Here is a 128,827-nt window from a genome sequence, read left to right as displayed (position 1 = left end):
GATATCCCTTGCTCTTGGATAAGCAGAACCACTATAGTGAAAATGGCCATAGTTTATTTTTTTATTATTTTATTTTGAAAAGAATAAAGCCAAATGAGAAAGGAAAGAAAATGGGGTCATTCAAAACAAAAGGATGGGCATAGCACAAGATTAAGACCACAATAAAAGGTTATTTACAATGGTTACTATGATGTCTCTTGTTATCTTCAATAGAATTGTCTATATCATCAGGCATAGTATAATTGAACAAAGTGGTACATAACAATATTAATAAAAACAAAACATTGGAGACATTATAGGACTTCAAAAACAGGTAATAGTCAAACCAGAATGGATATCCTAGTGAATCTTGTCATCTTCAGAGTAGTTGCCTATACTATCAGACTTGATACTATCAAATATAACAGATTCAAATAAAATCAGTCAAAACAACACAGCAATCTAACAAACCAGATTCAAATAAGATCATGTGTTTCTTTATGTTAGTGGATGGCCATCTGTGTTAGAGATTATAGCCAACCTTTTCTGCCTCATCTCTGCTATGCTATTTTTCTGCCATTGATTGTCTACTTTTCTCCTTCATTCCACTGTCTGCCCCGAGGCCTCTCTGCCACTGTTCCTGAAACCTTGGTGGATTTTTTTCTCTTTCTCTAGAATGTCCTTCAGTATTTTTTGTAGGGTTGGATTGGTGGTCACAAACTTCCCCAGTTCCTCTTTGTCATAGAAGCATCTTGTTTCTCCATTAATTTTTTGAGATAGTTTTTCAGGGTACAGCAATCTGGATTGGAGGTTATTTTCTTTTAGGGCTTGAAATACTTCACTCCAAGCTCTTCTTGATTTGATGGTTTGTGTTGAGAAGTCTGTTGTGATTTTGATGGGTTTTCCTTTATAGGTGATCTGTTTCTTTTCTCTGACAGCTTTTAATATTCTGTTCTTGTGATGAATTTCTGGGATCTTGATTATTATATTTCTGGGTGTAGATCTGTTTTGGTTGCAGCTGGCTGATGTTTTATATGCCTTCTACATCTGAATATCATTTCCTTTTCCTATGCTTGGGAAGTTTTCCTTAATTATTTCTGTGAATAGCCTTTGTATTTCATTTGTGTTTACCCCTGCTTCTTTACTCATACTTTGTGTTCTTAAGTTATAGATCCTCTTGTCATCTCTAGCCTTTGTATTGTTACTTCCTGGTTCCTTGTTATTTTTAAGGGATCTTTCTTTTCACGATCACACATTGCAAACCTACCTTCAAGTTTTGATAGTCTATCTTTATCTTTAGTTTCTTACAAGCTTTCAATGGAGTTTTTCATTTCCTGGTAATCTCTTTGAATCTGTTTCATGTATTCTACATTTTTAAAATATTCCTGATTGAAGGTTTCCCTTCTTTTTCTGTGTTCCTCCATTCTTCCATCTGTGTCTTCTTGAGAGGTGCTTCACAATTCTTTTATTAATCTTCTTATATCTTGCTTTACTGGTATTAGTATTTCTGTTTTGAGCTCTATAATGTCACAAAGATAATTCTTTATGTCAGCTGATGCTATTTCCGATATTGCATATTTGCTTTCCTTGATCTCTTCTGTATTTACTTCTCCTGGACCCATATTCCCTGGGTTGGTGGCAGGAGACTTTTTCTTGTTTCTTTCTCTTGTCATGTTTCTGGTTTCTTCCAGGCAGGTATTATAGTGAAGGTCCCAGGCCCTTTCTTTATTGGTTCTTTATCCTGAAGCATGATGGCTAAGGATTGCTGCCCTCTCCAGTTTGCTGTTGATCATTGAGGTGCAAGAAGGGGCAGTGCAGGCTGGCCCCTCCCCTCTGAGTGAGTCACCCACAGGGGCCTTTAGCACATTAATGTGTGCTATGTGGATGGAACTGGTTCAGGACAGTTTTGGGGGCAGTTTCATCCCTGGCTACTGGGTCCCATCCAAGGATGTGACCCAGCCCAAGCAGATCCCACCAATCTGCTCTGTGCCAGGGGGAGCCACTGAAGCCACTGTGTTTCCAGGTTTAGGCCTGTCCGGCCCAACTCCAATATGTCATCCAGCCAGTCACCCACTCCCACGGGAGGACCAAATTCCGAGCACTCACCATGGGCTAGGTAAAGATATCCACACCAGCTCCATTCTCCATTGAAACTTGTCCTCCTGCCAAAGACCTCAGGCTCACCAATCCCTGATTTCAGCATGACCACAAATCCTTTGACTCCAGGGCGCACTAGCACAGCATGGGACCAGCTCTGGAGAAAACATGTCTAGCTCCAGCCTTCCATTCACGTTTTTCTTTTCTTTTTTCTTTTTTCTTCGTTTATTCCTGGGTTGTGAGAATCCCTCTCCTTTCATCTGGTCTTCTCCATGGTGTTAAATTCTAACGTCTGAGCTGTTTCTCTCAGAGAGGCTCTTTACCTTGCTACTTATCAATCTGCCATCTTCCCAGATGATCAAAATGTCCATACTTTCAAAACTGTCATACAGGTTAATGCAATTCTGATCAAACTTTGAATGGCATATCTCACAGAATTAGAGAACATAATCACAAAATTCACCTGGAAACAGAAGAGACTAAGAGTAATAAAAGCAATTGCTGTAGTAAAGGTTTGCAAAGAACAGGACACATAATTTTAGAATTATTTTATAATAGTCATCCAAAGTGTGAGGCACAAGAAAGTGCCCAAAATCTGGCTACACACTTACCCAAAAATCCAGCTGAGACCTGGATCCCATGGCAATGTCCTGCATGAATCCAACTGAAGACCTAGAGCCCATGAGAGTGCCTCCCACAAGTCTAAGTGGAGGCCTAGAGTCCACAACAATGACTCATACAAGTCTGTTTCACAGATCTGTGCTGGAAAGGCCCAAAGATCATTGGTGGCAACTTTAAAGCCTATGTCAATAGGATGAAGAATCTGTGCCAGTAGGCTGAATGATCTGCATTGGAGCCAGTAAGCAATGCTCAAAATGAGGATGAGAGCTCCCCAGAAAAGTACCACAGCCATCCTCAGCAATAAGAAAGACCCAAACTCCTCTGATAGCTGAGTTCATGTCAGGAATCCAGCATAATAAGCTTCTCCCAAAGATTGAACAGCACCATGTTTCTCTCTGGGGCCGGGAAGTGATACTCAAAGTAAGAACCAGAGCTCCTTCAAAGTGAACTACAGATGTTCTAAGAGACAACAAAGTCCCGAGCTCCTCTGATGATCAGGACAGCCAAGTTCACATACGAAAAGGAGCCCAACAAGGTCCTCCAGAAGAACTAATGGCTACAGGGGAAACAATGACACACTTCTCCCTCTCCAGGTCTCCTTTTTATGTTGTTGGCAACATCCATCATGTGGGCCTTCCACACTCAGTAGCATGCTGATTCAGTTCAGCTGGGTGTTACAGGTTGATCACTAGTTGTCAATCCATTACAGCAATTCTGGGTAACAAAGGCAAGGCAGGGGGCAACACAATCCCCAAACTGATATTATACTGTGAGGCTACTATATAAAAACAACATAGTACTGTCAGAAAAACAGACCCAAAAATCAGTGAAACAGAGTCAAAGATCCAGAAACAACTCTGGACATACTCAGCCACTTTATCTTTGACAAAGGTGCCAAGCACATTCACTGGAAGAAAGATAAACTTTTTTTAATAAGCGGTACTAGAAAGCAAGATAGCCTTTATTTTAATAAATTGTCCTGGAAAAATTGACTCTATGCATGTCAAAAATCAAAATAGGATCCATAGCTATCAAAATGGATCATAAATCTAAATATTAAAATGGAAATATTAAACCTTCTGGAGGACAGAATAGGTAAAAGTCTTGAAGATATGGAGAAGACTTTATGAATAAAACCCTGTTCACACAGAAAATGTCACAAACAATCAACAACTGGAATCTCATCTTATTAAAAAAACCTTTCTCACAGCAGAAGAAACCATGGAGTGAAGAGAAAACCCACAATTTAGGGAAAAAAAAATTTCCAGCTGTTCCTCAGACAAAGGATTACTACCAAGAACACATAAAGAACTAAAAAAAATCAATCTTTCCAGATTTAAAGACCCAGTCCAAAAATGGGCATCTGAGATGAATACACACTTCTGAGATGAAGAAGTACAAAGAGCAAATAAATATATGAAAAAATGTTCAACAGCACTGGTCATTTGAGAGATGCAAATTAAAACAACACTAAGATTCCATCTCACCCTGGAAAGAGAGACTGTTATCAAGAAATCAACTAATAACCAATGCTGGAGAGGCTCTGGGGATAAAGCAAATTTTTCCACTCTTGATGGGAGTGTAGATTGGTGTGACTATTCTGGAAATCAATGTGGAGATTCCTCAACAACTAGGATTAGAGGTCCAATTATTCCCCTTCTGGGCATTTTTGCAGAGGAATTGAAAACAGCATAGCACAGTAATATATGTACACCCATGTTTATAGCAGCACAGTTTTTAATAGCTAGATCTTGGAAACAACCCAAATACCCATCAATTGAGGAGTGGATAAAAAAGATGTGGTATTTTTAATATTTTTTTGTCTTTTTCCTTTTTTTTTTATCAGTACCAGGGATCAAACTCATGACTGCCTGCTTGCAAGGCAGGTGCTTATGCCGCTGAGCTAAATCCCCAGCCCCAGATGTGGTATTTTTATACAATGGAGTACTACTCATTTATAAAGAAGGATAAACTGGAGACTTTTGTAGGTAAAAGAATGTAACCTGGGACCATATTCATAACTGAAATAAGTCAGACTCACATGTGTAAACACTGAATTATCTCCTTAGTGTGAGAAACTGAAAGAGTAAATACGTAAATGCACAATAGATACTATGAAATGGGAAGAAACTGTTCAAAAGCTAAGGGGAACTGGGATGGGGCCAAGGAGAAAAGAAGGAAGGGAGGTAGCAGGGGAGAACAAAAAGTCAAGAAGAAGCTTAGACCTCCTGTGGGTTGGCACATGCTTGAGATGACTGGGGGAGAGCCAGATACCAGTCCTCTCGTGTGAGTCTGTGCCATGTGTGGACTGCTGAGAGGGAGAATAAGAAGTCAACAAGAAGCTAAGACCTCCTGTGAGTTGGCCCTATGTGCAGATTGCCTGGGGGGAGCCAGATGCCAGTGTGCAGGCAGGGAAGTAAGATGAGCCAAGATTCCTCCTCTACCCTCCTGTAAACAACTTGCTGATCTGGAGAAACACAGGCTGTGATGATAGCTAATGAGGCAAAATACAACTTAAATGCTCGTTGTGTTTAGTGCTTCACTGATTTTGCAGACCTAAAGCTGGTATCTGATCATCTATTCAGAGGGTAACAATATGCAATATAGCATATATGTGGGATCTCCTTCTGAAGGTAGTGGCCACTGTTAATTTCCTGTTATCTTATTTTAAAATCCTGTATCATTTTCAAAACATACAGGATTTTGTTTGGTTGAGTTTTATTCTGTTTGATTTTGTTGTACCTGATGGCATGGGCAGCTATTTTGAAGATAACAATATATATTATGATAGTCATTTTAGATTTACTATTATCTTGTTTTGAAGTCCTGTATTACATGCATTTTTTTGTTGGTTCTATGTTGTTTCTATTTTGTTTGATTTTACTATGTATGGAGGCAGCTATTTTGAACACAAGAGGCATTACGGTAACCATTGTTGATTTCCTATTATGTTTTGAAATCCTCTGTCACTTATACTGTCTTGTTTTCATTGGCTTTATTCTGTTTTATTTTGCTTGATTTTATTCTAAAATAAAATTTAAAACATTTTAAAAGGCAAAGATATACATGATAGTTACACTACTAATTTTTCTTAATTCATTGAAAAGAGTTTTGTGCTATATTGTGTGGATAATTAAATGCCTATATCTTGTACTCTGAGTGACTAATTTAAAGATAACAATACACAACGTATTGTTCATTGTTACTCTCCTAATACCTTGTTTTGAAATTTTGTATCTTTAAAATTTTAAAAACTAAAGTTATAAAAAATGTTTTTATATTTAATCATATATTTCAGTGTGTTTTATTCTTTTGTTTAGATCCAGATTTCCAAGTGGTTTCATTTTCCTTTTGCTGAAGGCCTTGATTTTCCTTTAGTAATTTTTAAAAAATGCTTTAACATTTTTTGTATTATGTATCTGCTAGTGATGAATTTATCTGCTGGTGATGAATTTCTCGAGCTTTCTGTGTCTGAAAAATTCTTTATTTCACCTTTATGTTTGAATACAGATTCTCAGTTGAGAATTTTTCTTTCAGCATTTTATATTAAAGATGTCATTCCAATTTTTTCTGCCTACATAATTTCTGGTGGGAAGTTGAATATATGATTGTAGGTGATGGTGTGAATACCTGGAGAAGTGGTAAACATTATTATTAATGTGTCTGTGATGGTGTTTCCAAGGGGAGATTGGCTTGGAATTCCATGTACTGAATGGGGAAGATCTGTCATTGCCATGAGTGAGGCCAATCAGCTAAGGCCTCTGATTCTCTCTTCCTGGAGGTAGGACACAGCTCTCTTGCCCTAGGACATTACAATTTCAAGCCATCTGGCCTTTGGACTCTGGGATCTGCTTCCTGTTCTGAAGCAAATTCCAAGTATTGGCCTCAGGCAAGAGTTATGCCATTGGCTTCCCTGGTTCTGAGGCATTCAAGAGTTGGATTGAGCCATGCTACTAGCATCCCAGGAACTCTAGCTTGAAAACAGCATCTTGTGATATTCTCAGTCCTATAAACACCGACAGCTTTCCTAATAAACTACCTTTTATCTGTGCATCTATACCTACTTACCATCTATCTTTTAACATGTATCATTTATCTCCTATTAGTTCTGCCTCTCTCAAGAAGCCTAAAGCACAAATTTTCCTGTACTTCTGCCTCTTATCTAGTATCTGTCTTGTTTACTTTTCTTATTGCTAAGACAAAATACTAGACACTCAAAGTTAAGGGAGGAAAGGTTTATTTTGCTTTACAGTGGTAGAGGTTTTAGTCCACAGTCAGCTGGTTCCAAGGTAGGGTGGAATGGCAGGGAGCACAACAGAGGAGAAACAGTTCATGGAGGGCAGAAGGCAGCAAAGAAAGCAAGAAACCTTAGCAGCTTTTTTTCCCTGCCCTCTTTGTACTCTGTCTAGGCTACTGGGATTAGGGCTGTGCCAAACCAATCAGTGGACTGATTTAGTAGTCACCCACCCTAATCTTGAAATCCTAGTATTGCACTATGAATCAGTCACACTCTCTAGATTCAGCTACCTCTGAAAAAACTCCACCTATGACTGCATGAAGTTTGAGGGAACATCTAGACCCAAGCCATAACAGTACCTCTATACATGTGTTCATTTTTCCTCAGCTTTTAAACTTCTCTTTTTGTTTTTCAAATTTAGGATCCTTGAGAATTTTTGGTTTGGTTGTTTTTGAGACAGGGCCTTGCTATGTAGTTCAAATTGGCCTTGATCTCACTATGTAGTGCAGGCTGACCTCAAACTTGTGCTCATCTTCTTGCTTCAGCTTCGTGAGGGCTGGGATTATAGGTGTGCATGTGGCTCTCAAATACATTTTCTGCCCCCCCGCCCCGTTTTTCTCCTCTCTTTTTGGCACAATCACACAGCTGGAACATGTAATAATGACTCCCTCAAGATGTCTATAACTAAACCCTCAGAACTTGATGGTATGTTATGTAACAAGGCAAAAGAGGCCTTAAAACAGGAAGATTATGGTGGCGCAGTGGGCCTAGAGATGGTGGGTAGGGTAGCAGAATGCTTTAAAAACATGGAAGGTCTACAGTTCTTAGCAGGAGGGAAAGCAAGAAGTTGTCAGAAAAGCTTCAGGTTATTTAGTGACAGCTGTTCCAGATGTTAGAGGGCCTGTTAAAATTGGATATAGAAAGAACACTGATCAGGCAGTGTAGCAGACTGCGGCCCTTCCAGGGGGAGAACCAGCAGCAGCTCCTGAGACCCACACCATGTTGGAATTTAGGACGCTGTGAAACCAAACAACCAGCCTGCCTCCCTGCTAAGCAATAGTGAACCTACTGATGCACGGCCTAGAGTCAAATATCCCACTTCCCCCATCCTCCTTAGTCGCCCTCCCCACCTCCCGCCCCATTAGCAAATGGGAACCAGAAATCTGAGCATCTCCTGGGAGGTTGACCATAGCAAATAAGGGGGACTTCCTTCTACCATCTCTTTGAAGGCAAATATTTTTATTACGGTTTTGCTCTTTTCTGATTAATGGTACTGCTCTATTCAATATTCTGTTTTGATAAGTTCTATAGTGTTCTATATTTCATCTCAATTTGATATACGTGGTTGAAAGAACAACTATTATAAAGATAACAAAATATACTGTGATACCTATTACTGTTATCCCAGTAACCTGCTGTGAAGTTCTCTTACCAATTTCACTGTTCTTAATTGGCTTTATTCGTTCTTGTTCTGTTGTATACTTTCAAAATAAAATTAAAAAAAAAAAGAAAGAACACTGATCCATAGTCAGAAAGTTACTGCAGCTTTAACAGGAAGCCATTCTTGTTCATTACTGTCAAACAGTTTGCAAAAAGTACAGCTATTGATTAATGCAATGTGGTATCAAATACATGTGTATCCCTGAGGTCTTCTCTCTTTTTTTCTTTTTGTTTTCATGACATCAATATTTTGCCCATAAACTGTGGTAATGGTACCAAGAATAAACAGGAAATCAGGGACGATGGCACACACCTTAATCCTAGCACGCAGGAAGCTGAGAGAGAAGAATCATGAGTTTGAGGTCAGCTTGGATTAATTAGTAAGAACTTCTCTTAGGAAAAAAACAGAACAAATTTAGGACGTTTTCACTAAAACACACAGATGCACACAAAGATTATTCAAGAATATCTGGGTGGGATCACAAGGATCCTTTAAAATAGAAGAGGAAACAAAAGATAGATCAGAGTGATGCAAGCAGAGGACTACATTGTTAGTAACAAGGACTAACCTTGGTTTTGAAGATGAAGACACCACAACCTGAGGAATGCAGGCAGCCTCCAGAAGCTCGAGCAAGCAAGGAAATGGATCTTTCCCTTGTGCCTCAAGAAATAAATGCAGCCCTCTTGACACTAGTGACACCTAGTTGGATCCCACCCCCCGCCCCGTATCACGGATCGAACTCACGACCATGCGCTTGCAAGGCAGGCGCTTTTGCCGCTGAGCTAAATCCCCAGCCCCCCAGTTGGATTTTTTACTTATAGAACCAAAAAAGAATAAATTTCTGTTGTTTCAAGCCACTATGTTTGTTTTAACTTTTGATAGCCTCAGTAAACTAATACACAATATTTCATGCATTTCTCTGTGATTTGGGATAAGGTATACTGCCTCAAATTCACTGTTCACTGCCTTTGTATTTTGTAGTGGCTAATTTGCTGTTAATCCCATCTGGTGTATTTTTCTTTTCAGATTTTTAAAAAAATCTAAATGTCACTTGGTAGTAATCTATCTTCACACCTGTTTTCATTATGTTTGGGTTTTCATTTATATTCTTGAGCAAAAAAAAAATTTTTTTTTTTTTTTTACTTTGAGACAGGATCTCACTAAGTCTGCAAGTTGTCCAGGATGGGCTCAGGTTTAAAATCCTCTTCCCTCAGCCTCCTGAGTGCTGGGTGGTATTATAGGCATGCTTCACCAAAACAGGTTTTTGTTTTTTAAGTAAATTTACATTACTAGCTGTTTTAGAATCTTTGTCTACCAGGTCCTTTTGGTCTGTCATTTCTGCATCTGTTTCTGTTGATGGCTCATTCTCTTAGTTATGGATTATCTTTTCTTGCTTGGAATTATTGATTAGATTCTAAACACTGCATTTTATGTTGAGTATTTGATTTGGTTATAATCCTTGATAAGACATTGGATTTTATTCTGGTGTATAATTATGATACTTACAGGCCAGGTGAATTCTTTTAATGCTTGTGTCACATGAGGTTAGATCCAAAGAAGGCTTTTCTTGAAGGCTAATTTTTTTTTGTTTGAGACAAGGCTCACTATATCGTTCAGGCTGGTCTTGTACTCACTACATAGCCCAAACTGGCCTTGTACTAGCAGTGACTTCCTGCCTCAGTCTCCCGAGTGCCAGGATTATAGGCATCCTCCACCACTTCCGGCTTCTAAGGCAAATTTAAGTCATGACCCTTCTACAGCTGTGTATTACAACACTGCTTCTTTCTGGTTGATGACAAATCACACTATTTCCAGATTTGTGTGAACTCTGGAAACTGTTAGGTTTACTTACATTCAACTAATGTTCCCTCACTTTTGAAGAGTTTCACTCCATGCATGTACAGATTAGGTTGCAACCAAAGACTCAAGGGAGTCTTTACAAACGTGCAGATCCTTTTTCCTCCTTCTTGCCTTCCTGTCTTACACCTGACACTTCCTGACCTCTGCTTTCATCTCAGCTGAGCAAGGTCTCCAGCCTTGATTTGGGGTACCTGTCTGTATGCTGCAGCCTAGGAAATGCTTGCAGCAGTAAACTGCAACCCAGTCAAGGCCAGCTCGTCATCCCTCTTTCTCTGAGGGACTACTACTGCCTTCTAGCCAATGTCTGAAACAGTGTTTCAGATAGTTTGTCTAGTTTTCTAGTTTGCAGTAGAAGACAGTTCCAACAGCCATTACTCTTTTGTGAATGAAATAAAAATGTAAAGGTTAAGATAATTGCAGAAATGCCTAAAATGGAAAGGGACAGGATAAGCAATTATATGAATCAATGATTTTAAATAGTTTCAATAATGATAATAACATTACTGTATGTGTTAAGTTTCTGTTGCTGGGGCCAAATATCTAAGGCAAACAACTTAAAAGGAGAAACATTTATTTTGGGTCATGATTTTACTTTATTTTTAATTAATTATTAATTTGGATACCAGGAATCAAACTCATGCCCCCATGCTTATCAGGCAAGTGCTTGAGCTGTTAAGTTAAATCCCCGGCCCTTGGCCCATGATTTTAAAAGTTACAGTCAGCAGTGACTTGGCTCTGTTCTTTCTGGGCTTTGTTCTTACCTTTGAGGTAAGGCAGAACACCTTGGCACAAAGTGGAAAAGAGAGTGAGAGAGAGAGCGAGAGCGAGCGAGAGATTAATGTTAGTTGTTCAGGTACGAGGTAACCCCTTAAGCACACACCCCGACTCACCTTTTCCAACCAGGCCCCACTTCTAAAGTTTCTGCCACCTCTTCGTAATGCACCAGCTTGGGACCAAGCCTCCAATATAGTTCCTTTGTGTGTGTGTGGGACATTAGATCCACACTATAGCAGGATTATGAGACAGCATTCTATTTTACATATGATATCATATTTAATTCACATAAGATTGGGTAATGCTATTTTCTCCATTTAATAGAAAAGAAATCTACAGATTCATCCCAGGAATGCAGGGATAATTCAATATAGGTAAATCAATCATTGAACACAGCACATAAACAGAAGGACAAAAAGCACATGATCCTCTTAACCAACCCAAAAAAAAGTCCATGTCAAAAGTTAACATCCATTCACGATTTTAAAAAAACCTGAAGAAAGTAAGTATAGGGCTTTATCTCAATCTGATAATAGCCATTAATAACACATTGACCAACATCATATTTAATGGAGGAAAAACTGAAACCTTTCCCTCTAAAATCAGGAATAAGATAAACGTGTCCACTGTCACCACTCCTGTTCACAACAGTTCCTAAAACATCATCTAGAGCAGCCAGGCAAAATAAAGTGATACAAGGGGTATGTATAGGAAAGGAAGAAGTCCAATTATTATTTGTAGGTTATATGATCTCCTACATAGGACTCCACAAAAGACTCGTGAAATTAATAATCAAATTTGAGAGCCAGGTATGGTAGCACATGCCTGTAATCTCAGCACTCAGAAGGTTGAGGCAGAGGATCATCACTAGTCCAGTGTTAGCATAGACTACATGGTGAGTTCAAAGCCAGGCTGAACTACATAACAAAATCGTTTCTCAAAAAACCAACAAAACTAAACTTGGTAGTATAACAGAATACAAAATCAAAACATAAAAAAATCAATAGTATTCCTGTATTTCAGAACAATTTATAGCAAAAGAAATTATTGTTTAAAAAGTATCAAGAAAAATTAAATAAATACTTAGGAATTAACCTAACCAAGGAAATGAAAGACCTCTACAATGAAAACTACAGTGCTCTGAAAAATGAGATGCAGGAGGAAATCAGAAAATGGAAAGATAGCCCCTTTTCTTGGATAGGCAGAACCAATATAGTTAAAATAGCTATATTTCTAAAACTGATACACAAAGTTAATGCAATCCCAATAAAAATACCAACAACATTCCTCACAGAACTAGAGAAAACAATCCTGAAATTCATATGGAACCAGAAGAAACCTAGAACAACAAAAGCAATCCTGAATAATAAATGCTAAGGGGGAGGTACCAAAACTCCAGACTTCAAGTTATACTACAAATCTACGTTGCTAAAAGCAGATCGGTAATGCCAAAACCCCAGACATCTGGACCAATGGAACAGAACAGAGGAGACAGAAACAACTGAAGGCACATTCAGCCACCTGATCTTTGTCAAGACCAAAAACATGCATTAGAAAAAAGCCTTCTTAACAAATGATACTGGAAAAATCGGTTATCCACACACAGAAGATGGAATTTAGACCCATATCTCTCATTAAAATCAAAATGGATGAAAGAGCTAAATGTCAAAACCATCTGCTGAAAGCTAAAGGAAGTGAAACTTGTTTCTGCTTGCATCCAGATGTCCCCTCAAAGCCTCAAGCACTCATAAGTGGTTTTTTTGGAACTGACTGAATCTAGGGTATATGATACTGGGATTAAGGATGGGGGTTCAGTGGATAGAATAAAAAGGAAAGGCAGGCTGAATGCTTGCTGCCTTTGCCACGAACCATTTCTCCTCCGTGATGCCCCTGGAGCCAGCCCATTATGGATTAAAACCTCTGCAAACTGTAAGCTAAAGTAAACCTTTCCTCCTTTAAATTTTATTGGGTATTTTGTCCAAGAAATGAGAAAAGTAACTAAGACAACTCTTAAAGACATAGGTACGGGCAAGGGACTTTCTGCACCAGAAAAAAAAAACATTGCAGCTCAACAAATGTGATTGTATAAAATTAAAAACTTCTGCAGAGCAAAACAAACAACCAAGTTGTTGCAATCAAGGGTATCAATACAGGACACATAATTTATAGAATTATTTTACAGTAGTCACTCAAAGAGTCAGATACAAAAGAGTGCAGGAAATCTGTCCATACACTAAAGACCTAAAGAATTCAGCTGAGAGCCTAGATTGTATTGCAATGACTTGCATGACTCCAACTGAAGACCTAGAGCTCCTGACAACGTCCTCCACAAGTCTAACTGGAGGCCCAGAGCCCACAACAATTTCTCCTGTGAGCCTGTTTCATGGATCTGCACTGGGAAGGCCAAAAGGTCAGTGTTGGAAGCCAGAAAGTCTGTGCCAGCAGGATGAATGATCTGTGCCAGTAAGCTGAAGGATCTGTACTGGAGCCAAGAAGCAACGCTCAAAATGAGGACCAGGGCTCCCCAGAAATGTATCACAGCCATCCCAAGTCAAGGAAGCCTGGAGCTCCTCCAAAGATAACAACAGAGTTCATATCAGGAAGCCTGCCTGACAAGCTCCTCCAGGGGATTGAACAGCACACACTTTCCCCTCTGGAGCCAGGAAGCAATGCTCAAAGGACGGACCAAAGCACCCCAAAGTGAACCACAGCCATTCTCAGTGACAAGGTGCCTGGCTTCTCTGCTGAGCTCCTCTGAAGCCATGTATATTGCAGCTAATAAGAGGCGAGAGGAAGTAACCTAAATGAAAATTCACAGGGCACTGCCAGAGAAGCTTGTTAAATATCGAATCAGTTCTCCTAAGCTCCAAGATAAGTAGGAAGTGAAGATGTCAGAACAGAAAGTTCAAAATAAATACTACCCGCTGGACTTCGATCCCTCAAAGATCCCCAAGCTCAAGCTGCCCAAGGACCAGCAGTACGAGGCGCAGCTGATGGTCTCATTCAAGGAGACAGTGCAGGTGTACCTGGGCCTGCCTATCTTCCGCTTCTGCATCAAGTGCATGGGCTGCCTGGCGGAGATCACATTCCAGACCGATCCTGACAACAGACTACACCTCGGAGCTTCGTGGCACGCGGAACTTACAGTCCCAAAAGCTCCTAGAGGAGAAGCGGGTGCAAAATGAGCAGGAGGACAAAGAGTTGAACAACCCCATCAAGGTGCCGGAGAACTGCTCGAAGAACTCGAACCTGCTGGAGGTGCTGGAGAACCCGCAAGAGTTCAAGGGCCTGAACCAGCAGAGGCCACGCTGCGGCAGCACCTGCTGTCCTGCAGAGGAGACACAAGCAGCAGCGGCAGCAGGAGGAGGATGAGTGAGCAAGCGTCCGCGGAGCTCCTGGAGGGGGCTCAGAAGGGAAGGCTCCTGGAGGACTCGGACTCAGGCTCGGACTTGCCGGATGAGGCTGTACGTGGCCTGCGGCTCCGGCCCACCGCCATCCTGCATGAGATCCCAAAGGCCAAGAGGAGGGCGGAGGGTGTGGGCAGCAGGTTGCAGTTCTCTGGCTTGGTGGTGGTGAAGAAGAAAAAGAAAGAAGCCGAGCATGCTGGCACCCAGGGGAGCCAGGCTCCTCATCTCAGGAGCCCGGAGAGCAGAGAGGCTGCTGACCCGGCCCCACAGCCATCCTCGGGTGGCACCACGCTGATTATCTTGAACCTGGTGTTTCAAGTTCACCACCAGTTGTCAGTCCACCGTGCAAGCGAAAAAATGAGAATAAAAAATTAGACCACCCTCCAAAGACCCAATGAAAACAAAGAAAACCGAAATGAATACTCACTTCTCAGAAGTACAAAGGACCAATAAATCCATGAAAAACGTCAACATCTCTGACCGTTGGAGAAATGCAAATTGAAACAAGCTGAAATTCTATCTTACCCCAGAAAAAATGGCTATCATCAAAATATCAATAATAAATGCTGGTGCGGCTGTAGGGGAAAAGGAACCCTTCTACATTGTCAGTGTAAAAATTAGTACAGATTACTCTAAAATTATTTCATTTTACCCAGTTATTTACTTTCTAGGTATCTTCCCACAAGAGTTAAAGACCTCGTATTACAGTGGTACCGCATACCCATGTTTACAGAAGCACAATTCATGGCAGTGAAATCTTGGAAACATCCTATATGTCCAATAACAGATTAAAAAAAATAACATAGTATTCATATGCAGTGGAGCACTCTTTGCCATTATGGATAAATTTTAGTTATTTATAGGAAAATGGATGCATCTTGAGACCACAATGTTAAGTGAAATTAGCCAGATACACAAGTTGAAATATTGCATGCTTTCTCTTATACGAGAAAACAAAATACAAATAAAAGGCAAAATAAAAGATAGCTGATTGAAAGGAAGGAGACAGATCTTTTGCAAATGGGAAGAGAGCCAAAAGAGATGGATGTAGAGGGGAAAGGGATAAAAAAAGAACTGAGATGTGGTGTGTGCCTGTATACCAACTCCCCTCAAAGAAAATGGTCCTTTTATGTAGTACAAATATGTATTAATAAAAAACAAAAACTGAAAGAAAAAATAAGCTGAGCAGGTAAAAAGTAAAATAGCAAGCTACAGTACAGTGAGGTAAAACAACTTGCCTCAGGAGATAGCAAAGCAGAATTCAAAACAAAATGTGCCTCAACACTAGTCTATATGACCTTAAAATATGGTTCTTATTTTTATAATGTATGAATACTTAAAACAAGCCAGGATTAGAAAGTATTAAGTCTCATTTCTTTAAGCAACACACCAGAACTTCCTATCTTCAGGTATTATTATTAAAAAGTTACCTTGAAAGAGCACAACTTTAATAATGTTCATAGAATGTTTAGAGCTACAAAATGAACTGGTGAGTCACAAATTCAAAGTGTTGTTATTGTGTCACTTTTAACCCAAAATAATAGCCCACTTACCAACCTACCATATTTATCAGTCTTAGATCTGATCAATTTTGTCTGCTGGCAAAAAATCAAATTTATCTTCTCAAGAAGCTGCTTCCATTTCATCATGCATCTTAAAAAAGAAAAAAAAAAGGCTCCCCAATACTGCAGATAACTAAAACAGTTGTTTAAATCACATTCTGAAGATAGCAACATTTTTTGTTTTGTGTTTTAAATATTTTGTTTACATTTTGTAATCTGAACTACTTTGAAGATAACTGCAAGAGTTTTGGCCCAGACAGGACACTGTAGCCAGTAAAACCTTAGTCGGGGAACCAAGGAGCTCCTGTCTCCCCGACCCCTAGGAATTTACCTGTGACTCCATCTTCCCGGCCCCTAGGAATTTACCTCTGACGCCAAACAAAGACCAATGGGCTACCCGTGCATCCCTGATGCCCCTAGGTTCCACCCCAAACCCAGGCTACTTATATAACCCCCCATGCCACGCGTTCCCCAGAGAGAAAGCCGGACTCCAGTGGTCGGGGTGTTTTGGTTTTCTCTCTCTGTGTTCTCAGAATAAAGACCTCTTTTGTTTTATACTTCTCATCTTTTGGATATAATCTTATCAATAACAATACACAATATCTTAACCAGTGTCGATCAATTATTTTGTTTTGAAATTCTGTACTTTTTTCATTTTAAAATTAAAAAAAATTAATTTTTATTTACTTATTTTTCAGTTTGGGGGACTGGACCCAGGGCCTTTGCAATGAGCTATATCCCCAGCCCTTTGTAATTTTTTATTTTGAGAAGAAATTAAGTAACTGAACTCTAATTCAAGATACTTCCAAGCCCTGACTGTCCCTCTCTTCAGGGCACAGCCAGCAACAATGCCTCAAAGTAGTGAAGGCAGCTGGAGACCCCAGCAAACCTGGCATGGCTGAGGCAATCATGTGGTCCTGAGGAAGAAACAGGGTAGAAAATACCTGCGGCACCTACTTCCTTCCTTCTGGAAACTCAAACATTTTCATTTTAGAAAAAAATGGGCAATTCTATGTTAAATATAACTGCCTATAAAATTCTAAATTGCTTCAGTCTAACAGCCACCTTTCCTTTCCTCTTACAAATCATCTCCAAATTATATCCAAAATTGAGTAAAAAAAAATTTCAATAAAGGTTTTAGTTTTCACATTTCTTGAAATGTGTGAAAATCACATTTCTAAACTGAAGCAAGAAACAATATCTTGAAGCCACATTTAGGGAGAAGCAAGGTTTCCCTCTCCACCCAGTACTAAGGATTGAACTCAGGGTCTTCATCGAATCCCATCTGCCCACCACTCCCTTTTTCTTTTATTCTTTTTTACTTTGAGACAGGACCATGCTAAATTGCCACGTCTAGGATTGAACTCAGAATCCTCTGGCCTCAGCCTCTTAGAGTGATTAGATTATGGGTGTGTCCCACATCAGATGTAGAGGAGGCAGGTTAGATTGGGCCATCAGAGACACTATCTGTACCTTTCCAAAGTAGGCACCAGATGTGGCCACAGTGGTTCTTAGATCAAGCAGAAGGGTAGCACAGTGAAATTAATCTGATATGGAAGGCTGGAGGCAATTTGTTTTACTTAACACCATGAGTTCTCAAGTATAAAAATGTACTTTGACAATGTTAAAATAATAAATTACCCTACTTACACATTATCAACTGAAAACCAGTAGTGGTATTTTTGCATAAACACTGTCATACTGCCTTGAATACCCTTTACCCTGCCACTCCCTTTCTAGCCTGGAAAGGGGCACTTCCTCACAGCAGCTTTCCTGCCCGATGCCTAGTAGTCAGCATGCAGTTCTGTACTGAGTGCTATTTGGTGAGTGTGATAACTTAAGTTGTTTTTGAATTTTCTTTTTCAGTTTTGCAACTTAGCAGGATACTATCCTAGTCTTCTCTGACATAAAGATGTTGTTTTTTGCAGTACTGGGGGTTGAACACAGGCCTTTACACTGAGCTACATTCCCAGCCTCTGTCCCTCCCTCCTTCCTTTTTTCCCCTTTCTGTCCTCTTCCTCTTTTTCTTTCTAGACAGTCTTGCCAAGTCACTACGTTTGCCAGGTTGGCCTCAAACTTGTGGTCCTCTTGCCTCATCTTTTATGATGATCCATAGTGACAGCCAAGGTCATTCCAGATTTTATAAAGAGGTAAACAAATGACCATTCTGTGTTTTAAAAATATATGCCCATATTACTAGAAGTGAAAAGTGCTATAGAAATCTAAAAGAATAAAGACAAGTTTTAAAACAATGCAAAGAAACTTGCTCTTTAGGTCTTTTTTCCTTTAAAACTTTTGGTTTTCACATCTATGTGAAATGAGGTAAAATTTAAAGCTCTAATTTAAGAATCTTCATGTTAGTTTTTTACACTAATGTTTTTAATATTTCAACTGAAAACTGATGACTGGTACTGGGGGCTGAACCCAGGACATTTACTGTTTATATCCCCTACCCCTTTTAAAAGTTTTTGAGACAGAATCTCCCTAAATTGCACAGGCTGAGCTCAAACTTGTGATCTTCCTGCCTTGTCACCCAGGTATTGGGATTATAGGTGTGCATTTTTACATTTCTCTTACATTTTTCATACCAAAATAAATCTGCCTTGGGTTGTACTCCTAGAAGTAGAATGATCATGTCAAAGGTAAGACTCTCTGTTCCACACTGTTAATATCTACTGCAAAAAAACCTTTGGTAGATGGCCCCATTTCACTCCCATTAGCAATATAATGAGGCCTATCTCACAAATCTGGTTTTACTACATGAAAACTATTAATCCATGATTAATCAGATATACTGCTATACTGAATTATTATCATTTTTATGGCTTGTCAACTAACTAGACTGTGGTGTTCCAAGAAGCTGAGTTGTCTATGCATTCACTCATTTATTCTGAAGTTTATTAAATGCCTGCTATGTTTTGTTCCTGGAGAGCTAGCTTTAAGGGAACATATACATTTTAGTGGAGACAAAAAATAAACAAAAGTAAAATTATGAGCACCAGATACTAAGTACTATGGTCCCAAGTGAAGCAGGGAAAGGATTATGGAGGTGGTGATGAACTTTGCTGTTTCTTATGGGTGAAGAGGAAAGGCCTCGCTGGCGACACTGGCCCAGGTACTTAAAGAAGCACACTGTGCAGTTAGCTAAGGGAAGAACACTTCAGGAGGTGCAAAGATGATGGTTCAGAGCTTGCTTGGGATGCCTGAGGAAGCAGGAAGGAGGCCAGGCAGGCCAGACCACAGAAGGAAGTAGAAAACGGTGAGGACTCCTGAGCCTTGTGAGCTTTGCTGGTACTTTGTTTTTCCAAGTTGAGAAGCTATAGAAGCATGTAAGGAATGCCATGATTGGACACGTTTTCGAAAGACCATGATCTTCTGTGTTTAAAACAGTGTAGTTAGATTATGGCGGAAAGTAGCCAAAAGAGTATTTTGATAATTCAGGAAAAAATTATGAATGATACAAAGAAAATAGAAATGAGAAATGGTTTCTGAATGTACTCTGGAGGTAGAGCTAGTGAATTTTGCTAAGGTGTTAAATGTCTACTGTATGAGAAACAGAGCAGCCAAGCATGAAGCCAAGATTTTGGGAAAGGAAAGTATGAAAATGCCATGTACTAAGAAGGAAAACACTACAAAAGGAGGTGAGGACAATGGGAGTTCTGCTTTTGGATATGTTGAGTTTGACATAGAAATCATTTGCCAAATTGTAGTAATGTTCAGATCGCACTGTACCTGGGTTAGTTTTCTACTTCATGTGCCTTTCAGGAATCTAGGCTAAAAAAACCCTGCCCCTGTTGCTTCCTTAGAATAGCTTGTAAGTACTGCTTAAATACACAGCCAGGCATCGTGGTACATATCCTTAATTCCAGTAATCTGGAAAGCTGAAATAGGAGGATCAGAAGTACAAGTCCCGTAAGGAAAACTCAGCAATGTAGCAAGACCCTGCCTCAAAACACAAAAGGGCTAGGGATGTAGCTCGGGGCAAAGGCCCTAGTTTCAAGCCCCAGTACTAATAAACAAACCAACAAATCTCAGAAGTGACAGGCAGGGCCTCAACTTCCATCATCCTCAGTGTTCCACTCACTACCTCACTCCTATCCCATCCACAGTTAAATTCTGGTTCAAATGCCTTGCTGAGTGACAGTCACACTATATTTGCGCCTACCCAGGTGAGTGACTGCAGACAAAAACTACTATACCTCAGTTTTATCACACAAAAATGTGAAGATCAGCACCTACTTTCTTGCCTCTTTGTGGGGATGAAATATGTTAATACATATAAAACAGTACCTATACAAAGAACTCAAATTATCCTGTTGAAACCTATTATGATACATACAGTATGTTTCTACTTTAAAACTTCTATAAGCCCTAAAAGACACATACATGATTTTGTATTTGGCTATATAAAATGCAAACTAGGATGTTTCTATTTCTATAGTTTCTGAATTTGGAGAGGAAACTATACTATCCCAAAATACCAAATTATTTTGAATAATTATTTTGGTTTAGTTTATCATTAAAACAAAGTAGCCTTTGGTGTTTTTATCTAAATACACTATAAAGACACATATCAAGAGTAGCTCTGTGGACTCTGTGGCAGACCATATGCTGAGCATGCATGACAGCTGGAGTTCAATCCCCAGCATACCACAGCACACCTCACATATACCTAATTAAAATATTTAAATATTCTAATCTTGCCAAATTGTACAAAAACATGTATCAATGAAGGGTATACCTTTTTAGATTTGTGTTTGCCAAACACACAATATCCTAGTAGTATATTAATAATTTATAGTTTGGTTTTGTAAAACCAGAGAGAAAACCTTACGAACAAGCATAGTAAATGAGTAACAAATTCTGTTAAAAAAAAAGGCATATTTTTAAAAGTAAAATATATTAAGTTTTGTTGTTAGCACATGAGACAAAGGAAGCAGATTATATGGTGATGAGCCGAAGCACATGCATTCATTAGACAGCATTCATTCTTGGGGAGAAAACCCTAAATTAAGTGAGTTGCTGTTATTTACATATGTTTACTAAGGAAGGGCCTCCTGAAGAATCAGGGTTCTTGCAATCTGCCAGTGCAATCAGGCAGATGAAATATAATGTAACTGAAATAAAAACTTTCTCCACAAGAACAAGTCTAGGGATACAAGGAAAATATGCAAATATAAAGGCTGTCAGACCAATCTTCTATATAAATACCTTCCAAAATTCCATTTCAGAGGCGGGGATAAGGGATTTAGGGAAGACAATCTTTGAATCAAAATTTTACCTTCAATTCTTTGCTTCACTGACTTCTGACAGTTTGGCAAATTGGGAGTCATTACATTTAAAAGAAATACTGCCAAAGCTTGATAAATGCAATCTAAGAGGGTAATATAAATTCCAAATGCCTGGGCAATTTTCTGTAGTTCCCAGCACTGTACTTCCAAAAGTTATCAGATTTAAAATTTAAGCCTTTCTTTACATGATATAATTTTAGCAAAAGCATTACTCAAATTGAGATAATTAAGGTAACACTGTAAATTTTACACCAAAAACTCAAGTCTTATGCATTATTACTCTGGGTGGTTTGAGCTGAGTATGTGTATGTGTTGACGGGAGGGGTACAAGGATTAATTCAGAAAATTTTGAAAAATTTTCAGTCTAGTTATAACTCACACATTCCTATTCAGAAACCTACCTCTTACAATCTGGATGCTGTTGGTCATCAAGATGTCCCATTTAAAAACACTTACCCTCTCACTGCCATAGTATAACGATGTGCCACATTATACTCATGGTTCACTAGCAATCTGCTCTCAACCCAACAGGATTACCACACTTTTGACTGGTCCCCAGATTCTAGATTGGGGAAAGTAGGGGTCATAGACCTTTGCCTGGTCCTCCTTTTTGTTCAACACTACTTTTGTGATTATTCTCCAACAAAAGGTATTTTTCTTCACAATACTGCAATCATAGGCTTGAATACTCAAATACTATGTATCCCACAAAGCAAAACCTAAACTAAGAAACATTAGAAAGAACAAAAACACAAAATGGAAAACTAGATATTATCTAGTTTTAATGAGACCCAAACTCCTTGGTTTAACATTCAAACTTGACTCTAGTTACAAGGGGAAACAAAACACAAATCTATAAAAATGTTCAAATGCCTATGGCCAGGCACATAGTTCAGTAGCATACTGCCTGCTGGGTAAGTCCACTGTCCTGAGATCAATTCCTGGTACCAAAAATGATAATACTAATACTAGTAATACTAATTCTAGGTATGTTGCCCTTTTTTGTGTCACACTTATATAAACAACATTTAAAATATCACTGCAGAAAAGAATTAGAATGAAAAGACAGCAATATAAGTTTTCTATTAAGAATGGTATGAATTTAACCTAAATCAAGTAAGAAAATACAAAGAAATATTAGGAACTGGCTTTTTTTAGGGACTCCTAAAATATACAGCATTTGGAATAACTTTTTTTTTTTGTCTTTTTCCTTTTTATCAGTACCAGGGATCGAACTCAAGACTGCCTGCTTGCAAGGCAGGTGCTTATGCCGCTGAGCTAAATCCCCAGCCCCATTTGGAATAACTTTTAAACACCAACTTTGAGTATCTTTTTAAAAACAAGTAGCTATTCTTGACTTGCTTACAAAAAATCTTTCAGACTATTTTCATCTTCTAGGAGAAAGTTGGGAAAACTTGTAATGCTGACACAGAATAACAAATGGCAGATGGGAAAGGAGAAGGAGAAAGAAGTATGTATGGAGTAAATTATAACATGTAAAAAACAAAGGTTTAAAAAAGATGAGGAACTCACTATATATATATCACATGCTAAGTGCTCTACCACTAAAGTACATCCCCAGTCCAATAGTTTTATATCATAAAAATAAAACCAGAATGTTATTTCATTTAAATGTACAATATGTGAGATGCTCTCTAATAGTTTTTTTAAAAAGTACAATATACATTCTTATAATTTTCCAGCAAATGACATTACTGGATCAAAAATTACCCAGAACAAATCCTTTAATCAAAGATTTATTGTGTTTCCAAAATGACAATCTAATTCATGACAATCTATTATAAAACTTACTTCCACCTCAGTAAGTTTTAAGACACTGACTGCATAAATAGTTAGGTCCATAAATCAAGCACTCACCCAGCAAACAGAACAGCAGCCACACTCTTACACAAACAGTGCGCACTGCTACCTAGACATAAAGCAGAGTTGTGTCCTACAGAAAACTCTTCCTTTTCGCTGAATTTTCAGATACTTCATGAATCATGTTTTTGCATCTTGCTATTCCATAGTCATCAGAAAGTTATTCATTTACATATGTTATAACAATATGTTATGCTAAATGCCCATTTGTAACTGCAAGAAACTCCTAGAAACACTATTGACTATATTATACAAAGTTGTCACACAAGTTTCAGTGTAAGAGATTTACTTTTCCCTCTTAAAGCAAAAAAAATTCCCACAGTTCACATTTACATTAGTGCCTTTTAAATAAATTAAAAATAAAATGCTGTCCTGTCTGTAAAGTTATAAATATTTCTAGTTCATTTTACAGAATATTAAAATGCTTGTAGATGCATTAACTCCCAGGAGACATTATGGCACTAAAGCCAGTTTAAAGAAAGAAGGAAGAAAAAGAGAAAGAAAGAAGGAAGGAAGGAGCAATGAAGGAAGGATGGATGGATGGACAGACAGATGGACGGATGAACCAATGGAAAGGAGGTAAGGAAAAATGAAAAAAAAAGAATCATCATACTGGCCCATGTAAATGTCCAGGATTATTTATCTCCTAATATCAGAAAAACTGAAACAAAGAAAAAGTGAAAGAGAAACAAATTTTAGAAAATAATAACTATGGTCTAAAGAAGAGTTCTGGAAGATCTTCAATTTGAAAACAAAGTTATTTCTGGAATGAACATTTGTGGATGACAAAGTTAAGAGAATGTAACTCTCAATGCTCAGGTTAAAATCACGAAGTATGCAGAATATTTCCAATTATATCAAGAAAGACAAACTTTGAAACAGAGTAACCATTTAAAAACCACACACCAACATTCAGCCAGAATATTCAAGCCTGACAGACATCGATGGAATAAAGTCTTTAGTAGAAACAAAACTGAATGTTATAATCCCATGGATACCATTTACCAATGCAAAGAAAACATGATTGCAATGTACAATACATAATGACAGGCTACAACAAGAAATTATAAACAATTTAAGTATGCAAAATGATCCCTATTAAAGCATAAAAACATGATTAGAAGGGATTGATTCTGTGGCCTGTTCAATTGCTCTTTATATAAAACATTAGCTCCAATTGGAAGAAATGGCTTCCGAACGGTGCTGGCTCCTTCGGGTTGGAAAGAAGGAAGCTTGCTTTGTACAGAGACTCAACAAGCTTGTTTCCAAGGCCCCACCAAGATGATTCACTCCATCAAGTTTAGAGTATCTCCAAATCTACATGCCGAACTTCAGGATTTCGTTTCTGGAAAGAAAAATCACATTATTTATAGCAAAGAAAATCTTGGGAGTTTTCTACTCCTTTATTACAGATGGTGTATCTAGGCTAGATTTCAACATGGTAAGTCTTCTAGATAGATAAAGAAGGATGCTTAAGTCAGAAAAAACAGGATGCACAAAGACAGCCCAAAAAAGCAGTTACTGGCTCTGAGGTATGTATAGTCAGCACAGAAGCCACAAAAAGGGCAGGCTTAACAACGAGGCTAGAAAGCAGGCCCAAATCAGGCTGTTAAAAATCTTAAATGCTAGTTTAAGGAACTTCAACTCAGCAGCAACAAACAGGATCTTCCTTCACGATACCTGCAGTAAGTGAGGAAGAGACGCAGGTAAGTAAGCCAGCAATTACAGTATTCTGCTGCTACAGAGCAAAGGAAAGGTTTTAGGTTTTTCTTTCCTATGAATATACAAAAGAAAAACATTTAACTCAATTTGGGGGGAATTAAAAAAATACTGTGAGAATGGCGATATAGAGCAGTGCAGGAAAATAAACAACGTTAAACCAGGAGAAGCAATATAAGTTATATAAAATATGGCATGAAATTTTAAAAATGCTAAAAATATTAAAAACATTTATGAGAGGCAGAATTAGGGAATAGACATAATGAAGCCAGTAATACTTCTTATAAGTATTAAAGTTATTTCACTATATATTTTTGCATGAGTTGCTAAAAGATTAAAAAACTTTTAGTTTTAGTTTTACCACACAGTCTAATAAGACTTACATTAAAAAACTTTTAGTGTTTAATCTAAAGTAAGGGAGAAAAGCTGTTGTAATTAATCCAGAAATTAATCAGGATTAATAACTCTTAGCTTAAAAATAATATCCCAGGACCATGTGCTTATTATTTATATTACAGGGATTCAGTTCTAAAAACAAAAATCTAGTATAATATTGCAATTTTGTTGAACTATGGCATTCTTTGAGTGGACACAGACTTTTTATAGGCAGTGCTGCTGGTGTGTGCCGAGGGGTCCTTTTCTTTAGGATCTGAGTGTGAGTGGCCAGGGACTCCAAGCACACTATTGTTCACAAGTGTATCTGAAACTATTCCTTGTCTAACTCCTTAAATTCAATATGGGAGGAAAAATCTCTAGACAGAAATAAAACTCTTGCCTAGTTAGCTGTTCACAAGAAATCTGGCATTGTATAGTAAATGTGTACTCTAAACACTGTATAATACATGTGTACTCTAAAAACATCTCGACTTACAAAGCTAATTTACCATATTTTTAAAATCAAGTTTTCCAACCTTCCCAACTAATTAAGTTTATAGAATACATATATGCATAGTACAAAGCACACACACATTTGTGGAATAAATAAAAGAAATAGGATTTAAATTTCTTAAAATGTAATGTTTACTGCTTTAACAAGATACTATGGACATAACAGACACTGGCATTTGATATGCAAAACTGAAAAATGAGTAACTTGTACTAACTTATAATTTTTACTTATTTAGCACATACTTTCACATTTACTATGTCTCATGCACTACTTAATGCAAACTGCACTATTTTAAGCCCGCAGATAGGTTTTATTCCAACACTCATGCAGATACAAAAAATCAAATCATATGATTTATTTTGCAGTGCTGAAGACTCAAGAAAATGCTATGAGGTGGATGCACTAAAGCAGCAAAGATAAAATAATGGGCAGAATGTAGGAAATTTGCTAGTGTGATGGCAGCCTCCCACTGAAGTAATTTCCAGTAAAAATATTTCATCTCAAATATAAAAAGCTTCATGGGAGGTGGGAGAAAATAGGGGAATGGAAGGGGAACAAGTGAAGAGGTAGAATAAAAAAGTTAATGGTTTAAATATCTTCAAAATAGTAAGATATTTTATAATTTTGCAACTCCCATTTTATAGTATCAGAATTTATGAATTAGCCTATTATTTTTTAGTATCCTTACACAGAACTATGCAAATTCTAGAATCTTAAATCAAAAATATCATATAATATGCAACAGTATAACTGAACAGAAATGTCTAATGGCTGTAGTGGTATAGAATTAGGTTTATAAAGGAAAGTCACACATGGAACTTCACTGTCCCCTCCTCATGGACAGAAAGTCTTTCAATGCTAATTACTACATTTTTCAATAACACCATTTAGAAAGCAACCATGAGTCATTAAATGAGGGAATAGCTAGTGCACAAAATTTCAGTGTTCAAAAGAAAATCAGCTTATTTTCACGATTAGAAAGAATTATATTCAATGTATTTCCTTTTGATACTTCAACTAGGAATAACTTTCCTTTAAGATTAATCGTGCTTGATTACCTTAGCTGAAGATGTTTCCCCTTGCTTATGTTGGTTAAACTTAGCTTCCCACTTTGAAAAATTTTTATAAATTGAAAACACTATTAATGATTTAATAGTATCTGAACTACAAAGTTAATTAAATAAAAATAACTTCTCTGTGATATGGGAAAATACAGTTGAGAATGATCAATTATTTTGACTTCTGACTTCCTGTTTCTATTAAAGTATGCACATTTAGTTCATTTTCCTTAGCAAAATTAAAATCAAATAGAATAAAATTCCTTTTTTTCTGTGTTACCCTACTGAAGAATAACCAACTCACATTCTATATAAAACAGTAGTTTCTCATGGTTCAAGGACTGTGGACATCCTGAAACTTTTGAAGGGGGACTCTAAAATCACAGCTATTTTCATAGTAAATAAGGAATAACTAAGATGCTATTTGCTTTTGCCACTATGGAATTTCCTATGATGGCCTAAAAGCCATGCTGGCAGCTCAGCGCAATTAAGCAAATGGAACCAACCTGTACTAGTGGTCACTGTGTTCCTTTACTGACACATACTCAACTGTTAAAAACCAGTTTTACTTTAAAATATCCTTTATGAAATAGTAACAGGTATCAATTTTGTTAAACCTCAACCCCTGAATACATTTTGTAGGATACCATGACACACTGAACATGGGTATAACATCCCTGCTTCATACTGACATATGATGGCACAAAGAAAGTACCCCTCTGATTGCTTTTGTTATGAGCTGAATAAATTGCTTTTTTATCAGAACACTACTTAAAAGATGTGCATAATTCAGTGAGTCAATATTTTCCAAAATACCAATTTATGATGTTATCGAATCATGCACAGGTGAAAGACTCATTAAGAGTACAAAAGCAGACTAATGGATTTCAATGTAATAACATAATAGATAATTAATCTTATCCCAGAAAAGGTCTAGGCTTTGCCCTCAGTTTTAGACTCTTGAAAATGTCCTAAGAATGCCTTTGCTTAGCTGCGAGTGTTAGCTACCACATAGTCTAACAAGACTTACAATGGGGACTTCAGGTCACATAGCATCTGTTTTACATCAGGAGCTAGAGACAAATGGTCAGCTTTTTACAGTCAGTGAGATCTTGGGACATCAAATCTCAAATAGGCTTCTCTGGTTAACAATACTTAAGACAACTGGCATGCATCAATGTCAGGAGAGTAATGCTATCCATAACTCTAAGAGGAGGACAGCACCAATGTTTCACATTTGGAACTTCATTGGATTCTGCCTCGCATGCATTTACCAGTTATACAGTCACTGACAGTGTTGAGTATGTAGAGGATACACTTCGCATAGTGTCTGGTGCAGAGCAAATACCAGAAAAACAGCTGTCACTAACACCGTGTCATTTTTATGAAGGTATCTTACCTTCAGTTCCTCCTCAAGCCTATCTACTTCCGCTCCTAAAGTGTCGATAATATTTTCTCCATGTTTAAGCATAAATGTTTCTAGTTCTTCAGGAGATTTCACTTCTTGAATTTCCTATAAAGAAGAGAAGCGGGAAAACTAAGCATTTCAAAAGTCATAGTGGTACACTAATAAATTTTAAAACTTAATAATGAACCCCACAAAGTTTAATGAAAAAAAATTTAGGTCACAGGCAATGGATTTCCAAAAAAATTCAATTCAGCAAAATTCAGTAATACTACACAGAGGCAGAACTATAAAATCAGTGGTAGAGTATTCAGGTAGTATTGGGACAATTATTTTCCTGTAAGGAAAAAATACTAAACCTCCATTTTAGTCAATTAAATAAATAATCCCAATTAGATTAAAGACTGGGAGTTAAAAAAATAATAAAACCTTTAGAAAAAAACTGAATTTTTTTGTGATAATGGGTAAAGTAAGGATTTTCTTTGCACAAAATAAAAAGTATTAAGGAAGAGTACAATTTAACATTAAAATTAAAAACCATGTTAAATTTTCTACACAACAAACTGCAGAAAGATATTATACTTATAAGACTGAAACAGTCTTAGTATCCAGCATATTGGAAATAAAATATTTACCAAAATATCTGCCAGAATAATACAAATTAACTAAAAACAAAATAAGAAACAATGTAGAGGAAAGTGTAATAGTCAATGAATTTCAAGGTTTATTAACCTCACTACTCCAAGCAATATAAATTATGAGATATTACTTCATACCTACAGTATTGAGAAAAATTTCAAAACTATCAGTATAATCTAGTAAGAATATGAAGCAACAAAAACTTTGATACACTGAGGGCAGAAGTTGAATCAACACTTTGGAGAACAATTTGATAGTATCCATGGAAGCTACAGGTAAGAATGTATTCTTGATGGCTGTTACCTATTTTAAATCTAGCTATCTACTATCCTGAAGAAACACCTGCCCATGTGCAATAGGAAGCATGAAACATTTCTGGCCCTCAAGCATTTCATATAAGGGATATTCAACTGATATTGAAAATATAATGTTGAGATAGATCTGATAAAGGCAAGTGGCCATATCTGTGCTGCTCATTATGTTCTGCAAATTCTCTTTCAAACTACAGCAGTCTTCTCTTCTTTGTGGAGATACATTACAAGACCTCCATGAGTGCCAAAAACCAGATAGTAAAGAACCCTATACATTCTATGTTTTTTCCTATGCCTATGACAGTAAGGCATAAATTAGCCACAGTAAGAGAATAAACAATAATAATAAAACAATTATAGCTATGTACTGCAATAGTTCTATGAGTGTGGTCTCTGACTCTCTCTCAATGGCCAAAGTGTAGACAGCATATACAACATGTACAGAATATGCAGGACAGTAGGATACCTCATGTCCTGGGGAAAATGGCACAAGATTTCATCAGACTATTCAGAATTGTAATTTAAAGTTTACAAATTATCTCTGGAATTTTCCATTTATTAATTTTGAACTGAGGTTGACTGATTTACTAAAATCATGGAAGGTGAAACTGAATGACATGGAGGCAACTGCCATATTCTTTTTAAAATTTCTGTTTTCTTTTGTGACACTGGAGATTGAATCCACAGCTTTCACAAATTACATCTGAGTCATTTTTTCATTTTGAGCTCAGATCTTGCCAAACCACTAAGTTACCCAGGCTGGATATGAATTTACAATCCTCCTGGTTCAGCCTTCTACAGTGCTGATACAGACATTCCTTACTTAATGAGAGTTCCTATCCCAAAACTAGGGTGTTAATAAACTGGTCGCTAAATGAGGAACTGTATATAATATATACATTATAATATTCAGAACAAAGAAATGGTTAAAGGAAACTCTAACTTGATGACTGCATAAAACTATAAATACTGTGCTGTATAATAAGAAAAAAACTACAGTACTGTACAAACAAGGTGTACTGTACAAAAAAAAACCCATTGAGGCTCTATAAACAAGATGTATAGAACTATTAAAAAAAAAAAGGTTGTAAGTCTGAACAGTGCATCTTGGTCCTAAGTACGAATAAATTAAACAGTTAAGTTATTAAATGAGGAATATCTGTATCATACATATGTGGCACCATGGCCAGCTGCGAAACTGCTGTCACAGATTCTGGAATCAGATATCAAAATTCACAGATGTGTAAATAAAATGTTGGGCAAGTTACATAACCTCTCTGTGTCTTAATTTGCCTGTATGTTAAAATGAAAATGTTATTTTACCTCACTGGGTTGTTGAGAATAGGTCAGATAAAATAAATAAAATGCCTGTCACATAACAAGCCCTAACACCTTACTAAGTTTGCTCTTTTGCTATCTCCTCCAATCCACTCTACAGAAAATAAAATCTGTCAAATTTTAGAACCTAAGAAATTAATAGCTGAAGTTACTTTAAAAAAAGTTTTAATTTATTTTTTTAAAGTTTTTTTTTTTTTTCCTGCCATCAGCTACATAGGAAAAAGATAAACATATAAACTTACTTGTAGCATCTGGTCAAAATCTTGTTTCTCCAAATATGATCTTGTAACAACTCGGCCATCAAAATCTACTTCTGCCTTAAATCTTACTTTACCTAATCCCAGGTCTGTGGCTTTAACATCATGAATTGCCCTGCAATCAGTAACAATGCATACAAATTTACACATACATATGTACATACATACATACATACATATATGCATACATACTCCAATGGCAAAAAGCCCAGAATATCTCCACCAATGATGACTATACACTAAGATTGTTTTGGAGTAGTCACCATAAAGTATCACTGATCATTTTCTAAGGTTAAGTTTTTGCATGTAATGCTATATAACAATGCATATTAACAAATACTATAGTATTTGTATACACATAAGTTACAAAACTGGTAAATTATCGATTCAATTCTAAACTTTTTCTAAAATGCTGCCATAACTTTTTTCCTCATATATTCACTTGCCAGGTTTTTTTTTTTTTTTCCCCCTTTTTCTTTCTTTTTATCGGTACCGGGGATCGAACTCACGACCGCCTGCTTGCAAGGCAGATGCTTATGCCGCTGAGCTAAATCCCCAGCCCCACACTTGCCAGTTTCATAAATACCATTTACAATTCCAGTGCCCTAATATACTACACAAGCATTCTACTGGTCTTCAAACAACTCTATGAAGTCGACCAAGAATGGGATACTGCACAGGATTGACGAGAGAATAGGCTAACATATAAAATACTTATAAAGTGCTATCTTTACAGATACCACAGTCTCAGAGAGGCATAAGTGATTTGTTCAAGATAGTTCAATTAATGAAAAGTAGATGAAGACTCTTCCACACTGCCTCTCTTCAGACATCAAAACTGTTCTGCCTCTTGGGAAGGAAAACAGTTACTAAACTATAACCACTTTTCAACCCTTACCCTAACCCTCAGGAATCAAATTTTTAGCTTGGTATGGCAGCACACACGTATAATCCCAGCACTAGGGAAGGTGAAGCAGGAAGATCACCGAGTTTGAGGCCAGCCTGGGCTATAGTTAGTGAGTCTGTAGCAACATTCTGGTATACTTCAGGTGCAGTTCCTGTTGTTTCTGTCTCCTAGAAATGGCTGATCACTGTGATGCATATTGTAAAAATCAATCAAAGACAGCCAAGTACTCTACCTCTGTACTTTCTCTTTGTAACCTCATAAAAACTTCTCTCCCTAGGTCTTCAGGGTCTGACATTTTGAGGGACAATTGAGTCCCTATCAGTGCCTGTGCAAATTTATTTAAAATAAATTTGCCTCTAAATCCTGGGCGTCATTTCAGTGTTTCTTGTTTGCCATTCCAAGTTCAAAACTAGCCTGAACTACACAGCAAGACCCTGTTTCAAAACAAACAAACAAACAAAATAACATCTTCCCCTTTAAAATAGCTGAGAAATCTTCTCTTTTCAAAGGTGATCATCAAAATATATTTTCTATATAGAGTATGTAAGAAATAACAAAACATTCTGAATCCTGAGAACAGAGTCTACTAGAACAATAAGCTTCAGTGAGACTCCAAATATCATTAAACCATTTCAATGTTCTTGAACAAATTACCAAGTCCAAGTAGTCCAAATAAAGAAGCTGTATCTATCACTATGTAACGTATAAATAAATGGCTGAATACTCATAAAGTTACATATGGTCAAGTTAAAAATGAAACTTGTCCAGACTGGGAAGAGTCTATTTAAAAAAAAAAAAAATCTTTTTTACTTTAGTTATCACAAAGTATTAATATATTTCACTAGCTAACAAATACTTAAGTAGCAAAAGATGAGTATCTTTTTTTTTTTTTGTACTGGGGATTGAACTCACGACCACCTGCAGGACAGGTGCTTATGCCACTGAGCCAGCTCCCTGGGACATGAGTATCTTCTGATACACTTTTTCTTTATACTCTTTATACAGAATTGCAGATAAAAACTATCTGAGAACAAGCAGTTTCTGAGAGGCTCCCAATAATTGATCACTATCTCCTGTATCCTGTGCGTCCTTTCTCCTTGAATGTTAGACTGTACTTTTTTTAAGAGTAGGCAAATTTATTGGGAAAAGGAATGGGGAATAGGAATGTAAAACAAGAATAGTTCCTTAGAGACAGGAGTAGTCCCGACTGGGCTGCTGAAGTTCCTTACTTTTAACCCACAGAATATGGCCAAATGACATAATGTCATTTCCAATGTCTTGCGACTAGTGTGATGCTTTTTCTTGTTCACAATCAATCTCTACTGCTCTGATTAAGCAAGCTATTATCTCAAAGTGGCCCACATAGTATTTAGTTCTGTCAACAAATGTGTAATTCTAGAGGTAGCTCTTTATTGTCTCAGCTGAAAACTTCATTCCAGTTTATGAGAAAGCCTGACGTACACAACCCCTGTAAACAGTGCCTAGATTCCTGACTCAAGGAGCTATTACATAAACGCTATTTAAAGACAATAAGCTTGGACCAATTTGTCACATAGCAATATGTAGATAATACACTTACTTAAAAATTGCTATGAACTTTCTAGATGATTAGCACTTATTTTTTCCAACAATTTAACTCATGAATCTTCATTTTTGCAGAAAAGTCTGGATTTGCTTGTCTTTCAGTTTAGTTCTTTTTTAGGCTTTAATTGTAAGCAAAAGGTGGAGATATTAATACCCTACTCCCAATAATGGGCAGAATAACAAGGTAGAAAGATCAACAGGAAAAGTAAAGTTTTAAACACTACAGCTAAGTCTAATAAACATCTATAGAACACTCCACACACCAGAAGATATTTCTCCTTTTCTTTTTTTGTTCCTTTTTAATTAGTATATATTTGAAATATATAATATACTTATCATAGAGAATTGGTAAATACACATATCACATCTTAACCCCTTTTGCTTCCTCTTCTTCTACTGTACTCCGCATCTACCACTATTACTGGATGGATAAACAAAGTGTGGTATATGGGGTACCACAGAAAAATATGGTGAATGTTTAAATTTTAAAAACTACAGTAAAACACATGTTGCCATTAACTCTCCTGAAAGCATTCTCCCTTATTTTGAAGACACCTATCCTATTTTCTTGCCACTTTCTTTTGGTTTACTTGGGGTTTGGGGGTTTTGCTTGTTTTTATTTGGAGTCAGGGTCTCACTATGTATTTCAGGCTGGCCTGGTCACTATGTAGCCCAAGCTGACCTGGAACTTCCGGTGATCCTCCCGCCTCTTGCCACTTTCTGAAGCATTTCTGAAGTCTTCTGCATCTGTGGTTGCTCTTCAACCTTCCTCAATGCCCTGAATCAATTCAAACTGTTTATCTTTTATGGTTGTTTGACTTTGGGGAACAGTAAGAAGTTACAGTGTCAGATCTGGTGAATAAGTGCATGAGGACATACACCATAAGGTTTCTATACAACACCTGGCAGCGGCATTTCTGTATTTTTGATCATATCATATAAAGACACAAAAAGACTTGTAGAAGGGTTTCAGAATACAGCAAGAACAATGGGATAGCTGGGTGTGGTGGCTTATTCTTATAATCCCAGCATTCAGGAGGCTGAAGCAGGAGGATTTCCATGAGTTCCAGGCCAGCCTGAGCTACACAGTGAGTTCAGTCAGTCTGAACTACATAGAGACCCTGTCCCCCAAAAAACAAATAAAAACGGAACAATGGGATAAGTGTGTTCAAAGTGAAAGCGAGTATTTTGAGGGAATTAATGGCAATGTGTGTTTTACTGTAATAAATTTTTTTTTTTTTGTCTTTTTCCTTTTTATCGGTACCGGGGATCGAACTCACGACTGCCTGCTTGAAAGGCAGGCACTTATGCTGCTGAGCTAAATCCCCAGCCCAACTGTAATAAATTTTTAAAATTAAAACATTCACTGTGGTTTTCAATCTTTCCATGTCTGTATAATGGCATATTATCCATAAAAAATGAAAGCCTAATACCTGTGGCAACATGAATGAGTCTGGGAGATATTATGTTAAGTAAAATAAGTCAGACACAGAAAGACAAATAGTGCATTGTCATGTGGAAGTTAAAAAAGTCAATTCCATTAAGCAGAGTACTGTATAATATTGATTACTAACGCCTCGGAAAGGGTATAGAAAGAGGATAGTTTAACGGATACCAGTTGTAGTTGATTACATATTTCTTTTTTTTTTTTTAAATTTTATTTAAGGAGAAAAGAAGAAAAAAAACAGTGAAAGGGTACAAGTTATACAGATTTACAGAGGAAAAAAAATGAACAGTAGGAAATCACTAGTTAATGGATTACATATTGCCATCTTAGAATTAATTGTTCAAGTCACAAAATTAAAGCTTGTAGAGTGGACATTCCAACAATGATACTGCAAACAGTTCTGTTCAATGATCCAATAAAACTCAGTGATATCATTTTCTATCTTATACACTTAAATATACATGCAGTTATATAGTTTAGAGCACTTTCTTTTCCTCTCTTTTGTACAATGACTATTACACATTTTGGGTTTCATTGCTCCCACAATTCTTATTGCTTTTTTGGAAGACAGTAAAACCAAATGTGACATAACAGAACAGAATTGGTCAAGTCAAAAGGGTGGACATAATAGATAATGTACAAACATAATACAAGGTGATCAACAATGGTTACCATAATGCCTCCCGCTATCTCTAGTAGAATCGCCTATATCATTAGTTATAATACAATTGAACAAAACAGTAAGGAACAAAACCGACAAAACCAAAACATTGGAGACATTGTAGGTCTTCAAAAGTAGATAAAAGTCAACGAGAATGGGCGTTATAATGAATCTCATTATCTTCACATCTGATGCCTAAACTTTCGAACCTGATACTATCCAGCAAAACAGAATAGGGGAACATCAGACAAAAACAAGATGGTGAGAGTAATACAGGGCTTCCAATCGAGATAATAGAAAGTCAAAGTGGGTTACTATAATATATCCTGCTATTTTTTCCCCTTTAATTAAACGGATAAAAATAAAAAAGTAAATAATGGAGTGGAGATTGAGATAAAAGAGGGCATAACAGCGAAACAGCGCAGATTAAAACATAACCATTTAAGCAGAATAGTGTTTCACCACCAGATAATTCCGACCCAAAAGTAGTTACCATATTGACTCTTTCCTTGAAGTCCTTGAGTACAACTTCGTATACTGTAGCATTAAGTATATCAAAACAATGTAAAACCATTTAAGAGAATGACAGCATTACAGAGTATTTAGAATCGACTAACAGAAAATGAACAATGGTTTCTGTATAATCTCCTCGTCTTTAAAAGGTTTTTGCTTATACTATTGTACATAATAAAATCCAATAAGATACAACCTATTTAGACCATTGGAGACAGAAGAACAAAAGCTAGATGAGACTTCAAAACAAGATGATACTAAATCAGTATTACCTATTAAGATGTCATTTTCTCCAAAATAGCTGTTCCTATCATCCAATCTTCTCTGTCTCATTTCTGTTGAGCTCTTTTTCTGTCAGTAGCTGTCAGTTTGTCTTCTTCATTTTGTTCTCTGCTCCATTCGTTGTGGCCTCCCCGCCACTACTTCTGGGTTCTTTGTATTTTTCTTTTTTTAGAATATCCTGCAATACTTTCTGTAGAGTTGAATTGGTGGTTGCAAATTCCTCTTTATCCTGGAAACACCTTGTTTTTCCATCAATTTCCAGGGACAGTTGTGCAGGATATCTCAATCTTGGCTGGAGATTATTATCTTTCAAAGCTTGAATTATTTCCCCCCATGCTCTTCGTGATTTGATGGTTTGTGCAGAGAAATCTGCTGTAATTCTGATGGGTGTTCCCTTGTAAGTGGTCTGTTTCTTGTCTCTGGCAGCTTTTAATATTCTGTTCTTGTATTGAATTTCTGGAATTTTTATTATTATATGCCTGGGTGTTTCTCTGTTTGGGTTGTAGGTAGCTGGGGTCCTGTATGCCTCGTACATCTGAGTATCTTTACCTTTTGCTAAATTAGGAAAATTCTCCTGGATTATTTCTGTGAGTAGCTTTCGTAGTTCACTTGTTTGTGTCCCTACTTCTTCTTTTATGTTCTTAATCCTTAAGTTATGGCTCCTCTTATCATCTTCTTGTCTTTGTATTATTGCTGTTTGTTTCTTTGTTATTTTTAAGAAGTTTTTCATTTCATTCTCCCATATTACAAGTCTGCCCTCCAGATCAGATAGTCTGTCCTTAGTTTCTTTCAAGCTGTTATGCCAGTCTTGGATAGACTTCTTAGTTTCTTGATAGTCCCTTTGAACCTGCTTCACGTACTCTACGCTTTCTCTGTTTTCTCCATCAAACGATTCTCCCCTCTTTTTCTGTTCTTTCATTCCACCATCTGTTTTTTCCTGGGTGGTGCTTAGCATTTCTCTAACTATTCTGCATACTTCTAGCTTCAGGTCGTTGATAACTTCATTCCTGAATTGGTCTATGAGGCTCTCTATATGGCACTTTATGTCTATTGGTGCGGTGTCCGCTATTGCCTGTTTCTCAGAATTGGGGGCCGAGGAGCCTTTCTTGTTGCTGCCTCTTCCCATATTCTCTGTTTCTTATATATGCAAGCTTATATGAGAGGCCCAGCTTCTCTCCCTGTCAGCCACAGCCTGATCGAATTGTGCTGGTTAGGTGTTCCCACTCACCGTTGCGCACCAGGCAGCCTATGCGGGGCCCGCCCCTCCCAGCCACCGTCAGGCTCTGGGATCTGGGTTGGGCTAGCCTACTGGGTCCGCTGGCAGCGTCACGCAGGCCCGGCACTTTTCATCAATCCCGCCCGAGAGGGGGATGTGTGGCTGGAGTCTCCACCGCGCCCTGCTCCCGCAGGACTGCTCCGGCCCAGAAAGTCCTCTGCTGGAGTCAAACTGTGGTGGAGTGTCAGTTTCTCTCACTCACCTCACCACTAGTCGGTGCACACCTCCCTGCCCGTCCTGTTTTCGACTCCGTTCCCAGATTGCCGTTCTCAGAGCTTCCGCGTCTCTCTCCTTGCCGAGCTGATGTAGAGGCAGCCAGCCGCTGCGGCGGGAAACCCAAATCGCGGCTTCCAATGGCGGGGAGTTCAGCCTCCACACCGAGGCTTTTCTGTTCCTGTTTTAGCACCAGGACTGCATTCCAAGTTGGTTTCTCTCAGCCCAGTTCGTTCCTGAGTCAGCAGAGCATATCTCCACCAGCTTATTCTCTTTAGTCCGCACCATTCCTGGCTTCTGAGCCGAGCCTTTCAGAGAGCCTCCGGTAGTTGCTGTTATCTGTCCGCCATGTTCTCCCAGAAGTCTGATTACATATTTCAAAATAACTATTAAAAAGGATTCTGAATGCTCCTACTCCAAAGAAATGAATGTTTGAGGTGATTGGTATGCCAGTTACCCTGTTCTAATCATTACAAATTATATAGATATAAGGAAATATCACACTATAGCTCATAAATATGTATAATTATTATTCACAACTAAAAATAAAAATGCATATATTAAAAATTAAATTTAAAAAGAAATTAGAAGTATTTTGGATCAATGTGATATAATATACCAAAATATCTACAATGTAAAGAAAGTAGTACCTAAAGGAAAATTTATCTGTACAAGTCTATGAAATTAAATACTTAGTATGTGAGTATGTACATCCCCAAGTACTTGGGTGGCTGAGGCAGTGCAATCACTTGAGCCCAAATGAAACCTGTATAGATAACATGGTGAAATTCATCTCAAAAAATTGAAAACAAAACAGCAATAAAACTTAACCAACCATTTTAAGGCACTAGAGAAAGAAAACCAAATTAAAGCTAAAGCAACCAGAAGGAAGAAAATAATAGAATAATGTAGAAATTAATGAGAAAAAAGAAAAATAGGGAAAACTGATTAAACCAAATGCTGGTTTTTGAAAACAAAACTGACACTCTTTAGCATTTTAAATGCTCAAGACAGACTCAAAATTAGTATCAGCAACAGAAGATGAGATATTGTGTGGAACAGTTCGTATTGTCTATTTCTTGTTGAGTCAGTTTTGGTAGTTTTTTTCTTGGGACATGCTCATTTACTTCTATATTATTAAGTGTTTTTTTGAAATCTTTTTTGTTTATTTGAGGTTGGTCGACAACAAATAATGGAATTAGGAATTAACCCCACACAGAAAAGCCATGTTCAGATGGTTCGCTACTAAGTTCTGCTAATGAAAGAATATAAAATTCTTCACAAACTCTTCAAAAAACAACCAAAAGAGAAACCAAAACTTTCCTACTCACTCTGTGAGGCCAATTACCAAAAAGACATTAAGATGGATTGTCTCACATCAAGGCACAGTCTGATTTTAACAATGCCTGACTTCTAACTTTGATCCAACCAAATGATTACCTTTTAAGATTAAACTTTTCAAGACAGAATGCCACCCATAGTAGCACATGCCTGTAATCCTGAAACTCTAGGAAAGTGGTGCAGGATGGGCCACTTCAGTGATTTAGCAAGACCCACTCTCAAAAATCAAAAAGGAAGTCAGGTATGGTGATACACACCTGTAATCCCAGTACTCAGGAGGCTGAGGTAGGAGGATCTTTGCAAGCTCAAGACCAGTCTGGGCTGGCTATAAAGTGAGCTCAAGAGAAACTTAAACTGCATAGTGAGACCCTATCTCAAAAAGAATAAGAAAAAAAAAATTAAAAGGATCCACATATAGCTCAGTGCAAAGGCCCTGGCACTCTCTGGCACTGCAAAAAGAAAAGTAAACATATAAAACAGAGACTATAAATCTAATCACTAATGTTTAACTAATCCAGGTCATTTTCTAAAGACTAAACTTTTAAAAGATTTCAATTATAACACAGAACAAACATATGGATGTAGTCTGAATATAGTTTGTCTCCATCAAAAATTCTGTTGAGCTTTATACCTCAATATAGTAGAGTTAGGGTTTTTTTTTTTTGTCTTTTTCCTTTTTATCGGTACCAGGGATCGAACTCACGACTGCCTGCTTGCAAGGCAGGCGCTTATGCCGCTCAGCTAAATCCCCAGCCCAGAGTTAGAGTTTTGTAACAGATGTTTGGCTGATGGGTGGGGCTTTCATGAATACATTAATGCCATCGCCTATGAGTTTGAGCTCTCAGAGGACTTCAATAGTTGCCATAAGAACTAGCTGTTAAGAAGCAAGGTTGTCCCTCGTGTTCTGTCTCTTCCACATGCACCTGCTTGACCCCTCTTCCCACTAGAGCTGATGCAGCATCAAGCCCTTACCAGATGCGGCACAATGATTGTGAACTTCCTGGTCTCCAGAGATATGAACTAAAGAAAGTCCTTTCAAGTAGCAACAGAAAACAGACTAAGACAAATACATTTTTACTTAAAGTTTGAAAATGACTTTATATGTAAGAAAAGCAATATTTAGTGGATCATTGCAGTGTGGTTTTTTTAAAAGTCTGTAGTGCTGGGGATTGAACCCAGGATTTCATGCATACTAGGCAAGTGCTCTACCACTGGGCTCCTAAGTTTTCAGATCCTTACCTTACACAATTTAAAAGGTAAGGGCTGAAGGTGTAGCTCAGTGGCTGAGAACTCGCCTAATGTGTGAGGCCCTAGGTTCAATACCCAAAATTGGGGGCGGGGGAGTAAGGAAACAATTCAATTAAATAAACTAGAAGTCTCTTTTCAAAAGAAATACAAATAAATTTCATTCACTTTGGTAATCATTTCCCCATAAATAACATTGTCTTTTACTTTTAATATATTAAATTTGTAACTGCATTATAAATATAGGGCAAACATAAATGTAATGATTCAATGTTAAGTGGTTTCACATTAAGGAGCCAATTGCTTTATATATTTCTATTCTTATATTATCTCATTATATCTTTCTCTAAAAGTTATACACAGAATTTAAAAACTAACTTATAACAGGTTTCCTAAATGTACTTGCTTTTTTCTACGATATTGATTCTGAAAAGTAATATGTTTAAAAAGTCCCAGAGGCTAGGAATCCAAAACTTCCTCTGAAAACCACCCCATCATGTATGTTTTTCATGTTTTTGTAGGCCCTACGAACATCACCAGAGTAAGGCTGACCTTACTGATGGGTCGTTCTCCAGCAGTTCAGTAAGCCGTTGTACTTGCTCTGGTTGGATGGACCGTCCTAAGAGTGCTTCTGTGTTAGTGTAGATCAGGAATGCTGAGACCACACCTAATAAGGTGCCCACACCCAAAGAACCAAGGCTGTCATACAACGGGTTGCCTAAACAAAGCATGTAGAAAAGCAGTGAATAAATAATTACTTTAATAAAAACTCCACTTTTAAAAGCAAATAACCAGAATTAGTAAGTCAGCGGACTCAAAATTCATTCCTAACTCTTTGAGTTACTTCCTATAATGACTCTTAATAGTTTTACCACATGTACTTCAAAACAAGGACAGGAAAACTTCTTTATATTACATGAAAGCATTATGTAACTTAACTATTTATATCTGTTTCTTGAATCTAGTCATGGCATAGTAAGAACTCAAGAGCATTTTCATATTACAGATACAATTTTCATATTTATAAAACACTGCATTAAAGAATCAACTTATTTTAGATTTATCAGTAGCACTTTTCTACCCCAGATTAGCAGAATAACTGTGAAGTCAAAATCTTAATGGGGCTGGGGATTTAGCTCAGCGGCATAAGCACTTGCCTTGCAAGCATGTGGTTGTGAGTTTTATCCCCGATACCGATTTAAAAAAAAAAAATCTTAAGTAACAATGTTTTGTGTCTCATTACTACCAACATGTTGCAAGAGAATTAAACTCTACAGAAAATGATATGGCTGACTCTTCTCACTGGACCAAAGATGACACCTAACTAATTACCAATTCTAGACACAAAGCAGAGAATTCATTACATGAAATGAAAGCCTAAAGGTAGTAGTGTATTAATGTGGCTTCTGGATCATCAGTATCAGTACCACCTGAGAAGGAAGTACAAACACAAATTCTCAGACTTCATCTCAGAACTTCTGATTCCAAAATTCTAAAGGTGAGGTTCACCACTAAGTGTTTCACCAAGTCCTCTAGGTGATTCTGGTTTTAAAATCTGCCTTAGGTTGTTAGGGCTTATGCTTTTTCTGAAAGCATTTCTCAGAACTGCTGAGAAATGCTAATTTACTATTCAGGAGCATTCAGGTAATATCTATATTACAGACATTAATGAATATTATATTTTAAATATGTAAGTTTTATACACATGGCTTTTATGATAAATCTTTTTATTTTGAAAATGTCATCAAAATTACCTTAACTTGAAATGCTTGATAAAATGTTTATTTTGCTAAAACTCTCAATGTATATGATGATTTTATTGATGTATAGTCAAAATATAACACTAAGTCAGGTATAGTGGCACATGCTTATAATCTCAATACTCTGGAGGCTGAGGCAAGAGGATCAGAAGCTCCAGCTCAGCCTGGGTAGCAGCAACTTGGCAAGACCCTACCACAGAAACATTTTTAAAAGACTGGAGACATAGATTAGATTGAAGGCCTTATGTTCAGATCCAGTACTACAAAAACAAAACTAAAAACGCTACTAAAAAGTAAACTCACTTATCTCTATTGTCTGACTTACTTGTAAAGTATTATCAATTACTAGGTTTAATTTAAAATTAAATACTGCTCTTTAGAGAGCTAAATTAAAAGACTTTATGTCTAATAAAGAGCTTAAATTAAAGGTAAACCAGAAAAATAATCAATATTTTTAGGGTTATTTCAGATCACAGTGTACACCGGAGAACACTGCTTCATTCTTAAAATGTACATTCAAGATGAGAAGGAATAATTTGTAGTTCAGACTATTTGAAAAAACACTACAGAACTGTGGAAACTATCTGAAATTATTTTAAATAGTTAAAATCAAATGGAGAAGAAGGGAAGTGTAATAGTTCCAAAAGAACTTCAACTTCATAAATTGAGATTTTTTCAAACTAAATGGTTATTATGTTTTGTATTATACTGGTCCTCAAAAGACCTGACTAGCTATAAAAATGAGGATAGAACCAAACTCAGTTAAATAAATATAGAAGTAGTAGGAATTATTGGCACTAGGAGCAAAAAAAAGACAAATGAATAACAGCCACAATATATTTTTACTGAGAACTTGAGTTTGTTAAAGTTTTCTCATTATCTTAATCAACTTCTAAAATTATATTCATATTATCCAAACTTTTATTGGTAGAGTTTAAAGATAAGAGTGATTACAAAAAGATTTACAGTATAATATAAATCTCTTACTTTACTTATTTCTAATGCAGAGAAATTTTTTTTCTTTTTTATGGTTGCTTTTGCTTTTGTTTTTTTGAAACAGGGCCTTGCTAGGTGTTCTAAGCTGGCCTCAAACTTGTGGTGACCCTGTTGCCTCAGCCTCCAAAGTGCTAGAATTACAGGCATGTGCTATCATGCCCAGAAATTTCTATTCAGAGAAAATCTAATGTTTTTAGTAAGTAAATATTTCATATAAATTAATGATTACTATGAAATTAATATTTAATAATCTATTGGCTTAAAATTATTCAATAAGAACAAAATTCCTATATATAATTATGTAACATAATAGATCACTTATAATTTAAGAATAATTTACCTGTTATAGATGTAAGGCCCATGCAAGTGGCTGCTATTGTCACTCCCAAGACTGCTGCAGTATCCTCCAATAATATAACATTGGTGCTAGGATCACGACTTTCCATTACTTAATCATGGAGGAAAAGGGGAAGAAGAGAAAATTTCTGAAATGTTAACTTGATACTATCACAGGATATTTTGGTAATTATCCAATTAAAACTAAACTAGAAATTTGTAAGCATTTTTTTTTTTTTTTGTCTTTTTCCTTTTTATCGGTACCGGGAATTGAACTCACGACTGCCTGCTTTCAAGGCAGGCACTTATGCCACTGAGCTAAACCCCCAGCCCCTAAACTAGAAATTTAAACAAAAATGTAGGACAGATCACAATTTTTAAAACCCTGTTTAACATAAATATAGTTTATTGGCTTAAGTGTCAAGTTACTTTTTCAAGTTTTATAATCATACAAAGTAATACAATAGTTCACTTAGTCAAACCTAAATAGAAAGTATCCACATGCTCAGATTGCATTATATTTCTCTTTTAAAAAGTGTTGCTTTATTAAGAGACACACAAGGAAGACACTGAAATACATGCTTTGCATTTATCTATCAGGAACACAGCAACAGTATGAAGTTATTTTAAATAACTAAAAGGAGAAATTAATCTGGCTTCTAAAATACATACCATACTTATAAAATGACATTCCTTTGGCCCGAGCACTCCTGCGAAGTTCATTTATGGCAACAAGAAGTGTTGCTGAAAGAAAGGTGTTTATATCAGCAAGAAAGAAATTTCATACTCCCAAACTTTAAGATGGGATCACAAAAGATAAATGCACATAATATTTTAATGCCATGTTGGAAATATGGAAAAGTTCTAGTCATTATCAACTCTAATTCATCATAATAAAATGAATCTCGTATTTCTCAACCATAGTCATGAAATAAAATTACTATAATGACAATCTTAACTTATTGAACAGTCACTATTTGTTTTTCTTTTTTTTGTCTTTTTGAGACAGGGTCTCTCTATGCAGTTCAGGCTGGCCTTGAGCTCATCTTGTAGCCCAGGCTGGTCTCGAACTTGCAAGGATCCTCCTGCCTCAGCCTCCCGAGTGCTGGGATTATAGGCATGAGCCACCACGCCTGGCGAACAGTCACTATTTGGAAGGCATCACACTCAACACAATCACTTTTGATCTTCTCAACCTTTTGAAGCAAGTTGTACAATCATTATTGTACAGTCTGTCAAACAGGAAGGACAAGTAAACACACACAATTATGATCTGTCAATTAAAATCATATTAATTTTTAAAATAGGGTGAAGGTTGTACCATTCATAGGAAATGACAATGTTTCAGGGTAAATACGCTATGAGTACAGCAGTGAATTAGGCAGTTTCATTTGATATTGTCACAGTCATGCCAAAGGTACGTATTTCAGGAATTCTTAAGTAGGATTATGGCAAAACAAGACAGCCTCCACTGTTGATTAACACTACTAAAACCTGATTTTTAAAAACCGGTATAGTTTTTATGATATTCTGATACATTTTATTATATTCTGATATATTTCTGATGTACTGAGCATTATATGATATTAAGGATAAAACATAGTTTTCTCCTTCCTTCTCTATTATAGGACATCCATAGTACATTATACAAAAACTTCCTAAAAGTAGGCAAAGCTTAGATTCCTATTGCATAGTTTCATTAATCAACCCAATCAAGTAAAACTATAATAATGGACTGCTGAATATATATCACTAAATTGAGAACAAGGAGCACTTTGAGGCAGTACATACCTCCTTCAGATACCAACGATCCTGCTAAAATACAGTATGCCTAGAAAATAAATTAAAACAGAATAATTTAAGTATTTCACTAAAGAATCATAATTATCCATGTATAAAAATTATAATGTACAGAAATAGAAACAAATTCAAACCCAAATTAAACAATAAGGATCTTGGTTGCAAACAGTTCAAAAGAGGACAATGAGATATGGGCACAATTATTTGAAATCAGGGTTATGGATAACAGACAGAGTAAAGTTCCACAGTCACACACAAGTAATTTCTAGATTTTGATTCTCAGTATGAAGAGAATCCTGATTCAAAGTGGAAGCAGTCATAAACAGTAACCAATTATTTCTTTTGGTATCACCACTTCTTCTAGTTACAAGACTCTCTTCAATTAAAGATGGCAAAAGAAGTTTTAGTCTAAGATACATAAAAGAGTTAACAGTGACACAAATTTATTAAAAATTTTAATGAAACTGAAACCAAACATTTGTAGAATTTTCAACACACCTTTTAGAAAACCTAGGTTATCCTGAAACAAGTTTGAAAGTTTCAAACCTAATATGTGCACTCTTAAAATTTTGCTCTGGAAACAAAGGTCTCCAAAGTTAAGTGATGTGACTGCATACACAGAAATGAGTCTAAAATAAGAACTGGAGTACAGGCTTTCCAGTTTTGGTTGGGTTCTTTCCACTAAATCTTACTACCAACCTGAAATTAATGACTGATAATGTAATTAACATAGTAGCTAAACTTCCCAGTAACTCTTCATGTCCTTTTACTTCATGCCTGATTTAAGACACACTTATTACCCAACAAAATTTAATCTCTAACTTCAGAAACTGCTCTGCTTCTATAAAGTGATACTGTACAGATTAGATGAATGCCAGGGCAATGAGGTACTGTATCAAGCCAACTTTTCAGATGGAGGAAATACAAGTTTATTCATTTTAGTTATATGAAATGTATTACTGTAAGAAACTGACCAATAAAAACTGCAGGAAACTAATCAATGGCAAATGTAAATAAACTACTTTTAATAGCCCTGTTCTTGCATCACTGGTGTGATATAGTAGTATACTAAATCAAGACTAGATTCACTCAGGTGTGGGGGCACATGCCTATAATCCCAGCACTCAGGAGACTAAGGCAGGAGGATCACTGTGAATGTGAGGCCAATCTTGGCTACACAGTGAATTCAAGGTGAGCCTGAACTGTACAACGAGATCTTGTCTTGATGACCCAAAATACACAACAAAATAGGTTTCAGTTATCCCCACATTCCAAAATGAGGTGCCAGAAGATATTCAGGCCTTGCACAGAAGGTGGCCTCAGCCTGGGCTTCTCATTGCACTGTACACTGCATACAAACCATTTTAGAAGAGCTGGAAGCAAGGAGACTAAAACAAATGCCAAACATGTTTAGAATTACACCATGAGTTGCAGAAGCTTAGGGGGAGTGCTACAGGACCAGTTTATGCTTGTCCCGGGAGCCACTCAGAATGGCCAAGGAGTATAATCTCTAATAAGTGATCAAGGAAGGAAAAGACCACTTTAAACATCTATAATGGTCAGAGGAGAACATGGTACAAAATAAGAATGCTATGCTAGTACTTATCGGCCCCCGCGCCAGTGCTGGGCACTGAGCACCTGAGGACAGAAGCCTCAGGTAGGGCAACACAGAAGGTGACTCTCTTTTCCTCTTCCCATTTCCACCAGGCTTCCAACCTGAAGGAGGCTTCAGATCATAAAGCAAATCCTTTAAATTTAAATGGAGTTTCAACTTAAAACTAGTAACAAGCAACTGGATACTGTGTTTTAATTACTGATATGAGACTATTTTGGCACTAAACTAAATAGGGGTCTTTTGTTCAGCAATATTTAAACAACTTAATAGAACTGCCCAGGATTTTAATCAAGGAGGGTGGGCTTAATTGTACCTGCAGATCTTCTTGTGCAATATCACCAAACAAATGAATCTAGAGATCATGCCCAGTCATGTTCTAAAAACCACAACTCTATAGTGTACAGTCAAGCTTTGTCATTCCTGTTCAATTAATTTTTTGGTTCACATTAAAAATAACTTCTTCGCCAAAATCTCATGTCAACAAGGTAGGGCTTTTGGAAGATGACTGGCTCATCAGGGTGCCAATATCAATAATGACTCAATCCACTGATAAGTTTGTAGTTGAACAGGTCATAAGAGATGGGGCCCAGTTGGAGAAAGTTGTCACTCGGTGCACGCCTTTGAAAAGTATATCCTGTCTCCAGCCTCTTCTCGTTTTTCAGACCTTTCCCCCTTCTCTTTATTTAATGGCAGCCTCTCTGCTTTCCTTGTTATGCCCTTTTACCAGAATATGTCTACCTTGAAACCAGTTAACCATTTACTGAAACCTTTAAAAGCATGAGCTAAAATGAATGATCTTGTTTAAGTTTTGTATGTCAGGAAATTGTCCTAGAAATAAAAAGATGACTAACACAATACTATTCTATGAAAGGCATTCTATGGTGCTCAATCACTATGTCATACTACTTCCAAAATCAGGGAAAGAGTGAGGGAAAAAAAAAAAAAGGATTACCCATAAAAGGGATTCCATTGGTTCAGGATGAAGCAATCCCATAATTCCATGGTACCAAGAGAGTCCTGCACCCATCATAAAAATACCAACACCGCTAATTAGTGAAGAAATATAGCGCATATTTGAAAATCCATACCTAAAAAATTGAAAAATTAAAATTTACAAAAATAAAAAAGTTTTCTTTCGAAGTATGTGCTTAATAGGTGTATGAAAAGCAAATGTTACTTAATTCAGGCATATTCTAATCCCTTTTCCATGTACCCTAAAAAGATACTATATTATTATATTTCATATCTACTGGTAAAATTTCTCTTTTAAAAATACTTAAATATAACACTTCAATTTCTTTGTACTTCAGTTTCTAATTAAATATTCTGGTTTGTTTAGCCAAACTATGATTTATCTTATCTATAACTTGATACTTAAGCTAGCAGTTTAGTATATATAATCTATTGCTGGTTCTAAATAGTTTAGCCGATAGCAACTATAAACTCACTAGAAACAAGAGCCTCAGTTTTCTGATGTTTTTTCAGTTAATTTTTTAAAATCTCTGCTTTTCTAAGCATCTTTGGTGAAAATGTACATTAATTTTTATCATTTAAGTACCAATACAATATTGTTAAGAGAGTTAAAAATATATGACACACTAGAAGAGAAAAAAATCACTCATTCTTAAAAGTAATTCTTGGGAACTTTACTCTCAAACTTTATTGCACCTGTCTGGCATAGATGCAAATTCAAGTAAGAATGCTTAATCAAAATTTCTCTTTGAATTTTTTTTGTGAAGATGTAATCTCAGCATAGAGAATTCCCAATTTATATATATGACAATGTTTCATCAGTTTTGATTTAGAAAATTTTACTTTCTGTTAAAGTTTACACAAATGAATATGGGATATATATTTATTTAAAGTAAATTAAGATCTAATTAAGTGTCATTACTTTCACTTTACAAGTTTTTGAGAAATCTGCAGGTTCTTATTAAAGAATTTTATCATGTAGATCTGCATGGTCCAATATACTAAGTCACTAACCACATGTAGCAATTTAAATTTATGAAAAATAAATATAGTTTAAAATTTAGTCATAGTAGCCATGTTTCCAGTGCTCAACAGCCACGTGTAGCCAGTGACTACAATATTGGACATATATAAAATATTTTCATTATTAAAGAAAATTCTATTGGGCAGCAATAAGGTAGATTACTGAAAATACCTTAACAAAAAAATCTTTACAACCTGAACATAAAAAATTTCACCCTCTGATTTAAAAGTTGTGGTAGATAAAACTGGTCAGGAAAACTATTTTTTCCTTAGAATAGTAAAACACTGTAATGATGTGTAATTATCAGTCTAGAGAATTAGGTATTTCCTATAATATTAGCTTACTGATAATTATAAGTCAAAATACAATATACTTATTTATAGCAGGAGAGGCTTGCTATCAAGAAATGTATTTACAAAACAGAAATGAGCAAATTCACAGAAGTAAAAATGTATCTTTTGCTTAAGAATAATCAAATTCTACTAATGAAGCTAGTTAAAATAATAATGCGTATAAGTTCAAACATTTTAGATGATTGTCAGAAAATACAGCAAAAACTCTATCAAAGAATTAACCTGATTCAAAATGATATATTCCAAAAGTACATTCACTTTACAAATACATGTTTTGAAACATAAATATCATTTCTGAATCATAATAAAAGATTTAAGTATACATTTAATAAAAGTTATCAGCAAAATTTTAGATTTGATAACTCATTAGTCTAAATCTGAAACATATTTCCCTGGATCAAAATAAAAACAACTTTAAGACTAAAATATATGCTTTGTTATTATCCAATATGGATAAGACAAGATCTCTATGCTGTGTTACAAAGCAAAAAGTAATTTAAACTCCATTTTCAAATTATACCTTGAATTTATTTTGACACAGTGGTGAGTCCTGCATTTTAGACACTACAGTGAAAAAAAAAAAAAAAAAGACCAAATCTTTCACCAACTGCAGATATATAAATTGCAGGAGATTTCTGAAATTCAGTTGCTTTTATTTCAATGACTTGTTGCTAAAACAAACAAAAACAAAGGCAATAATATCCTTACGGATGAGTAGGATCTGGTGTTTGAACAGATTTACTGATGCCCAATGCTAGTAAGCCCTATGGAGAAGAAGGAAAATGGTAAATTATCATTAGTAACATGGAGAGTATAATATGGTTAAGCCCATTTAGAAGGAGCAAGCTAATAACAAATCTCTCTCTGTCTCTCACACACACAAACACACACACACACACACACACACACACACACACACACACACACACACAGAGGTTAATGCATATGTCAGATAGGTTTGCAAAGTACTGCGCAGTTACTACCTAACGGCTAAGAAGCCTTACCAGGGCTTCCGGCTCCATGATCAAACCTTCCTTTCCTGGCATTCCTTTTGCATCACACAATCACACCGCTGCTTACATGTTACCTCAGCTGTTTAATGTGTGTAGAACTGGCTTACAAGACACTAAAAGGGCTGTTTCTCCACTCACTCAAGACATTGCAAACCCAGGTTCATGACAAATTCATGTGAGTCAATGTTAAACATTAATATAGATGATTTTAAAAGAAACAGTTTTCAAAATGACAGAAATTCAACTTCCATCTATTTCATAAGACCCAGGAAAAATCTTCATCAAAGTCTTTTTGAAAACTCTAAGACAGTCTCCACTCAAGATCTCTCAAAGCAGCTGAATGTGGGGGCTAATGCTTGTAATTACAGTAATCTGAAAGGCTAAGGCAAGAGGACCAAAAGTCTGGGCCCTGTCCAGACAACTTAGCAAGATACTCAAAATAAAACTTAAAAACAGAAAGAATCAACATGTTATACACATGTATCCACTCCCTAAGATGAATGTACACTTTATGTACTGCAAACACACACTAATAAAGTAAAACTTTAAAAAAAAAGCAGGGTGGGAGAAGAGCTCAGGGCAAAAGTCCTCAGAAGGATGCCCAAAACAACAAAAATAACTGGTCAAAGTATCTGATACCAGTCTCAAGCTTTTATTTACCTCATATTGCATTAAATTCTTTTCAAAAATTCATTTTTTAAAAACAAAATTATCAGGGAATTGTAAAGAAATGTAAATGGTATGGGAAAGTGGATAAACCAAGAATCTACAGTATATTCAGACTGTCTATATAGCTTTAGTGCTACTTTTTGTGCCAGATTTCAGAAAGGTGGTAATAAGCATGCTTAAAAATATGATCACAATCTAGGACATTTCTGACATACAGACAGATGAACAGACAGCGCAGCTCAAAAAGCCTGATAGATCATTTCAGTAAATTCAACTCATTCTCACCAAACGTCAGCAATTAAAGTAGATGACTGAATTTTATCACAGCAATATTTAGTCTTTGAGATGTATTTTGAAGTAAATTCCGTTTTATCTTTAAATCTTAAAAAAATTAAGCCTTTCAGAAAATGAAGCCACAAGATTAGTCTCACGCTACTGAAAACATTAACCCTAATATTACTATCAAATCAGTAATAGACATTTCCATATAAAAAATTTTGTTTTTGAGGTACAATTCACAAATGATGAAATGCATCAATTCTGAATAGACAGTTTTTGTTGCTGCTGTGTTTTACAGCATTGGGAGTTAAATTCAGGACCTTCCCATTGAGCTATATCCCAATGCCCTTTTTTAAATTTTGTGACAGTATCTCAGCTATTCTGGTAGGTTGCCCAGGCCAGGCTTGAAGTTGTGATTCTCCTGCTTCAGCCTCTTCAGAGTGCTGGTATTATAGGTATGTGCTACCGTACCTGACACCAAACATACAGATTCTCAAGTTTTAACAAATGCATGTAACCCACAACATATTTTTATCCAGACAGAAGCTTTCCATCAGCCCAAAAATTTCCTTTGTCCCTTTTTAAAATGTCCTTTATCAGAAGCAATTTTCTGATCTTCTTTAAATAAAAGATTAAAGTTAAAATTCTAAAGAAGTATTTTTCTGTTCACCTTCTTTCAGTACATGCATGTTACTAACTGAAAAACAACTCATTCTTTTTTATGTCAGATAAGATTTCACTGAATGATTATAACACAACTTGTTTATCCACTCCACTGTTAATGGGCAGTGATGATGGGTTTATTTGACTTTCCTGGTCATTCTAAGTAAAGTTCTTACTCAAGTCTTTTGTTGTCATTCATTCCATTTCTCTATCAAACGCTTAGGAGTAAAGTTGCTGGGTCACAGGAGAGGCATATATGTCAAACATTTTCAAAGAATGGACCATTTTACCCTGTACCAGCCATGTCTAAGTAATCTGCTGGCTCCTCCCCTTCACCAACATTTGGTTTTCAGGCTTTTGATTTTAGTTGCAACGGAAGATATATAGAGCTTTCCTATGGTTTTAAGATGTTTCTTCCTAATAACTAATAGTTTTAGCACTTTTTCATGTACCAACTGGTCAGCGTTCATATGTTTACTCATGAAATTCCTGCTAAAATCTTTAATCAAAAAAAGAAAAACAAACCCACCTGAGTTGTATTTTTATTACTCAGTTATAGAAGTTCTTACTTTGTATACCAATCGTTTGTCAGATATATGCCTCATGATGGTTTTCTTCTCGTCTATGGTCTGCCTTTTTGTTTTCTTAAGAGTGCTTTCTGTTTGACTATTTCTAAGACAAGGTCTCACTAATACGCTAAGTTGCCCACACTGGACGCAAACTTTCAATCCTCTTGCCTCAGCTTCCCAGAGTGAAAGCTATCTTTTAATAAGCAAAAGTTACAAATTTTGGTTCTTTTTTTCTTTTCTTTCTGTTTTGAGACAGGGTCGTGCTATGTAATTTGACTGGCCCTCAACTCACTATATGGGCCAGGCTGGCCTTGAACTCATGTGCATATATGTCAGATAGGTTTGCAAAGTACTGCGCAGTTACTGTGTTTCAACAAACACTGCTGTTCAGCCGAGTGCTGGGATTACAGGCATGTACCAACCATGCCTGGCTAAAAACTTTGAATTTTGATGAAGTTTAATTTGGAAACCTTTTATGGTGTTTTCTTTTCTTTTTTTTTTTTTTTTTTTTTTTTTGTCTTTTTCCTTTTTATCGGTACCGGGGATCGAACTCACAACTGCCTGCTTTACAAGGCAGGCGCTTATGCCGCTGAGCTAAATCCCCAGCCCCTATGGTGTTTTCTATTTTTTTTGTTTGTTTGTTTCTTATTCATGAAATCTGTGCTTATCCAAGGATCTAAAAAGTGTATTCCTAGATTTTCATTTAGAATCTTCAGTTTTATTTTTCACAATGGGGTCTACGAGACCCCAAAAATTTGGATATAGTGTGATATAGAGAACAACCACCCCAAACATATAAATATCTCATTTTTCTAGCAGTGTTTGTTGAAACAATTATTTACTTCAATGGCCTGCTTTGTTACCTCTGTCAAGAGGCAACCGTGTAAACATGGCTCCTGTACTGTTTCCACTTACCAATTCTTACACCTCATTACCCTAACATACACTTGTAAGTCTTGTAGTCCTCCATTATGTTGCTTAATTTCAATGCAAAAATACATCTGTAATAACTACTTACTTAACACCTTTACTTGATAATTCTATCATTTGTCAACTGTTGTACTGACTGATCTTTCTCCTGGTTATGTCAAATTTGCTTGCTCCTTTGACTGTCTAGTAGTATTTTTTTTTTAATTGTATAGCAAACATTGTGAATGTTGAGCTGAATGTTTGGATTTTGTTGTCTTCCTTAAGTATGGGGCTGTGTTATGGATTGTCTAACAGTTTTTTGTTTTTATTGGATGATAAACATTGAATATTAAACTGAGCATTTAGATTTTGTCTTCTTTAAAGAATACAGGAATTTGTTCTGGCAAGTAAATTACTTGCATGTCAGCTCAACCTTTTGGAGTTTAGAGAAATCTATTAGAAAGGGCTCTATAATAGTCCTAACCTTATACCTTTCCTTGGCCATATGTACAAATATTTCTGCATGTCAACTTTCCTATCTTTGGATAAGCCTTTGAGAAAACAGACACTATGTTTACGTGTGTCCCATTCCTTCTCCTCCTACTTCAGATACCATGACTGCCAAAGTGTTACAGAGATAAATGTAGCTGAATATAAAAATTAAATTCAAGGTAAATATTTTTAGTACTAACGACAAATGCTTCTTACTTTTACAAAGTAATAACCCATTTGACAAAGTCATTTAACAAAGACTAAGATGAGTTCTCAGGTTTAATTTTTATTAATATTGTTCTCCTTGTTCCTTATCATTTTATTACTTTTGTCTGAAACATTTTTTAAACTTTTTTTGCCTCCTAGAAATCCTTCTACATGCTAGTCAGGCACTCTATCACTGAGGTAAAGCCCCAGACCTCAATATCCCAAACCTGCATAGTCTCCCAAATCTGTTTCCAATATAACAGGAGTATTAAATATGTAAATAATGAAAAGCTATTCTCTTAATATACCATGCTCTTTAAAATATGAAATATATACTTTTAAAGGGCTTGAGTTTCTAATATTTATGATTTTAAATAAAGGTAGTTTAAAATATATTTTATTTTATTTATGTATGTTTAGTATTGGGAACTGAACTCAGGACCTTGTGCTTACTAGGCAGGCATGTGTGCCTCCAAATATGTATTTTGAAAAAATTTTCTGAATTTGCAAACTCAAGGAAAGTAATTCAACTCGTTTAACATAAAGCATTAGTAAAGAATCACATCATTATTTTATATCTTTATATTTTTAAAAAGCCTTTAATTTATTGGGTCTTAGTCTTTTAAGAACTCAAATTTAGAGACCAAATTTCCACTCAATTTAAGTACTTTGTTTAAAAAGTTTAAAACCAGGGGGCTGGGGATTTAGCTCAGCGGCGTAAGCACCTGCCTTGCAAGCAGGCGGTCGTGAGTTTGATCCCCGGTACTGATAAAAAAAAATGAAAAAGACAAAAAAAAAAAAAAAAAAAAAAAAAAGTTTAAAACCAAATGCTTAGTAACCGCCAAGTTTACATTTCAAATTCCATCACTGCAAGCTCTTAAAGAATATCAATCTGCTTTAAAATACTATGATCCCTCATTATAATTGGGGGCCTAATTCGGAACCCCTCAAGACTATTAAAATCCTTCAATACTCAAGTGCATTATATAAAGGCAGCACAGTATCTGCATAATTTACAAACATTCTTTCATATTTTAAAACATCTCTATATTAGTTATCATGGCTAATACAATGTTAATTTTATGTCTATGATCGGTTAAGCTGTACTTGGAACAGTAACAAGGAAAAAAATCTATACACATACAATAGAAACACAAATTTTTTTCTGAATATCTTCCATCCAAAATTGGTGAAATCCTGTCTGGCAAGTGCAATGTTGTGAGTTTAATCCTCAGCACCAAAAATAAATAAATAAATAAATAAATAAATAAATAAATATTTAAAAAGGGTGAAATCTAAGGATGCTCAACCCATTGATATGGAAACCCACAGATAACGGAGGCTATCAGTCAATCGCTCAAAAGTAAAAACAATTTACATTTTCTTCCAAAAGCCAAATTCATTTAGTTTTTGTTGTTTTAAGACAGGATATTGCTATGTAGTACAAGCTGGCCTTGAACTTGGCTATAAATTCTCAGTCCTTCAGTTTCCTAAGTACTGGGATTACACACATGTAACACCACACCTAATTTTCATTCAGTTTTTAAATAAATCAAATTTTAGACTAAAGCCTAAAATACTTTAAAAAATTGATTTTAATTCAAATAGCAAGGCTGTTACAAATATTGATTTTAAAAAGCTTTAACTTCTCACCTGATTGCAAGTATCAGATAATGAGTGTATAGCTTCTGAGAACATACTTGCTGAACCCGTATAAATCCATGCAAGAAATTTAAAGAAGCAGTTTAAACCATTGCTGTGAAATAAAAATAGTAAGTTAGCATGTGTTTGGACTAAAATTTTCCACCAAAACCTTATTTAATTGATTTTATAAACTGCTATGCTAGGTACTATTAAAGGCAAATTAAAAAGAACTGAATACTGTTCAGGTAACAGGAGTACAAATTTGGAAAATATAAATTAACATGTCACAAAGTATTCAAATGAAGAAGTATGCTATATGCAGGAAAATTTGTTAAGTACACTTTGAGAAAGGGAGAAAAGATGGCGTTCTACATTTAGATAAGATGATCTAAAAGGAAAATCTAAAACTGAATTAAGAAAAAGAGGATCTTGCCCTGTCCTGTACAGAACTGCCAAAGGCGTACGTCAGTACAGGTTTGTTTGCTTAACTAGACAGATGCCAGAGCTATGGTCAAACTTAGACCAAATAGGCTCACTGTCTTACCCAAAGACTACAATAAATGTGGTTAGCTCAGAGAAACATATCCCAGGTGCAGTATTGGTCACTTGCCACATTACTGTATAGCTCTTATTCAATATTAATACCCCTTCTATGGATAAGGAAATTATCTCCTTGAAGTTACCATTTTCTCTCAACACACTAATTCCTTAAAAAATTATCTAGTATTCTAAGTTTTCTTCATATCGTACTAACATTATTCACTAAACACCTCAGCCTTCAATACCCTATTAGATTTCTTATCATTACCACCAACCTTCCCTTGTTATCAAATTCCTGAAAACAGCACCAGGCATGATGGCATAAGACTGTAATTTCACACACACGAGGATACTGAGTCAGGTGGATGGTAACTGAAAGTTTAGACTGAGGGATTTTTCCAGATCCTGTCTTGAACTAACTACGGGGTGTGGCTCACTACAAAGCCCTTGGGTTCAACCCAGTATCATTTCCCTAAGCATGTGAGAGGGCTTGTGTTCAATCCTGGAAAAATAAATAAACAAATAAATATAAAGTTTTACCACTTTCAGGGAAAATGAGAGGATTTTCAGTCAGCAACTTCAATATTAACACAAGGATAAATGTCTATGTTCACTTGGACCCTTCCTATCACTTTATTGACAATAATACAGACTTTCTAACTGCCTCCTAAAACAGTATCAGCCTGCAATTCTGTAGCTCATGACTAAATAGTAAATTGATACATTCAAGGATATGCACATTAAAAAGATATACTCCTATTTTTAAAAGCCTATTTTTCAGTACTTACATGCAAATGGCAACCATTACCACTTTTCCTGGTCCCTTGAAGAATACTGATGCTGTTCCAGAACGTGGCTGCAAAAACAAAATAAAAAACCTCTAAATTCTCCCAGAGACACACTGTAATTGGTACCTCTGACAAAACAGAAAACTCCTCTATTAAAACCTCCAAACAACCAGGTTTATTTATTAATATCCTTTCTCCAGAAAGTTCTTTAAAAAGCAAACAGATTAAAATAGAATTTAAGTACTTCTCCAGAATCTTGTTTATTGTTTTCTTGTAATTCACATCTTGAGGTCTTCAAGAAATAATCCCAGTTTCTACACAGAAACTAGTAAAAAACTAGTAAGAATATATTGACCTAAAATCCATATACGCTAAAATTTTCCATTTCTTGAGCAACTCCTTTTTTAAAAAAAAAAAGTAACAGCCAAAGCCAACAAACTTACTACTTGAATTTAACTCTTCTGTGTTATCTAAAGACAGAAAACCTCAAGTGAAAGTATCGTGTTTAACTGCAAAACAGACCAAAACAAAGGGAACAAAACGAGTAGTGAAACAGGAAATATTTTCCTGAGTTAAATTTTATTTTGCTATTCCTTGAATATATACCTACGATCTTCCTGCTACTTTTTCTTCTCCTGAAATGCTGTCTACTTCTAGCACAACCTAAGTTTTAATCACTCGTCCATGTCTGACCAAATGATACCTTTCTTTCTTTCTTTCTTTTTTTTTTGGGGGGGGGGTGTCTTTTTGTGACAGGGTTTCACTATGCAGTTCAGGCTGGCCTTGAACTCATTTTGTATCCCAGGCTGGCCTCAAACTTGCAGCAATCCTCTTGCCTAAGTCTGCCAAGTGCTGGAATGATAGGCATGTGCCACCACACTCAGGAAGTATTACCTCTGTCTATAAAGGCTTCTCTGATCACCTACACAGAAATAAATGCTCTACTACAAATTATTATACTTTACATCTCTATTGTTTTTACATTCTGTCATTTATTTGGGAAATACTGATTATGAACTACTATATGTTTGGTGTGTACTAGATACTAGAGTATGACAGTAAGTAAGATGGTATCCTTGCCATCATAGATCTCATATTCTAGTCCAGTAGGACAGAATAAATCCATGAAAAAATGCCTACCATCAGAGAGTGATGAACATAATAAAGAAAACAAAAGAACAGAGTATGAGAGAAAAACGGGTGATAGTAGTAGGGATGGGAAGAGTTATTTTAGCTATTATAGTCAGAGAAAGAGGTTTACTGATGAGATGCAGGCAATCAAGAAACACGATCTAGAAGAAAAATGTTTGAGGCAGAGTATGGAACATGTTCAAAGACTCTGGGTGAGAAACAAGCTTGGTACTCAAAGGGCAAAAAGAAAACAAAACGTTTTCATCGTTCTCTACTTTAACGATGAAAACGGTAAGAGCTGAACCCATGCAGACAGACAGAGGCTATATTTTACAGGTCTTTGCAGACTACAGAAAAAGTTTAAATTTTATTCTAATGGAAAAAAAAAAGCCACTGGACAACTTTCAGGAGAGACCTGACACATTCTTATTTATATAAAAAAGATATAGTTTATAATGTCAAGATAAAGCAAAAGGAGGTGAGATTAATTAGGATATTCTATACAAGAGATGACAGACTTAGTTCTTGCCAAGTTAACACAGCTTATGTCAAGTTTGTTCTTGTAGACAAAGCAAGTCTGGAATAGCAGGAATGGACTTCAATGAAAGTAGGGTGTTATGGTTTACATCTATACATTCCCCCAAAGTCTCATGCAGTCATACATGGGGTTTTTTCAGAGGTGACTAGACCTAAAATGTGTGGTATACTCATGGTGCAATGCTAGGATTAAGGGTGGGTGACTACTAAATCGGTACACTGGTGTGCCACCATCCCAAATTCCAGCAGCCTGGATACAATACAAAGGTCAGAAAGAGGCTTCTCTTCTCCCTCCCTTGTCGCTGTGCTACTGTCTGCCCACCACACACTGTTTTCCTATGCAAAGCCCCCCTTTGTTGGAGCCAGCCAATTATGGACTGAAACATCTATAAACTACGAGCTACATAAATCTTTCCTCCCTTAACTTATGGATGTTGGGCATTTTTTTCGCAACAATGAGAAAAGTAACTAAGACACAGGGGTCTTATAGACAAACTTAAGTTAAACTTTACTTCTATAGAGGCAACTTGGCATGGTGTTGCAAAAAGAAGGTTGAGGTGAAATTCCACTTCATACCCAGGAGAGCAAAATAGATTGGGGCAAGGGGTACTAAATAGTGATTTTCAGGCAGTTTTGCAATTCAGGATTTTAAAGAATACCTCAACAACTCCCTGTTGACAACGGGACACAAAGTGAACCTCTACCTTTAAAGGTCACATTTTGAAAAGTAGTGTGAAGTCAGATGCCCCCATTCTCTAATTATGCAGAAACAAATCTTATCTATGCAGTTTTAACTTGTAATTAATTTGTAGGCTACAAACTGCAGGGAATCTAGATTTGTGATTTTCACTGTTCTGTGACAACATACAGATACAATGCTAGGGTAAGGATTACAGATAACATACGGAGCATCTATGTTTGATTTTAATGAGAATATTTCATATCTTTTGGTTAAGTAAAAAAGGAAACTATAAAAAAATTATTACAAATCACAGTGGTGTACACACCTGTAACTCCACAAATTTAAGAGGCTGACTGGAGAATCATGAATTTGAGACCAGCACGGACAATTTACCAAGACCTTGTCACAAAACATCAAGTCTGGGGATATAGCTCAGTGGCAGGACCCTTGCCTAACATGTGTGAAGCCTTGGTTTGATCCCCAGTATCATTGGCAGGGGCTGGGCTGGGCTGGGTGGGTGCGTGCATGTATGTGTATGTGTGTGTGTGTGTGTGTGTGTGTGTGTGCGCGCGTGCGCGTGTACGCACATGCATGCATATCTGTGTGTGTATATGTATATTGGTGAAAAAATGCTGCTTAGGGTGGAAGATAAAGACTTTATTAGAAAAAAGGTTTGAGAAGTTATAAGAGGGAAGTCAGAGAAGGAAGGAAAATAAGATTTTTAAAATCAGAGTAGAATGTTATAAAACAAAGAAATTTAACTAAACTCAAGTAGTGCTGATAAAAAGGTGGTAAAAATGGGGAAAATGTGTTGCCAGTAAGTCAGAAATAATGACAAGGCCCAAGGAAATCTAATAAGAAAAAAAGTATGAAAAAATAAATCCTAACAAATCACAATCCACAACCCTTTGGGAAGCATCCTGCAAAAGCTACTCATCAGTCCCTTAATAAAAGCAGTTGGAGAACTGCCTTCCTTTGAAGACCAGAATAGCAAAAATGCAAGTGAATTTCCATCACAGGACTGCTTTCATTGCATCCCCTAAGTTCCAGTATGCTGTACTGGCATTACTGTTTAATTGTAGAAACTGCTTAACTTCTTTGATTGTACCTGTGATCCATATGTTGTTCTGGAAGGCATTAATTTCCATGTATTTATGCAGTTTTGTGGTTTCTTTTGGCATTAACTTCCAATTTCATTTCACTGTGGTCTGATAACATGCACAGGATATTTTCGATTCCCATGCACTTACTTATGCATGTTCTATGAACTAGTATGTGGTCTGTTTTGGAAAAACTATTGTGTGCAGCCGAGAAGAATGTATGCTCTATACTGTAGGGTAGAAACCTGGGAAATTTATAGTGGTAAATTCCTACATCAGAAAAACAGAGTGAGCTAAAATAAACAACCTAGTGTTGAACCTCAAGTTTCTAGAAAAATAAGAGCAAGCTAAATCCAAAGCATAGCTGGGATAGAGCTCAGTGACACAGCGCCTGCCTGGCAAGCATGAAGTCATGAGTTTGATTCCTGATACCAATTAAAAAAAACCCAAAGAACGTAAGAGAAAGTTACAAAGATCAGAACAGAAATTAACATAATTGAGATTAACAAAACAATACAAAAAAAATCAATGAATCGAAGAATTCATTCTTTGGAAGATTAAATAAAATGGACAAACCTTTAGACAGCCTTATAAAAAAAAAAGACTCAAATCCATGTAACTAAGAATAAAAAGGATGAAATCACAACAGATCCTGAGAAATACACAAGACTATCAATATCTGTTTTGAAAATCTGTACTTTATTTAATTAGATCAAAAACATACAAGAATTTAGGGGCTGGGGATTTAGTTCAGCGGCATAAGCACCTGCCTTGCAAGCAGGCGGTGGTGAGTTCAATCCCCGGTACTGATTAAAAAAAAAAAAAAAAAAAAAAAAAAAAAACATACAAGAAATGGATAGATACATATGAATTACCAAAGCTGAATCAAGAAGATATAAAAATTCTAAATAACCAAATGTCAGTCAATGAAATTAAAGATGTAATTAAAAAATCTACCAACAAAGAAAAGTTCTGGTGCTGATTGTTGAATTCTATAAGAAATTTACAAAAGACCTAATGTCGTTACTTCTCAAACTCTTTAATGAAATTGAAAGGGAAGCAATACTCCTATCCTCATTCCTGGAAGCAAATATTACCCTAATACCAAAACCAGAGAAGGAATCAACCAAAAAATGAGAACAACTGGTTAGTCTTCTCTAATAAACATAGATATAGAAACCCTCAGTAAGATCCTAGCAAACAAAAGATCCTAGAAAAATTAATCTTGATTAATTTGCTGCACTTCATTCCAAGTAGGCTTCATTCCAGGGATGCATGAATGGTTTGACATACAGAAATCAATAAATGTAATACACCATATTAACAGAGTCAAGGACAAAAACCATATGATCATCTCATAGATGCAGAAAAAGCTTTTGACAAAGTCCAACACCCATTCATGTTAAAAACCCTACAGAAAGCTGGAATACATGGTCTTTATCTCAATCTGTTAAAAGCCATCTGCAACAAATTAACAACCAAATTCATACTAAATGCTGAAAATACTGAAAGCTTTTACTCTAAAATCAGGAATATGACAAGGATGTCCACTATCACCACTCCTATTTAATCATTAGCTAGAGTAATTGGGTAAGAGAAAGAAATAAAAAGTATAAAGATAGGAAAAGAAAGACATTATCATTATTTGCAGATGACATGATACTCTACAAAGAAAATCCCAAAAACCCCATCAAAATACTTCTAGATTTAATAACCGAATTAAGTAGCATAGCTGAATATAAAGTCAACACTCAAAAATCAATAGCATTCCTGGACACAAATAACAAACTCTCCGAGAAAGAAATCAGGGAAAAGACATCTTTCACAACAGCATCAAACAAACAAACTAACTAACAAACAATGAAATACTTAGCAATAAATATAACAAAGAAAGTAAAAGACTTTTAATTGACAAATACAGTATTATGAAAAAGGAGACTGAATTGGATATCATAAAATAGAAAGATACCCCTTGCTTTTGGGTAGGAAAAACCAATATAGTGAAAATGGCCATATTTTCAGAATTTTTATACTGATTTAATGCAATCCCAATCAAAATACCATTATTCTGTCTTACTGGTACTGGGAAAACTGGCTTTCCACATGTCAAACATTAAACCTAGAGCCTATCTCTCACCATGCACTAAAATTAATGTAGAAATGGATCAAAGATCAAAATATTAAAACAGAAATATACCAAATCTGCTGGAAGATGATTAAAAAATAAAGTTTTTTTTTCTTAAAAATGCTGATGATTACTAAAACTGGATATTTCTGTTTGTTTTCTATTTTTTGCATACATTTGAAAGGCTTTTTTAATATTGGGACTCAGAAAATTAGGACAGATTTTAGGGAGGACTATCAGGAAAAGCAGCATCAATTATGCATAGCACACTAATAGTTCACCTCAAGGTGATACTATTAGTGCATTACATTCTTTCAGTGTTCTGAGGGGCTATCCTAAGAAATTCAAGAAACTAGAGCATATTAAAGGGAAAATATGTTAGAAGGACAATGTGAAATTATAATATTGGAGGTTAGCTACCACTCTGACGACAAAATGCTTTCAGCACAGCCATAATACTGTGACTTCTATCTCACTACTATAGAGCCTATGACACAGAAGAATACAATGGACAAAGTGTCTGCTTCAGAAACAAGAAAAAGCAAAATATGCATTTAATTTCAGCAAATGGCACTAGTCCTGTATGTTTCAGAGAAGGACGTAATCACCTTCAGTGTAAAAATATTCCTACAGGGAACAGGGAAATAGCAGAGGAAAGAAATACTGATTTTATCCAACTACTACAAAGGAGGGGGAGATAACAGAAAACTTCCATTGAAAAACTGTAATATTAAAAACTGAAGAGTACTAAGTCTTCAAAAGGTCTCTAGTGACACAGACTTTAGAAGTCAACAGTTATTTTTAAAACTTTTAAAATTTCCATGTGAAACAGACATACAGAGAGGGAATCACTTCTCAAGGGGCATGTGTCACTGCCTAAGTCACTCCATGCAAAAGGCAATGGCAGCAGCCCTTGCAGCACTAGAGTGCCAGCGCAGGTCACGCCACATGAAGGCTCTACCCCAGAGGGAAGTTCGTATTTTCAGTCCTATACTGTAATGTCACACAGACAGGGCGTAAAGAGGAAACAGAAATGAACAGATATTGAATTAAAAGAATAGGGGAAAAAAGCATATCAAATAAGATTTAATAAAGTTGTCCTCATTGCCAAACTCTAAACTTTGTAAAAAGAGAGCAATGTCTGAAATGGCACCCAGTGAAGAAATTAGGTATATAGGTAACCTTTTCCTCAGATCTGGCATTAACTTCCCTGTGTGTGATCTTTCCAAGCTAAATTTAAACAGAAAGTCAATTCTAGATAGAGACTACTTGATATTTTGGAGGTGTTAGTCACTTTAGTAACTGCCATTTTGATGATTTCAAGGATCAAAGTCCAGTTCCACAAACTGTAAGTCAAATTATTTTAAGTCAGAGATCATCTATACATTTATTCTTTTCAATGGAGTAGGAAACAAGCTCAACAGCTAAAGAGTGAGTGAGAGAGCACGAAGTTTGAGAAGAGAGGGATAGATGATAGTATAAATGTTTAACCACGGTGAGGAATAGGAGAAAGAACAAAAGAAATTAAGAGTATATGAGACAGAAATCTTGCTAAAACCTAAGAAAGTAGAATCTATTTTTTCTGCATGTACACGCTTAAAAATGTTACAATTTTATTTTTAATTTTAAGAAAATCAGAAATAAATTGATGCTAATTCAATATATTACAATGTACTCAATAAAATCTTGACAAACATTAGAATTTCACTGTGAACTGGTATTAGGATTTTGTTAGGTAACACATACTCTGTTAGAAAGATATACTTACCTTGGTGTTTCCCAAGAAATCTCTGTATTCTCTCAATACTTTCTGATTTTTAAATAGCCCTGTAAGAATCAAAAAATAAATTTAAGTCAACATATTCATCAGTCAGTTTAGATTAACACAACTATTCTCTTTATATAAAATATGCTATACTAGCTACTAGCAAAATTATCAAAGTTATAAGAAATCTGAACTTACAACCTGATTAAAAATTGAGTAAACTGGGTATAATCTCAGCATTTGGGAGGCTAAAGCAGGAGGATTTCTATGAGTGTAAACTTGGGCTACATAGTGAGTTCAAAGCTCGTCTGAACCTCACAGTGAGACACTGTCTCAAAAAAAGTAAAAGATATCAGTAGATATACCTCCAAAGTTGTACACCAACAGCCAGTAGTATATAAAAGATATTCAACATCACTGATTATCTGAAAACCACATTCATTAAGATAAGTACTATTTAAGAAATGAGGAAGGGGAAAGGTTAGAGTAAGCAAACCAAAAAATAACAAGTACAGGCAAGAATAAGAAACTGGAATCCTTATATATTATTGGTAGGAATGTAAAACAGTGAAACTGTTCTGGAAATCATAAAACTTCCCCCAAAAGTTGAAAATAAAATTACTATATAATCCAGCAATCCCATATCTTGGAATATATCCAAAAGAATATTAACTAGGGTCTCAAACAGTTATTTGCAAATCTATGTTCAAAATAGTACACTACTCACAACTGTCAAAGGATATATAGCATACACATACAGTGGGTTATTAGTTGGTGCTAAAAAGGAAGTAAATCTTGTCACATGCTACAACATGAATGAACGTTAAGAACATTACGCAAGTGAAATACACCAGCCACAAAAGGACAAAATATTGCACTATTCCACTTCTGTGAGGTACCCAGCAAGTTCAAAGACACAGAAAGCAGAATGATGGCTGTCAGGGACTTGGGGGGAGAATACAAAAGGGTGCAGAGTGCAAAGTTAGAGATTTGCAAGATGAAAAGCTCTGGAGATAGCTGATATGTAGATATATTCAATTCTTCCGAATTGAACATTTAAGAATAGTTAAGGTGTTAAATTTTGTTACAAGGCTTTTTTTCCCTAATCACCATTTTAAAAAGGATAGAGGGAAGTATAAGGACTCTGTATCTATAGTACGATACAGGCAGTTTTAATGTTCAACATCACTGGTCATTCGAAGAGATGCAAATTAAAACAACATTGAGATTCCATCTCACCCTGAAAAGAGGGGCTATTACCAAGAAACCAACCAATAACCAATGCTGGAGGGGCTGTGAGGCAAAAGGAACCCTTTTCCACTGCTGGTGGGAGTGTAGATTGGTGCAACCACTGTGAAATCAATGTGGAGATTCCTCAAAAAATTAGGATTAGAAGTCCATTCCACCCAGGTATTCCCCTTTTGGGAATCTTCCCAGAATGAAAAACATCATAACAAAGTGATATATGTGCACCCATGTTTATAGCAGCACAATCTGTAATAGCTAGATCTTGGATACAATCCAAATGCCCACAACCTAGGAATAGATAAAAAAAAGATGTGGTCTTTTTATGCAATGGAGTAGAACTTAGCTATAAAGAAGGATAAATGTGAGACTTTTATAGGTAAATGGCTACTCATAAGTGAAATAAATCAGACTTACAAGTGTAAACAATGCATTTCTTCCTCATATAAGAAGCTGAAATAAGAAATAAGATCTAGGGGGCTGGGGATTTAGCTCAGCAGCATAAGCACCTGCCTTGCAAGCAGGTAGTCGTGAGTTCAATCCCCAGTACCGATAAAAATGAAAAAGACAAAAAAAAAAAAAAAAAGAAATAAGATCTAAAAGGCACAATAGATACTGTGAAATGGGAAGAAATTGTTTAAAAGGAAAAAGGAACTGGGATGGGTGAAAGGAGAAAAGGACGATAAGGAAAAGTGAAAAAAATGCAAGTCAATTATACTATTAGTATCCCCTAGCTCATTAAAAAGGTTGGTTTATGCTAATACCTATCAGAGAAAATTTTATATCTCTATTTTGTACCCTGAGCAAATACTTTAACCATAACAAGATGTATTAACTATTATTTTCCTATTGTTTTGTTATAAAATTTTGTTTTACCTTTTTCCATTAAAAAAGATGGAGCCAGACAGTCTGAAAAGTGTCAATATTACTTGAAAAAATTAAGTTATTTTAAAGCACAATATTAAAACAAGTTTTTTTGTCAACATTTAAAAACTCAAGAAACAATATTCTTGGGGACTCAAAAAAGATGGCAGATAGATAACAGCAAGCTACAGAGGCTCCCCTGAGATAGTCAACTTAGATTCCAAAAATAATATAGCATGGGGAGTCCCAAACAGAGGGAGACAGACCCTCCCAATGCAGGAACAAACTAAGATGAGAGAAACCAATTAAAAATACAGTGCCGGTGCTACTACTGGAAGACCTACAGTCTTGATACTGTCGCTTGAACTTGCTACTTGAACACCCTGCAGCTGCTGCGCTTGAACCCGTGCCGTGGAAACTTACCGAGCTACCGGAAAGCCCAGTTTCAACTCACAGGAGATGCATTCGCACTAAGAATGTGAATCAGTGAACCGAACTGAGAGCCGAGCTGGCAGGGAACCCTGCATTGACCTGCAGTGAGTGATGGGAATAAAAACCTTCCACAAAGAGACTCTAACAGACAACATTCTGAGACCAGGCAGACTGACGGGAACAGGGTGCTGCAGTGACTTCGGTCAGCTACTCCATTCTCAAGTGGGATTGGTGGGGAGCACTTGACCTGGGTCACGCTCCGGACTTAGACCCGGTAGGCTAGCCCAAACCAAGTCCCTGGCCTGGTGGTGCACCCTAATGCAGTGCCTCAGCAGTTTGACTGAGCCGGAGGGGAGGGCCCAGCATAGGCTGCCCTGGTCTGTATCTCCCTAGTACACTGCAGTGGGTGGGAGCACCTCGTCAGTGCCTCAGACAAACTGTAAACAAAAAAGAAAGAAACTGGGCCTCCTACATACACCTGTATGGAAGGAACAAAAAATATGAGGAGAGGAAGCAACAAGAATGGGTCCCCAGTCCCTAATCCTGAGAATACTGATCCAGGAAAGGCAAATGCAAAAGAGAATGAGGACAGCAAACATGCAATATCAGACATGGCACCAGTGTCTACTGGTAAAGCAGAATCTTTGGGACCTCATAGATGAGTTCAAGAGTAAAGTATTTAACCAAATAAAGCAACATACAAATAAAATGAAATGCTAAGCATATCTCAAGAAAAAACAGACAGAAGGGAAGAACACAAAAAAGGGAGAATTGTTTGATGAAGTAAATAGAGAAAACATAGAATACATGAAGCAGGTTCAAAGAAATTACCAGGAAATTAAAAACTCCATTGAAAGCTGGCAAAACTGCTTGAAAGAAACTAAGGATAGAGTATCCAAATTAGACGACAGGTTTGCAATGTGGGATCATGAAAGGAAAAATTTCTTAAAAATAACAAGGCAACAAGCAGTAACAATACAAAGGCTAGAAGACAACAAGGGGATCTGTAACTTAAGAATAAAGAATATGAATGAAGAAGCAGGGGTAAAAACAAAGGAATTACAAAGGCTATTCACAGAAATAATTAAGGAAAACTTCCCAAACATAGGAAAAGGAAAAGATATTCAGATGTATGAGGCATACAGAACTCAAGCCACCTACAACCAAAACAGAACTACACCCAGGCATATGATAATCAAAAATCCCAGAAATCCAATATAAGAACAGAATATTAAAAGCTGTCAGAGACAAGAAACAGATTACCTACAAGGGAAAGCCCATCAGACTTACAGCAGACTTCTTGGCACAAACCATCAAATCGAGAAGAGAGTGGAGCAAAGTATTCCTGAAAGAAAATAACCTCCAGCCAAGATTGATGTACCCTGCAAAAATGTCCCTGGAAATTAATGGTGAAACAAGATGTTTCCGAGATAAAGATGAACCGGGGAAATTCACAACCACCAATCCAACCCTACAGAGAATTCTATAGGACATTCTAAAGAGAGAGAAAAGCACCAGGATTTCAGAAACAGTGGCAGAGAGGCCCCAATGAATGGAGCATAAAGCAAAATGAAGATGACAAACAACTAATGATGGAAAAAGAGAACAACAGAAATGAGGCAGAGAAGGTTGGATATAATTTCTAATATAGATGGCCTAGATACACTAAATTAAGGAAAAAAGACAGAATCACAGGTAGAGTGGATCAAGTGGTAGGATACACTGAGATACTCTTTATAGGAAATATAATTAACCTAAAGAGGGGTATATGGATCAAAATCAAATATGAGAAAACAGAACTCTGTGTGATAGGGAACCAGAGAGTAAAAGGGGCAACTGGACCAGTATTTATGGATAGGTTGGAGAGACAGGCTTTAATAAGTAAAGAAATACAACTAGAGATCAAGTCCAGGAGTGAGAAAGTTTGGAAACATTTTGGTAAAAAACAGGTTGCCCCCCCCCAATATAAAACGGAGGTGTTGGGGAAACCCAAAAATACTCAGTACATCCTGGGGGGGGGGGGTGAAAGAGGAGTGAAAGGGGAGAAATAGTCTTAAAAAAGATAGCAGAAGATATTGCTAATAGTGTATCAGGAATTAAAACCTGTATTACTCGCACACTCTCCTTAAATAGAATCTATTCCGTCCCACTTTGTATACAAGCACTAGATCTGAGGGCACAGACAGCTATCTCAAAATTATCAGGATATAACAAAGTAATCATCTTTAATTTCCTATTAACTTAATCTGGATCCCTGTATAACTTATACTGTTATATCCTGACTTAGTTAAATCTGATTTGTTTGATTGCTGCTTGTTATTGACAGATTTTATTCAAAACTGTTAGGTTGATAGTATTGTCAGTATAGACAGTATAGACAATTATACTGAAAATGACAATGATTCACTATGATACCCATTCTGATTTGATTACTACCTGTTTTTGTAGTTCTACACTATCTACAAAGTTGTGTTTCTATTAATACTTTATGCACTGATATATTCAATTATACTTTATCTGATGATATAGCCAACTCTATTGATGATAACAAGACACAACACAGTAACCATGGTACAACTCCTTATACAGCAGTTTTAAACGTCTTTTTGTTTTAGGTGTCTACAGGATTATGTTTTGTTATGTCCTGCTTGGTTCTGTTTCTCCCTCTAATATAGAAAGGATAGAAATACATATTAAGACTCATGCTTGCGTAAAACCTATAAACAGTTTATGAGAACTGATCTTATGACACATGATGAAATGCTTTGAAATAAAAAAGGCACTACAGTACCCAGTGCTGATTCCGGAGGGTCATGATGTGAAATCCAGCAATACTATTAATTTTTATTCAGAGTGATTTTAGTCTGCTTTCGTTTATTTAATCTCAACATAAATGAAGATATGGATAAATGTGTACATGTTTAAGTGTATAGGATAGTCATATTACTAAGCTTTTATTAGATAGTTAAACAGAACTATTTGCAGTCTGCCTGTTTGAATTCCCATTTGTATGTTCCACTTTTGTGTCTTGAACAATTATTTATAAGGACAATATATAAATATCAACATGTGCTTTATTACTGTTTATTTTTTTCTTTGAAAGTATGTACTATTTCTACCAATTTCTGGTTGTCTTTCTTTAAATAAAAAAAAAGTATATGTGCACTTATGTGTATAGTAGCACAATTTGTAATAGCCAGATCTTGGAAACAACCTAAGTGTCCATCAACTGAGGAATGGATAAAAAAGTTGTGGTATTTTTATACAATGGAGTACTATTCAGCTATAAAGAAGGATCACATTGAGATAGTTATAAATAAATGGGCGCAGCTTGAGACCATACTCATAAGTGAAATAAATCAAACTCACATGTATGAATACCAAATAGTTTCCCTAGTGTAAGAAATGATAAGAATACATAAATGTGGTAATCATGATTCCCCATTATATTGCTTTGAAGCCTTATAATGTTTTCACTCATTAATTGGAATGGTTTTATTCTGGGTTGTTTTATTTTATTGTCTGTGATGGTATGAACAGCTATTTTGAAGAAAACAAGACATCATAGCTAGTGCTGATTTAATATCATCTTGTTTTGAAGTCCCATCAAGCTCTGTTCTTCTGTCTCCATTGGTTTTATCATGCTGTATCTTATTGGATTTTATTATATGTGATAGTATAAAATTTTTTATAGGCAAAGAGATAATATAGAAACCATTGTTTTCTGTTAGCTGGTTCTAAATACCCTGTAATACTTTCATTCTCTTGAATGGTTTTATACTGTCTTGATATGTTTGATGCTATAGTATACGAAGTTATACTTAAAATATTTCAACGAAAGAGATGATAACTACTATTATGTTGGGTTATCTTGTGGTGAAACACTATGTTGCTTAAATTGTTATGTTCTGACCTGTGTTATATTGTTATGTCCTCTTTTATCTCAGTCTCCTTTTTATTTATTTTTATTATTTTTTAATTAAGGGAAAAATAAATAAAAAAATAGCAGGATATATTATAGTAACTTTTCTGATTTCCTATTAATTTGATTTGAACTCTTGTATTGCTCTCACCATCTTGTTTTGACTGATTTTACTCTATTCTGTTTTGTTTCATAGTATCAAGTTTGAGGGTATAGGCAACTACTTTGAAGGCACTAAGATTCACTATGATGCTCATTCTGGTTTGACTATTGTCTTCTTTTGAAGTCCTGTAATGTCTCCAATGTTTTGGTTTTATTGGTCTTGTTCTGTACGGTTTTGTTCAATTTTATTATACCTGATGATATAGGCAATTCTTTATAAGGTAGCAAGAGGCATTATGGTAACCATTGTTGATCACCTTGTATTCTGTTTTTACACCATGTACTATGTCCATCCTTTGACTGACTCTGCTTTGTTTTTATTCTCTTCAAAAAAAAAACTAATAAGAACTGTGGGACTAATAAAACCCAAAATGTGTAATTGTTTTTGTAAAAAAGAGAGGATAAGAAAGTGCTCTAAAGGATACAACTGTATGTATGTTTCAGAGTGTATAAGATAGATAACCATATTACTGAGTTTTTGTTGGATCATTGAACACAACTGTTTGCAGTCTCACTGTTTGATGTCCACTTTGTATGCTTTAATTTTGTAACTTGAACAACTATTTCTAAAATGACAATATGTAATCTACTAACTAGTGATTTCTTACTGTTTATTTTTTGAAATTCTGTATTACTTGTACACTTTTTCTGCTTTTTTTTTTTTCCCTCTTTAAATAAAATTTTTAAAAAAAGAAAAAAACCAGAAAAAATATTCTGGTACTATTATGTTTTCTCCAGGTTTTATATTTTATATCATTGAACATATAGAGGCTATTCATAGCATTATTTTAACAGCAAAAGCGAGGAACAATGGGAAATAATATTTCTATAAAAAAATATGTAAAACATCTCCGCTGCTATAGGATATTCTCCAGGACATATTATCAAGCTAAAAAAGAAAAAGCATTAAGATAAGCAGTATGCTCCAGGGTGAGGGGGTAGGCTTAGTAAGAATATATATACTTTTAAGAAATGAAAATAAACAAAAATTAATTTTTAAAACAATTACTTACATAAGAGGAAGATGGAAAAGACAGGGATAAGGCTTGATTTCTCTAAAACATTTTGCTTGTAGATTTGACTTTGGAATCCTGTATATGTTTTGCACAATTATAGAAAAAAGTATTCCTAAAACCAAAATGAAGTAAACTATAGATCTATTTGAAAGCATATGCATGAAGAGAAAAATTTGAACTGACTTTAAAGCCCAGAAATTAGACTACACATCCCTCATGAGATATATACAACCGGCAAAAAAGAAATGGTAAGAAATGTTAATTATAAAATGTAAACATTAGTATTATTAGTTTGGAACTATATTCTACTGTCATGTATATACTAGTTATAAAAAATATGTAATTTGTGTTAATAAATTAACAAGTGGAATTTGCAGTATGAAAGATTAGGGGAAAAAATCTAGTACATTTGTCAGTATAACTTACATATTTTCTTTAAAAAAAAACTTGTTCTATCCACTGAGAAAAACCTAAATATTTCAATCTATTGAATATCTCAAATGCTCAGGTCTCATTTTCCAATAAATAAAAAACTTCAATTTTACACTCCAATAAATGGCAAAGTAGGTCCTTTGAGAAATGGGTGGTTCCTAACCTAGAGCAGGGAATATATAAGATGTGCCTAAAGTGAGTACCTGAGAGTGAGGATCCCATGGTACAAGAACTATGACCAAAGGACCCACTGCCAAGTTTAAGTACTTCCACTGGCCAACAAGACAGTCTAAGCACTGTTACTCTGCTTTTCCTTGTATGCCTGTTTTGTTTTTCCTTGTATGACAGCATTTCCTTTCCTTCCAATTCCACTGTTCCCTTCTTAATAAGAAACACCCATATTTTTCAGCAACTTCCTCTACCCTTTTTTTCCTCTGGGATTACTAATCGTAGCTGTTACAAAATTTCCTCTTAGAAATTCTGTCAGCTCATGCAGGAGAGGAAATGTTGTCATTTTTAAGCCTTCATCCTGTGCAAAACATAGAAATACTGTCAAAGAATTCACAAACATCCTAGATATACTTCAGGGATTCCAGTTATATATTTTCTTATCAAGTTACTAGTCAGTCCTTCAAAAGTACAAAACTTAAGTAGATAGAATACTAATGAAACATTAAATGTAGTTGGCAAACTTTGATTTTATGCTCTGAAGAACAAAAAGGTATTATTAAAATACTTCTGTAAGAAGACAAATTTCCACAAAAAATTTTCACAAATTTAAAATATAAAAATATGTGATTATAACTCTTTGTAATATAAGCTCTATTAATAAGATAAAGGGCAAAATAACAGTTTGCTTAATTAGGATTCAAAGTTAGTGTTCCCGAGGTGAGGCATGTAGCTCAGCAGAACATACGCTTAGCATATGCAAAGCTCTGGACTCTATCCCTAGCACCAAAGGAAAAAAACCTCAGTATATGGTATTATCAAAATTGGTTGCCAATGTTCATTTTATCATTTTGTATTTGAAGATTTTCATACACTTACCCTGTTTCTATGCTAGAACTTGTTTTCCTGCTAGGTTGTATTTGTAGGGAAATTCGACCAGTACTGCCAAATACTGCTGTTACTCAGAGGCATGCAATTTTATTCATCTCTTTTTCAGTAGTTTTTAACCAATGATCACCAGTTGCCCAACTATCAAAAAATTATGTTCAAAAACCTCTTGATACTGATTTTCTATAAAGAGCAACTGAGTTACCATACGTGTCACTCACAACAGAATGCCTTTTTAGAAAGTATAAAATATCATAAACAAGGATGCCTATAGCAGTAAAAACTCTGATGAACTGGATCTGTGATACTACTCTTTGTCCTGCACTGAACAACAGTACAAAGTGACAGGAATCCCATGGAGAGCCTCTGTTGGAGCTCCTCAACTCTGCCGCTGGTAGCACAGAGGCAGCCATAAACAATATATAAATAAATGAGCATGGCTATGTTCCAAGCATTTTTCAATATGTAGACTAAAATTTAAATTCCATATAGTATGAAATATAATTCTTTTGGGGTTTTTTGATCAATCATTACTATAAATTCTTGGCATGCACTTTACACAAAATAGGCAACAAGTAATAGTTTTCCAAGTTGGCCTATTGAAAACAGATTCCACAACATAAGTAAATTTATTAAGAACCAAAGACATTTGGTTGCTGCAAGCTATCCAGAAAGACTCTTCTTATTAAAATTAATTAGACTAAGATTCAAAAACTATAAACAGAAACACAGAATTAATAAGTAATTTTAGAATTAAACTTGCTAAAAATTAACAATATTTGAACACTGATTGATGTAGGGCTCTTCATGCCTCTTTGGTGAAAAGGGCTTAAACCAAAAATAATTATGATAAGAATTAGAATGGAATGGCACTTAGTTCAAGTCAGAGGACCTAAAATTGAAAAGCATTATGAGAAACCTGTTAAGATCAAAGGAAAGGAAGAAATATGTACCATTAAAATCAGATAATTACGAAATAAGAGTTTTCAACAATCACACAGGCCAAAATTTATTAATTTCTCAAATCCTAAACATGTCTAGCCCCTTTGTAATAAAACTGATAAAAATTACTATCATGATTATAAGGAATATGAACACAAGAGAATATCCTACATCAAACTAAAAAAAAGGAAATCAGAGACATGATATTCTTCTGGGAAACCAAAGGATGCTAAGTCACATTCATCCACCATATAATAGATAAAGTATAACAAACTTGATTACCAAAGAAAAGTGTGCACATTCTTCACAGACATAAGCACCCCTGTCTCCACTGAAGTCCCCTATGTAAGTTCCTCAGGATAACTCCAATGAGGGTACCTTTTTCTGCAATAGAATATGCCCTATTAAAACACCTGACTATATTCTGTGCTAACGCCAGTATTGCCTATGAACTCAATAGCTGCACAGTATACCAAAACTTATAAGGCTACTTGACCCCAATAAGGTATTTCACCTACTGAAAGTAAGTATTTCACTTCTGTGAAGGTGTCACCCTCTTTAGCATAGCTGTGTACTGTCAATAGCAGTTTAATCCTCCAAGAGGCCAAAACCCATTAAAACTAGCATTCACCAACTCCTTCATACTTTTCAAAATAAACATACTATTTAAACGACTGAGATTTTGTAAGGAAATCTGTACTTATTCAATACATAGATAAAGGAGAATTATAAAGGTTAGGCTCAAAAATCTCAAAACCTACTTACTCCTAACAGGTCTGATTAGAATGACACAAAGTGTTCCAATTTTGTCAAGAAAAGGAAGCAGCAGCAGCAAGTCACTCACTTTCTTTGCCAAAAATAAAGCTATAAGAAACATGTTAGATTTTCAACTGCAGGGCAACTGCAAGGATTATTAAGACTGAAAGGTTACTGCTGATAGTAGGTAGCTTCCCTAAACATTCTACAAACTGATTATTCAGAGATATATCTAAAATATTTATAGATGAAATAATGTAACTTCTGGAACTACTTTCAAAGTAACCTGGTAAAGTGAGGGTTTGTGAAGGAGAAACAAGGTTAATCACATTTCAATTATAAAGCTAGATGTACTTTAGTTTTTTTATACCATCATGAGTACTTCTGAATATGTCAAATTTCCTCAGTAAAAAGTTAGGAAGACCAAAAGACAGATGTTGAGGAAAGATGTTAGAACATCTAAAACTTTATGGTAGCCACTGTTGATTTTCCTACTGTCTGTTTTTGAAGGCCTGTAATGCTTTCATTCTTTTGTTTTGATCCGTTTTATACTATTTTGTTTTGTTTGAATTCATTATGTGTGAAGATATGGGCAACTATTTTGAAGAAAATAAGAGACATTACGGTAGCCACTGTTGATTTCCTGTTGTCTTGTTTTGAAACCCTGTGTTGCTTGTACTGTTTTGTTCTGATCTGCTTTGTTCTGTTTTGTTTTATTCTCTTTAAAATAAAGAAAATCTAAAACTAAATATTAAAATTCACCAAACTCACTAAAATGTGTTTTAAAAGACACAATCTACAAGTGAGCAAAGAACAGATATAAAAATTATTACAAGAACTTGGGAAAAAGCAATCATCAGAACACAAATGACCACAGTGGTAATCACAGAAATTCAAAATTAAACGAACATTATCTGTTTCCATTAAGTACACAAAAAAATTAAAGCACTGTTAATATCCAACATAGGAAAGGGTACAAAAAAGCAGCCACTGTCAAATACTATCAGTGCAGATATAAATTGGTACCATATTCCCCTTGGAGAATAATATTTCAAGGTCTCTCAGATTTTAAAATGCCTATGCCATTTGACCTTAAAATTCTATTATTAACAGTCTATGCCTTAAATATTTGTAAGTTTCATGTGATAAGAAACGAAGAAAGGGAGGGAGGTAGGGAGGGAGAAAGGACAGAATTAGGGTTTAAGGGTGTTTAATCCCCAACAACACAGAATGAAAGAAAGAAAGAGACAGAGACAGAGAAAAGAAAGAGACAGAGACAGAGAAAAGAAGACAGAGAGAGAGGAAGAAAGGAAGGAAAGAAAGGAAAGAAAAAAAAAGGAGAGGAGAGAAGACAGGAGAAGAGAAGAAAGTCTGAGGATATTTACTAATAGATTATTTATAGATTACTAAAAAACAGAAAACATTAATCTTGCTACATCCATACAACAGAATCACTTATCTTTTAAAATAAAATGAGGTAAAGATGGATTTCTATAAGATTCAGAATAGTTACCAATACACAACTGTGCATGAACAGCAAGATGTACAAGCATGTTTACAGTGTCATCTCATTCACGTTTAAATGAGAAAAAATGCATATACATTTTTAAATGTATTGGAAATATTCTGAAAAGCTGTGTATCATAATGTTAACAAGTTAACTCCAGTAAAGAAAATAAAACTAGTACATAAAACAAAAGAAGACTATAATTTTTAAAAGATAGGCCAGGGTTGGAATGCATGGCCTTTGATTAAGCTACACATTGCTAGCTCTTTTTTTTTTTAATTTTGAGACAGACTCTTGCTGTTGCCCAGGCAGGGCTCTAATTTATAATCTTCTTGCCTCAGCCTTCCAGACTGCTGGGATTAGAGGTGTGTGACGCTACATCTGGCTTGTATTTCTGTAATTTTTAAAAAAAATTGTAAGTATGTTTCACTTTTATCATTAACACACACATGTAATTTGAGTAATTATTTAAAAGGTATTTATATTACCCCAATCCCAAATTCTAAGGTCACTTCATCACTAACCTGCTAGATGGTTAAATTTCTGATGGTCCTACTTGGATCTAGATCTCAAGCACCAAGCATAGCTTCTTATTTATAGTGGGTGTTTGATAAATATCTGCTAAATGAATGAGTTAATGTTGTAGCTGTTCAAGAGTCCATTCTCTAAGAAACTAGCTACTTCTGTTTTATAACACATATAATTTTTATATCACATCATCAATGTTAGTATAGTCGGGTATGGTGGCACACATCAGTAAGCCCTGCACTCTGCAGCCTGAGGCAGGAGGATCAGTGTGAGTTCAAGATCACCTTGGGCTACACAAACAAGTTCAAGACCAGAGTGCACTAACAGAGAGACCTTACCTCAAAAATAAATAAGAAAGTAATTTTTGGTAGTTGTATGTGCTACAGAAACCACAAACAATGGCTTCTCTTCCTTTCATATTAAAAAGACTATCAAGGGAAAAAAAATCCCTAAAAACCTAGATCTTATCTTTTATAAAATAATTAAATCCCCAAATGGAAACTGGTAGTTGCTGGAACCAACATGGCCAAAGCCCTGAGGCATGCAAGCACAGTGTACAATTACTGCAGGCACTGTCCTTACCTGTAAACTACTTTTTAACTTGAATATACTTACGTTCTCTATATTCTATTTCTGCTTCCTTACGTAGCTTTTTCTCTCTAGCAAGAGCTTCAGGACTTCCCCAAACCTCCAAAGATCTGCGTACACACACACACCACCAATGAATAATTTTAATGATTTTATGATAATTTATATTTAAATCTAAACGAATTACTATAACTAAACAGAATCTTACAAAAACAACGTCTTTATAGAGCAATATAAGGCATTTAACGAACTTCACTAAAGTAAACATAAAGAATAAAAGTAAAATTTTCCTATAAATTATGACATGTATTTAATTAATACAATTAGTTTATAAATTTGTTACCAGTAAGGATAAACAAATTTTCAAATATAAAAATATTGTTTTTAAAATGTCATTTTAAAAATTTTAATCTGTCTCAATGTCTCTTTATTACTCCCAAATTTGGCTTGTAGTTTTTCTCAAAATTAACTATGTTCTTACTTGGCCTCCACATCTGATCTCAAATATACAGTAAAGGACTCAGTATCTTCATGGGGACTTCGTCGTCTGATTTTTCGAAGCTGTTCTAGATCACTGAAGAAAAAAAACACAATACATTTATTCAAAGTGCTCACAGTTTATCAATTAAAAGAATTATTAAGGACAGGTAAAAGTGCATCTTCATTTTAAAAGAATATACCTGTACAACTTTTAAATATCAGTTTTAAAGATGGCGTTTCTGTATAGGAAATGGCATAAAGACAGTTAAAAAAAAAAAACTTGTTTTTGAGACAGCATCCATTTGTGTAATCTGGGGTGATCTTGGACTTACAATGGAACCCTGTCTGGCCTCAAATTCACACCAATCCTCCTGTCTCAAGAATTATTCTGGATGTTCAGTAATATAATATTGGATGTATTTAACTCCCTCGTTGGTGCTTGCATTTTATCTCCTGCAGACACACCACCATCTGTATCGTATGAAAAAAGTTTTAAGTGAAAACACTAGATATTAGAATATCATCTTCATACTAAAGAATTTAAATAAAAGATTCATGCCAGGTGTAGTGGCACATGCCTGTAATGCCAGCACTGAGGAGGTTGAGGCAAGAGGACTGTAACAAGTTTGAGACCAGCTTGGGCTACAAAGTGAGTTCAAGGCCAATCTGAACTGCATAGGGAGACCCTGCATAGGGAAATCCACCATACCCGACTATACTAACACTGATGATGTGATATAAAAATTATATGTGTTATAAATAAATAAATATATAAATAATTCACAAGTCATTTGTTCAAATTTGATTAATACTAAGTAGCAATATCTATTCAAAGATACCAAGTCATAAAGACTGTGTGTTAATTAGGTGATAAATACTTTCAAATTCTAAAAGGCTTATATATTCATCAGGTCACTGCTAGTTCTTTTAAACATTTGTTTTCTTCCCAAGGAAATTTTTAACAGCAATGAAAAGATCTATAAATATATCAAGATGGGCATGGTGGTACATGCCTGTAATCCCAGGGCAGGAGGACTGCTGCGAGTTCAAGACCAAACTGGGCGGCAAAGTGAGCTTAAGGTCAGTCTGAACTACATGGTGAGACCCTACCTCAAAAAGATTAAAAAAAAAAAAAAAAAATCAGTGACAATGGAATATTATTAAGTTACAAATTAAATGCAGATTTTAAAAATCAACAGCCATTACATATTAGATAGTAAAAGATATGTATTCTAATTCCTTCCCTCTCATCAACTTACTAAATTAGCTGGGTCAAATCATCATTTACTACTTCTCCTGGTCTATAACGTGGAGACAGCAGTGTCTGATCCATCTAATTTAAAAAATTTTTCATAACAACCAAATGAAATATTCTATGTGAAATAGAATATAATTTATAGCAATGTTACAACTGTTCAATATTTAAGAAACTCATGCAAATTATAAAAATATTTATTTGTTCAACCATGAGGGAAGGGAGAAAAAGATATAGATTGTATGGTTCTCTAAATGGCCCACACAGGATGAAGAAAAGTTTAAATTTATGGCATATGCCAATCAACCTCTATGATTATGAGAAAATAAGAAATATAAGAAGTAAAATTATATGCAACAGAAATCACAATTACTAGAATGACCATCAAATATAACTCACTAATTAGTCAACTCTGCTAGCCAAAAAAATAAAAACAACAAAACTGCTAAGGTCAAATATGCAAATAATCTTACTGATAACTATGTCACATTCTACTATATAATAGAACTTCGAAGAATTCTATGCCATACAGAGGTTTTTAGAGGTTTACCTTGTGGATTTTAATCACTGAAAAAAACTAACATTGAAATTTTTCATCCTTGAGCAGAATTCAGTTTAATAAGCTAACTATTTAAACATCTTTCACTGAATAAAACCATCTCTCCAATTTAGGAGGGAGGCAGTGGGGGAATTTTCTACACATGAAAGGTAATAAGTAAGACACAAATTAGGCCAGGCATGGTGACACATGCCTGTAATCCCTGCACTTGGGAGGCTGAGGTAGGACTGCCACGAGTTCCAGGCCAGCCTAGGCTCCGCAAAACAAAGGAACCAACAAATGAAAGAAAGATAGACAGATAATTTACATAAGAAGGATTGTTCAGATAAGGCACACTACCCCATTTTTTAAAAAGTACTGTACCTGGATTTGAGGCAGAACTCATTTATTGCTCTGACTCCAGTGATGAAATTATTCTGAGTGTATTTTGATCCATACTCCCTTTTCTTAAGAACTGCTTTGACTAAACAAAAACACAAGAAAACATGTAAGCATGCACACCAAAAGTCATATATGAAGATGAATATATGTTGATATTTAAGTGAGTTCATTAATAAATTCCATAAGAAGTTGATCTTTCTTCCTAAAATGCCCTGCCAGGCTTGTAATCCAAGCACTTGGGAGACTGTGACTTTGAGGCCAGCCTGAGCTACACAGTTTAAGACTAGCTTTAACAACATAGGAAGACCCTGTTTCAAAAAAAAAAAAAAAAAAAGCCAAGTGCAGAAAATGGTAGAATCTCATTTTTAGCCATCTTGCTTTTATCTGAATAAACTCACCTATAACTAATGCTAAAATGATCAACTTTTGTCTAGCAGACTCCTTGCATAAATAGTACTCTATAAATCATTAAAATAATTTAAATTGTTTAGGATCTGAACAAAAACAAGGTTTGAATAAAGAATTACAGGCTAGTTTGGTTCTTTGAAAGCAATCAAAGAAATTAAGAGTAAATACTTTTTGCGAAAAATGTTGACTCAGTTATATATAGTGATCTATACTTCTGGGGTCATTAGTTTATTTTGTAAATTACAGTAGAAAAAAAATTTAAAGCCATTGGGCTAGTTCATGTGATGTAACAAAACTGGAGGAACAAATTTTATTATAAAAATGTCATGGTTTATAGGCATAATAGTGCCTTCTAATAAATTATTTTTTTATTGTCAAGTATCAAATACTCAGAAGGGTCTGGGAATATAGCCTGGTGATACAGCACTTGTCTAGGACATATAAGGCTCTGGGTTTAATACCTAACACTGCGGGCAAAAAATCCTGGTTCATGCCTATAATCCGGCTACTTAGGAATCAGAGGCAGAAAGATCAGGCCAGGCAACTTAGCAGGACTGTGTCTCAAAACAAAAAGGATATAGTTTCTCAGGACATAGTTCAGTGGTAGAGCATCCCCAGGTATGCAAAAACAAAATAAAACCAACAAAAACTCAAATAAACAAACAAAAAACACATTTGCTCATAAAAAATAACGACTGGTATGCCACATAGTGGCACATGACTGACATGCCAGTACTCTGACAGACTGAGGCAGGAGGGTTAAAAGTTTGAACCCAGCCTGGGCAATTTAATGACTCAGTGAGACTCTGTCTCAAAATTTAAAAATTGCTAGGTGTATAGCTCAATACAAAAGCCCTAGGTTCAATCTGTAGTTCAAAGGAAGGAAGAAAAAAAAAAAGAGAGAAAGAAAAAAAGGTAGACCTAGGCATCAGATAGATATACACTTGTAATCGCAGCACCTGGGAGACTGAGGCAGAAGGACACCAGCAAATCTGAAGCCAGCCAGGCCTACATCAGGAGACCTTATCTAAAAAAACACAGGACTACCATAACAAGGTACCAAATCGGCATTAATTACATTATTTACTTATTTAGTTAAATTACACCACATTGTTCTATGTTAATAAATCATTGTGAGGCTTTTGGTCATGTGACAAAGACAAGCAAATATCTGATGAATAAGAGCAAAACAACAAAAACTTTATATTCTGTTTCAAGCTGACATTTACTTCATACTGTAGGTCCCAATATGTTAATCCCTGGTTTTGTTTTACTTCCAAATTGAAAGAGCAAAATTAAGACCAAAATTATCAATCATTTCAGTAGATGAAAATAATTCCTTAAAAACATATTGACAAAAACAAAATGTACAAACGTAAATAAGAATATTTCAAAAATGAAATTAAACATAAAAACCAAACCATTGGCCAATCATGGTAATATACACCTATAATCCCTGCGCTTGTGAGGCTGAGGCAGGAGGATTCCTGCAAGTTCAAGGCCAGCCTGGGCTATGCAAGTTCAAGGCCAGCCTGGGATATGCAGTGAATTTAAGGCCAACCTAAACTGCACAGTGAAACCTTGTCTCAAAAAGAATTAAAAAGAAGGAAGAAAAAAAAAAAGAAGAAGAAGAAAAAGAAGAAAAGAAAATGCAAACCCTTATCTGAAAAAAAGTATAGAGGAGAGTTCAGATTTCATTTTGCATGATTTCGGGTCCCTAGGCTGCCTTATTCCAATAATCTAAAACTCAAAATCTCTCTTCTAGAGCTAGGAGGAGAATTATACCTTCTTTTGAAAGATTAGTTCTTTAAAAAAAAAAAAAGCTTAAAATTTTTCCTTCAAATCCTGTAATATTTACAATGTTTAAGTTTTATTGGTCTTGTTCTCTACTGTTTTGTTCAACTTTATAATACCTAATGAGATAGACAATTCTTTTTAAGGAAACAAGAGGCATTATGGTAACCACTGTTGATAACCTTGTACTCTGTTTTTACATCATGTACTATGTCTATCCTTGGTTTTGAATGACAGTTTTGTTTTGCCATATTTGACTTTATTCTTTTCCAAAAAAAAAAAGTATTAAGAACTAAGGAGTAATAAAACCCAAAATGTGTAAATTTTGTTGTAAAAAAGAGGGAAAAAAAGTGCTCTAAAGGATACAACTGCAAGTGTGTTTAGGGGTGTTAAATAGCTGACCATATTGTTTTTGGTTGGATCATTGAACACAACTGTTTGCAGTCTCTCTGTTTGAATGTTCACTTTGTATGCTTTGATACTGTGACCTGAGCAACTGTCTCTCAGAAGATAATGTGTAATCATTAACTGGTGATTTCTTACTGGTTTTTTTTTTTGTAGTTCTGTATTACTTATACCCTTACACCGCTTTGTTTTGTTTTGTTTTTTCTCTTTTTCCTTTTAAATAAGATTTAAAAAAATTTTTTTTCCTTCAAAGTACCAGAAATTTCTGTTTGCCTAGCCTGGCCCAGATTATTGATGATGGTTCTGATGACACTAACTGATATATATGCCAACATAAATTATTTTTACTTTTGACTACTTGCTATCCTCAGATATCCTAGATATCTGCCATCCAGGGTATCTAAAGCTATTCTAGAAAAGAGGCCTCATTTCTTTTTTTTGGGGGGGGGGGGGTCTTTTTCCTTTTTATCGGTACCAGGGTTCGAACTCACGACTGCCTGCTTACAAGGCAGGCGCTTATGCCGCTGAGCTAAATCCCAGCCCCTAAGAGGCCTCATTTTTAGCACCATCTTACAGCAGAGACAACTAAGGCTCAGAGAGGTCAAATACATAGCCCAACGTCAGACAGATAATAGGCTCAGGAGCTGCAAACTGAACGAGTTTTGTACAACACCAAAGCCATAAGGCTCTTTGTCATGTAGAGTTAGTGTCTCCACAAAACAGCAGCTTTGAGGTTGAAAACCACAGCATACTACATAGAACAAAGCTGCAAACAGAAATCACTTCAACTTTTCATTATCCCTTCCAAAACATATACACATGTACACACACACACACACACACACACACACACACACACACACACACGGCTATTCTAAAAATGATGACGTAACAGATGATTTTGCCTCTTTAGGTTTCCAAAATAATTATGACCAAAATGCAAAATAAACCAGTACAAAATTAACTTATAAACAATAAATTTTTATGGATAATATATAAGAGCAAAAAAGTACTATATCCTACGAACATAATTATAAAGACATTCATACTAACAATTTATACATTTAATTCAAACCACTAGTAAATAAAAAAATAGAATAAAATATATTTACCCCTTACTTGGAGAGGTTCTTGCTTTAGTGGAGCTTTGAGTTCTGCACCTATATTTTCTGCTGTAAAATTTATTAAAACAAGTTTATATAAAAGAGTTGTTTTTCATATTAACTAACAAACAAATATTATTAGCCAATTTAATCAATAAATGTATAAAAGATAATATTGCCATAGTCCTTATTGGATTTATCCTATGAATGTAAGAGTAGTTAAACATTACAAGTGTGATTTATTCCCCTCGGTAACAAATTAAAGATGAAAAACTATAAATCATTTCAGTAGCTATAAAGAAAAATCACTTAATAAAATACAACAGCCATGCAAATGGCTTTCAAAAAATTAGGACACAAAGGAATTACTTTAAAGGATAAAACAAATTTTTAACAAATATATTCAAGGTTAAGTGAATTCCTACAAAGGAAAAAACAAAATAAAATGCAAAAAATCCTCCCTCTTAAAACTGTCTTAGAACACTATTTGGTGAAGAAATGATGACTAATAAATTTGAGACAACTGTACAACCCTCCATACAAAATAAATAGATAACATAATCTAGATATAGAGAAAAAAATTTTTAAAAACCACGATGTGATATATACATATACCTTTCCCAATTCCCCACAATGAATGTATTTGTTTTGTTTCACAAATGTATGTTAATAGAAAGGGTGGGAAAAAACAACAAAAATAAATAAATAAATAAATTCAACTCTACTTCCTATAATAAATAGAAATTCTCTCCTATAATAAAAATTTCAGATAGATTATTTAAATGCATGTACATGCCTCAGACAACGTTAAATATTTTCACGATCAAGAAAGATTTCTTTGAGTTTGATCCCCCAAAAAAGACTTCTTAAACAAGTTATGCTGTATTAAAATCAGAATATCTGTTTTTTTAAAAATCCCATATAAAAAAAGGAAAAAAAAATCCCAAAATGAGATTATTTTCAATAAATGGAATCAAAGAACGAGTATTAAGATATTTTAACAACCCTTATTGATCAATCATAAAAATGAATGGAACAAACTTACATAGAAAAAAAATACAAATAAACTAATAAATATATAAAAGGTGATTACTTCATTATTAATCGCATGCAAATATAGCTACAAAATGCTACTTTACAACCATTAGATTAGGAAAAGTGAAAATATGACAACACCTAATGTTAGCATAGAAACGAAGCAACAGAAACACATACACTGCCGGATAATATATAAATAGGTACAAATAACTTGGTAAAAAAGCTGGCACTACCTAAATTAGTAAAACACAAGCAATAGGGCTGACTCTGCAGTTCTAGGTCAATATATTAGGCTTCAGAAAAACTTGCTCAAGGGCACAAGAGAAGTACATGAACAGAGCAGCATTGTGTTCTGTTGTTCCAAACTAGAATCAATCCAAATGCTCATCAGCAAAACAGACAAATTATGTTATATTCATACACCATTTCATATAGCAGTGAATAATGCTAATAAATGTCTATCTTCCTGTGAGCCCTGCGTGCCAAACACTCCTTGCAAAGTAATAAATTGTGGCAGAACGATCGTAAGTTAGAGGCCAGGCTGGGCTACATAGTGAGATCTAGGACAGCCTGAAATGAATAGCAAGAACCCTGTCTCAAAAAAACAAAAACAAAGTAATGAACTAGACATATACATTAATAGTAAAGATAAATCTTAGTAACAAAATTTTTTTTTAAATCACAAAAGAATACATGTAACTGTCACAAACCAATTTCAAAAATCAGGCAGAAATAAATAATTTAGAACATGTACAAATGTATCAAGCTATCCTCTCATTTTTTAAATCAAGAGACTGAGGCCCAAAATTCAAGACGATGACATAGATACACAGGCATACAGTGATGTGAGGTGGATGTCGTCAATGGAAAACTTTCAGGCTAAGTGATAAGTTCCTAGAAAATGATTTTATTCTCTTTTACATACCAAAGAATATTACAATGTATATGTACCACCAAGATTTTCTATGAAAATCTACAGCCTTACTCTCATTAAAATGTATACCCTTACTTAATCATAAAAAATTTCAAGATCTGGGGATGTAGCTGAGTGGTAGAGCATTTGCTCAGCATGTATGAGGGTTTGCGTTCAATCTTAAGTACTATAAAGAATAAGTAATTAATTAATTTAAAGTTGAATCACAGCTAACATTTATTCAGCATTTAACAATGTGTCCTGTATAGTCCTTCATAAAGCCCTATGTACTTAATGCATATAATTTCATTCAATCCCATGTAAATACCCTTCATCAGGAAACTAGGACAAAGTAATGCAAACTTCCCCCAAAGTAACACAGCTAGTATTTTAAATGCAGAGGCACAGTTAGGATGGAAACTCAAGACACTGATAAGCTGTTTAAGTTAATATTTTACTTATGTATAGTTGTGATTTATTTTCTTCAAGGGAAAAAAAGAAGAGACTCAATATAATAGTGGATTAGCAACTCGGAGGTTACTGGAAGCTCTAGACTAGAGGAGTTTTCATAAAACAGACACAGAGTAGACACAGTAGCCATGGGAACATGAAGTGGGAGAAATATTTGGACACTGAGGAAGTAAATGGAATACAGAAAAGACTCACTGAATTTTACAGAAGAATGATGCACTGAAGAGGAAACTGGTGTAACAGATTAAGAGGATAATTACAAAAGCAAAGTCCTTGAGCAGATGAGACTGCACGGAATCCAGAATACTGGATTCTGGAAGTCTCTGAAAGTGTAATTAAATAACAACTGTTTCCACATATTTACAAACATATTAAATGTGATCACTTTTGTGGTAAATTTGGACACTTACAATCTCAATGTCTATCTCACTTTACCATCTTTAATTTTTTTTTAACCTTTTCAATAGTCTCCTCTTACCCTATACCCTACTTGCTGGTTTAGAATTTCTAAGATTATATTTCTATTGTTTAATTGAACATTCATACTTTCTTGCAAATTTTTTCTAAACATCTGTGAAGTTATTTGGCATCTCTACCTTCCTCTGGAACTAGAAAAAAAAATTTTGCTGAAAATTTCTTTCATCTTACTAGTATTAAATATTGTTTATTATTTCTATTATCAATCTTAATTTTACTAACCTCTTTCATCCATTTCTTGTTCATCCTTTGTTTTGTACTTCTTTCTTCCTGAATTTATTCTGCATCTTGTAGGTTAGTAACATATCTTTACATGTGTGATAATTATGATCAATATAAAATTCTAAGATAACATTTACTTTTCCTTTATTCTTTCACGGCCACTACTATGAAATACTCTCCCTTTTATTGTCTGTATACTGCTGCAAATAAAACATCCACTTCAAAAGAGCAGCAACTTGACCCAACACTATGATTTTTTTGTTTGATAAGTTTTAGTTTAGGTTCCTTGCTGAATCTATGATTTCCCTGTAAGGTGTCTGGAGTAGATTGATTTTTGCTTATCTTGCTTAATAGTCAAAAGGCACTTTCTTGAAGATATTTTATGCATCTTTAAAAAGTGAATTTTAATTTACTGATTTTCTTTATGGCTATCACTATTTAATCTACTAAATTTTTATTTTAGTGACTCCCTTTCATTTCTAAAATTTCTAGTTGCCACCTTTTCGCATCTACTTGTTCTGATTTTATTCCCACTAGTTTATGTTTCAAAACAGCTTATGCTTCTTAGTGGACATGAGTCCTTCATTTATATTGAGGGTATTTTAGCACAATTCAGGCTATTATTTCAGCTGGAGTTAGTTATTTTTTGATTCTGTTGGCTTTCTTAGCATTAGGATTTCACATATACTTTTAAGTTTTGGAGTTTGCAAACTAAAAATAGAAATTTCATTTGACCCAGCTATAGTTCTCCTGGGTATATTACCAAAAAAGTTAATGATGTCATGCCACAGTGGTACACGCATTACCATGTTACTACAGTGCAATTCACAATAGCTAAACTCTGCAACAGCCCATACGTTCACTGACAAGACAAATGGACAAAGACAATGTGGTGAAAATACACAATGGACTATACTTGGCCACAAAGACAGAAATACTGTCATTTGCAGAATGGATGGATTTCTGAGACCATTTTGTTAAGTGAACTAACTCAGAAAGTTAAATCTTGTATGGAAACAGGAGATTTTAGTTGCTAGTGGTCTTCTTGCCTCCTAACATGTACAGCTTCCTATAAGACACTGACTTTGGTAGCAGAGGGAACAGCCTCCTTGTATAGGGACGAGTGGAGAAGTTCAAATGTTGAGCTCAAACTCAACACCTGGCTATTGATGTAGCACACAGATCCATCACCCCAAAAAAAACCAAACTCCTAGCTGCCACTACCTGCTTACAGATCCAGGGCCCAGATGTTTCTGTCACATTTTTAAGATAAAGTACAGAGGGTGATTTTTTTTTAGCCCAGCTGACTTCAACTTTTTACATTTACATTTTATCTAACATTCCAGTAAGCACAAAGTAGAGTGGGTGCCTCAAAACATGGACTCACAATACCAACTTGATCAGAAGCTGTACCTATCCACTGATTTCTTTCAAGAATTCTATGAAGAAATCAAATGCTAACAAACAAAGCAATTACAAAGGCCAAACTCTTTTTGTAATAAAAACAAAAAACTTTAGATATAAATTTTAGTATACTTTTGGCAATTATTTTTTCAATAAAAACCACTGAGAAAAATTACTGTGTACGGTATGATACAGTGCAATTACTAAAACATGTGCAGAAAGATCTAAATCTTTATCTATGAACCAACTACTAAGTAGGTTATAGTGGCGTACTGTATATTAAAAATAGGCTTACTGAAAACATTTCTACTTCATTAATAACTACAGACTATAGTACTAGACATTAATGAATTAAATAATTATCATGATTCTTATTAGTATTACAATGGTAGGGTATTCTAAGCATCTTTATCTACAGATATATATATATATATATATATATATATATATATATATTAATTTTGTGTTGGGAAATAACAGCAGAACCAAGGGAAGGGGGAAGAGGTACAGTAGTAAATTTTCCATACTCACTAAGATCTGACCAACTGAAATTTACTGTCAAAAGTTTCAAATACCATCCTTCTTTCCTCAGTGATCACTCAATCAAATCACGAGAAGTTTCTCTGAATACTTCTTAATATTCTTCTCACCACAAACTGTCTAGATGTTACTAAATATATAGTGTTATAAAGCACAAACAAGAATGTTAGTAAATGGCTCAAACATGTATGAATATTTACTTTGCTCACTGCCATCTTAAAAGTCATACTGAATCGCTGGAGTAGAATATTTTACCCAATATCTCTAGGCATTTGTTTTAAGCTTAAGTCCTGGCTGTTTGCCAAACATCTGCTGTCATTAGGAAAATTAAAACTAATTTTACTAAAATTTGAAACATCTGAATGCTCCTTAAAAATTTAAGGATGCCCTAGCAAGTCTGCTTCTTAATAAGCTGTTCCTGACTTTAGCATGTGATTTGAATTATTCAACAGTCAATCTCAAACCCTTAACTATACAAATTATCTTTCAATCAAGCAATTACTTGGTGTCTAACCGATGGCTAACAGGATCTAATTTGGCCTAAGCAAATCTTGAAAAAAGAGCTGAAACTAAAACCATCAATAAACAATATATTTCTAATACATGAAAATAAACTTAATCAGACTGGACTTTATGTACTTCAATGCAGTCCTAAGGACTTTAATAAATATTTTCTGACTTTTGCTGTTGAGTGAGAAAATGTCATTGAATGTAAACATTCCTTGATTACAAAAAATGAGAATAGAGAACACAAACTCAGTGGTACTAAAAAGAACTTCAGTAATCTTAAAGATCTTTTGAATTGCTACCAGATGGAAACTGTTTGCTCAGACAGTACAATTTTCCAGTTTACTAAATGCTGTCCCCGAAAACCAAAAGATAAATCAAACTTTCTAGTCTTTAGAACCAATATTAGTATCAACTTCATCAACATTACAGAAGGCGTAATAATGTGAACCAAATGATATTTCACCAAATCAGAAATGAAGATTTGGTATTTAATGAAAGTCTTGGCTAAGGCATTTTCAAAACAAATTTTAAAGGACTAAGAAGAGAAGTAGGAGACTATGATCAGCTTCATGAAATGGAAGTTCTTTTGAAAGTTCTGGATAAAGCACATAGAAACTATATAGAGTCTTTTTTTGAAGCAGCAAGCATGATGAGTCAGCTTTCTCACAAGCATTTGGTTTTAAATTATGGTGTATGTGTCTGTGGAGAGGAGAATATTCTCGTTCTGGAGTTTGTAAAATTTGGATCATTAGACATGTACTTGAAAAAGAATAAAAATTCTATAAACACATTATGGATATTTGAAGTGGATAAACAGTTGGCATGGGCTATGCATTTTCTAGAAGAAAAAAACTGTATTGAAGGGAATGTATGTGTCAAAAATATTCTACTTATGAGAGAAGAAGACAGGAAAACAGGAAATCCTCCTTTTCATCAAACTTAGTGATCCTGGCACTGGTATTACAGTTTTACCAAAGGACATTCTTAAGGAGAGAATAATATGGGTGCCACCAGAATGCATTGAAAATCTAAAAATCTAAATTTGGCAACAGACAAATGGAGCTTTGGTATTACTTTGGGGGAAATCTACAGTGGAGATGAACCTCTGAGTGCTCTAGATTCTCAAAGAAAATTACAGTTTTATGAAGACAGGCCACTTCCTGCACCAAAGTGGACAGAATTAACAAACCTTATAAATAATTGTATGGATTATGAACCAGATTTTAGGCCTTCTTTCAGAACCATCATACGAAAATCATATGTTACCAAACACAAGGATGAATGTTTCAGGGTCTTCTGGTGCTTCTGAGGACTTGAGAGCCCACACAGTTTGAAGAAAGACACTTGAAATTTCCTCAGTAACTTGGAAAGGGTAACTTTGGAAGTGTGAAGATGTGCCGGTATGACCCTCTAGAGGATAACACTGGGGAGGTGGTGGCTGTAAAAAAGCTCCAGCATACTACCAAGGAGCACCTCAGAGACTTTGAAAGGGAAATTGAAATCTTGAAATTCCTACATGATAACATTGTAAAGTACAATGGAGTGCTGACCGGTTATGGAATATTTACCACATGGAAATTTAGATTACCTCCAAAACCACAAAGAACAGATAGATTACAAAAATAATTCTGCAATACACATCTCAGATACGCAAGTGTATAGAGTACCTTGACATAAAAAGGTATATACACAGAGATCTGGCAACAAGCAATATATTGGTGGAGAATGGGAACATTGTTAAAATTGGAGATTTTGGATTACCCAAAGTCTTCCCACAAGACAAAGAATACTACAAAGTAAAAGAATCTCTGACACACAGCAAGTTTTCTGTGGCCTCAGATGTTTGGAATAGTTCTTTATGAGCTTTTCACATATATTGAGAAGAGTAAAAGTCCACCAGCAGTGTTTACGTGTATGACTGGCAATGGCAAAGAAGGACAGATGATTGTGTTCCATTTGACAGAACTCCTAAGGAGCAATGGAAGATTACCATGACCAGATAGATGACCAAATGAGATTTATATGATCATGACAGAATGCTGGAACAATAATGTAAACCAATGCCCCTCCTTTAAGGACTTAGCACTTCGCATGAATCAAATAAGGGACAACATGACTGGATGAAAGAAATGATTTACTGTGAGACCAAAAGAGATTTATAGAACAAAGTTTTATATTTTACATTGTTGTGGATTATTGTTGTAATAGTTATTATATACATCATGATCTAGCCAGCAAGGATGCAAAAGTATCTACTTGAAACATTCAAAGTTTATTGAGTTTTTCTTCATATGAACATATATAAAAGACCTTCATGAAAAATCCGAAGCAAGAAATTTTGTAAAAAGTTTCATGAATCTTAGTTACATATCCTTCTGTGGCAAAAGAAAGACTTTTTTTCAATTTAATTTTTTGAGAGATAAAAAAATTAAATGTAAAATTTGCAGTGTTAAAGATGAACAGAAATATGTCGTTTTTAATGACAGTGAATGTATACTACTTTGGTATCTTGTGTGATTTACACAAGGACTTGTGTTCATTAATAATATTTTCTAACTTTTCCATGTTGATCTATAACTACTATACAAATTATAATGCTCAGAAAATTGAATAAACACCTTTGTTTTTGTTCATCTAAAAATAAAAAATCTAACATCTTTACTCCAGTTAATGAAGAAAAAGAATCCTATTTATAGATGTCAACTTTAAAGATTCTGTATAGTGAAACCAATGTCAATACATTTGCCTGAATCTATAATCATTTAAGAATATATTATGATATATATTAAATAATATATTCATATATTTTACCATTAATTACATTATTTCACCATATTTTGTCTTTACTGTGCTCTTAATAAACATGCTTAATTCTAGAATTTAGGAACTCATTATATTCTCCATTCCCTCTTCCTATAATATCCAACTACATTTATCCAAGCAACTGTTCATCCTAACAAGAGATAGAGAAGAAACTGACTAAAAGTGCACAGTTAAGCCCAGAGGAATGGGCGTAGGAAAAAGAATGAAAAATAGGCCTTATGAACATGAACGGTTTCTCAGGAATCACTACAGTCTTCTTCTGTAGACAATGAACTATTACAAAGCTAGTCTTGGGATGTTTATTCTTCAAACACTCTAATCTGATACCATATACTTCTTGGTTTTTCACCAGCCATTCCTTCCTAAGTCCACTTTCCACCAACTTGTAATTCATTTTGGCAATTTTGTACTAAAGATCTTATCTCTACTTATAACCACTTCCCTGCAACGTCTAGAACTCATGGCTTCAGTTCCCATTTGTGTCCAGCAAAAAACTTTTAAATCTTTACCCCCAGGTTAAAATACCATGCACTCACTAACTTACACAAGCTCTTACTATGTGCAAACCACTGCTCTAGGCACACAAGTTCCTGTTATTGTTGAGGCTTGCCACTTGCCACAACTGTAAAGTAAAGAAATAAATGAAACACTAAAAGTATCAGTCAAGAGTGCTGCCTACACAGAAAATTACAGTAATATTAAAGACCAGGGGGCTATTTTAGTTTGAGGATTTAAAAATACCTGTGTGCAAACCTGATATTTCAACTAAAATTTTAGCTGGACAAGATGGCTCACATTTGTAATCTTAGGATTCTGGAAGGCTGAGGCAGGCAGACTGCAAGTTCAAGCCCAACTTTTATGACTTAGTGAGACACTGTCTCAAAAACTAAAAAGAGGGTGGAATACATCCTAGTATGAGATCAATTCCCATAAAACAAAGACATGAATAACTAGAAAGGGTCAGCCATGTGAATAGGGGCACCTTGGAAAGACAAAGTAACTAGAGCAAAGGTCCCACAAGAACCAACTAAGAGATCAGCTTAGTTGAAACATAATGAACAAGTAAGAGAGTAATAGATGAAAATGGACATGAATATAAACTCTCATCAGATTCACACAGTCCAGCTATCCAAAACCAAATTAACATATCATTAAAATATTTTCAGTGATATTTGTTCTTATACAAATCAATGAAATGATTTATACAGCTGTCTGATGCAATAACCAAGCACTGTCCTTTACTTTTCCTTCCATCTTCTAAATGTAACTACCATACCCTAACTGTTCAGCTTCTAAATCTCCTGACTTCATCTATTCCCCTAAAAAAGGATTACCATTAGTGCAGCCCCTAGAACTTTACTTGTATTACCACTTTTAGTCTCCTTTGCAATGTTAGCCATTCCTCATGCCAATACCTACTTTTCTTCATGCCCCTAATTTGATATCATTTCTTTACAGAAATCTTTCCTAAGTACTCAAGACTAAGGGGTCCCTTCCATGTGCTCCTACAATACACTGAATTTCCCCATTCTAGTACTTATTATAAAATACTTTTTGCTTAGTTTCTGCTTTAGTAATGGAGATTACTATTTATTGCCATATTAAATTAATCAATGTACTGTCATTGTTTGTCCACTTTTTTTTTTTAAACCGGTACCAGAGATCGAACTCATGACCACCTGCTTGCAAGGCAGGTGCTTAGGCCACTGAGCTAAATCCCCAGCCTGTTTGTCCACTTTTTATGCTTTGATTTTGTGACTTGAGCAACTACTTCAAAGATAACAATATGTAATTTATCAACTAGTGATTTCTTACTTTTTTTGAAATTCTGTACTATTTCTACCCTTTTTTGCCTTTTTCTCTAAATAAAAATTTTAATCAATAAGCAAATAAACAGCTTCCTTTTAATGTTGCATTACAGAGTAGATATCTTGAACAAAAATTTTTTAAATGTATGAGGAGGAAGAATTCAAAGAGGACAAAAGCAAAGTGAAAGCAGGACCTCCTACAGACTAACAGCACAATAAAGCCAGCTTTTCCCCAGTGATTACCGTTGAAGCTTGTATTGTTTGAATGTCTACCTCCATAGAGGCAAAGGACATGAGAGACCAGAGAGTTGGGCTAGCTTCTACTCAAGATGGGGACTGGCACAGGAGATACCCAGACAACAAGGCTTCATAAGAGGTATACTTGTGAACTCGAAATAAATAACAACTACAGAACAGAACAGTAAGGAAACAGACCTGCCTCTACTTTGGTGGTAAGTAGCAAGGAAGAAAAAAAACACTTTCCTGAAGATCTTAGGACAAGTCAATCTTCACACAGTATGCTGTGCAAAATCGTGCCACAATGTAGACTAAAATATCTGAGGTACAGAATTTGATTTAACATGATCCCAAGTTGCATCAGCTAACAGAAGCAAAAGCAAATCCGTTAGGTAAAAATACATCCTCAACCCAGATAAAACATCAGTATCAAGACAGAAAAACTGCATGAAAAGCAACCAACTCACAGTTACAAAACACAAGTATAGCATCATTAATAAGAACAAAAATGAGAAGAAAAAATGATACGTAGTAAGAACCAAAAAGAATTCCAGTCACAAAATACAAAAATTAGATTTAGAGTTAATGTTTTTAAATTAGTTTTTGAAAGTGTGAATATGTAAGCAAAGAATTAGAGACCAACCAAGGAAAGAGGAAAAGTTTTCTTGAAATGAAATATATAATAATTAAAATTAAAAATGCAGCATGCACAACCAATGAGCAGATAGAGAAGAAATGAGTGATCTATGTATACCCAAGGAAATAATTTAGAAGGTAAACCAGAAAGATAAACAGAAAATTCGACAGAGATTTAGTTTACAGACAAGGAAAACAGACAGGATCTAATATATTCCTATTCGAGTTCCAGAGAAGGATAATAGGGAAGCAGGGAAAGAGTGTCTGAGGAGATAATAGCAGTTTCAGAGTTATACAAAAATATCAATCCTCAGATCCAATAATCCCAATAAATCTCAAGCAGGAAAAATACAAAGAAACATATATTCAGTCACTAAGTAGTAAAACTGTCATTGATACACAACTTTTAAAAACAAAGGTCATGACATTTTTAAAACAAATAGAAAAGATGTAACAACAAAGGCAGAACAAAAGCCAAAATGAGAAGCCAAAATACACCAGAATAATGTTTTAAATGTACTTGTGCCACAAAAGATCCTGATCCAAAGGAACTTCTATAGGATTCACATAAGACAGAAAGATTGCAGAAATAAGAAAAAAGTGGTTAATAAATATTTTAGATAAATCTAAATAAATTATAATGTATATTTTATAGAAGAACAGAATAGATACAAAATATTAGCCAACAGATAACATGTAAATTGAGAAAGTGATCAGAGCTAAAGCACCCTTTAAGTTCTTTGTAGTTTTATAAAGGAAAGTAAACATCAATAATTACCTTTTAGACTTTGAAGGATAGACATAGAGTAGAAAAATTCTAAACAAGTGTGCATGGAGTGTGCATGGAGGAGAGGGGATAACAGAATTAAAAAACCTTAAAGCTAAAGGACATAAGTACATCTGCAATTTAGAATTTAGGGTAAATAGAAGGCTGGAGATACAGCTCAGTGGCACAGCACCTGCCTGGCAAGCGTAAGGTCATGAATTCATAGACTATTATGAACTTTAAAGAAATATATTAAAATTTGAAGTGGACAAATACCTAGAAAAAAAAAGAACTCACTATACATGAATAAAAAAGTAGAATTACAGAAATTAAATCAGCAATTTAATAGCTCCTACAAAGAAAATATCAGTCTAGTTTTATCAAATATTCAAGAAACAAGTAATTTTTACATAAAACATTCAAGTGTATATATTAAAAGGATTTATACATACCTGTTTCACCAAAAGATGGTACCTTTTCTACTCTGTGTGTTTGTGATCCCTGCCCTTCTTTCTGGATATTTGTAGAGTACAACTTTATTTGGCTCAGTGTACAAATATGTGGGTGACGATAGGGAACCATGCATGCAAAGTTTCCAAATGTCACCAAATTCTGCCATTCTAAAAGAAAAAAAAACCAGACAAAAAAAAACATTATTTTAATTTCAAACCAATTCCCAGCTGCACAATGAACAACCCACCTTCTTCTCAGAGGTTATCTGCCTAGATGCATAAAGAACCACATTTTGTAAAGATAAAGTTTAGACAATATTTCAACTTTTTTCCATTTTATAAGTTTATACAGAAAAGTTTAAAAATACATGAAATTAAATAGAACATTCATACTATTCAGTTATTTTGAAAAGTGTCTTATATGTAATATATATGTAATACAGTCTTTATTTTGGATACTGGTGATGTGCTAAACTTATTTTTGGCATAAATGTATTTTTCAGAATAAAGGGCTAGGGAGGTCGGGGAGGACTTCCTACTCAGAAATTATCCTGCATCCTCTTTTTACTAGCTGGAGATCTAGTTCTCTTTCACTAACAATCAATAAGTGAAATATATATATATATTTGTGCCACCACGCCTGGCAAGTAAATTATATTAATCAGTCATTCATACTGTCACTGATTTTTAAGCAGATAATTAGATCAACATTTGGTGAGATGTCTCCATAGGGGGAAATTCTAATTGAGCACAAAAAGGACTAATTATGAAGCATTTGGACTAGGATGACTTATAGGCTACAATTTTACAGAAGTGATAGAAAAGTAAACCTGTCTTTATATTCCTGTGACCCTCTTTCTCTTTTGCTTTTACTATGAGTACTTTGAATCCCCCTTTTTGAAAGAACTCAAAAATTCTGTGTATATACAATTCATATATTGTAACACTTTAGGTGAATAATGAAATCATATCATTATAGACAATCCAGTTTCTCCAAGGGTGGAAGATTGAACATTTAAGAGGTGAAATTTTTCTAATGCTTATTAATGATCTAAAATTTCTGATTCATATGTGTGGGTGTGCAGATCTATATCTTCTGAAATACAATCATTTTAATGGATCACAGGAGAACATAAGTCATTGTGAATGCTGAAGATAACTTGAAGAGAACAAAGGAAATTGGACAAGTAGCAGTCACTCAAGTTTTAGGCTTAGAATTTATTTTCTTGGAAAATTTCTTGACATCAATTTATTCTCCCCCCGCCCCTGCCGCCCTTTTTTTTTTTTTTTTTTTTTTTTTTTTTTTTGGAAAATTATTCAAGGCCCAGTTATTTTCATTTTTTTTTTTTTTTTTTGAGACATGGTCTTGCTATGTAGTCTAGGCTGGCCTTGAACTTGCAGCATCCTTCTGCCTCAGCCTCACAAGTGAATCTATTTTTTCAATTTTATTTTGAAAAAGAAAAAAACCAAAATTTCAAAACATGATAATTAGGGGTAGCAATGATATATACATTGCATATTGTTATCTTCAAATCAGTTACTGAGTACATCTGCATTTAATTGTCCGAACAATCCCACCACAAACCTTTCTTCAATGAGTTCAGAGAAATCAGTAGTATAACTATCTTAATAAAATCTTCCGTATACATCCTCATATATCTATATATAAAGTATATTGTTTCTTCAGCTTCTCACACTAATAAAAGAATGCAATGTTTAGACATGCATCTCTTATTTATTTCACTGAGTATGGCCTCAAATGCATCCTTTACCCACAAGTCTCAAGTTTATCATTCTTTATGGCTGAGTAGTACTCTCTTGTAAAAAATACCACATCTTTTTTATCCATTCCTCAGTAGATGAGCATTTAGGTTGTTTCCATGATCTAGCTATTAAAATTGTGCCGCTGTAAACATGAGAGCACATATATCGCTGTGATATGATTTAATACTTGTGGGAAAATATCCCAAAAAGGAATAAGCTGGGTTGAAATGGGGCCTCCAATTCTAGTTTTCTGAGGAACACTGGTGTAGACACCAATTTCCACAGTGGTTGCAGCAGTCCACACTCCCACCAACAGTGGAGAAGGGTTCCTTTCCCCCACAATCCCACCAGCATTTGTAATTGGCTGATTTCTTGATAATAGCCATTCTTTCTGGGGTAAAGTGGAATCTTAGCGTTATTTTAATTTGCATCTCTCAAATAAACAGTGACACTGAACAGTTTTGCATATATTTACTTGCTGTGTTCTTCACTGAAGTGTATATTCATTTCAGTTGCCCATTTCTAGATTTTGTCTTTAAATATAGGAGGGCTGATTTTTTTTTGAGTTCTCTGTGTTCTCAATAGTAATCCTCTGTCTGAGGTACAGCTGGCAAACATTTTCTCCCACATTATGAGTTGTCTCTCCACTGTTGGTGATTTCTCTTGCTGTGAAAAAGTTTTTTAGTAAGACCTTAGTTGTTGATTCTTTGTGATAGTTTCTATACAACCAGGGTTTCATTCATAAAATCTTTATCTATACCAACGTCTTCAAGAGTTTTCCCTCCTCTTTCAGCATATTTATTGTTTCTGTTTTAATATTTAGATGTTTGGATGAAAGGCTGAGTAATTAAAAAATAAGAATGGAAGATTTGTATACACTAAGATATGTAAAGTGCTAGCAAATTAGTGAAAGAGAAATAAAGACAACTCTCATTTTTAAAATGCACAGAAAAGCATGTTCTTCAATATGGAAGCTAGTGTCAACTTTTCAACCCTATTAAAAATATCTTTTGTAATTATTACCTAAGAAGAGCGCTATGCCACACTTTGTTTTTTAACCTACTGATGAAACTTTTTTGCAGTTTGTGCTAAGGTTAGAGGAAGCATTCCTGTCTAAAAAACCTCACAAGAGGACTTGTTTCTATCACTTGATTTTATTAGGGTTTTCAAGGTTCTCATTAGTCTTTAAAATATCTGATTAAAGAAAAGTTCAAACATATGCAAAGATAGACAAACAGTACAATAAACTTCCACATACTTATTGTTTACTATCAACAATTACCAACTCAGGATGAATCTTGTTTCATCTCTGCTTGTATCAGTGTTTTCACACCAGTAAAATAATTTGAAACAAATATTAAACATTAATTTCATTCATAGCTATTTCCATATATCTAAAAGACAAGAATTTAAATCAAACCACCATTACAATTTTTTTTAAAAGTCCCTCAATCTCACATATATTCAATTTCAAATTTCTACTGGTTACAAATGTTATAACTTTTCAGTTTCTCTGTAAACAGATCCAAATAAGGAACACGTAACAGTGATTGAGATGTCTTTTAAATTTCTTTTAAGTTACAGAATGTCTTTTTTTTTTTTCTTTTCATTGGTAGGGATCAAACCAGGGCTTCACACATGCTAGGTTAGCACCCTACCACTGAGCTAACACTGTTCCCCAGAATGTATTATTTTCTAACTGCGTTTTTAATACTGAACAAGCCAGGTTGTCCATACTGCTTTTGTCCTAGACTGAATTTTGCTGATCAAATTTTCCTGGTTTTCAACCTATTCTTCTATGTGTTTTATAAATATATGGGTGTAAAGGCTTCCTCTAAATTCAGGTTTATGAGGATGACCCCTTTTAAGTAGTGACAGGACTCTCACAATGTGAACTGGGAAAGTAGCTCAGTGGCACAGCACTAGACTAGCGTTGTTCAGGCCCTAGTTTGATCCCTAGCACCACACACAAAAAAATTTTGGTTGTCACTTTGTGTTGGTGGAATATCTACTGCTATTCAATACCCAGAACTATGTATTCATTAGGTGGTTACAAAACCATGACATCTTAATTTGTCACGTCTTCATCTATTAGTCAAAATACCTCTTCAAAGAGACAATTCCCCTTAGTTACCAAATAGTATAAATTACATAATAATAAATGCTTTCATTCATACCCTTTTTTGACCAGTTTTCAAAACAGTAAATTCATTACCTACCACCCTACCCTGGTGACACAGTTTTGGGTTTGTGTGTATATCACTACAGGTTTGGGCTGAGGATGTAGTTCAGTGGTGCAGCAGTTGTCTAGCAGGCATAAGGTCCTAAATTCAATTCCCAGGATGGAGAAAAAAGTCTTTACAATTTCATATATTTAAACATTATTCGATACAGTGTTTCAATTCATTTCAGTTATTATCCAGAATGCTCAGTGTTCCATTTTTAACCAGTAGAGGGCTCTTCAAATCCGTCTGTCCTAGCAACCTCGGATAGCTCCCTTGCTATTTTGAAGTCTTCAAGTTTTAATTTGTAGAATTTCAAGTATCAGCAACTTTAAAATATACATGTTTGGCATTATTAATACAAGGCTGAAAACTGTTTATATCTTTAAAACTATGTAAGATCACATTTGATTGAATGAAACAAATAAAACCATACAAATAACCCTTTCTTCAAAGTAACGTCTAAAACAAGGTGCATAGAGAATATTAATCCTTACGTTGACACTGACTACTCTCTTGATCTGGACAAAGACTTTTCCTATATATTTAAAGGGTATTTTTCATCAAGATTGCTCAGCTACTCTTATTAGTCTAATAGCAACAGTCACCAGTAGTTAAAACATGTCTGCTTTTACTTTACTGCTTTCACCTTGGTATCTTCTAATAACACTGCTACTGATTACCAATTCTCTCTCTCCATTCTGGCTTGCCATCTTCCACTTACTCTGGTTTCCAAAGAAAACCTGGCATTCATGTTTAGACTAGTAAAAAAACAAAAAACAAAAAACAAAAAGAAATTTCCTTTCCCCATACAAACTTACAATTCAGTCTACTACTACACATGTTGCTTCTACAAGTATAACTAAAAACAAAAAGATTCCTTGTGGTTTGGGTGTATTTACAGCTAATTTCAGGACTAAAGTCAAATTTGTATCATAAGTCTTCCAGATGATGTCTCCTTACCTAAGAGACTATTTCTGGAGGTTTTTTTTCCCAAAAAAACTTCTAAAGCACTGACATATAAAAACTACTCATCACTATACTTATTTTTAAAGCTCTGACAAAGTATGACTTTAAAATACAAAATCACACAAGACACAAAGACTGTTCTTGATGGTATGACTAACCACAATAGAAAACAGAAATGAATATCTTTAAGAGAAAAATGATTAAGTTATTGAAGGGTCCTATATTTTCATTATGTAGTTATTAACAATTAAACTTTTCTTTTCTTTTTTTTTTTTTTTTTGTCTTTTTCCTTTTTTTATCGGTACCAGAGATCGAACTCACGACTGCCTGCTTGCAAGGCAGGTGCTTGTGCCACTGAGCTAAATCCCCAGCCCCCAACAATTAAACTTTTCATAAAAAGGAAATGGGCTGGGGACATAGCTCAGTGACAGTCATAGGCCACTGGTTCATATCCCAAGCAGGAGGGAAGGTGAGGATCTAGGAAAATGAAACACAAAATTACATGGGGTAGGGGAGACTAATGCAATGATTTTAACTATAGGACTAATAAAATACCTAGATTACATATAACTTTTATTTCTTATACTTTTCTATATTTAAAAATTGTCTAAGATAAAAGAAACTAAATTGCTAAATTATATGGAACTGCATCAAGGCCTTATTAACATCATCATCACTTGTGATACAGTCGATGTGACATTAATACACTGATTATCCATGTAGTTTACTTTATCCTTTCTGTTAGCCATAAACACAGGAAATGCTGCCTACTCATCAGCTAGCCAATAAAAGTGTGACTCAGCCTAGAGAACTATAGCTGACAGTAAGGAACAAGTCATCTTTTTTGACGAAGGAACAATAAATATGAGACACTGACAGTTTCCTACACAGCATCCTGGCATACATCTTTACTGTCTTGCTTAATTCTTTTCAACATTGGCTTGGAAAAAACAAGAAAACATCAAACACACTGAGCCTAAAAGGGTCTAACAAGTCTCAAACTTCATTTTATCCTACCACACTTTGCAAAACCCAATCACAGCAGAATCCTTTCTGCTCCAGAATATCATTCACGGTTCCTTCACTCTGCCAGGATTGCTCTTTCCCCCACAACTTCACCCAGCCTGCATCTCCTTTAACTGAGCACAGTCATCATATCTAACACCCATCCCCAAAATGATGAAAGCCAGCACATCTAATGAAACAGCCCTTCTTGGTTTTGTTCTAACCCATCATTTCTTTCTAATACAGCACTTTATATTTTCTTTCTCTGAATATCTGTGTGATAAAGGTGGAAACTCCTTCAGCACTACATTACAACAATGTCTGGCATCTCTTTGCAGAATGATCCTCATTTGCAAATCCCTATCAGACACATACTACAGTTAACTTCACTTTATAGTTAAGTACAAGAAATTGCATCATGAACTTAGTGTACATGGAATCATCCTGTCAGTCTGTCAAAATGGTCTTATAACTGTAAATGTTCTCAGTTATTAAGAGACTGGGCACAACTTACCTCTGCTGGGGTTAAAAGTTAAATTTTCAATACTCATGATAATAAATGCTAGATTAGAAATAGTAATAATATAAAAAGATTTAATTTCTATGTGTTATTTTTACACTTTTACTAAATTTCAATTCAAGCAAAACTATGTATGTCAATCTTGCATAAAAAATTCAAAGAAGCACTTTCTCATCTCAAAATTTTGTCAAATGAGGCAAAAGGTAAATGTATGAAAAATAAGTATGTGCTTTATATAGTGTGAAATTTTTTAAAGGGACATGAAAACTAACATTTTTAATATTTAGAAACACAGATCTTCCTAGATATCCAGAAACCCACTGTTAATATCACAGTATTTTCTAAGGTTTTATATAACACAGAAAAATCTTCCTATTATCACATGATTCTTCTAAATTATGGTATTTCAAAACTAAAAGCTGCACATATAACCAACCCTTAATACATCACTAATATTTCAGTTTCTATTTCTTACCTATAACTGAGCTACAAAATTATTACCATTTAAGTGAACTTGTGTACAATTTTAATATGTATCTGATCATTTAATGTAAATTCTTTAAAGCAGAATTGTTAGGTCAGAGGACACAAACTTTTCAAAGTTCTTTTTATACAAAGAATAATTCTCAAAACAACGTTGAACTATACATTCCCAATCAATAGTAAGAGAGTTCCTGTTTTCTTATACCTTCAATATGGGTATTATCATTATGAAACCTTAGTCAATACAAGACAAACAGTAATAAAATCCTTCAAATGTCAACATTCTTTTTAGTGAGTACATTTTGCATATTTATTGGACTTCTTTATGTACTCCTTTTGCATTTCTTTTGCCATTTTCCCACTGGAATGTACACTGTTCTGTAAAGCTTTATTCTAAACTAAGGATATTAACTCCACAACTACATTATTCAATAGTCACTATATGTTGAGCACTTGAAGTATGGTTATTACAAATTGAGATGTGCTGTAAATGTAAAATACACACTGAATTTGTATTTTTTTAGACTTAATACAAAAAGGGAAGGCACGGTAGATCAAACAACTTTTTAAACACATGTTGAAATATTTTTAATATACTGGGTAAAACAATCAAATTAACTTAATTACTCTTACTTATTTTTCCCCCAATACTGGGGATTGAACCTGGTACCACACTGAAGTACCCATAGAGCACTGAGCTACATCCCAAGCCCTTTTTATTTGTTTGAGACAAGCTCTAAGATGCCCAGGGAAGGTTTATGTTCCTCCAGCCATCAATCTCCCACACAGCTGGACTTATCGGTCTGAACCACAACGCCCTGCTATGTTTACTTTCTAAAGTATGACTACTGGGGCTGGGAATTTAGCTTGGTGGCATAAGCACCCACATGGTAAGTGCAAGGTTGTGAGTCTGATCCCTGGCATCAAAACATAAAAATAAAACATGACTACCAGATAACTCAAAATTATATATGTGGCCTAATTCCCTCACATTTCTTTTGGACAGCGCTGTCACTGAATCCTATTTTCCTTTCTGTTCAGTGCTGACTTGAACCCAGAGCCTTCACGCTGACTTACTTTTCCAGCTTGGCTTAGCCTAGCCTAGCCTAGCCTTTCCTATGGACAGAATCTCACTAAATCTTTAAGTTGCTCAGGTTGGTTCAAATTTGCAGTCCTCCTGCCTCAGCCTCCCAGAGTGCTGGGATTAAAGGTACACAATAGCACACTCAGTTTGTTTGTCTGTTTTCCTTCAAAAGTGTTTCTCATTTTTTAAGTATTCAACTAATGCAAGTACATGCCTTAAAAGACTTTCCCAGCCACACAGGCATTTCAGCAGCAAAAAGCAAAATTTTACTTTTTCAAAGAAACGTGTTTTTGATTTTTTTTTTTTTTTGTCAATAGTTCTTTTTCTTCTCACATGCATTTCATTTAAGTAGTACTCTTTCTCTAGTTTTTACTTTTTTTTTTTTGGTACCATGGATCGAACTCACAACCTCACGCTTGCCAGACAAGTGTTTATGCCACTGAGCTAAATCCCCTGCCCTAGTTTTTACATTTTACCAAAATCATAGTTACCTTTCAAAACCATGTTTCAGTATTATTGAAATTTCCACAAAATTATTTTTCTAATCCAGTAAGTGTTTCTCTGTGCAAAAGTATATTTTAACTTTTCATGGTAATAAACATTTCAAGTAACCGCAATGTCATTCTGACTGGTAAGTCAGGTAATTATTACCTCTGTTTCAAAAAGACAAGACAAAAAGCATATAATTTTGGCATAATGACAGCTATGGACAACAGGGATTACAAATTAAACCTTCAACTCATTTTACCTAAGTTTAAAGGAAAATTTAAGGTTAACATACTATCTGTATTCTCAGTGTAAAATTCCAAAATTGTTTGGTTCATAGAAGCAATTATATTAGAAACTGCACTTGGGTATCTTGTGCACAAGATAAGCGGATGGTTTATTCGATAACAAGTATCCTGCCTATATGGACAAACTCAATGATTACACTTTTCTATCACTACCCAAAAGCCCCCAAAACAGTGATGCTAAAATAGATTTGGAATGTTAAGAAGTTTTTAAATTTATTGTAAATAAATGGTACAAAATAATTGACTTGCACAGATAAGTTACTGTGGTTACTTAAAAATCTGAGTAAAAGCAATTTCCAGCTTCTGTTGGGAGGTCAGAAACACGCTACAGGTTTTTCAATCATGAATTTCAAGAGAATGTTTCTATAAAAATTTTGCATTATCAAGAATTTGGGGGATTAGATCAAGGGTGGATTTCGTTCTGTCTTTAAGATTCCTACCGTTTTATGGTAAACATATCAACGTACAGCAAAGACGAAGTAAACCTGATTAGAATGCGCAGGTTCGGTGCTATTTGGGAACCTCTCGAACAATTTACTTGAGTCAGAAAATATTTTAGGAGGGATCAAAATTCTCATCGACCATCTCTTTTCTGGGTTACTGCTCCAACAGACATTTTTCATCAGAGTGTTCAGTGCAACTGAAAAATTCTTTTGTTTTACGGTCCAAAATTGGATTCATTCAACGACTGTGAGATGCCCTCAACTTCTTGGGAAAAATTCTTGCTTTTTGTGACATCACTCACTTTTCTTTTAGGAAATTTGAGTTTAGTACGAAAACAAAAACAGAGAAAAAATGCCTCAGTGAAAAGTGCTAAATGAAGGCGAGTCAGGGAGCTCAGAATACCCTGAAATTGCAGAATCCGCCATTTCCAACTGCACGGCGGACCATCACGGACACCACAATGCGCACGTAACGTTTCCTCTGGTACAAACTGGCAGGCATCAGAGGTGGAACCCCGCCCTCCAGCTGCCCACAAATTCCCGGGGGTCCTATACTAGAGGCGCTGGCGGGGGCAAGATCAGACACCCTAGTCAGGACCCCTGAGAGTTGGGTGAGCTGACTTTAAAAAAGGAGACCCGAAAGTAAGACTGAGAGGTTGAGGCTGCTGACGAACGACGCCAAGCCCGACCTGGCCGTCCGTGGCCGGCGTAGGACACTCACCCCGGCGGTCGCTGGAGCCGCGGCACGCGGCCCTGCAGCTCAAGCGGAGCCGACACAGAAAAGACCAGCTACATCTGTGGGCCGTAGTGGCGGCGGCCAAGCCCGGTAACATCCTTGCGAGGCAGAGGCCCGCTCTCGGACACTGCCACCTGCCTCCGTGCCGCCGCCGCCACCGCAACCAACTGACTCCATAGACTGAACAGAAGCAAGTACTGCTGTCTGCCCCCCTAGGGGCGGCCTCAGTGACCCGGAAATTGTAACGTGATGTAGCACCGCCCGCCAGGGGGAGCGGAAGTGACGTAAACTATATGCGCGAATCTTGTGCCTCTCGGAGCCAACCTCGCTTTCGTCGAAGGGTGTGGCTTCCTATGTTTTCACACCTGTAGTTTTGATTTTTTTTTTTTTTTGTCTTTTTCATTTTTATCGGTACCAGGGATCGAGCTCACGACCGCCTGCTTGCAAGGCAGGTGCTTATGCCGCTGAGCTAAATCCCCAGCCCCTACACCTGTAGTTTTGCTCTTTCCTGGAAATCGTTTTGCTAATTGCATCTTAACAGCCGATAAATTCCTGGGAGAAACGAGCTGGAGGCGCTGCGCTTACTACTTTAATTTTTCTAAATGTGTGCTCCGTTATTGGAAATGGGAAGAAAAGTGGCAGGGAAGAACCCATATATTCTGAGGCGTTTTTCGAGATAACCTCAGGCCGAAGCTAACAAGTACTCTCAACTCTCCGAACCCATGATGCCTCATTGTCCTTTTAATACCTTTTAATACCAGTATCATGGAGGCAGGGACACATTTCGAAATCTCCTAATTGCCTGAGTTCTAGACATTACATTCTTGTCTGTAACATATTAAAATTCGTGATACGGTGCGGGTAAACGAAGGCGCAAGGATTTTGAAATAGTTTGGTCCAAAGGAGCAAGGAACTGGAACAGTGTTCACCACAAGGTGACAAGCTCTTTCAGGTCTCTTGCTCACTTTCTTTTTTGACTACATTAACTAAAATTGGCGGGGTCGTTACTTATCTTGTTGTTTTGTATACTTGTTTTCAAAACGCTTACCGTTATTTGAAAGTGTCCATGTAATTAATATAAATAGAAAATAAGCAGGGGCTGGGGATTTAACCCAGAGGCATAATCGCTTGCCTTGCAAGTATGTGGTCATGAGTTTGATCCCTGGTACCGATTAAAAAAAAAAAAAATAAGCATCATGATGTTGGAATCTATTTTTACATTGGTGTATCCAATGGGCTAAAAATGCCTGACACGAATTAATTGAATGCAATGAATGTTGGTTTTAAAGTTATTTAGTTTTATTACTACAAAATAACTTTCAAAGGGAAATTAATATGTTTCTGGTGTTTTGTTTCAGTTTGTTTTTGAGACAGGGTCTTGCTATATGTTCCAGGTGGCCTTGAATTCACTTTATAGCTCTGGCTGGCCTCGAATTTGAAGTGATCCTCCAGTCTCAACCTCCAGAGTGCTGAGATTGCAAGTGTGTCCCACAATGCCAGGCAGTACATTTCTAATTTTAAGAGACTCAATGGTCTTTTGTATTTGGATAAGTATAATCAGATGAGTGAACAAATTATGACAAAAATGGTAAGCAGATTTATCAAATGTAACTTTATTCTACAACATATATAAAGGCTTAACTCAGTATTCTAGTAAATGTATGTATTATCTGTGAATCTTTATGAACAATTATTTCCAAACAAAATTATCCTGTTTTTTATTCTTAAAGTGGTTCTGGTTTCAACTATCTTTTTTAATCTATTTTCTTATCGTAGAGAAATATACATCTCTCATAGTAAGACTTTTTTTCAAAATACATTTTTGTGCAGTCATGTGATATGTAGAACACAATGCTGTTGCATAGTAATTCGTACCCTCCTTTTTCTTGGAATAGTTGGAGTGTCACTTGATTTAGAGACTTAAAAGTTTTCAAAATTCCAGTAGCAAAAAAAAAAAAAAAAAAACCTTCCAGCAGCTTTGATTTTCCAAATAAGTTTGACAGATAAAATGCTATGTTACCTTATTTAATTCTCTATAGTATGTATCACATAATAAAAGATCAACAGCCTTGGATTAAAATACTTTTGTGGTTGTCTTGTTTGCATCTACATGTTATCATGCATTTTTCTTGGCAGAATAGTCTTCAAAATTTCCTGAAGTGCTGAAAATTAAATCAATTTGAGAATTAATTTCTTTTGACTGTGGATACTTGAGGGAAATCTCATTCTTATTAAGAGATATTACTTTTATGTGCCCTTTGAGACATATTCAGCACCTGTTCATGTACTAGAAAGATAAGATTTCAGTGTCATAGAGGTCAAAGAACTTTTTTCTGTTGGAAGATGTTTTGGTTTATGTCATATGCCCCCCCCCCAAGTCTCATGCAATCATGGGCTTGGCTGAATCTAGCATTCCTGATTAGTTCATTGTCTAGCACTGGGATTGGTGGTATGAGTGCTGCATCCTGCCCAGGGGTAGAGCCAACATACAGTGTAAGGATGGGAAAAAGACATGTCTCCCTCTCTTTTACTGTTGACTTTGCTATTTGTGCGCCTATGAACAGTGGCCCCACCATGCCACCTGCCACTTGAAATCAACTGTATGGACTGAAACCTCCAAAATTGTAAGATATAAATGTTTCTTTTCCTAATTTTTTCAGGTATTTTGTCTCGACAATGAGAAAAAAGTACCCAAGACAGAAGAGACAGAAAATTTAAAGATAAACATAGATTACATGATGTAGGGGTAGTAATATTGATCATTTACTGATCACATGGCCTTTTGTGGGCACTGTGTCATTCATAACATTTTAACAAGTTCTAGATGAATAAACTAAGACACAAAGATCTTGCTCTAATGTATCACTATTTAGGAAGTTGGTACTGTCTCTTGGAGAAAGAAATTAAACTTTTTCAAAAGACTTGAATGATATTGTAATCTCTCGCTGTTTGCTGGATTGTAGGTGAGGAGTGAACATTTCCCCACATTTTTTACATCATTTTATGTGTGAATAGCATGATTTTACATTGTCTGAGTTTCACTGGAATTTGTGATACAGATACCTAGATACAGGAAATGTGAGGCCAAATATATGGAAATAAAAATAGGAGAGAGGTGAAGTGTCATTTGATGAATCCCATGTACCATAAATCCTGCAAAGTTTTCAATTAATTCTTAGATTCTAACACTTTTCAGAAATTTGCTTCTAAAACTGAGTCAACTACTTGATTTCATGTTATCTGTAGCTCTGTGGAAAGGATGATTTTGAGCATTAAACTTGGCAGGTTATCTGGAAAACTGGGATAAATAACCCACTACAAAATAAAACAACTCTGTCCTGTGGCTTCCCAAGAACACAAGTTTGTGAATACAAACCAAGCATGAGAATTGGCACCCATAATCTGAGGCAGGAAAACTGTAAGTATGAGCATAACCTGGGCAAATTTAGTGTGATTCTGTCTCAAATTTTAAAAGGGCTGGGGGTGGTCAGGGACTTAGCTCAGTGGCATAAGTGCCTGCCTAGCAAGTGTGAGGTCATGAGTTCAATCCCCAATATCAAAAAAAAAAAAAAAAAAAAAAAGAAAAGAAAGAAAGAAAGAAAGAAAAAAAGGCAGGGGATGTAGTTCAAGTGTGAAAGCTCTGGATTAAAACACTTCCCTCCCAACCAAAATTAATTTTTAAAAATTTGAATGCATGTTTGTTGTCACTTCTTTTTGCGTCTAGGACCAGGGAAGGATGCAACCTGCCCACCTGAACACTTTAAAAAGAAATAGATTAAACATGTTTAAAAAAAAAAAGAATCATGTACCATTGCCCAAGACTATTATTCTCTGCTGTAAAGCAAAGAGAAGTAAACTGGATCTGCACAGACATGTTTTACAGATACAAGCAAATTTCTGCATAAGCCAAAGAAATGAAACATGATTTTGTTTTTCACACCAGATTATTATTCTTCATCTCCAATTTATGGAGAAGTTGAAGATTTTGTCCCCATTTCTTTGAGCAAAATGTGATAGAATCACATGTGGAATCAGACCCAAACCCTCTTATTCCAAATCTCTGTATGTGTTTGCATAAGTGTTTCCACCCAAGTATTAGTCTACAAAGTTGCTTCAGGGTTTTCTTGGCTACGATTATTATGTGAACTAACCATTTAATATTCCACTACCACTAAGTTCTACTTTTCCATTTTCTGTTTTTTAAAGAGAATAAAACAAAGCAAAATAGAACAAAGCAGATCAGAGCAAAACAATGCAAATAACAGGATTTCAGAACAAGACAACAGGCAATCAACAGTGGCTACCATAATGTCTCTTGTTTTCTTCAAAATAGTTGTCCATACCTTCACACATGATAATGCAAAACAAAATAGTATAAAAGCAAGACAGAAGAATGAGAGCCTTATAGGCCTTCAAAACCAAACAATAGGAAATCAATAATGGTTACCATAATGTCTCTTGTGTTCTTCAAAATAGCTGTTCATACCTGCATACATATTGAAATCAAATAAATTTTAAAAAGACTAAAACCAATCAAAATAAAAATAAAAGCTTTATTGGATTTCAAAACAAAATGATAGGAAATCAGCAATGGCTACCATGATGTCTTGTTTTTGGTACTGGAGTTTGAACTCGGGACCTTGTGCTTGCCAGGAAAATGCTTGTGCCACTGAGCTAAATCCTCAGCCTCCTTTTTTGTTATTGTTGTTGGTACTGAGGATCAGACTCATGACTTTGTGCTTGTCAGGCAGGTGTTTATGCTGCTGAGCTAAACCCCCAGTCCCAAGTCTGCCATTTTCATCTAAGAAAATAAGGATGATTTCTCCAGCAATAACCATATTCCTGGGCTCTAGCTTTTTCTCATGTAACTCTTCTAAGCTTTTCCAATTGTCTTAGCCACTTTCTCATTGCTGGAACAAAATATTTGACACACACAATTTAAAGGAAGAAAAGTTTATTTTGGCTCTCAGTTTCAGCCCATGGTTGCCAGGCTACAAGGAAAAAACACTTTCAATATACAGTGGCACAAGATAAACATTCCCATTCCAAAAAGGAGAAATAGGTGGGTAGCAGGCAATGGGATCAAAGCAAGACTGAAACCTAGCAGGGCAAACATTAATCCCATAACTCCATGTCCAGCAGGTTGTGCCAAAATGTGAACACCAAAGGGGTTGGGTGACTCTGCCCCTACAGTGTTGCTAGTTGCAGCCTTCATGACCTCTATTGAACTGGTTTCACCATCTGCCTGTGGCTTTCCTCAGATGGTCCACATTCCTGAAATCTCCAACTGCTGGGGTCTCTGCTTTTGGCTTCACTCTCATGACTGCATTCAATGTCTTCTCGGGGGCATAAAGCTTGGCCTCCCAGGTCTTCTGAAATCTGGGTGGAAGCTTCAAGGACCCCATAAATTTTGCATTTTGCATGCCTGTGAAACCAGTACCACATGGATGGACATCATGGTCTGCTTCCAGTTTGAGCAGGAGCCAGGCTCCCTTGAAATACAGATGAAGAGTCATGTAGTGACTAAATGGCTGGGCACTATGAAACAAATCCCAGGGAATCAAATCCCTAGGCAACTTTTTTGAGCAGAAGTCCCAGGAACTCTTCTCAAATGAAAGCTTTACAGTTTTCTATGGAAGGATGGGGTCTTGGTAATTTCTGAGATGCCTTCAAACCATTTTTCCAATTTTTCTGATGCAAAGTATTTGGCTTCTGTCTTAGTTACTTTCCTCGTTACTGAAACAAAATACCTGATACCCAAAGTTAACGGAGAAATGTTTATTAAGCTCACAGTTTGTAGAGGTTTCATTCCATGATCATTTGGCTCCAAGACAGGGTAGCACATGGTGGAGAGGCAATGGTTAAGGGCAGCAGAAGATAGCAAAGCAACGGGAGAGGGAAAAGAAGAGAGAGAGAGAAAGAGGAGAGAGAAAGAGAGAGAGAGAGAGAGAGAGAGAGAGAGAGAGAGAGCACTATTTCTGCCCCTTATATTGTATTCAGTCTACCAGGATTAGGAGAGTCCTAATCCGGTCAGTGGACTGATTCAGCAATCACTCACCATAAATCCGAGAACTCTTAATCCAAGCACTGCTCTACAAATCAATCACACATTCTAGATTCAGCCTCCGAAAAAATCCTATGTTCACATGAGGCTTGTGTCTAGACATAAACCATAACAGTTTTTTAATGATGATCTTTTTATCAACCACACTCTCCATACCATTAATTTTGCAGGCACTTTGTTCCAATATCTGTTTAAGTCACTTTCCCACCAATGGCATCCACAATTTAAAGAAAAAAAAAACGAGACTTCTGGGAGAACATGGCGGACAGATAACAGCAGCTACGGAGGCTCTCTGAAAGACTCGGCTCAGAAGTCAGGAATGGTGTGGAGTAAGGAGACATAAGCCGGTGGAGATATGCTCTGCTGACCCAGGAACAAACTGGACTGAGAGAAACCAACTTGGAATGCAGTCCTGGTGCTAGAACAGGAACAGAAAAGCCTCAGATGTGGAGGCTGGAGCCCGTGCCATTGGAAGCCACGATTTGGGTTTCCCACCACGCAGCGGCTGCTTCTACATCTGCTCGGCAGGGAGAGAGACGCACGGAAGCTCTGCGAATGGGAATCTGCGAACGGAGTCGAAAACAGGACGGGCAGGGAGGCGTGTACTGACTTGTGGAGAGGTGAGTGAGAGAAACTGACACTCTACCACAGTTTGACTCCAGCGGAGGACATTCTGGGACTGGGAAGACTTGCGGGAGCAGGGCGCGGTGGCGACTTCAGCCACATATCCCCCTCTCAGGTGGGATTGGTGAGAAGTGCCTAGCCTACGTGACGCTGCTGGTGGACCCAGTAGGCTAGCCCAACCCAGATCCCAGAACCTGAGGGTGGCCTGGAGGGGCCGGCCCCGCGTAGGCTGCCTGGTCTGGAACTTCCTGGTGTGCTGCAGTGGGTGGGAACACCTAACCGGCGCAATTCGATCAGGCTGTGGCTGACAGGGAGGGAAGCTGGGCCTCCTATATAAGCTTGCATATATAAGAAACAAAGAATATGGGAAGAGGCAGCAACAAGAAAGGCTCCTCGGCCCCCAATCCTGAGAAATAGGTAAAAGCGGACACCGCACCAATAGACATAAAGCACCATCTAGAGAGCCTCATAGATCAGTTCAGGAATGAAGTTATCAATGACCTGAAGCTAGAAGTAAGCAGAATAGTTAGAGAAATGCTAAGCACCACCCAAGAAAAAACAGATGGTGGAATGGAAGAAAAGAAAAAGAGGGGAGAATTGTTTGATGGAGAAAATAGAGAAAGCATAGAATACGTGAAGCAGGTTCAAAGGGACTACCAGGAAACTAAAAAGTCTATCAAAAATTGGCATAACAGCTTGAAAGAAACTAAGGACAGACTATCTGAACTTGGAAGGCAGATTTGTAATATGGGAGAATGAAATGAAAAACTTCTTAAAAATAACAAAGAAACAAACAGCAATAATACAAAGACAAGAAGATGATAAGAGGATCCATAACTTAATAATTAAGAACATAAAAGAAGAAGTAGGGACACAAACAAATGAACTACAAAAGCTACTCACAGAAATAATCCAGGAGAATTTTCCTAATTTAGCAAAAGGTAAAGATACTCATATGTATGAGGCATACAGGACCCCAGCCACCTACAACCCAAACAGAGCAACACCCAGGCATATAATAATAAAAATTCCAGAAATTCAATACAAGAACAGAATATTAAAAGCTGTCAGAGACAAGAAACAGACCACTTACAAGGGAACACCCATCAGAATTACAGCAGATTTCTCTGCACAAACCATCAAATCACGAAGAGCATGGGGGGAAATAATTCAAGCTTTGAAAGATAATAATCTCCAGCCAAGATTGAGATATCCTTCACAACTGTCCCTGGAAATTGATGGAAAAACAAGGTGCTTCCAGGATAAAGAGGAACTGGGGGAATTTGCAACCACCAATTCAACTCTACAGAGAGTATTGCAGGATATTCTAAAAAAAGAAAAATACAAAGAATCCAGAAATAGTGGCGGGGAGGCCACAACAAATGGAGCAGAGAACAAAATGAAGAAGACAAACTGACAGCTAATGACAGAAAAAGAGCTCAACAGAAATGAGGCAGAGAAGATTGGATGATAGGAACAGCTATTTTGGAGAAAATGACGTCTTAATAGGTAATACTGATTTAGTATCATCTTGTTTTGAAGTCTCATCAAGCTTTTGTTCTTCTGTCTCCATTGGTCTAAACAGGTTGTATCTTATTGGATTTTATTATGTACGATAGTATAAGCAAAAACTTTTAAAGACAAGGAGATTATACAGAAACCATTGTTCATTTTCTGTTAGTCGATTCTAAATACCCTGTAATGCTGTCATTCTCTTAAATGGTTTTACATTGTTTTGATATATTTAATGCTACAGTATACGAAGTTGTACTCAAGGATTTCAAGGAAAGAGACAATATGGTAACTACTTTTATGTCAGGATTATCTTGTGGTGAAACACTATTCTGCTTAAATGGTTATGTTTTGATCTGTGCTGTTTTGCTGTTATGCCCTCTTTTATCTCAATCTCCACTCCATTATTTACTTTTTTATTTTTATCCTTTTAATTAAGGGAAAAATAAATAAAAATAGCAGGATATATTATAGTAACCCACTTTGACTTTCCATTATCTTGATTTAAAGCTCTGTATTACTCTCACCATCTTGTTTTTGACTGATGTTCCCCTATTCTGTTTTGCTGGATAGTACCAGGTTCGAAAGTTTAGGCAACAGCTGTGAAGATAGTGAGATTCATTATGACGCCCATTCTCATTGACTTTTATCTACTTTTGAAGACCTACAATGTCTCCAATGTTTTGGTTTTGTCGGTTTTGTTCTTTACTGTTTTGTTCAATTTTATTATAACTGATGATATAGGCAATTCTATTAGAAATAGCGGGAGGCATTATGGTAACCATTGCTGATCACCTTGTATTATGTTTTTACATTATCTATTAAGTCCACCCTTTTGATTTGACTGACTCTGTTCTGTTATGTCACAGTTGGTTTTACTCTCTTCCAAAAAAGTAATAAGAACCGTGGGAGCAATAAAACCCAAAATGTGTAATAGTCATTGTACAAAAGAGAGGAAAAGAAAGTGCTCTAAATGATATAACTGCATGTATATTTAAGTGTATAAGATAGAAAATGATATCACTGAATTTTATTGGATCATTGAACAGAACTGTTTGCAGTATCATTGTTGGAATGTCTACTTTATAAGCTTTAATTTTGTGACTTGAACAATTACTTCTAAGATGACAATATGTAATCCATTAACTAGTGATTTCCTACTGTTTATTTTTTTCTGTAAATCTGTATAACTTGTACCCTTTCTCTGCTTTTTTTTCTCCTTAAATAAAAAAAAAGAAAGAAAAAAAATAGAGTTTATTTTGGCTCAGTTTCAGTCTATGGTTGGTTGACTCCAAGACAGAAACAACATGAAGAACAGCCATTGTAGAAGCAAACTGTGTGACACACAAAAACTATGAAACAGGGAATCTAGGGAAGATGTATTTTTCTAGGTTACCCTCCCAGTGACCCACCTCTAGCCAGACACTGCCTCCTAACAGAATATTCAGCTACTGAACTGATCAATGGATGGATCCACTGCTTCCAATAACATAGATTAATTTTGCCTATTTGCCAAATTTATGGCCACAATTGTATGTTATGTACTCTGGTTTCTTCTTTATTACAACATTGCATTTGTGGGATTCATCTATGCTAGTTGTGTTCTTGTTGTTAAATAGAATTCTCATATGTGAACAACCCACCATTTATCCATCTTATTGTGGATAAACATTTGGGTGGTTTCCATTTTGGGCCTATTTGTATTTATTAATATAATACATTATATTAGACATATGTATGTATTTATGATGAATAGATTCTGTAGGACTGAAATTACAGAATTATGCAACTTCCAGCTTTAAGAGTTACTGGCAATTTTCCAAAGTGCTTGTACCAAACACACTCTCACAACAGTGCCCAGAAGTGCTATTTGTTCACAACTGCATCATCATTTGACACTTTATTTTGATCATTATGATGAATATGGAGTTGTAGGGCATTATGATTTTAACTTGTATTTCACTGACAGTAAATGAAACTGAATGCCTTTTCAAAAATATGCAACAGTGGCTGGGAATTTCGCTTAATGGCACAAGTTTCTGCCTGGCAAGCATGAGGTCATGAATTTGATCCCCCGTATGAAAAAATAATGCAATGGACATTTGAATGTCCGCCTTATTTCCTATTGAAGATTCTTGTCTATTTCTCATGTGTGTTTCATATTTATTTGTGTGAGCTCTTGAACATATGGATTGGAAATGTTTTTTCTTCCTCTGGATAGTCTTGATGAAAAGAAGTTCTTCATGTTAAATTATTAGTTTGTTTTATTAATATCAATATCTTTTCTGATCCATTTAGGAAAGTTTTATTTGTTAAATGTGTCTTCAAGAAAAGAAGATTCTCTACCTACACATAGATGTTTGTTTACATGTTGATTTGCTCCTACACCATGAATTTGGAGGGATTTTTTGAACACTGGAGAGAGATAGGACTACACAGAATTTCTGGGTTATACAGATTATATATGTAACCTGATCCTCAAAGATAGGATCATAACCAAAAAAATGAAATTAAAGCCTGTAGTCTTGCTGTGAAACATACTCAAGATGTATGTATGTATCAGAAGAACACAGTGGTTCACGCTTACCAGCTGGAATAAGCTGGAAAGTCTTACAAGAACTATAAAGTGTAAGGGATGCTTGATGCTGAATTTTTCTCAGTGGGGCTGCTGGGATCCTTATTAACAATGACCTAGAAAACTGTAGCATGAGGAAACAAGACATAAATGGAAAAGGAAGCTACAGAAAACATGCAAATATACGGAAATTGAACCATATATTCTTGATCAACCAGTGAGTTACTGAAGAAATTAAAGAAGAAATAAGACAGTTACAAGAATTAAATTATAATGCTACTACAACATACCAGAACTTATGGGACATAATGAAAGAGTCCTACAAGGGAAATAAAGGCTTACACTAAAAAAAAGTGATTCTAAATAAATAGCCCAATTCTTGCAAAGTAAGAACAACAACAATCTAATTCCAAAGGTAGTAGAAGGAAGGAAATTATAAAGATCAGAGAAGAAATGAATGAAATCAAGACTAAAAAAAAATATAAAGAATCAATGAATTGAAGAGCTGGTTCTTCAAAAAAACAAAAACAAAAACAAAATAAATATACCCTCGGTGAATCTTACCTAAAAAACAAACAAGCAAATAAAAACAAACAAAAGGAAAGACCCAAATCAATGCAATTAGAAATGTAAAAGATGAAGTCAAAGAATACTGTCAAAATTCAGAAGATTATAGCAACCACTTTGCAAATCTATATACCAATAAATTGGAAAATTCCAAAGAAAGGAATAGATCCCTAGAATCATATGAATTAACAAAATTGAACCAAGAAGTCCAAATACACCTGATAATTTAAAAAAAAACTACCAAAAAGAAAAACCCTAGATACATACACTGCTGAATTCTATAAGAACGTCAGTGAAGATACAACACCAATACTCCCAAAGCTTTTTAAAACTGGAGAGGAAAAACAATACTCCCCAACTCATTCTTAGAAACTGCATTACCCAGACTCCAAAATCAGAGAAGGATTCAACCAAAAAAGACCACTACAGGCAATATCTATAGTGAACATAAATGCAAAAATTTTCAGTAAGATTCTGACATACGTAATACAAAAAATGATCAAAAAGATTGTACATCATGGCCATGTAAGATTTATCCCAAGGATGCAAGGTAGTTCAAAATATGCGAGTCCATAAATCTAATACATAAACAGAAGAAAGGATAAAAGTCACATGATGACTTTATGTTAATTGATAAATAAAAAGTCTGACAAAATCCCTCATCTATTCATGATTTTAAAAATACACTGAAAAAGATATGTATAGAGGAACATTATTTCAGTCTGATAAAATCCAAAGCCATTTGTGACAAACCTGCAGCCAACATCATAATAAATATGGCAAAACTGAAAGCTTTCCCTCTAAAATCAGGAACAAGATAAGGATGTCCACTGTCACCACTCCTGTTCAACACAGTACTTAAAGCATTAGCAAGGGCGATCAGGCAAGAAAAAGAAATAAGAGATGTATCAGTCAGTGCTTACTAGAGAAACAGACAATGCCAGATACACAAATATATTACAAGACTGGCTTACAGTGGCCACCCATAGAGTCAGGCATAGAAGAGTCCAAAAGGTCTGTCTGCATGCTGAAGAACCAAAGGATCCAAACAAAGGATTGGAGCCCAGTCACAGGCACGTACATGTCAGGAGGCCAAAGAGTCTGTGATGGAGGCCAGGAGATGACATCCAAGGCGAAGGTAAAGATTGGAGCTCCTCTGGAGAAACAGAAGCGAGATTTCCCTTTTCGTTTCCTTTTTATACCACTCCAGCAACAAGTCCCTTAGGGTAACTTCTATCCTCAGTAAATTTCCTCAGCCACACGCAGAACTGTACTGATCTAATTTAATTGAGCATTTCTTACTTAAGTTGATGCACTCGGTTAACTAGGTTTATGTATAGGAAAGGAAGAAGTCAAATTATCATTATTTGCAGATGACATGATCCTCTACATAGAAGGCCCCAAAATTCCACCAAAAGATTCCTACAATTAGAAACCAAATTCAGCAAGGTAACAGGATACTAAATCAACTCACAAAAATCCATAGTATTCCTGTACCAATAAAGAACCCACTAAGAAAGAAAGGAAAAAATATCATTCACAACAACACCAAGTAAAGTTAGATACTTAGCAATTAACCTCACTAATGAACTGAAAAACCTCCACAATGAAAACTATAGTGTCCAGAAAAAGGAAATTGAAAATGGAAAGATATCTGCGATCCCTGGGAACCAGTATTATCAAAATGACCATACTTCCAAAACTGATGTACAGGTTTAATGTTATCCCAATCAACATACCAGCAGCATTTTTCACAGACTTGGAGAAAACAATGCTAAAATTCATATAAAACCAGAAGAGACCCAGGATAGCAAAAACAATTCTGAGTAACAAAAGCAAAGCAGGAGGCATCAAAATCCTAGTCTTGATGTTGTGTTACAAAGCTACCATGATTAAAAACAGTATGGCACTGAAACAAACAGAGACAAGAATCAATGGAAAGAATACAGCAAGAAACAACTCCAGTTACATTTATATCTGATCTTTGACAAAGAGGTTAAAAACATACACTATAGAAAAGATAGCCTCTTTAATAAACAATGCTGAGAAAACTGTCTACTCACAGGTAGAAGGTTGAATCTAGACCCGTATCTTTCACCATTTACTAAACTAAAATCAAAATTGATCAAGGATCTAAATGTGAAAATATGAACAGCTAACATGATGGAACATAAAATAAATAAAACTCTTGAAATCATAGATGTCGGCAGAAACTTTGTGAACAGAACCCTAGTGGCACAGGAAATAGTACCAAGAATAAAGAAATGGGATCATATCAAATTAAAAAGCTTCTGGAAAGCATAGACAGCTAACAAAGTGAAAACTCAATCTATAGAATGGAAAAAATTTTGCCTGCTATTCCTCAGAGATAGGACTATAGCTAGAATATAAAAGGACTCAAAAAACTCTAGACTCTCCAAAATTAAAGACTCAATCAAAATATGAGCAAGTGAAATGAACAGACACTTTTCAGAGGAAGTACAGATAGCCAATAAAGATATGAAGATGATTGCTTCAGGTCAGTCAGAGTGCTGCATTACATTGGATGTGGTGGCATATGCCTATAATCTCCGCACCAGGAGGCTGAGGCAGGAGAACTGCCATGAGTTTAAGGTCATTCTGGGCTATAGTGAGTTCAAGGGCTAACCTGCACTACAAAGCAAGACCTGGCCTCAAACAACGGGAAAAAAATTGGCATCCCACCATCTCCTAAATTTCACCTTTATTTCTTGGTTACCCTTCTACATCTTGAACACTAAACTCATATGCGATTAAACTGTACTGTCTCCATAAAATTATGTTGAAGTCTGAGGTAGCCCAAATACAGCCTATGACTATATTTGGAGATGGGAATCTGAGTAGGTAATTAGGACTAAATGAGGTTATAATGGCATTGGTGGCCTTATAAGAGGAGGCAAAATTGATCTTTCCGTACACACACCAAGGAAGGGTCCTATGAGCACACAATGGGATGGTAGTTGCCTGCAAACCAAGACAAGATGCCATAGGATGAAACCTAATTTTCCAGTGCCTTGATGTTGGACGTCTCAGGCTCCAGAATTGGGGGGTAAATAAATTTCTATTGTTTAAGCCGCCCAATCTACAGGACTTTATTATGGCAACCCAAGCTAGTACACCACACTATGGACTGGAAAGGTAGTTTATAGTAAAACAGTTGGCCAATTAAGTGTACACACTAATCCAAAGAATGTTCAGTGTTTCATTTCAGGTCATATAGTTCAAATGACACAAACCTGTTAGATTAATCACCTTTTTAATATATTCACCTTGTCCCTAAATTTCATCCAGAGCCATGACATCTTTCTCCTAGTTCTAAGAATAATGTGTAGTGATGCCATGGTCACAGACTCTCTAATGGTCCTTTTCATGTGTGATATGCTGTTAAGAATAAAATACAACTGGATTTTAAAGATTTACTATGAAAAAAAGAATGAAATATATTAATTCCTGTTGAAATTACGGTATTTTACATGTGTTGGAGTAAATAAAATATTTTACTAAATTTAATTTCACCCATTTCTTTCTACCATTTTTAGTTGCTTGTTTTACTGGGCTCTGCCACCTTAACAACCCTTTTTGTGATGTTGAGGATCAAACTAAGGGCCTCGCTCAAACCAAGTACACACCTATCATGAAGCTACATTCCCCAGCCTTTTTTTACTTTTGTTATGTGGCTACTAGAAAATTAAAAATTACATATGTGGCTACCCTTGCATTTTATTTCTACTGGACAGTGCTACTACACACACAAACACAGACATATACAGAATCTCTTGGTTCTTTTGATGTTTTTCTTAAAGGTCAGCTCTAGCTCTTCCGGTCTTGCCTCTCAGGATTTGGCAGTCTTTTTGTGCTCCACCTGACTCTAAGACAGTGGTTTTAAAATTTCTGTGTGTATGAGACAAACACAGTAAGTTCTCCTGGGTGTCTGAATCCTAGGTAAACTACCTAATGCAATTAGATCTCTCACTCCACTTGCCCTTTTCTGTAAAAGACCAAGTGGTTGGCTCTCCTTGAATGCAGAACTATTACATCCACTTTAATTAAACTGGGCCCTATCTCTATGTACTAATATATTCAGGGCTGGCTAAGCTATTTCTAACTCCCTTCAATTGGCTTTAATCAATGCCAGCTGAGGTACTGATATGTAATCCCTGAGGCCAACTGACAGTTTCCTGTTTTCTTGCATCATTTTTCCCATGAACAGTTGAGCACTGTGGAATGGCAGAGCCTCATCATTCCAGGAATGTCAAGGAGGTATGAGCCTCAATTTAAGAGACTATGATTTCCCAGGGCACAAAATCTTACTGAAGCAACAGCCTCCCAAATCATTCAAATACTACCCTAATTGGGTTATGCTGACTGATCTTTCTACATACCCTCCTCCCTGCATATTGCAAAGGTGCTTGTTTTCCATCTGGCTGGCTCAGCTCACATTGCTCACATAATTCCTGCCATCCTCAGTCATTCATCCTCAAGCTACTCCCTTCTTCACAAAATAGAAAATCCTGGGAGAGGTCTTGGATTGGGGCCTTTGTTCTGTGAATCCTCATCTGGACCAGACTCAGAATCCCTTGGCTACCCATAATTCTGAATATATCTTAGTTTCTTTATTCTTACCATGGATTGCACTGGAGGTGGTAGATTGGAATTAATTCACTGGGATTCCAATATTTCAATGGGACTACAAATATAACTTTCCAGACTTCAGGGTGGATGGAAAAAGGGATTACAGTATTTGGATTACAATCCTTTTTCTCCTTTATTACCTTAGGTAACACTGAAAGGCCACACTTCTATTAAGGCAGTCTTTAGAGACTTAACATTCTAGAAAATGGAAGGGAACAGAAAGAAAACTCAGTCCATCATCCATTCAATAGATTTGGGTGCTGTATTACTCCTATTTTTTAAGAGGATCCATTTTCATAGTGATTAAATGTGTTACCAAAGATTATGCTATATAAAGGAGTTACTGAAACATTTGTTCTTACCATTATATCATAATATCATTCTGATGTATGTAACATCAGAAATTTAAATTTCACCCTGCCAATTTAAAAATGTACAACTTCTGGGGAGGGGGTAAATGGTGAATGGTCATTACAAATGTCAATTATTACTACTATATCTGGAGAATGATCATAGTTATTTTCTGACTCTTCAGGCTATGAGTACATGGGAAATTGTTAACATATTCAATGAAGCAATCACAAATTTATTCTAAATTACAGATGATAGTGATAATATCCAAAACTTACTCAATCTTTATATGCAAAGCACTATGCCAAACACTGCTTGGAGCTCATTTTATCATCTCACAAAATATGGGATATTGTTATGCTGTATTTCAGAAAAACAGAAGCCACAAAGAAAAAGCAACTAAAATCAGGTCTGTCAGATTTCCAAGCCCTAGGAAATGGCCAGGCCATTCAGTCTTCCAACAATAAAGGTCTTAACTGCTCCTCTTCCCAGGAGTTTCACATAGATTAACAATCTAATCATTTCAATTTCTAGCATGCTCCCTAAAGCTTGAACCCTAATTTTGGCCAGGTGTGATGGTGCATTCCTATAACAGCATTCTGGGAGGCTGAGGCAGAAGGGTCTCAAATTTGCATTGTAAAGCAAAACCATTTCAAAACAAAAAATAAAAAAGGGCTGGTGATGTAGCTCAGTACAAAGGCCTGCGGTCTGATCCTCAGTTAAAAAAAAAAAAAAAAACAAGAGAGGAGCAGGAGCGAGACTGGTTCATATTCTGTGCCTATTACAGATTGAGTTTTGTGCCTTTTGTATTTTTGCATCCTTTTCATGCATTCCCTTGTGATAGATTTCTGGAGAGAACTTTTAATCATCCACTGATTTTGAATATATATGTCTAGAGACAGCTTTTAAAGTTGCAGAGCTGCATCTGGACTTTAGTTTCTGTCCCTTGCATAACTCTGGAATTGTGAGGCAATAAATTAATTAAATTGTTGACATAAGGCTTTGTACCTTCGTGAGAAAAACATTCTCATAATAGACTTACAGTTTTGTTTCATTCCGTGTGGGGACTGAACAAAGGCTTTGAGTAGCCTAAATATGCACTATACCACTCAGTTATTCCCCTAGCCTTCAAAGTTTTGCTTTTATACATGGAAGTGTTGGTATAAAAAGCGTTTCTTTAAAATCCAAGAATCTCAGAATTTCTAAAGGTAAAATGGGAAGCATAATATAAATTTAGCTACTTATTCAGATCCACATATACAACCTCAAAGATTTCTCAAAATAATTCTCTACTGGCTGCACTGTACAGTGAAAAGACTGAGGTCTGGGAAAACTAAGAAAAGGTCCAAACACTAGACCCATTATAATGGACTTCCTGTCAATATTACTGATACTGTATGAATTTGTAGCTTCTAGATAAAATTTTAACATTTGTTTTTAAATTAGATCCACAGTGTGTTGATAGGCAGGGTTTAAAGTTTTTCTTTTTTTTTTTTTTTTTGGTGCAAGCCAGGGCCTTGCACACACTAAGCATATTCACTTCTACTGAGCTACCTCCCTTCGCCCTAAAAATTTTAAATTTGAATGCTATGTCAATCATACACTCTGGAGCTCATGTTAGTTTTTCACCTAATGGTTCTGTCCTGTTTTTGTTTACCTATTTTTGTTAGGATCCCTAAAATGTTTTGTATATGTATTAACCTGGTCATCTAAGAGCCTTCATTAACATTTAATAGCAATTTTAAATAATCTTCAAGATTCTACATGACTTTACAACCAGTTTTACTACATGGTCAATTATAACCCAAAGTTATTTTTTTATTCTTCAAAAGTGCTTTTGCATATGCTACTTAACAGTGAGACTATGTAAGGTAAAAAGAGGCCAGGTATTGTGGTGTATACCTGTAATCCCAGCATTCAGGAGGCTGAGGCAAGAGGATCACTGTGAGTTCGAGGCTAGCCCAGGCTACAAAGTGAGTTCAAGGACAGCCTGAACAACATAGTGAGACCCTGTTTCAAAAAAAAAAAAAAAAAAAAAAAAGAAAGGAATGGGATAGACAGTCTAGAAATTAAAATATTAGAAACATTAAATCAGAGGTAAATTCTATTAATGGCTGTAATAATGTATTATTTCAAAGCAAAAGAAATAATTATTTGGTATACTGGATATACAGTACTTTTAGTATGGCAGTGAGGGCATCCACACTGATAACCAAAAAATATTCATTTGCAAGAAAAGAGCATCTCTTTGTATTCTTACTTAAAACTTTGAAGGCATGTATAACAGTATCTAAGACTACCATTCTGAGACTGGACAAACAGAAAGTTCTCAACTATTTGTTTTACAATATTAAAAGAACTAGTCATGTGACTATACAAATGATAATATCCCAAAGCACGCTCATGGGCTGCTATTTCCTGAGACGGCCACTTGTATGAAAATGTGCAGTCGGTGAACATGGTCTGAACAAAGGCACATCAAGTATAGATTGTTCTTCCCAAATATTAGTCAGAAACTTCTGTTGACTTGTCTTTGAAATTTTGGCTTGTTCGTCTTAAAATTGATACAAAAATTTTTTTGTCATTGCTTGATATACACAGTAAATGAAAAATTCATTAGCTCATTTGAATACATTAATCAATAATTGTTTAAAAATTCTTTACAATGCATAAAATCAAGTTAGACCATGTATTTTCTTTTTCTCTCCCTGCTATTCCATGAAGAATGAGTACTAGAATTACTTTTCAGAACACTTACCAGCAGGAGGCAGTATATCTCTAACTCAGCTTGTAATGTTTTAAAAATTTACTAGTACACTGGTAAACAGAAAACAGTGATTTAGAAGCTTCAAGGTTATTTGTGTACTTTAAAGTCAAAGAGTTAAAAGATTTTGTTGCTGGAAGTCCATAAACATATAATCAATTATAGCTGCCACAAAATCTTTTTCACCTAGCCCTGGAAGTTGAAGGCAGAGCCTTCCCACTGAGCTGCGCACAGCCTCGGCCATTTTTTATGTTTTAGAGACAGGAATTGCTAAATTGCCCTGACTGACCTTGAACTTGTGGCTGCTGCTTCAGTCTTCTAAATACTAGGGTAACAAGCATTTGCCACAATGTCCAGCTAAAATAAACTTAGAAAGACCACAGCTGAAACATCACCTATTCCCGAAAATCTGTCTGCCACTTCTTTGAGGAGTTTCATAATCTTCCCCTTCCCAAAGCTCAGAATCATACTCAGAAACAGCTGCAAGCATTCCCATGTTAAAGCAATGTGCATTATGAGTCAAGAATGTGTGTATTTCTAACGCCCTATACAATCAAATCTTTAGAAAATCAATTTTCTTAACACTTTAGGGTAGTGGTACAGAACACTCAACTCAGGGCCTCATGCATGTTAGACAAGCACAGTACCTGAGTTACATCTTTGGCCTCTACTTATTTTTTGGGTTACTAAACACTTGTCCCTTATGTAGACAATTTACTACTTGATTTGATATTTTAAATCTGTCTAGACTGCCTTTATGTATCACACTTCTATGCCCTTTAACTGTGTACATCAATTGGACAAGGATTTTGTGTAACCTGCAACTTAGTACCAGCTGTAAAATTATTGTAAGAAATACCTGCCAAACACTTAGAAGGGAGATATACTCTTCTAGGATATCTCACGTTGACAATGACTTTGGATGGACTGAATACTGTGAATTATTTTAGGTTATAAATATATCCAATAGGCTATAAAGTTAACTACACAAAAAAGTATAGAAGCAAGCAGCTGATATATCCAGTGTGGTTTTTCTCTTTACCCAGACTCACCTATTTTCCAGTTTCATTAGCCCTCAAAATCATACCATTTCTATTATTTGTAATGGGCTAAGAACAGAGTGTTCATTCACCTTATTCTAACAATAAGGCAATTAGGTTTAAAAGAAAGCTGAATTCTAACTGTAAATGTACTTTTGCAACATAACATTTTAAAGTCTGCTTAAATTCAGATTGTATTACACAATTATTTTTATATCAATAAAATCTTAATATAGATGAAGGAACAATTTAATTTGTATTGAAGTATTAGACATACAAAGCTCATACAATGAAAAAGGGTCACAATAAATTACAAGTGGAGACATTACTTGGCTCAATTACCAAAGAAAGCCCTTGATACTTCCAATTTCACACCATCAAATTTATCATTCTTGCTGATTTAAGCAGAACAGAAAACAAATATGGATCCCAGGGCTTACTTTCACAGGTACCAGCATGGATAATTTACTACAGTGATCCAATTTGGAAATCAGTAGGGACCAGTAAATTGCTGCATAAAAGAAAGAGCGAATGAGGTCCTTTTTCCTTGGTGTCAGCAGGCTATGATTATTATGTTTATTAGATTTTCTTGAAAGGACTTCACATTTTCTCAAATATGCAGGAGAACTATATTTCCCCTTTGAGCCTCACATTAGCATTATGTGATTTGGTCCTGACTTCAGGAGAGTGATGAATTTTTCAATTTATCTTATAAATTTATACAGTTTAGATAGTATTGGCCTAAAGAATGTAACTCCCCATTTGTACAATATTAGATATTAAAAATGGATTAAAGAAGTTACTAAGAAATGCTGACATACTGTATACACAAATTTTTGTTCACTATATCCATTAATATAGAGCACCACAATATATTTATGTATCAAGTCGTTTTTTAATGACTATAATTTTTGTGACCCTTTCACATTTGGTCCAATACATACACATTGTAAATGTTACTTGCCTAAGACTTTGCTCATTTGATCTCAACTTATAAATACATGTATAGGCAAAAGTTAGTATCGACAGGAATTGTTTTACCTTAAAAATTATAAAGAAAAATAGAACTTTGAAGTTAACCTGTCATAAACCAAGAAAAAAAGTCTGAAAGTAATAACTAGATCAAAAAAATAATTTTAGGTTACAAAAGAGGAAATGAAATGATTCTTGGCTTCTTTTTTCTAAAATAAGCTAATTATTAAAATCCAGCAAAGATAACCATCTATATTTTTTTCCTATCATTTTCTAAGAAAAATAAACTGCTTTAGATTAAAAAAATACTCATTTCGGTGAGTTCAACTCAGAACTATATGTATGTCAGTTTTCCCACATATACCCACAATGCTGTACAGAAATCCTCACAAAGGATACTTTTCTTCTATATAACCCACCTGAGTACTATCTCAGAATACAAGCATTTCCTAAATTACCATCAGGAAACCTTCCAAACTTTTAGCAGCTCCTTTCTTATCCTTAACATCAGATCCAGTAATAATTCTACTCAAAATGTAAGACTATGCAATAAAATCATTTTGAGAAGTAACACCAGGAATTTTTTTTTTTTTTTGAGACAGGGTCCTGGTAGGCAGTTTGGGCTGGCCTTGAACTCACTTCATAGCTCAGGCTGGTCTTGAACCCGAAACGAGCCTGCCACCTCAGCCTCCTGAGTGCTGGGATTACAGGTGTGTGCCAGCATGATGGGCTAACTCTTGGATTTTTAAAAGTATGCCTTTGGTATGCTATCTGTTGAGGTACACTATCATGTAGCCTCTGTAGAATTCTCCTAATTCTAGAAAATTCTAACAAAGTATTAAGGAAATATAGCTGTCTCTACAATTCATATGTGATTTTCAAATCTTGGTACTATTGCTAATATCCAAAACCTTCAATATACAGTACTTTTGTATTACTAGGAAGTCTAAATTTTGATTAAACTGACTACATCTAGTATACACAATGATGAAAACTTTTTAAGTATTTTTCTACATACCTGAAAACAAAGAATAATTTCACAACAGATATGTTTAGCTGACTTAGGCACTTTGAAAGAAAAAATCATAATTTATACATCACACCTAGTTGTAGTTCACTTTACTTTTCATCATATTGACAGGATTAACTTTAAAACATTTCAATATTTTAAAAAACTACTCATGGGTTTAGAGTATAGCTCAGTGTTAAAGCATGAAACCTTGGACTGAATCCCCGGCACACAGAAAAAAATACTCATAAATATTTACTAAATTGTTGGTTCAATACTGAACTAAGGTACACTGGAATTCAGATCCTTAGTCTTACAGCTGACTGTACTTCAGTGGCATTTG

General features: G+C 35.5%; 1 protein-coding gene and 2 pseudogenes across 1 annotated transcript; 2 read left to right on the top strand and 1 right to left on the bottom strand.

Annotated features, from left to right (window-relative positions):
• The first annotated feature begins 13,738 nt into the window (after positions 1 to 13,738).
• LOC106028069 (splicing factor YJU2-like) lies at positions 13,739 to 15,009 on the top strand (annotated as a pseudogene).
• Positions 15,010 to 23,010: 8,001 nt separating this feature from the next.
• Slc30a9 (solute carrier family 30 member 9) lies at positions 23,011 to 106,600 on the bottom strand. Its single transcript, XM_063240564.1, has 18 exons — positions 106,342 to 106,600; positions 96,337 to 96,504; positions 84,049 to 84,108; positions 80,312 to 80,411; positions 78,136 to 78,228; positions 77,682 to 77,764; positions 64,208 to 64,266; positions 56,865 to 56,932; positions 55,546 to 55,648; positions 49,800 to 49,855; positions 47,695 to 47,830; positions 45,119 to 45,158; positions 44,000 to 44,071; positions 43,332 to 43,439; positions 40,788 to 40,953; positions 30,752 to 30,881; positions 28,216 to 28,329; positions 23,011 to 24,495 (listed from the first exon to the last, which is right to left on the bottom strand). Exons 1-18 carry the CDS (start codon positions 106,451 to 106,453, stop codon positions 24,451 to 24,453), a joined length of 1,713 nt encoding a protein of 570 aa, XP_063096634.1. The 5' UTR covers positions 106,454 to 106,600; the 3' UTR covers positions 23,011 to 24,450.
• Positions 86,598 to 91,738, top strand: LOC106028018 (tyrosine-protein kinase JAK2-like; annotated as a pseudogene).
• Positions 106,601 to 128,827: the final 22,227 nt, after the last annotated feature.

Source organism: Cavia porcellus, unplaced genomic scaffold (genome assembly GCF_034190915.1).
Source record: "Cavia porcellus strain 051 isolate PalLab524CR breed Dunkin Hartley unplaced genomic scaffold, mCavPor4.1 scaffold_30, whole genome shotgun sequence".
NCBI classification, from domain to species: domain Eukaryota; kingdom Metazoa; phylum Chordata; class Mammalia; order Rodentia; family Caviidae; genus Cavia; species Cavia porcellus.
The sequence above is the reverse complement of the archived record's forward strand: the minus strand, read 5'-3'. Positions and strand labels throughout refer to the sequence as shown.

Excerpts from the sequence above, each read along its gene's own strand:
- Slc30a9 (XM_063240564.1), bottom strand. The coding sequence starts at position 106,453 with ATGTTACCGGGCTTGGCCGCCGCCACTACGGCCCACAGATGTAGCTGG. Across the intron at positions 96,505-106,341 it reads CGGCTCCAGCGACCGCCGGG|AATGGCAGAATTTGGTGACA; the intron begins GTGAGTGTCCTA and ends TTTTTCTTTTAG. Across the intron at positions 55,649-56,864 it reads GTAATGGTTGCCATTTGCAT|CAATGGTTTAAACTGCTTCT; the intron begins GTAAGTACTGAA and ends TTTATTTCACAG.